We start from the raw sequence: 116148 nt of genomic DNA, 5'->3' as shown, positions 1-116148 counted from the left end.
CCCTAACACTCCTCAGTCCTCCAACAGGTGAAGGATTGAGGAGGGTTAGGGTTAAACCTTGGCAAGTCTAGTTTAACATTTTAAATATGCTGCGGCTCGCTAATTTCAAGAATGAGAAGTCTGTTCAAGATAACATCTATTTGCATGATGGTCTTAACAGTTAACAGGACAGAAAATGTGCATTGTTCTTTGGCAATTGTATCTGTTCAACACCTTCCTGCTATATTAAGCACTGATGACGATTGTAAATGTGTGAAATACAGCATGCCTTCAATACAACAAAAACTTTATTTCTTTTTCTCTTTTGTCATGTTGGTGTCTTTGTAATAAAAAGTGGATAACCATACAACGAAACACTTATGGGAATGTTTTCCACAACACTAGCTTCCTTGGGATAAAAAGCAGCTTTGTAAACTTTGACCTCTAACTTCAAGAACCAATTATGTCTTAGAAAGAAAGGTGAATGTGATAAAATGGCTTGCTCAAGAGCACAAGCACCAAGATCCCACCCAACCATTGTTGAAAACTCCCTATTCCCTAAGCTGCAGAAATTAATATCCAAATTAGCAACATCAAGATTTAAACCAAACGCACTGTCATAGCATACAAACCCATATGCTATTCACTGGCATTTCATATCTTGATTAACTGGATACAGCTTGTTAAAGACCAGTATGTGACTGAAAAGCTAATAGACCTGATACCAGCAAAATAAACACGTACATGTACATGTATTTCACTGTAGTTTTGACTGTCTACAACAGGGGCTACATTTTAATTAAGTAAGACCATGTCACTAGACTATACATTCCCATTACTTCTTTTTGATTTAATCCAAAATAAAGCATTGCAACTTATGTACCCTGTAGGTTTTTTAAAAGAAAAGAACATTATTTAGGTATTAAGAAGAGCACAAGTATGATGACCTGGAGTGCCATAAAATTCCAAATTCTAGCAAATCCAAGTAATTATATGCATTATGATTATGCTTTGGTTGTATGAAACCTTTAGAGTTCACAGTATAACAAAAATCTAATTATTAAATATCTCTTGCATCAAGCAATAAGTGGAATGAATATTGATTACTACATGAGATAAATTAAACAAATACAGTTGGATAAGTCACATGCTTATTAAATAATTTAATTATTGCTTTCACGTAACTTTTAAGCCATTACATTCAATTCTATCAATGACATTGCATTTGTAAACCTACCAACATTATGTCCACGTCCAGTTTTCCAATCTTTCATAATTTTTACAATTGTTACACGCTGGAAGACAAGATTTATGGTGGATTTCCGGCAAAGTGTTCTCCCGGGTGTTTTGTTCCACACATAATAATGCACAAAGTGCAGGTTTCTGGTAACAATTTCTGAAATATCAAATACATCATCCTGTGCTTGAATGACGGCAAAGATGTAAAAGAGAACACAAACTGACTGGAGTTGGATATGAACCCACACCATCTGGCACTGTGAGTTACAGGTTCAAGTACTAGCGCATTGAAACAGCGATCAAAATGAAGCTGACCAATCTAGCACAATCAAGTTCTGAAGATTCAAATTTAGTCACTGACTGATCTTGCTCAGTTGCAATGGAATTCACTGAAACAGAATCAAGTATACAAGCATTTCCATGTACATGTACGCGCAACTTCAGTATGATTATTTTGTCCCCATTTTCAAGGGTTGGTGCAAAAACATGGGTAGACCCATTTAAACCAGTCCGTTGGCAGCAGGTCAATGTATCAATAATTAAATGTGACTCTTTCACTGAAAGGCACTTAGCTAGATTTATTTTTCGCCACCAATAACGCACGCAAAGCACTCAGTGTGATTTCAAATCACCATGGCAATGGATTCTATGGCAACCACATGAGAGTTAAGTGACTTTTCAATGACCATGCCAGCAAAGAATTGTTTCCAATATCTCTGATCTGTGACTAAAGTAACATGTCCCAAAGTGTTCAGCGTTTTTATGTTGTGTACGTAAGCCTTCATGGTTAGCTCAGATACTGTGCCAGAGAGACAACTGCTCAATGGATTAATGAGCTAAGCAAAAAGTCCAGGGTCAATCTGAATCCAGATACCAAGTAAACGAGTATGCTAAGCAAAGGGAGTATCTCCTATGCACGAGTAGTTTTCCAGGCAATGTGACGCATTGGACACATACTGCTCATCACTGGTTCCCTGCTCATTTTTGGTTTTCACCAAAAAAAAAAATGCTGAGCAGTAGTTCCATGGAACTAAAGCAACGGGAGAACTAATCATGTGCCAAACGTTTTCAATGCATCAAATTTGTCATTTTATCAGTGTTATAAAAACCTCACTCCTGTTCCTAAACCAAATATTGATTTTTGGCAACTCCAGCAGAAAACATTATCCTAACTCCCTAGATAATTTTTTCCAATGAAGCTGTCTACCTCATTTCTCATCTTCCATGATTTACCTGTGAGCGCTGTAAGAAAATATACAATAAATGCTGGAAAGTTATTTCTAAATTCACATATTTAAATTGCCAACCTGTAAATAATGTCAAGGTGGCGAAGACTGATTGATGTATTTCAGTGTTAAACCTGAACCTTCCTGATCTTTGAGCCTACATGTACATGTAGTGGGAAACCTGTCTGCTTTAGTGGATCTATGGATTTGTGGAAGATAGAGCTCAGAATAAAGAATCAAGTACTAGGACTGTTTTATCGGTTTCTTCCACAGTGAAGGATTTAGTAGGGATTGAGGAAGTTTCCTCTCATGAATTTCAAGGGAGTTCTAGTTAAGGCACCTTCAAGTATCCTAACTCTGTTGACTAACAAACTCCACGACCAGCAATTTGTCAGTCCTGCTGAGCCTAATGAAATCCAACATGAAGAGTCAGTTAATGATAATACTTGATACAACCACCCAAATCAAACTAAGTACATCTGAGGATTTATCTAGGCATATCCAGCTAGCTAAGGATTAATAAAGCACCTGTTATTATATCTTAAACCTGCAACAATGTTATTGCCAGGACAAGAAACATAATTTTGATATTTATGAGGCACACAATGAAATAATCGGGGTAGGCCAAAGAGACAAGTTTGTTTGGTTTTAGGAAGAGACAATATAAAAACAGCCACTGGAAAGGTATTTTGAATCTATATACAAAGTTCTCATTTTTTACAATGCCATGAATAGAGATTATTCTCCTCCCAATATTTCAGAGTTTACAATGAAGGTTGATACTGTCTCAAACCTACATTTTGAGAGAGACCTACCGGTATGCAAAGCATGTACAAATACTGGATGATATTTCTGTTGAGGTGGATATGTACAATATCATTCTATCTTAATATGCAGCTATTGATGGTTCCAGCACCATTAACATAATGTAACGTATCACTAAATTACAACATGCAAAGACCTTTGAATAGTTGAACTCATATAATACTAGTTAATCTTTCTGTCGCAGCAGAGCTTATCTTCTTTTTTAAATAATGATGATTTCCCTACAAGTCAAGATTACATCTTTATTAGTATTCGTATACAGAGGGCCTACATGTTAAAAGATCACGTAAAACAAAACTGGACATGCTTATTTGTGTTACGGTATCAAAGACACTACAAAAATAAAAGTATGCCTTACCTCACTTAAAACGTAAAATGACCTTAAGACAGATAAAATGATGGCCATTGAATGCACAGAACTTAACTGACACTTCAGACAAAGGGATAACGGGAGAACAAACACACTGCACAGCTTTTTTTTTTCACTCTGATTTTTCCCCCACTAAATTTATGAAATGTTTTCTGACACAACACTACTTTTAGAGGCAAAATGTCAGTCACCAGTCTGATAAAAGATTCACAATACAGTTTTCCAATACAGTGGAACGCCACTATACCGAACATTTGGCTGTACCGAACATCGTCCTTGGCTCCCAATAATTTGTGCACATAACCTTCCAAACACTATTCAGTTGTCGTTTGTAATTCCCGAACATCAACATGATAAAACAGTCAGTGTTTCTTTATGTTGGAAAGTGGCAAGTGGCCATTATTTCCCCATGGATTAGAAGGGAAAGCCACTAGTTGTCAATGGTATTGAATAGATGCTGGTTTTGCGACTGCACATGATCGGGTGCGGAAGAAAAACGCAGGTACGCGCATGGTGGCATTGCACTAACAATAGTCAAAAGAGAGCGCCGCTGATACAAAAATTAACCTAGATTCGCCACAGCATGCATCTGAGATCGATCCTGAGTGGTAGTTTTACGACTTTTAGGATAAACTTGATATCAATTTTTTGACTCAAGTTTAAATAAAAAACAAAAATAATTAACAGATATGTCATACCCCCCCAAATTTGCCATGTTTTGTTTTTTTGCTAATTTGTGAATGACTAGTGTAAGTCTATTTTTGTAGGGGAGGTCAGTCTGTCTCCTCAAATTTCCTAAGACATCCATCTTGGTGTTGCCTTGTGTCAGGCATGGTCCTGTGTGTTATCTAAAACAATGTGGGGGGCAACAGCCTGGCCAGGAGTGATATGGGTTGGTCAAGTGCAAGAACGGCATTCCACTCCTTGCCTGGGGTAGAGCACACCGCTCTCCGTTGTTGGATTGGAATCGTCGCTGTCGAATTTGCATTATTTTGCTGTACCCATCATTTCTCTGGCACAGGTCCCCCTGCCGATTGCCAAGGTGAGACCTGGCGACCCCTTTTGGAGCTGTTGCATTGTGTTGATCACTGCTCTGATCCCCCGTTGCAGTGATTTCACCCTCTTCCCGACGGTTGCTGTTTTCCCTGAAGTTTCCCTTTGCCGCCTACTGGTACGTTCCTTGGACGTCCCCGGGATCCTCATTCGCTTCGATACATTCAAGAACTTTGAACTTTTCGTCTGTTGTGGACTTTCTGATCACGTGTTGCGGACGTAACTGAGCGCGGTCATAGTCCAAGCGGAAGCAAGACCCAGACGAGACCGTAGGAGACGCAGCCGCTATCATCTTATCCTTTTTTTATATTTTTTTTATATAAATCATTGTAAATTCTGTGTATTTTCATTTATGTGTTTTGTCATTGATTGCATTTCTGATTCATATTTCTCCACTTCAATTTCCAGTTGAAGATCGTGCGAGTGACCAGAATTAAAGTTCCCGTTTAATTCGAACTGTACATTAACCTAAATCTTGAATGACTATTGTTTTTTTTATTTTGTTGAGTTGATCGAACCGGTAGAGAATTACATCATCAGGGTTTCCCTAATCTGGGATAGACCCCGCGACAGATATATGTCTAGAAACCTTAAACTTGAATGCAATGGCAAAACATCATGAAAACAGCAAACCAAGGTATCACAAGAGGGTGCACTTCGGTTAGACAAGAGAGGGCACTATTTAACATGGAAACGAAACGTTCGGCAGTTAAATTCGCTATACCGAACGACCGCTGTACCAAACATTTAGCGTGGACCCCATCTTGTTCGTTATAACGGCGTTCCACTGTAAATACTACAATCTTTAGCAGAAAGCAATATAATTGGAAGGAAAGAATAATATCCCTTGATAGTGCATTAGTAACCTATCACATAAAGGGATTCTGGGTACAATGTCATGGGCTTGAATCCTGGTAATAATTTGCTAAATGTGACAACTTAAAGTACTGTACATGCACACCATATTAGCTTCCAGAACTGCAACATAAAATGACATCAAGTGTTTACAATCTTGGCGTTTAGAATGTTTAAAAACATAAACATGACAAAATCCACTTACTGGCACTGGCTGCATCATTTACATGATGTCAGAGTTCAAGGGTTAAATGTCATGGACGTTTGGCAAGCTGGGAAAGGTCATCGATGCCGGAGTTGGTCGTGGCAAGTTGTTTGCAGGCGTGGCCTGAGGCATCTTGGGTGTGGCCAAGGGCGTGTCTGGGGGGGCGGCTGGCGATGAACGCCTTGAGGTTTTGCTGGGTGGAGTGGATGAACCATCGAGTGGGGTCATGCATGACTTGCGCAGGTCACGAACTTTCGACTCAACGTCCCTGTGAAGACAGTGACATTGGCAATAAAACAAATGCACTGCACACAGCAAAATATGAAAACATACTCTTACCCCTGACCAGCGTGAAACTGGTTACCTTAAAAAAATTGTCTAAGGGGAATGGATAATTCACAGCAGCAATCTCAACAAACTGACTGATTGGAATTGTCGGTTGTACAGATGGACAGTTCAAAGAACAAAAAAGCTGTTTTCAGTAAATTATCCAAGGTATGGTGCCCAGACAAACAGTCCCCAGAATGCATACCAATTTATTAACAGATCGATAAGACAGCATTATTTTCTTTAAACTTCATTAGGATTAAAGACTTTATTTCATTTGAAAATCATTAGGAAAGACTTCATTTCATTCCAACAGCCTGAATCATCCATCAGTAGTATTCCAATTACCAATGCGTACGTTATCAATTTGATGATTTGCCTCTTGGGAAACTGTGCACTGTGAACATTTCAAATCACTGAGGGTACCAATGAAATTAAAGATGAGGTACTCAATGTCCAAAACTTTTGAGAATACCAGTTTGCAATATGTTTTTATGTACCATCTTACATGTGAACTACACCTCAATCTTTAATATTTTTGACTGGGTGAACAAATTTAATAGCAGATGAGATGAAAGGATTTCAGACTGAGATAGCAAACTGGCTCACACAAAATAAAGCAACAGGCTTATGGATTGGTGAGCTTACTTCCATGCTTTGGAGGAGGAGTTGACAGCCGAGGTGTGCTTATCCATCTGTTGCTGTAGTCCTCCCATCTGATCCTTGACTGATTGCAAACAGCCTCGTAGTGCTGCCAGGGGTCTGCAGGTAGATATACAAGGGAACAGATGGAGCAATCATCCCCCAGAAAAATGTAAGTCTGCCCATTATGTATGGTGTTTTCTACATTATCTCATAGCAAGCTTCAGAGTTCTAGAGATCAAAGAAACAGGATGCAGGCAAACACACAGATCCCACGTGTGGTGACAGCCTGCATCCGAAATACAGTCTGAGAATAGTCAGTACATGGTTGTCCTGATGACCTCTGGCATGAGGTCATCTCATCAAATATGTAAATGTGCACCAAGTGGCAAAGCCATCCATATATGTGTACATGATCGTTCACCAATCAGCATGCACAGAAGGTACGACTGGTGCCAAGCAAAACAACATCCAGTCCAATTCTTACTTGCTACTGGCTGCGGTTATTCCATCCTTGTCATCACTACTCAGCAACGCCTCCACGTCCACGCTGATTTCAGGCACTATGATGTCATCGGGTACCATGGTAACGTCGCTGCTAGCAACCGGTCCAGCGGCCATCTTGGGGCTAGCTGCAGTATTTCTGTCCTTCTGTCGTGATCTCAACTTGGCCTTCAGAAGCTGGAGGTCAGAAAACAGACATTACGACTTTCCTATTACAACTATTCCTGTGCGATGTCAACAGAACTGATGTGGCACACAACTGTCATCATTTGACACAAACTAGTGAGCTTCCAGGACAACACCCACCTTGTTTTGTTGCAGCGTGGCCTTCAGCGCTGACTTGAACTGACTCAGTTTTCCTTGATAAGCAAACTTCTCCTTGCGTGTAGCAGCCAACTCTGCCTTCAGTGCCTCCAGCTCTTTTCTTCCCATCTGAAACATAATAACAGGCCAGATCTTTATACTGAAATTCAAAAAGGCCACTGAAAAAGACTGAAAAAATAAAGTGCAAACCACAAGTTATTTACAACATAGAGTTCAACATTTTATACTTACATATATTTATTAGAGAGTAGGAATTTAATGCTACAATAGCCAAGTTTCTTCCAACTTTTTCAAACTAGAGGTGGGAGGGATTCCATCTTCCTATAAAAGGAACCCTGAAGGTCCAATGATCATGAAACTTAGCATGCATGAAAAGCCATCCATTGTACAATGTACATCCAAAAAGTTTCAATTAAATTGAACATAAGGTTTTATTTTTATAATCATTTCAATTCATACTCTAACACCTATAGGCCAGTATGCATGATGTACGTCAGTAGGAAGATTTGCCATATTTGACCAACCTGCATTGGATAAATGAGTACTTTGCATGACCTGTATGTCCAATTTTCATTAAATTGGAGTCAAAATGACAGCAACACATCAGTCGAAAACTCTCAAATGCTCATCAGCAAGACAATTTAAAAAACAGCAAAGCAACCATATTAAAGAAACTGTACTAGGGGACGGATTCTACCACCCCCAGCTCTTTTAGCATGAAAAACTACTGTCAACAAATTTTAACATTAACTAGGCTTCTGGCTAAGAGTTCGAGCATTGGTGGGTATGGCTGCCTCCTGCTTCAAATACCTTGGTACTTGAAGTTTGATGTGAGGTCTGACATAAAAACACTGTTTACTTTCAGGTCCTTGTGTGTGCTTTAAAGCATGTGTGCCAACCAGTCCCAACAAGGGAGTTCTTGTATGATTGGTTCAACAGCGCCATCTAGCATCTTGCAAAGGGTACACTAAAACATTCCATTACAACATTAGCTATGCCCATTCAGGGCATACTGAGAATATGTTAACAATGCTGAACATTCCCCACACTGATCATTACAAATGATATGCAAATATTCCAAGTTTTTCAAGACTGTAACAAAACTGCACAGAGACCTGTGCAGTCTAAAGTCTTCCCTACAACAGCGTTGTACCTGTATGGTGGCCTGGGCATTGTCCATCTCTATCTTCTGTCTGTGCTCAGCTAGCTCCAGTTGCTCTTTCACGGCTTGGGCTTCACGCCCTCTCTGCTCACTCTCCCATTCCAGGGCCTGCCAAGAATGATACCCTCAACATCAATGACCGATCCCTTACTTTGGCTGAGTAAACATCACTCATCATACCTACAGGGGATCTCTGTAACTGTGAATCCTTTGCTTTCATGTTGAGAGGCAGTGTGACTGTTACGGGTTAGAGGTCATGCAATGTAATCTTTTACCAGAATCCTCAAAGTACACCTTTTGTGTTCCACTGACCTTATGTTACAATCTTTTCTTTCAGTTTTAAGGCGAAATGGTTTGTACAAGTGGAACTATCCACCTAGACTGAGTTTGATAGCTGCTTGAGCAGAAGAAACTGCTAAGAATTTTGGAAGTTTTTGCTACAGTTAGTTCTCAGATGTTTGTGTTTGTCGATCTAGCTCAAAACAGTCAGGCAGCATACGAACTTCATATAAAATCTGACAACAGGCTACACTGCTTGTAGAGAATAGCTCTACACGGTTACAGTGAGCGCTCATTGTTAAATCACATCAATACCACACTAGGCATCAACAAGTGCCACAGACAATGTCAACAGAGAGGGAAATTAAACTAATTGAGGACTGTCAAGAATTCATATTTCTCATCAGTACTTGCCTTGATTTGTTCAGCTACGACAGGATCTCTGGAGTGCTTCTCCAGAAGTTGCCTCTTCAATTGTCCAAGTTGACCTTTGGCCTCTTCAAGCTGACCTCTGACCTCCTCAGTCTTAGCTTTCTGTTCTTCCTCATGCTATTGATAGCAATATTTCTTTCATTTCACAAAATGTCATTTCATACATTACAGGCATGAAAATGTACATATTCTGTCTTGACTTATTCTTGAGAATTGAAATTGCAAAGCCTTTTTCCAGGTTGTGTGGTTGATCTACAAACAAAACTCAACAAAAGAACAGAAAAAGTAATGCTAAATTCTTTTTGAGATATGGAACTATTTCATTTGTGATTGAAAAACTTACATTGAAGTGAATAAACCTAACTACAGCTGAGTTCCACAGTAACTTTAGCAAACTTGCACCTGACAACTTCCAGCTGGTTCCTACTGCATATATCTCACCTGAATACTCACATGGAATTCCTACTGCAGTGACTATATCTCACCTGTATACTCATACTGAGTTCCTACTGTGGTGACTATATCTCACCCGTATACTCACATTGAGTGCCTACTGTGGACACTATATCTCACCTGTATACTCACACTGAGTTCCTACTGTGGTCACTATATCTCACCTGTATACTCATATTGAGTTCCTACTGTGGTCACTATATCTCACCTGTATACTCACACCAAGTTCCTACCATAGTGACTATATCTCACCTGTATACTCTTATTGAGTTCCTACTGTGGTCAATATATCTCACCTGTATACTCATATTGAGTTCCTACTGTGGTCACTCTATCTCACCTGTATACTCATACCGAGTTCCTACCATAGTGACTATATTTCACCTGTATACTCTTATTGAGTTCCTACTGTAGTCACTATATCTCACCTGTATACTCACACCGAGTTCCTACCATAGTGACTATATTACACCTGTATACTCTTATTGAGTTCCTACTGTAGTCACTATATCTCACCTGTATACTCACACCGAGTTCCTACCATAGTGACTATATTTCACCTGTATACTCTTATTGAGTTCCTACTGTAGTCACTATATCTCACCTGTATACTCACACCGAGTTCCTACCATAGTGACTATATTTCACCTGTATACTCTTATTGAGTTCCTACTGTAGTCACTATATCTCACCTGTATACTCACACCGAGTTCCTACCATAGTGACTATATTTCACCTGTATACTCTTATTGAGTTCTTCCCGCAGTGTCTGCAGCTTGTCAGCCTGTTTGTCTTGTAACATCCTTGTTTCTTCCAACACTGTTCCCTGATCCTGGATGTCACATTGTAGTCTACCAATCTCAGCTTTCCCATGAGCAACCTGCAACATCAAATCAAGTAAGTCATGAAAAATTCCTTACTCATAAGAATTCATCCAAAACATCCAGGTGGATAGTGAAGGAAACAGAGAGTTAGGATTAAGGTAGCTCATCAACAGCTTAACAATGCAAGGAAAAAATGCCACAAAACAGCCTTCCTGCTAATCTGAATGCCATCTGTTGTTCAACAGAACCTGTGACTCCAAAACAACATTCGATATACATGAGCATGCAAATTGTATGTGACTCCACATTCTAACTAGTAAGAGTGGATTGTAGAAATTGTAACATTTTGAGGGAAAAGCTGCTTAAGGCAGTTGATAGTTTGACGATTATACTACGTCAGCTGACCATATCAGCTGATCAAGTTTAGATGACCTCCATGGAATTTGCAGAAAGTGTGTCTGTGAGTGATTCAGACCTAGCAAATATGCTTTTCTTTTAGATCTGGAGGCCTTGGATCAATGAATGTACGGCAAGCACACACAATTATGATGAACCAACTCAGGTCTACAGGCCTAACAAATCCAAACACTATGCGGGGGATGGCATGCAAACATGTTGAAAGTGCATCACTTTTTCCTTAACGTTATTGAGTTTACCACTGAAGGCCTGTATAATACATGACTGCCAGTTGGTTAAAATTCAGTCCAAAGGAGGTTCTCTTGCCTAATCAATCAAATGTGCACAGACATCACAGCCACTCATCTCCAAGTGAGCATCTACAGACTGCCTACCTGCTTCTGAAGCCCTTTGTTGGCTTCTTTCTCTTTCCTCAGAGCCTGGGTTTCATCCCGAAGCTTGGCTCGGAGACGGTCCAGCTCAGCCGCACAGTCTTGGCTGTTGGTGGTCATCTGGGCAGCCATTTCGGCCAACGTGGTCTCCCGCCGGCCCAGGGCTGCCTCCAAGAGGTTGGCATGCTGCTTCAAGGCGGAGTGACTCTGTTGAACACCTGCATGTCAACAACCAAAGATTGATGCAAGCTTCTCTTTTTAAGTATTACAACAAAATGGGCTACATTGCAATGGATTCACCACAAGTCAATCCCAATTGGAGTCTCAACTGTCAAGGTATTCAAGTGAATTCCATTCCATTCTTCATCATGTTGCCATTTGAAAAGTGACTGACTCGTTTGCTTGATTACAAATCTGCCAAAAGGCTTCAGAAATAACGATGTACTCAAAACATTACTTACAAAAGGCATGAGTTACAGCTCCAATTTCAAAAACATACATGTAGAATGTTTCCACTGACCTGCCAGTCGGCCTCTTTCTCTTTCTAGATCCAGGGCCATCCTACGATTGGCCTCTTCGTTTCGTTGTTGTTGCTCACATAACTCCTTCAGGGCCTGCAATGAAAAGAATGAAATGACATCAGGCATGGTTGATAACACGCATTTGTCATGTTTTGTTTGACAGTTTGCAACAGAACTATCACAGAGAATTTAATCATAAAAGTGCGGCCTTTGCAGAAACGTAGCAAGGACTGTCTAGGTTTACTCTCTTGAGCAATCAATTACCAAACTTTAATTGTATACCCATAGAAACAAGGTTCGTGCATACCTTCAATGATTTTCTTTATAATGAGTACATACTACACATCACATCTTCTTAAAGTTCTACATGGTAAAATTAAAGCTTGCCACCAAATTGTTGTAACAGTGATCACTGTACCTGCAGTTGGTTTTCCAGGTCTGCCATTTTCTCCTTGTAAGCTGTTGTTTCCTCTTCCATTTGCTGTTTGAGCTCTTCCAGCTGCCTCATCAGGTCATCCCTCTCTTGTTGGGCATCTGAGAGATCTTTCCTGGTGGTTTCCAGCTGAGCAGTCAGGCGATTCTGTATTTCTATGTTGCTGGCCACTTCGTCCCGCCGCAGGGCTTCGATGTCAGCTTCAGCGGCTTGCTTTGCGTCCATGGCCTCCTTCAGCTTCTTGGTCAACGTGCTTGCTGCCGACTCGTACACGCGCTGCTTCTCCTTCAGCTCCTTTTGGGTGGCTGCTAGGTCTGACCCCAGGCGCAGAGCCTTGGCCCGCTCATCAGCCAGCTCTCGGTGGGTGGTGCTCTGTGTCTCAGCCAGCTTCTGCTTCAGCCTGGCATTCTCGTCCAGGAGGTTGGAGAAGCGCTGCTGCTCGTCGGCCATCATTTCCAGCTGGCCCTCAAGGTGGGCATTCTCTGTCATCGCCGACTCCAACTGGGCCTCCAGGTCCTTCAGCTCGCCTCGGCTGTGGGCAAGTTCATCCTGGAGGCCCGCGCTGACGGCCTGGGACTCCTGGTTGGACTTCTTGGATGCCTCAAGAAGCTGCCTGAGCAGAGCCACCTCGTCTTCCATGGCATCCTTGACTCTGTTCAGTTCGTTGAGGAGGTCTTCCTTGCTGCTCATGTCCTCCTGGAAGGTGCTCATGCTCCGCTGATGATGCTGCAGCTGCTCTTCCGCATCTCTCAGCTGCATCTGGAGATCCTCCTTGTCCCGCAGCAAGGACTCCATCTGGGTATCCTTCTTGCCTAAGTCCTGCTTCATCTGATGGAAGCCCTGCTCAACCTTCCCCATGTCTTGCCTTAGGTTTTGGAGAGCCTCGTCAAAGGCCCTCTTTTCCTGGTTAGCTGTGGCCAGGGCGGCTTCCAAGGCTGCCTTCTCAGCCCGGTAGCTCTGCAGGGACCCTTCTTGCTCCAGAGCACTGTTTTGGAGCTCTTTAACCTTTAACTCAGCATCAATACACTTTTCTTGTAATGCCTCTAACTCCTTGTCTCGAGCAAGCAGAGACTCCTATGAGAAGCAAACAGTAAAGCATTGAACTCCTGAAAGTTTCATACTACAGTACATAAAAGAAACTGGTTTATCTGCTTTTATACACGTTGGCTGGCATTAAAACTGAACACGCTGACTTTGGGGTAAAGAGTTTTTATTGTCAGTTTTGCCATTAGAAAGCTAAAATTGTTTTGTACAATGCTATGACTTGCACATTACTCCAAGCTTTAACCACGTGCTGCCGGGGTTTCTGGTACTGGACACATATTCTTTATATGCATGGTCGGGGTCTCCAAAATCGGACTAAGGGAACTGGGCCTTGTAACAAAAGACCGTACTCGTAACAAAAGACTAGGCTGCTGGGCATTACCAAGATTTGTTACTCTCAATAGTGGAGATAATCCAGCCTTGTTTTGAAACAGTATACCACTGTTTGGAGGCGTTTAGCGCGAGCAGATTACCACCGGGGACAAAAGCGCTCCACCAATGCAATGATGAGCCACACTGTACTGCTGCACGCTAATCTGGCCCTATTGAAAAGAGGTCAGCAGCACACTGCGCCAGGTTCGTGAACAAAAGAAAATTATGTAACACCACACAATCTGGGCTCTTTTTACAAGGCAGCAGGCCTGGCTCAAATACTCCAGCGTCAACAGATGTTGTCTGTCAGATTAGAGTGGAAACCAGACTGGTCCTTCATGTGCGTGTAAGTGTCCAGTAAATGAAGATATGAGTTTTTACAGAATTTTGAAAACAGAAAATAATGAAAATTATCCCATCCCAGCATCGCCAACATTCATAAATGCCCCGGCGCGAAGTGGTTAAAATGCAATACTCATTGCTAGATATGACTTAGATAGGTTGAACCAGCCTGTCATAAAGCTGGTTAGAACTTCTTGATGCAAGTTTTATATTTGATATTCTTTGTGTCGTTCATTTAAAATTCAACACAGTGGAAACATGTACTGATATGTCAGGGGTGAGACCGGACAATGAACAATCCACAAACTCTGGTTGATATTATTGTACATATACATGTACGTACAAGTACATATATATATATATAGTATATATGTACATACATACGTAAACATGGTAAATGGCATGTACATGTACATGTACATTTTGCTGTATTAATTTAATATTAACTTATGGTTTAACAGCACAAATATGCAATATATTTCCGGTCTCACCCCTGACATAACGGGACGAGCACTGAGTATACAGCGTTTATTAATTAATATATATGTTGGCAAAACCTGTTATATAAATTAACATCTCTCCAACGCAAAAATACATTTTGAAAATAGTTCGTGGTACCCGCTGCTTCATCTGACTCGGACCAGCCAGCTGACGTCTGCACTAGTAAGCAGGAGGTCGTGGGTTCGAGTCCCACCCGAGTAAGCCTGTGACTTTTTTCGCAAGCTCTCGGACAAGCACTGAGCATACAGTGTTTATTGATATATATGTATACGTTGGGAAAGGCCAAAACCCGTTATATAAACAAATATGCAAGAATGCCCAGGGTCACATTTTTGCATGTGTTTTCTATATGGAACTCAAACATGCACAGATTCAGTGTGTACACAGTAGATTGCCAGCACAAAATGACCCAGGGTCTTTTGTGCAGTCCTCTTCACTGCATTTGGTTTACTGCACATTTATGCACATGAAACAGTAAAGCACAGTTGTTGGGCAGCACAAAAGTGCAATCTGATATTCCTGTGAAGGACAGTTGGTGCAGTGCATGACACGACACAGCTGTGCATCTTTGTGTGGCTTACTCAAAGAGTGACTTCAGCAAAGGAGGGTTAACACATGCATGTATGCATATTATATATGTGCATAATGTACATTTTCATTTATCTTACTTTATGCATGATAATGAACATATACGTCATGCACAAGTAAGGAGGTCCATGTTTTATGCCTTTGAGAAAGATTCTGCTCGGACCGAAATGTTAGGCCCTCCATATTTTGTGATTTGTATTTTAGCTCACTGTAGTCACGTCAGCAAGCAGTTTGCAGCAGTTTTGTATCATAAATTCAAAGTATTACAGGTTGTTAATGAACACTTACAATGTACTACGTCCTTTAAGTCTCCAACATCATACTTCAGCAACTTATCACACTACAAGCATCTGCAGTGTCCAAACTTATTAATCTTTATGAGGAAATCTTGGCAATACATCATGTACCCTATCCGCTTTCATTATTTCACCATGTTCACAATCCATCTCTGTCTCCCATCATGAAAACCTCCACAGATTGTTGGTGCCTTTATCAACAGACAGCTCCCTATCTAAGTCAATTGTTTGATGTGCCATTATGCCAAATTATCGAGAGTCACTTCCTTTGCACCATCCCAAAAATCAACCGGTAGAAAGCCACATGGAATCCACCACATGTACGTATGCAATTCGAAATGGCATCTATGAATTGCTGCAATAACACGTGCAAAACACATGGCATGTGTTGCTGGTTTGCTTCATACTTATGTTCTGGACCCGCTGCACACATTCCCGTATATGCGTGGGAATACACAATATACCTCATTCTGCCACTTCTTTCACTACCACTTCCCCCAAGTACCCATTGTGCATACCACAATATTTCAGAGGGAGTAACATCAGTTAGTGTACTTTGTGATTGCCTGTACTACACTTTACCAAGTTGCACATGAATATTATTTCCCAGATAATTCCACCTAACTTATTACACCAAAAAAATCTGTAAACCAACACCAGATTTTTGAAAAATCCCAAATAATATTTGCCAAAAGCAAAACGAAGCATGCAAAAATCCAACTATGTACATGTACATGGGAGGTAAAACAAAGGATATCCTCTGCCATAAGAGATATCAATACAATGCCTGGTCAAACAGGACTTTACACTCACCTGAACCAGGGCAAGTTTCTTCACCATTTCTTTCTTTTCAGCTTCAAGGTTACTAACATCAGCTTGTTTATCTGCCAGTTCCTTCTGAGTCCTGTCCAGCTGTCTCTCCAGCTCCACGCAGCTGGCTATCAAGTTGGAAAGTTTCAATCTCTCTTCATTCATCTGGTCCATCTTGGATGCGACAGCTTCTTGGACAGCTACTTTCTCCTTCTGGAGGTCTTGGAAGGCAGCCTCCCGGGCCAGGAAGTCTGCCTCGATGGTCTCCAGGTGCTGGGCGATCAGCTCCTTCTCCTTGAGCGCCTGCTGCCGGGTCTCGGACAGCTGGTGCATCAGCTGTGCTTTCTCGGCCTTCAGGGTCTCCACAGCTGCCCCGTGCTTCTTGGCCTCATTCTGCGTCTCGGTGAGATCTTTCTGGAGCTTGCCGCGCATTTCCTGGGCTGTCTGCAGCTGTTCCTGAAACCATTCCTTGGCACTGGTCAAAGATTCCACATCTCCCTGTAGTGTCTTGAGTTCGGCCAAATGCTGCGTCCGTTCTTGATGGGCCTTTTCAGCCTCGTTTTGTACAGCAGCAATCTTGTCTTTCAGTGTAACAATTGTTGCTTCTTTGGTGTCCATGGCCTCTCTGAACTCTTCCATCCTGGCATTCAGCCTCTGACTTGTCACCTCTGAGGCTTGCAGTTCCCTCTGCAGAGCCTCCAAATCTTCCTCTTTGCTATCTAAGCTGGTCTGTAGCGCTGACAGGGCTTGCTCCAGCTGTGCCTGGTTTTGCATGGCAGCGGCCATATCACTGTCCATGGCCGAGAGCTGCTGTTGTGCTGTGTCGGCAGCAGAGGCATTTGCCTTGAGCTGAGCCTGGAGCGAAGCAACCTGGGTCTGCATCTCCGCTCGCTGCTGCAGGGCTGACTCTGTCTCTGCTGCCAATGTCTCCAACCTTCCCTCAAGGTTGGCCTTCTCACGTAACACACTCTGTAAGTCGGCGTGGTCGATCGGTGTTGCACCATACTGAGGACTGGAAGTCTTCAGTGACCCGTAGACTGACATCAGTGATGTCGTTGGCATTTTGTGCAAGTCTCTCCTACGCACACTGGCTCCAGGTGTGCTGTTTCCCACATGGTTGGATCGGGCCACCAGAGGCTTACTGGGTTGCTGGGGACTATCCTTTGTGACCAGAGGTTGATGCTGAATGGGTGGCTCTCTTACTGGTCTGAGACGTGATGCCTGAATCCTAGAGTCAGTTTCCTCATCAGAGTCTACCTCATTGGACTGCGGTGCCTGATTAGCGACATCAGGTGATGCCACCTCTTTCCTTGCGACAGGGCCATTACTTCCAAGTCTGTGCTTGACAGGTGTGGAAGAATGGACTGGCTCAAACTCGGCATGAAACACCTCTCCCACACTGCTTGGCACTGGCACTAGGTCTATCCCAGAGTCCTGGCTTTCTGCGGCTGCCTGCTGTCCTAGACCAGCACAGGGGGACTTTGTGTTGATGCTATGATCCGTGGCATTGCTTGCTGCTACAGCTGCTGGTGGTGGAGAGCTGGGTTGTGAGACACCTGGGAGACTAGGGCTATGTTGAGGTTGGGGTTCAGGGTCCTGCTTCTTACCCCACTGGAAGAAAGATCCCAAAAAAGACTGTTTGGGTTGATCCTCCTTGGTCATTTGATCTGACCTAGCTTCAGGATACTGCTGGGTGATTTCTGGTTGCAAATGTGATGCTGCGGTTTGAAGATCCTCACCACTAAGGTGTCTCTTTCCGACACTCTGAAGGTCACGGGTTACAATGACCTCGGAGTTGGGCTCTATGCCTATCTCCTGAACTTCAAATCGATCCTCTGCTGCCATCACGGCCACAAAACTCTGAGTGGGTTTGCCTGGCTTGGTTTCTGCCGGTGGGTCACTGCTCTTGGAAGCAATGGATGCCTTCATCTCAGCTGGCGAGGCATAGACTTGGTTATCGACCTTCTTGGAGGTATTTCTTGATGTCTTGCCGTCCCCTTTCTGGTGACTGGGTTTGTGAACAGACACTGTTCTACCACCTCGTGTTGTTGTGATGGCTTGTACAGGACTGCGAAACAGAATACGCTCTTTGTTAGTTGTCTCAATAGGAGAGGGGCTATGGTCCATACTTGAGGGCGGGATTCCAAATTTGGTCCCCACTGCGCTGCTGACAGCAAGTCCTGTATTCTGTCCAATGAGGGAGCCAGGACGCACCCTGGTGGTAGTGGGTACCGGTTTGGTTTTTGCCAAGGCTTCTGAAGTGGTGTTGGTGGGTCCAGTGCTGGAGTCTGTATGGTTCAGGTTGTCCTCGGTGTCCGAGGCCTGCTTTGGTGGGGTCGCTGGAAGGCGGGTTGGCATCTCATCCAAGTTTTCCTGCAAGATTTGATCAGTTGATTTAATTATTTCAAGGTTATTGTAAACTTGAGTTTCAAGCATTCCAGTATTTAAATGTGGAAACTCATTTTGATGAAAAAGCAAGAACAAGTGTAATACATATCATTAAAATACTGAAACCCCTGATTACAATGCTGCAACTCCCATAGGTTTTTTTTTGCAACAAAATACTCCATAATTCGTCAACATCAATCATTGTGCAGAAAATCAATGGCAGATTCTTCATACTCGTACATTTACTTGGCATTAAGCCCCATGAAGAGCCATACTAATAGGGCCCTGCCTGGCCTCAATCCTACAGAGTTTGAAGGAACTGAGGTGGTTAGCTGGCATCCGGTAACACCACAATATGGCGTCTTCCAGGACTGGCCTTATGTGTTGGTCAGAGGATTGGTAAAGGGGAAATGTGGTTACATGTACACGTGTACAACCCCTATGAACAGCCGAGTTCTGGTTTTCTTGCACATTAATCTAACTCAGACACAGCCAGACACAGCAATGGTAGAAAACAGAAACGGCTATTTGCTATTTACATTGAGTGGTTGACAGCAACAGAATAAACTGCAAATATTCAGATGATGAGAAATAATCTCACTCCATGTTTCCTGTTTGATTATATAATAGCTGGCAAAGACAATGAGTCAGTTTTACTGGACAGCTGACCAGCTAGTTTTGTTACACTGTGCAGGTTTCTTAAACATACACAACTGTTTTTTCTAGCCTGCACATCCCAAAGGGTTAGCATCAATGCTTTCAGGAGTGCACCGTGCAAAATGATCAGGGAAAAGGGAGTTCCTTTGGTTGTTCCTACCCTGTTGAAGGCTGGACTGCCATTGTGCAGTTGTTCAGGACTCTGGTTAGGAGGTGCTGAGTGCTGTTGCTGTTTGTAGTGTTGTAGTCTCTGTCGGTACTGTTTCTCTGCTGCTGCAATCGCCGCGGCTATTTCTTCCATTGATGCTGGTTTGGTTGGGCTTTTACCTGAATATGTAAGAGTTTTGTACAGTGAAATGTGAAACACATGCATCACATGAAGTCGTCATTGTTAACAAACTCATAGTGTATCTGTTTTATTTAACAGGCCTCTGCACTGATGATGTCATACTTTGTTTATACCTGTACACGTGTGCTTTCTATACAACCAAGGGGGGCTACAGTTCACGAGCACATACATGAACGAAGTGTAACATTATCAGTGCAGAGACCTCTGCTTTTCAAAGCCAATAAACGTACAAGCGACTTTTACCTAGTTGATATACACATACGCTGTAATAATTTAATTCCAAAGGCTTTTTAACACGTCACAAATACTCATCACACTAACTTGGGGCCCACTGACACAGTGTAAATGGTTTCCACAAACATACAGAGAAATACTACTTCAATGAATGCCACTGTACCGAACATTCTGGTGCAAAAAACATTCTCTTTGGTTCCAAACTTTCTGTACAATTTTAGCATATATTGAAATTTGAAAATTGAAGTTGAGGTTGATAATAATGACTTGAAAGCTACAAAAACTAAATCTCACGCCGGGAGGAACAACAGTTGCACGACATTTCTTTTCCTGCCAAGTTCATCCACTAAAGTTCCATTTTAGTCATGGGAACCACAGAACCTGCATGCTATTGGGTGCATTAAGCCATTTTTTTGGCAAATGCCTCCATGAAAACTTGATTTCACTTCCGGTGAAAACAAACAAAAGGTGAAAACATCTAAGGAAAAGAGTATTCATTCAAAAACAAGCAAAGGATGTTGGTGTTACATATTTCCATCTGTTTTTCGTCCATAAAGTTGGCCAGTTTTTTAAGAGTAAGTGTTTGCCACACATCCTCATACAGACATACTCACTTGGTAGGCTGCCACACGTTTGAACAAGGCTGGGTGCATCAGTGACCCAAATCACTATTAACCAAATGACAGCCACAGTATCCGCTCTGAGCAGAACAAAAGAGGGCGTGTTTTTTTGGTACTCACCGCATAGGTGCGCATTTATAATGGAGATCAACGGCGTGTTTAACACAGAGCACGCTGAGTGCACGTAATGAAATTATTCCTTAATGTATAGTCTTTGTGTACAAGCAGAACATGTGCAAGAACCCGCTTGGAAAATTTACTACCATCTGTCTTTCTTTTGCCATTGGGGGTGCACTTCAACTCAGGGCAGATACAAAAAGCGGGAAAAATCCTGATGACCTGAAAGACTTTTTAGAAAACAAGTTTTGATATAAAAAAACCTGTTTCTGTCTGATGTCACATGCGTAACTAACATTTATTTGATCTCTGACCCAAAGCGGCAAAGCTAAAAAAAAAAATAAAACTAAAAATTTTCAACTGGGGTGAGTAGGTTCATATTAATGGCATGATGGAAGTATACATGGGCCATTTTCAGAGGCCAAGCAAGGATGTCAATCATAGGATTTCCCTACTTGTTTGTCACATACATTACTGAGAATGGCCCATTATAGCAGCATTAGTGCATGAAGTTTGGCCCCAAAATGTGGTCAAACAAAGCATACTAGCAGGATCAATGTCATTCTGCCATTACCAACTTTAGACAGAACACGGTCAGGTGAGAAAATAGTTTTCATAGCTTGAATGTCATACAAACAAAAGCAAGTGCAAAAACACCATGGAGATTTTGCCTATGGGCCTTTTACCTTTGCACTCCCTGCGGATATTTTGTCACGTCACCTCTCCTTTTAGTTGGACAAATATCAAAAGGGGTTAGAAAATGGCAGATGTCGGACAGTAACTTCACACTCTGCAGCATTACACTGCGCTTGTGCTTAATGGAATAAGCCACTCACCGATGACAGAGCGTTGTAGGGCTAATGCATCAGCGGTAGACGACAGATTAGACAGGTCACCTAGTGAGACTCCACTGGGTTGCTGAGGCTGGCCCCCTGAGAGAAATGGCTGGCTTCCTGTAAATGTAGGGGAAAAAAATTGATTTTGAAATAAAGGTTATGGTGGCATCGCCTTCAAATCAGCCAACACCTTCTTGAGCTGTGTTTTACATAGAAAAGACATGTAAATTCAAATGAACTACATGTACAGATTGCATGGGTTTACTGGGAAGGACACAATTTTGGAGGGTTCATGAAGATTCAAAGCCACAGATGCCTCAGGCATTAGGGTTAGAATAACCACAAATACAACAAAAACTTCAACTGAAAAAGTCTGAATTTAAAGTACTACAATCATTGTTTCAATACTTACTCCCTGTATTATCCCCCATCTCCCCATGAGAAATATCTGGTAGTGTTCCAGAGCTCATGGCACCTGATGATAGCACATCATCTTGGTAGTCAACAAGGGTAGCATGACTGTCATCCATGGTGTGTGACTGCTTATCTACGAGGGCAGCAATAGAAACAAAGTTTATTCATTATGCAGGAGGAGAAACCCACTGATAGGGAAAACTATTGCAAACCATGTGCTCCAGCTTTGTAAGTTTGGACGCTACATGTACATGTATTTCCAGGTGCAATTTTATATGGTAACCAAGCACAGAAATTTGCCAAGCACAGGAAACATTTGATCAGCAAAATCAAGGTGCACATACAGACATACATGTACCTGCAAAATTGTTATACCTATGTCTCGAATACTGTACATTCATTGACTGAATCTCAGTCCATAGTCCAACCCATAATGCAGGGACTGCTAACCAGACTATTCATTGCTACCTCTATTTTCACCAATAGCAGACACATTCTTGACACAGTTGTCCTATCAGTCAAAATCAATCAAATTCCATATATGTGTCTGTGTACTAGGAGAAATCAAGTGGAAGGAATTTTTGACTGGTTTTAACGGTTACAGCAAAAGGAGGGATAATAACTAAAACAGTAATGAACTGGCAACACAAACCAATTGCTGTTGGAGGCTGCAGATTGGTGACAACAGTTGAGTATTGCTTTTTCAAATAAGTTCTTTAATGTAATTCTCCTTTTAAAATGGTTTTTAAGACATATTATAATACTTTTGAGCAAACATCTTATAGCATCACGTACTGAAGCAAGATGGGGAATTCTGCCAAAAAGGTGTATTCGCTGTGGGTGTGATTCGAGCAAGCGATATGCCTGCGCGCAGTGGACCTTAATGCACAGGGGGCGAGTGCGCACAAACGTACTGGATGTGAGTGCCTGGCACTGCGCCTGCGCGTTAACGTGCACTGCACAGGTGAATTGCTTGCTCAAATGGCACCCAGGCGATTACAACATTTTACGCGCATTCATGGTGAAGTTTTCTATCTTGCACCGCTACGCGACAATATACAATCTTTGCTTTTGAGTATAATACGGTCTGTGCAATCAAAACAATCAAACTTCAACGTTTTCTTTTGAGATACACTTACATGTATATATTGAAATGTTCTTGTCTTAACTTTTACAGAAGGTGTAGTTTACCTTTGCTTACAGTACTTGCTGAAAGATGGCCAAGTGACAGTCCAGCAATAGGAACAAACTCTGTTGCCTTTTCAGAATATATCTGCACCACTAATCTTTTGAGTTCCTGCTCAAGGCCACTTTCCGAAAATTGTGATTTCTCGGATGTTTTGCCCTGACTTGGGAGTTTTTGCTGACGGCTTTGCTGTCTGGAAGGTAGCTTGCTTGAGCCGCTGGTCAGGCTTGGCTGTGGCTCACTGATGCTGTCGTCCAGAGAGAGGAAGGTCTCTCCGTCCGATTCTAAGCTGTTGAGGGCCAGGCGCAGTTGGCTGAAGTGGGCGGGGGAATCACTGGGACTCTCCAGGAGGAGGTTCTCTGCAGTGCTGGGCAGGCTGTCAAAAAGCTCTGTCTCGCTGAAGTTGTGGGATGTGTTCCTGCTGTAGCTTGGCTGGGTGTGGTGGAAATCTGGGGAAAAGAGTGGCTGAGAGCTGGTATCCTGTTGTGGCACGAGAATGCGAAGATACCGGGCCGAGTTTCTGTCCCCTTGGACGAGGGGCTCAGACGAGTTGAGGTGTTGTGGTGCGTTGGGCCTGACTGAGGAAGTCAGCCTGTCAGGTGATGGTGGTAAAGAGGTCGAAGAAAATAAATCAAACTGATGCTGGGTTTCAAGAGGAACTTGTACCCTGCTCAGAGGATGATTTTCCCGAATGCCAATATCACTGTCTACATCTCTAACGGGTACTTCGCGGATGTGGCTCACTTCTCTGCCCTGAACAAGCGACACTTCCTGGTAGTCTTGCCTTGCAGTATTGGCTGACGAGGGGCTGATCTGGGACAGTCCGGCAAGCTCTCGCAGTGTCTCCTCGCTCCTGTTGGACTGGTCAGTCACTGACTCTGGTACATATATGTCAGAGTCGTACGCTACCAGAACATCAAAGGATCCCCCTGGATTGCCCCTCGGTCTTACCCTCCGCTGGTTAGCTGCACTCAGGGCATATGCATCCGACTCATCCATTGAAATGAAACATTATTGTCTGTAATCCAGTAAGCCAGCCCGCTATGGTTGGCATAAGCTGTTAAATGTGAAACAAGAACAGAACACACGTTACAGGCACAACTATAGATTAGAACCAGGTACTGGTATGTACTGTGCATGTAGTCTGTAGTCTGAAAAAAAGCTGGTGTCACCCTGCTATGCTCTTTCTGTTCTTTGAGACTAAAACCTGCAGTGGGATAACTTCAGATACAGTGATTTCTTTGCCAATCACTTCAAATGGCACTTGCAAACCCAGCCCACTTTTGTGGGTCACTTTGTACATCTGAGCAGTTACGGTTGCAGGTATGAATACATGTAGGCCCAAACTTGCCTGAACAGACCAAATAAATTTGCATGCTGTCAAATTCTCTGCTATGAACTACATGTACCTGGGATGATGGAAAGAAGGATGGAAACAATCCGGAATGCCAGCTTGTACTTCTAAAAATACTGGGCAAAACGGGGCATTCCCTATTGCTTTTGCAACAAAGTGTATACATGTACATGTATGTGGGCATCAATTTCCAAAGTGGTGTTTGGCTTCGAGACTCTTTTTGGGGGGGATGATCTTCTCCGGAGAGAAGTATTTTCAAAAGTCATTGATTAAGCCACTAAAAATTGAAAGGAAAACAAGGAAAAACAAAGATGAAGAAATGAGCTTTAATTAGGTGTACATGTACGTCTTACACACCAGGGAAACTGTAGTTTTCCTGATTTTTTGAAGTGGGGGGTATTTGTCAATGTTGTCTATGGCAGCTTATTAGTAATATTGGTCGGCAACCTTAGAGTGCCTTTAATGCCCAACCTCCGCCAGTTGCCTCAACGATGTCCACGAAACAATCATGATAATTGGGACATGCCAAACCATGCCAACCTTAAAGCTTGGCATGCCCAACTTTGGTCATCCAACAGAACTGAATATCAAAAGAGTACAGGTGAATAAAATTGGAACAACTGGGCTGTTACCAGTTTTGAAGAGTTTTTACATGATTGGGGTAACTAAATTCACATGTACTGTATAACTGACTGATTTTACCCTACATGTACAGTCTATTACATGCAGCCATTTGAAAGCAATTATATGACCTAAAAAGTCAAATCTAGCAGGGAAAATACGAGGGGATTCACATAGAAAACACTTCGAGAATTTTTAGACCAGTCTCATAGGGTTTGTGCACAGTGTCAAGTGGTGTCCGTAAACAGGTACACGTACATGGAAGTCTTTCCCATCATTTTTGTTCACTTTTGGTGTTTTCTTTTCTCTTATTTTAAATCTCAAATACAGTTTCATGATACATGTGATACTTGTTGGTTACCCTATCTGGAAAGAGTTCCATACCTGGACACCAGTAATTATTCTCTAAAGTGACCTACATGTATTATTCCATCAAAAAGCAAAAACATGTCCACAAAAGTTCAATTTAGGTGGGAAATATCAAAGTCATTTAATTAGAAAACACAATTTTTCAGACCAGTCTCATACATGTCATAGGGTTTGTGCAAAGGGTGTCAAGGAAACAGGTCAACTCGTACGCATGCCAACTAGTACAGCGACCAACTCGTACAGTGTATGCAGATCGGTCGACTCGTATGCCGACCAACTGTACACAAGCCAACTTGTACGCAAGCCAACTCATGCACTGACCAACTCGTACATCGACCAACTTGTACACCATCAACTCATCACAAATTGCATTTTAGCTAGGAAATTTTAAAAAAAATGATAGTTGAAATAATAACACTCAAAAAGCTAAAGAAAAATTAAACAAAAAATTCAAAATCTCAGTTATGTTTTATTGGGAGGTCCAGGTTGCTCGGGAAGAAAACCTACATTTTTCTCTGAAATTCTCCTTCATATATCTTGTGCATCAAAAAAGCTTTTAGTCTCAATTTTTTTTACATTCGCAGAATGCCAAACTATTTTTAAGCACAAGATCATGCTTGTATGAACTAAACTTTGCAGGCAACTACACACCGTATGAGTTGGTTGGCGTACGAGTTGGTCAGAGTATGAATTGGTGCATAAGGTTGGCATGCATACGACTCCCCCGAGTTGACCGGCATTCTGTGGTGTCCGTATATAGAACTCTTTCCCCTCATCCTTTATTCATCTGACAAAGTGCTGGCTATAACTAAGCTACATGTACCTGCATGGTCATGATGGTCACACTGTCAATAATGGGCGTACCCCTGACTGTTAGACATGCTACTGCTGTAGTGTTAGAGGCTTCAGCATGTTGGTACAATCAGGCATGTTATCATTATTTTCATTCACTTTTAAATTGTTAAAATTAAGTCTAAGTCATCTTTGTTTTGTCAGATCAAATGATATAACTGTGCATATAAACTTACAAAAACATACCTTGATATTTATACACATTACCACGGTCAACAATTACTGTAAATCTGTAATTGATCGATGTGTGAAAACGAAAGTCGCTCACATCCCGGTACGGTCAGTGTACAGACACGACAGAGATACAGTTGCCTAAAATCACGGGACTTAAGCAAAGTTCCACGCATTCAATTAACCTCGTTGCAGGTCACACATCGCAAAATGAAGAAGAGTACCACTTCTGTCCTGAGAACGATGCCAGTTTTTAGTTGAAGTCTCGTACGTACGCGTGAGTTGAGAATTCAAGATGGCAGCGGCCTTGTGAGTGACTGAATTCGAGACGGCACTTTGCAGTTTCTTTTATTTAACACACCTTTGTGTTATTAAAAAAATCATGTAATACCTCTCAAAACTATTGTTAATATTCAAAATAAATAACTGCATTTCAATTTTTCTCTGAAACTCACAAAATGAAAAAGTTATCTGGTAAATAGGCCTAGATAGGCCTTGGTCCAGTTTACGGACAACGATGTAAGTAGTTAGGATCGGGAGTGAGAGTCCGTGCCACACACTAGTGGGGCTACCCCATCCCCACTTCGTCCCATTTTCACTTTGCCCCATTGATGTTTCAAGATTTCTTCACCTTAATTCTTAGTATTTTGTCTAGGTGTATTTTCTGTGTTCATTAGTTTAATTTTAGGTTGTTATGCTCACACTTGAAGTGAGCATGTATCCACAAAATTTCCTACGCACCGAGAAAACGAGGGGAACCCTTGCCCTGTGTTCGTAGTGGATAACCCTCATGCATGCCAAACAATGGCTACAAACAAGGCTACATGCAATGTTTGACATGCACAAGGGTTTATCCTTTATGAACAAAGGGCGAGGGTCCCCCTCATTTTTTCTGTTTTCTCGGAATGATGCAATCTACATTTAGCATGTTCAAAATTCGCATCTTGACATGAACGGAAAAAAAACATTTTTAGCTCGTTATAGTTGAGCTCCGAAGACAAATGACACCGCGTTCGATTTGAATGCTTTCATATTTATTTGAACAGATAAAATCAGAGAAAACATGTTTTCCTTTGAGTTGCCCTTTCATATTACTGTATCTTTCTACAGATAAGGAACAGATTTAAAGCAGGATGGCTGTCAATGCGAGCCTCTGGCTCAAGTTTGATCCATTCCACATCGGTGCACTCCAAGTCTCACCACATCCAAAACTCTCCCTCCATGTAAGTTAACTGATTCAAAAGGGAAAACCTTTAAGGAACATGTCCCATTTTGTGAATTTTTTTAACATTTTGGGTGGGTGTTGACTGTGTTCACGGGAAAAGCTGATATTTAAATAGGGAAATGTTCTAGGAAAGAAAAAATAAATAGGAATGTGTCATAACCGAAAAGCCAAAAGTATGGGGATACCTTCAGCCGCTACCTCAGTAGCAGTGCCAAAGCCTTGAGTCCAATCCAGCAAGAGTGATTTCATATTACAGAACCCAGGTGCAATCAGGCCCAGTCTGCTTGTTTCTCAAAGTGAAATCTTTGAGTGCCAGCTCAATCTGGGAGCAGATCCTCACTGACCTTGTATTAGAGCCAATTGTTGATCACCTTTTGGCTCTCCTTGCTGAGATTCAGAAAGAATGCAGTGTTAAAACATGGTCCCCAGGTAAATTTACTGATTTCCATATATTCTTTATTATGAATGTACAGTGTAGTTTGAATTTCAACTACCAATCCCTTGGCTCACAAAATTTAGTGCCCGATGGCAGAATACAAGACCGGTGCAGTACTTCCCATATAAGCACCAGCTTTGCAGTTGTCAGCCTCTTTTCCATTATATTGGATGAATTTATAAATGATATCTGTTTGAACAGGCTGTCACACAAGATGACCGATAACATCAACACTGGATATTCATGGTTGCTGCTAAAGTAGCTTATTTTGAGCTATTAACTTGTTGGGGGTTTACACATAAAATACTTGACTACTAGATTTAAACTGTATGGTCTTAGGCTGCACAAGCAGGCATCTAAGCATTTTAAACCTTCTTTATGCAATAACAAGTTGAAAGAACACTGTGTGTGACTTTCTGGCTTCTTGCCTGAGTCTTGGTTTATTTAGCTTCTTCATTGCTTCCCTTTACAACTTAATCTTCAACATTTTCTGTTGAACTGTCAATTTGCATGAGTATTCATTAAATACCTCAGATAGTTTTCCCACTGTCAAGAGCCCGTCACTTTGATGTGCAGTGTGTACATGTACTTTGCATTCTCAGTATCCATGGACGTAAGAAGATCTTAGTGCAGTGTGCTGGAGGCATGTACCAAAATTATGACAAGAGGGGTGTTTTACAAAACTGTTGGTAGAAATGATGAACAAGGGGAAATAATTATCAATGGAAATACAAGTGTAGTTGAGCAGTTTTCAACAAGTGCATATACGTTTAAAAGCAGCTTGGGGCCAGCTGCCAGTATGGGCATCGACACGGTCTATCATGACTCCAGGCCACTATTCAATGTTCAGCATCTAACCACTCTGTTACTGCTTAATTCGCTCAGCACACTTGATCACTTGAGGCATCCTTGATCATAATTTTTCAGAACAGATGATTATTGTTTTTATTGCTTTAATGTTGAAGTTGGAAACCTCTATCCTCTTTCTAGTACTTGCGAAAGATAGCAGTGTATGCAAAGACTAAAGGCAAGGCAGGATTTCCTCAGCTGAGCTACCCAGTATGGAGACACATTGCAGTGAACAAACTCAACATATCTGATGACCTTGCATGGATGTAAGTGCTCAAATGGGTGGTTTGTGTAAGTGTTCGTACCTGATGTCAGTTTAGCATTAGATTTGTTTCTTGCAGTGATTGGAGTAATAACAAATCAGTCGGTTCTTTTCATTCAACAACTGACTTCCTATCAACTGCCAGAGGTGAAGATGAGGGGTCTAATCATCAGTGAGGGTGATAACCACTTTTGTGTTGAAGAACATGTAAACACAATAAGGCCATATGTATACCTAGGCACAGCAGATATGTTCGGCCACCACCCGTGCCCTGTGTTAATCTTCCATTGGGTTTGTACCCACATGCATAAAGTCTGAAAAATCTATGGAGGCGGAGCTTACATTGAACTTGAATGTGGCTGCTGCGCACGGCCTGTTACAACTAAATGGTGCTCCATGAGTTAGTTGAAGTATTGAAAAGATGAGGTTACTGTAAGAAATATGGCACAAAATGTGTGATCCTAAACATGCAACTGGATTGTCTCGAGTTGTCTGTAAATTGTAAGCTTGTGATTTCTAGCAGTCATTTATTCCTAACACCAAATAAGCAAAAGAGTTTGTCTTAACGTTGTTCATTTTTTCTCACATGCAAGGTTCTTTGAGGGTTATGACCTCCTGTGCGAGTGTCCTGCAGAGACAAGACTGAAACTGGCTGAGAAGCTTCAAGGTTGCAAAACACCACAAGAAAAAGGTAACCATCTTAACAGCAATAGACGTTGAATCAAGTCAAGCTGAATCATGCTTGGTAGACATATATTTGCACAGCTTTGTGGCCCAGTGGTCACTGTATCCAAACAAATTCAGCTGAACATCAAACTTTTCAGACTTTCAGATGATAAAATATTTCAATATTTGAGCCTTGTCATCCTTGAGCTGTACATTCCCTACCCCCCCTCCCCCGAACTAATCGCCAGCAACATTTGCCTCAAACTTTTATCTGGTAAGCTTGAAAACGTCAAGGAATGCCAAGCAAGGAGACTCTGTGTGAAATTTGGTTGGCTTTTGTTGCCCTTTACAGTTGGTTTCCATGCCAAGTGAGGACATCTACTGAGTCTGAACATTCAGTTTGGTCCATTAAGGTCTGGTCAGGATGTAGTGAATTAACAGTTTCTCTTCCAATCCTGATGCCGATAAATGCAAATGCAGGTTTTTGAAAGGGATTTTGATTGGTGGCCTCCTGAAAAAATACATCCTTAAATTTTTTCTGACAATGTCTTTCTTTTACTGCAGACATGCAAAGGATTAGAAAGAAAAACCAGTGGCGGACAGTTTGGGAGTGGGGGGGGTGGTACAGTTGGACCCTCCCAACCCATGGGAAGACATTTTATATCTTTCTTGTATGTCAGTAAGCCCAGTATATTAGTTGAATTTTAATCCTGTTTTAACACTGTTGCGGTTTTCCTATCTCTTCTCTTTTGTTTTTGTAGAGTTTATCAAGAACCAGGCATCAGTGGATACCTTGGAGTTCCTGATTTATTTGTTCCTTCAGCAGGTCCACAAGATATCGCTGCGTTCTTCCCTGGTGTCCGGGGAAGAGTATCCTTCAATATGACATAGAAAGTGACCTTGGCCTGGTCAAAACTTGCTGGATGACACACCTGAGGGATTCTTGCCAATCTTTGAAGAAGTATTTGTGTTCTTATGATTGGTGTTATCATTATCAGGCTTCGTATGTCTTTTTCAGAATCACTTAATGACACTGGTGGAAACCAATGGGTGCCGCTTCGGCACACTGTGTCTTTACATGGAGGGGCCTTTTTTAGGCAAATTACATTATTTCTACTGCAGTTTGCAACTAGCTGTGTCCAGATTGTGATTGACCATTTACAAGTGAATCTGAAGAGAACCTCATCAACTGTTTGTTTCTGTGTATCTGTAAACAGACCATGGAGGGCAGTAGGTTGAAATGGTTGACCCTCTTTCAGCTGATAGAATCTACATGTACTAAAGTGAACGGTAGTAAATATGCCACACGCACTGTTATCTGTATAAAAGGCATTAGCGTGGGAACCAGCGAGTGAACCAACACACGAATGTATAATCCATTCATTTACACACTGCCTGATTCAAATGATGCCATGCTTCAGTAGTCTATATCCCTCTTAAACAGAAGCACCCCTCGTTGGTCAAAAAAGAGTCATGTATGGGGAGTGTTCAGTGAAGTGTAGTGGTTCGGTCCCTGGCCAATTGCTTGGGAGGTGGCCAGGCAAAACAGAAAGATCAGCAGACAAAAGAGTTGGGTGCTTAAAAATGGGCTGGATTCCTTTTATTTCGCCGTCACTAAATAATGAAAACTGCTTGGACAATATGTGTAAGATGCTACAATCTATGTGATTCCTAGGGGAGCCATCACCATGTCTATCCACCCAGTTGTCTAACACAGCACTCTTGAAAATACCTCGGAAGCCTGCCAAACTTCTTCTGTCCCGCCAAAAAGTATAATATTGTAGGCCACTTCCGGCCGACAGGTGTGAAATCTAGAAAATAAATGTACATTCTAAATGTGCAGGAGGGCCCAATCACACCTTGAAGATGTGCTCAAGGTTCAAAGGTCACATAAATCGCTAATTTAATTAGGGAATTCCCTGATCCCTACATAAGCACCATCTTGTTCAAAGCGACACATGTCCGTGAATTGGCTAATGTAGTTACCACCAAAGGAACCACCGTTGCTTGGAAACTTGCACCCTCTCTCTGTCCCACTCCGGGCAGACATGATATGCAACATGATGGACCTTACATTAGACTTACAGATGGCCCATGCGTCCACGCTCCCCAGATGTAGACAGCAGAGGTGGAACCATTAATTCCAAGGTAGTTGAGTTCGCTTATACTCATCGGGAACAGTGCATTGTAGTTAATCGACCTACATATATACATATACAATATATTTTTGAACCATATACTCTAGTATTGTCCACTTCACATCAGCAACTTACCCACCTTAACTGTCACCACATCCAAAATTTTGCCTAAAGTTGGCCTAAGGTGTTTTATCAGGTGAGGGTTAAAAAAAAGCCCATCACAGTTGATAAATAGAAGGTACTTCTGTGATTTTTTTTCTCTGCAGAGTTTGGACGAAAACACCCACATGACCTTTCTACAGACTCACCTCAGTGACATGCTGTCACTCTTAGTAGAAGCTGGTAAGGGGGCGTACATTCGGGATTGTTTCCACTCCTTATGTTTATAACATAGCCTGCGAAATCCAATTAAATTTCACAAAACTTACAAGGTTACGGACTGAAAAAAGAATAAACTTCATTTGAAATGGTTTGAATCCTTAAATCTGATCTCCGTCTCAGTAGCCCTTTGTGCGGAGAATTCTCGTAAATGTGCACAAATTCAGCTCTTGATGGTTACCAAGGGCACGATCTGTAGACAATTGACCCTTTTGTCCTGTGTAATATAATGGCAGTTGGGCCCCACAGTGTAGTCTAGTACAGGTCAAAGGAGGAGTACATGTAATGCTCTGCTGAAGGGTGCTAACTATCAACCTGATTGCTGACACAGATCCCTATGCTGGTTCAGCCACCGATGTCCTTATGTCTCTGCAGTCAGTACAAGCCATGAGCTTCATATTGGAAGGATCTGCAGATGGCAACAGGTTTGTGTCAGTTACAGTCCTTGTAATATGAAATACATTCATTCTAAAATAATGAATAATTGAACAATTGGAAAAAATGGAGGTGTTTACATCTGCATCTTTCTGCTTTAAGAGCATTGTGCACTTACCCAAAGTACCATTTCGCCTTACAACATCTACCGAAAAATTTGGCCTAACTCACCACAGTTTGCTTGGAAAAACCTAACTTAAAACTTCATTAAAGGGGTAGGTGTTGTACATCGTTGAATTTTGTCCGTGTCTTTATTTGTGTTTTATTCGTTCCTAGGACAGTCAAACCTATTCATGAGTTAGCCAAGACACAGGGCATTCAACTTAAAAGTGGCTATTCAAAGGTATGTCAAAGCCATGGTCTTACTGTTTGGTAAAAGTTATTGTCCTGAAAGCAATCACAAGATTAGTTTATGGGAAAAATTGAATCCATGGAAACATTCCCATTGATGGAAAAATTTATGTTTAAAATCAGTTGTACTTGTATGTCCGATATAATTACACAACAGAAAAAAATCTCTTCAGAATGGAAGTCTCTGTCAGCTTCGAGGTTGGCTGGAAGTAGAGGCTGGGTTACACAATTGTTTATCGATATATGATATGATGAGAGAGTTGCCAGAACAGTATGATTGAATAAACTTACAAGCTCTAAAAGACCAAATTTATGGACAACACATCTTGCCGTTGCAAACAGATATTAGAAATTGAAATATAAATCTTTACATTTAAAAGTTGAAAACGAAAAAATAGTTTTTTTAAGTAGCAATTTTGTGGAGTTGGAAAGCTCAGAAAGTTCAAAGCTAGTGCGCATGCACAACACAAAGAGGTACATGTCAAACAGGTGCTTTAACTGCTGCAATGTAAGTCTGACGTGATACATATTGTGGTGCATGTTGCATTGTGATCCCAACATGTGATTTGCATCATTACAGGAAGTATTAGTGTAGTCCACCACCCCTCGGTCAGTACCTACTGTTGTTGATTTGTTGTGGATGTGTACTGCATATTGGTTGGGTAATTTTGCATAGGTAACCGTTTGTCAACGTGTTCAATTTGATTTGCTGTGGCATCTCTAGATCACACTGGCCTTTACCTGTCGCACGTTTGAGTCTTGGATCCGAACTAGTCTGGTGGCCAATCCATATGGTGTAGCTGCATGTATCTCGGCTGGGCACAGACTCTCCTGGCCTACTGCAGGTGAGATAATGTGCAGATGTCTTTTCTTTTGGAATGCACTGTCAGAGTAAATGTATCATGAAGTTTGCATGTACACTTACGTTCTTAATAGATGAAATCAAACTGTGCTAGACCAATTTTGCGTTCTTAACAGAGACATCCAACCATGCACTTATCTTTGAAGCAGTCCTCTGGCACATTTAGTTGAGAACATTTGTCAATTCCTGTTGGCTAATTTTAATCAGACATTTACTAGACAGTGGCCCTTGACCTAGTTTACTTGACTGTTTGTGTTAGCCTGGTTATTAATAGTGGCAATATTGCAGTGTGAAGTAAGGAACTCGGAGTGAGAGGTTTCTGGTCATGACTGACTTCAGATTGGTGTGGGATCGTACAGACTATTATGTGTGATTAAGTTGATGGTACACACTGAATCAACTACTGATCAGCCATTGGTGGGTTTATCCATCAGTGTCACTTGTTTTGACCGATCATTTTCTTTGTATTGATATCAGGCGGTGATGGAGATGCAGTGAAGAGAGGCCGCATGGCTACCAATGCTCAGAAAGCGCCATCAAAGTAAGAAACAATGGTGCAGATTTAGGGAATAACAACTTGTATATGCTGACCAACACTTCACAACTGTACTTACTGTTGCAAAGAATCAGATGGTTTATAAATTGAATTGAATCCCTGTGTATCAATTTTATGTTCAGTCATGACAATATTGTTCTTTCAGAAACAAATTGGTGATATTATCACAGATCTGCAAACAGACCCTAGCAAAGGTTAGTTTTGATAGAAATATCTAATTTGAAATCAAATAGTCTCTACGCAGAGAAAGAGTCCAAAGATATTAAATTGGAAATATTTCCATTCAAATGTTTTCATCTTGAGTGTGGGATCTCCCAGAGATATAGATTTTATTTTGCAGGTTACTTTGAATGTGTAAATGGTCACTCCATATTTAGTGGGACAAAACTTGTGACAAGAATCCCTGTGAAGGGAATACATGTATTGTAATCATGAATCCAGTCCCTGAAGTATCAATACTACAGACCTGCCCATGGAATATTAAAACAATGGTCCCAGCCCATGAAATATTAAAACTATGGTCCCAGTCCATGGAATATTAAAACTATGGTCCCAGCCCATGAAATATTAAAACTATGGACCTAGCCCATGAAATATTAAAACTATGGACCCAGCCCATGGAATGGGGATTGACAAGGGAATCAGGCTCATGTGTGACTCAGGTAAGTTGACTTGAGTAAATAAATAGGAATACCAGTTGGTTGGCCTTGAACTCAGTGTCAATGGAAAAATGCATGCTGTAGTCAGGACTTGGTCACGTGTGTGTCGGTTTCTAACACTGCATTTGAGCTATGGCTTTATTGAGTTGGGACTGTTTGCTGATCTGGTTTGTTTTGGTACTGTTAATCTAGGAAGACAATTTCACATCGCAGATTCATGTCTTTAAATTTGTCCCTCTTCGTTTTACAGAGCTCCTCTACTCTTGTCAATGCTCGGGTCAAAGTTCACAGATGTCACCATTCCTTTATCTACCTATTGTCACCCCTCAAGTAAGTACAAAGGGACGCAATGCAAATAATGAATGTTTATTGTTGTTGTGGTAAGAATATTTCATGAGATGGATGGAATGTTCCATTCCATAGGGAAAAGTAAAGTAGGCAGAACGTTCCTCTTTCACTGAATTAAACCGTTCATTCCAATCCTTGAATGTGATATATTCATTACTCTTTTTGCATTCCCTAAATAGATAATTGCATTACCTGAATGAATCCCTGTCTTAATAAATCCTTGTACCACCTATGAATTTTAATATGTCTTGTGACCAAGCAATGGAACTTCCATTTACTGTTAGAATGGACCAAGCAGTGCATTGGATGATTAATTCAGTGACATATCAACAATCCATCAATTGAATTGAATTTGTTCAGGTATTGTGTTATCCCATATTTTCCACCGAGGATTACTGTGATGTAACGGTATTTTCATCATTTCAGCTGTTAGATTGACATTGAGGAATTGTGTTCACATGCAATCTGACTACATGTCTGCAAAGTTATTACCCAGACTTGAAAGAGGAAGGGGCATGATGCGTTCCTTTTAATAACTTGACTAATGAGTTCATGGATATTGAAATCAATTTCTGTACATCCTGCTAGGTTTGTGAGCATAGAAAAATGCCGCCACTCCACCATTGTGCTTGGTGCCGTGGATACCACAGTACATCTGAGTGGATGTGAGGATACCAAAGTCATCACAGCTTGCCGAAGGTGTAGCGTAAGGTGAGTTCAATTGTAATCTGACTGTTGAACAGGGATGAGGGTTGGGTTTAAAGATGGGAATTCTGAATGTGGATTGCATCATTCTAAGAAAACAGAGAAAATGAGGGGAACCCTCGCCCAGTGTTGGTGGTGGATAAACCCTTGTGCATGCCAAACATTGTTACAGTTGATCTCAGAAGACCAATGAAATTGCATTCAATTTGGATGCTTCCATATTTATTTGAACAGATAAAATCAGAGAAAATGTGTTTTCCTTAGAGATGCTCTTAAATTTTTCTCTCAGGTAGGTGAATTAGCATTATTCAGGCAGAATGACCAACCACAACAAATTTCATTTGATAAAATGTCATGCCAGGAAAAACTGCCATAGGTCACAGCGGTTTTTGTAGAGTTTTATAGAATTGACAGTACTGACTAGAAATCTTACAGAAAGTTGGATTTCATTAAAAATAAGTTGGATATAAAACTGAATATTTATCAGCTGTGATTGGAACATCAGATGGCATGGTTTCATAAATCAGCAACGATCCATTGGTGGAACTCACTGCCTGTGCTTGATGACTTAAACGCAACTCTTTTTATTATTTTGTATTTTAATAGTTTCATGAGATTTTAAAAAATATGTTATGCGTTAGTTTTTATATATTTTTGCCCGCCACCGGCAGCAAACACTGCTACTGCAAATGGGTCTACAGCATCACATGTAAAATTACAGTGCAAACAACCTGTCTCTGATTTCCATCTCCAGTGGTTCGACTCTCTGCACCCTTCATCTACTGACACCCACGAGGCCACTCCTACTGGGTGGGAATGACTCTATTACCCTTGCTCCATACCACACCCACTATCCCATGCTGCAGCAGCATATGGCCCAGGTGGGGCTTAGTGAGCACCCCAATGATTGGGATCAACCCCTTTGCATTGGTGAGTGAAACATCACTTTTGGGCTTGGGTGGTGTACATGACACAGATGCATAACCTATTCTGTGTTCCGCTCAGGCTGCTGAGATGCTAAATTTACCTTCATGCAAACTTGATGTACAGTAAAGATGGAGCATGCACACTGTGCGTGAAACCAGACATTTTGACCCTTTTTGCACCATGGTGTAAACATGACCTGGCTGTCTGTAGTACAGGCATGGCTGATGGCTTAAAGTGTCAAGCTTGCCTCAACACACCCCAGGGTGATGTCTAAAGATGCTAATCCCCCTTTGTTTTGTACACACACATACAGTCCAAGAAGTCTGTGAAAGTAGACCCTGTGTTGAACTTGGCTGCTGTACACTTCCTGTTGTGGTAGTAAATATTGTTATGAGGCGCGCCCCAGGGAGTTTTGAAAAATGACTCTTGCATATAAGTATTTGTGGCGTTTGGCTGGCTATCACAAGTTGACTACCATATCTTGCCTTTTTTGAACTGAAATTTTCTGCCCAAAATAATACTAATAAAAATAATAAAAATAGTACTCTTCGCAAGTGGTTAAGAAGACAGTTAACAAGTACTGGAATTTTCCACATTTTTAAATCAAGTATTTCTGCAGCAGAGTGGTTTGCAATCATTTTTTGATGAACCTCTTTACGTACTCCATCTTGAAATTAAGGAGAGATTTAATTGGCCGGGAGAACTGTACTGGATGGGTGCCTAAACACACAGTGACCAACACTGGACGCAGATATGCCACTTCTAATTTACAACGTTGCACTTGCTGTGCATTGATGTATTTCACATGAGTTTAGGGTAGCCCATGGCTCAGAATTTAGTGCGGTACTTGGAATACCGTGGACCTTGCAGTATGGTATAGCACAACTCTGTTGTTGCCATGGATTGACCAATCAGGACCTACAATACACATTTTCTTGAAGATAATAATTTTTAAATTCACGATAGCTTTTACTGTTTTTAAACTGTTTTCCTCAATCTTAGCTTAAGCCTATGAGTTACCTTTTGTGCCAAGTATGAACTGGCCTAAACTGGTGCGGATAACTGTATACATCATCATTGAAAATGTTTAAATGTCACTGAAAGTCTCTCAATATATTTCATGAATAACCAAAAGTCAATCGAAAAAGTGAAAAAGGTTACATTATTGTGGTATATCATTCCAGTATTATAAGTCTTATTCCACAGTTGGAACACTTGAGCAATCATGAATCAAGATAAAGCAACCAGAAAGTAGCTCAGTGAGAAACTTCAGAGAGATCTATGCATAATTCTAGTTACAAGTACAAATTTTGTGGAACCTGGTTGCTTAGAGAACAGTTGTATGTTTTGAAAATCTCATGATACTTAGGACCTGACCATCAAGAAGACAGCCCAGTGTATGAGTTGATGAAACCCAAAGACTTCTTCACTTTTGTGGTTCCCTTTGAGATGCAAGGAGAGACAACAGTAAGTTTTTGAATTGGAATATTAACCATAACTTCCTTACTTGGGTTAGAAGACTTTGGTTAATTAGCCACTTGCTGCTGGGTGGAATTTGAAGTTGCATGACGTAAAACTGGGAGATTTTCAATACTTTCCGTTTTTAAAATTCTTCAAAAAATCATAGCTTCATTTTCTGTATGTTTATACCCACACTGATAACTGTTTGGTGACTACTCTAATCTGACTGACAACATCTATTGATGCCCGAGTGATTCAGCCAGGCCTGCCGCTTTGTAAAAAGGGGCCCAGATTGTGCAGTGTTATGTAACTTTCCTTTGGCACAATGCACTACAGGCGTCTTTTCAATAGGGGCCAGATTACCGTGCAGCGGTATTATATCCCTCATCACTGGAGCGCTTTTGTCCCTGGTGGTAATCCGCTTGTGCTGAATGCCACAAACTGGTATAATCTCTCAAAATTTCGATGGATTTCCTCCGCTACTGACAATTGAAAAAATGTTGGCAATTCCCAGCAGCTCGGTCTTTTGTTCCAAGTACTGTCTTTTGTTACAAGGCCCAGCTCTTTTGTCCAGTTTCGGGCTTCCCGGTTTCATGTATTAAGCCTATGTGCCTGAAACCGGGCTCCCCGGCATCAAGTGGTTAAGATTAAAGTTTTCACAAGCCCATATATATATGTGTCCACAAAATTTCTTACCAATTAATCCGTCATTTTAGAGTTCTTGAATTTAACCAGTTTCCTAGACATTACATGTTTGAATTTAAACTTGATCTGTGTGTCACGCATAAGTGCAAGAAAAGAAACACAGTGGACTCTAGTTATGAAGAGTACTCTTATCACAAAGTCCTGTTATGAGGAGCAAATTCTGAAGTCCCAAGGCTCCTGAATTCTTTCGGTTTGCTTCTGGTTATAACAAGGTAACTTTGGTAGTCCCAGCAACCTTGTTATAACAAACATTGACTGAAAGATTAAACAGTGCTTCAAAAGACAAGTTGTGGTCATTGGAAAAAGATAAAGACAAGACTATAGAATGAACGTGAATCATGCCATGTGTCCGTTGTCAATGTTTCTGGTACAGGAGATACCAGGAGGGTTGCCAGCAAGATTTGAGAGGACTTTGACTGAAAGGAACCGACAGATCCAGGGTTGGCTGCAGATGGTAAAGGAGGCGGGCTTGCCCACGGCCAAACGCAAACAGTTTCAGACCTTGGTAGAGAGCAGATTTCAGGTGACAAAGGAGATTAGTTTGTTCCCAGAATGCCTCGACATTCATTCAACAAGGCTTGCTCTCAAAATTAAATCTTAAGCCGTGCTTACGTTGGATTTAAGTGGTGTTTGCCTTGGACTTTTTTGGTAAAACTTACAGAGACTGTTTTGCAGATAGACAAAAATTTAATTCAATGTGGAAAGGTGGTAAACTGTCATAATTGTCTAAGTATCAGATGTCAGTTGCTAGTTTTATCTTCGGCAGCAGAAGTTTTATAGGGCCATTAGGGTCAGGGAAGAATTACACTGTCAGATTTACATAACGGGAAAAGTCCCTTGTGGATGGCCATTGTAATGTAAAACTAACATTTTGATTTTGATTATGAGAATGGATCAGGGCATACCTGTATGACCTCTGTTGTTTCCCATGCATGTGCCCAGACGGTACTGAACCTACATGTAGGTACATTGGAGATCCAAAAAATAAAGAAAATTTGCAAAAATTTGTGCTTTCCCTGAAGCTACATCCAGTGTCAGATAATAAGGTCAATCGGAGAGCATCCTTGTAAGATTCTGAGAAGATGTGCCACTGCAGGTTTTAAGTGACCAATGGCTTTTCCAAAGATTGTGTGTAATCCACGTGCAGACACCCAGAATAATAACTGTGATGGAATGTTGACAAGCACTCGTGGTAACCTTTTACAATTTTCAGTCCAAGGGGAAATGCATTTTTTGACTGAAAAACTGCAATTCCTTTTTGTCTGGTGGGTGCCTGGCAGAGAGAAGTAATTAAACCGTCTGTTGTATTAACAGCTGTGTAAAAAATGATCACATGCCCTTCTGCACTCAACAAATGTATACATATATACTAAACCTTGTGGTTATCAAAATAAAGTATTAGTTGTCATGGTTACTGTGGACATTTCATGACATCGTTTCATTGTAAACCACAAGTGTGGAACACCTATCTTTTATTTCATATCTTTATATTTTTCAGGGTTAAATGCTTGTTTACTTGTAGGGGAAAGGATTATGAAGCATTTAGCCCCCCAAAAAAGAAGCATTTAGCAAAAAAAAAGTAAATAAAATAGGGAAAAACTTAGTCTCATGCTCAGTCATCATGTTTTGTCTTCTTAATTTGTTCTTGTTTTTGTTAGGTTTGGTTGGAAGAAAGTGGACACAAGAGGGAGCTAGACAGCCTCGTACCAGCACATGCGTCACTTGCCAAGTGAATCTGTCACCTGTGGAATGTCATCTTTGTCAAACAGCTAATGTCGACCGCTGAAGTCAGTCAACTCCAAACTAAGTAGCTTGGGATACAGTCTTGGGGAATGAGGTGAAAATCTTAGTGCTGTGACTGTGTGTTACTTTCAGTAAACAAATCATGGCAAGAGAGAACTGTTTGAGTTGTCTGTAAACCAGAATTTGGGTGAAATACAAAGCACTTGGATGAGCATCACACAAGCTCTGGGGATGCCATCAATCATGGTATTTAGTTGTAGTTACTTTCAATACAGTAACATGGTAATTGAAACTACTCAGCTGATAAACTTAATACGCAAGTTTGGTTCGGTGCACATTGGGAAATGAGTGTTGATTTGCTGTTACTGTACACTTTGTTTTAGTTGGCTCTTTCTTCCATTTGTAAGCCATCATTTGCTAAAAGCTAAAGGATGCAGATGTGCACATTGTTGTAGTAATGTAACGTACGTCAAAATGCCAGTTTTGTTTATGGAACTCAATACGGACGTTTCACAAAAGTGCGCCTTCAAGAGTTTGCAATGCATTGACCAATCACAGTGCGCGAAATCTGTCGACCCAATGTGCGTTTGGAAAGGGTCGACAGATTTCATGCACTGTGATGGGTCAACGCGGTGCAAACTCAGGGAGGTGCACTACATGTATTGTGAATCACCCATATTATCAAATGTAGATACTTTTCGGATTCTTTGTATGTTTATGTAGTGTTTTTGCTATTTATTGTTATCTTATTATGGAAGCAAAATTTGCCAAAAGCAGTTTTGATAATGCATCCCCCAAGTATGGAAGGACCTATTACTGATGTTTAATACAGAAAAAATTTAAATGTGTAGAAACTCCCCTTGAACGAAGCTCTATTTCATTGAGCCATTCAGCAGACAAATGCAGATTACCAGCCAAAATGCATCTTTTCTTTTTAGTGTACAACTGGTTCCCGGCTGGTGTTGTTCATATTGCCCAGCAATATTTTGCGGTTCTATCTTCACCTTTCACCTCTGTGGCCCAGGGTTCAAATCCCACCCAGGCCAACATAGGGATTCGCTTTTCAGTCCCTGCTTGGGTTTTCTCTCTCTGGTGTTCAGTGTTTTCCTCCCACCTCTAAAACTGATCATTTCTTCATGTCTTCACCCCCATTGCTCCAAAGAGAAGGTTAAAAACTGATAGGACCCTATTCTGCTTGAATACAGATATAAATGTATGAAATCAAGTAAGTATTCACAAGAATCGCCAAAATACATAAATACGTATTCATTTAAAGGAGGAAAATTGCATCTAAAATGGATTCTTTATGCTTGAAATTTGATTTCAAAAGTATTTATTTTATTTATAAACTCCCCCTAACGATATTTATAACTCAACATATCATAGTGTTGTGGAAGTTTTTCACACCTGAACTCTGTCATGTTAAATTTTTCAGCATGTAGCTGTTTGGAATATTTCACAGATTTGTTTGTAATAAATATGGAATGTGCCATGTAAAGCTTTCAATTGCTAATTGTTTTTATTTGTATTGTTTTCCAGTAAAAAGCAAATTTTCAGAGATCTAGGGTGTTTTCTTTGCCACATATTTTCAGTTCAGATTCTATACTTTATGATGATATCGATTGTGAGGAATTAAAATTAAAACAAAAATGTTAAAAAGAAGTTGATTAGTTATAATGCGTAGGATAGGCCTGTGCAATTGAAAACAAAAAGATGAAAAAGAGGATGGGACCAGCATATCTGTCTACAAATGCGTAGACGTGCTGGAGTTTCCAACTAAAGTTAACCTTGCTGTTCATTTTGTTTTGCAAGAATGCAAAAATGAATATATTTGAATGATGATTGAGCTTTAGTTGGTTTGGTTTTCTTTGGTCAACATTGATTGACATGTTTCCCTGCCTTTTGAAGTTTTGACCCTTTTCGATTTTGAATTGTCGTCACACTGAACAGATAAAAATTAGGTAATGAATACCTTCCATCCGCTGGTTGATCCAGGGGACCAACAAGGGCCTCCTTCCCTCCCCATCAATTTTTTGGTTGTTGAAAAAAATGAGAGAATTTCACACCCTCCTATAAAACATTTGCTCTGTATCCACACTTGCTTCACTTAGTCTTGGCCACTGGCCGCACTCTACAGATAAGAGCCAGGAAATGTAGCGAAAGGGACAGCTCCCCTCCCTATAGCCACCAAAATATCTAGCGACGCCTGGAGGGTGTTGCAAAACCCTCTTTGAAATCCCCGTCAATGCTTGCTCACACACCAAGGGTTTGGATTCAGTGACAATTCTGCAGCTTTTGTTTTAGTGTTAATTTATTCACATGAATTGGTGCAGATGGTTGTGCAGATTGGAAAATTACAATGAAGTCAATTCAAAGCCAACTTAATGAGCCCTAAAAGAAGTGGTGCCACCTGCAGTGATGCAGTGGGATATAGGGGGGACAAGTTTTTTCTAAGTTAAAGTATTGGAAGTTGTGACACTTAAATGCAACTGCCATGGATTGAGAATTTTGATGAAAGAAGTTGGTGTCTTTTTGTTTATTTTTTTCAATCCAAGTTCTTCCCCTTGACCCAAAATGTACGCCATTCACTTGGTTGGAGTTTGTTCCATTGATTACACTCACTGTCTGGGTATGGGGGCAACCCGGCCTCCATTTACTTTGTACAGAAATTTGCATGTTTTCCTCATTGTTTGCTACAACATAGAAATGAAATTCGGGGATAGTGAGGGAGATACGTTCAAAGCGCGTCCACAGTGAAATTTCAGGCATATTTGATGCAAAGGTTAAGAGTTAAGTCAGTTTCCCCATCAGTGACTTTTTGCCCTTTTGCATCCCAAGAGTGAAATATGGAACAGTCACCAATTGACCAATCAGAGAAAAGTACCAAGACTCGGTGAGAATTGTATGATGCCATAATTTTAGGAAGAACTTGAACTGAGTAATCAGCAGCAACAAGGACACAGCTTTATACAGTTTGTTGATTCACCTTTATTTTTTAAGAGCTATGGCTTTGAGTGACATTCTTGAAGAATGACTCACTCTAATGAAATTACCAAAATACTGGTCCCAAATGCATTCATTATCTCATGCATGAGTGCCCATCACGCACACGTCATACTGCTCAGGCTGGTTGAAAGCAGCAATGCCTACTACCATGACTACCAGGCAAGGGTAATCTATCGCTAAGACATGATATCGCCATATTCATATCCTCTTTGCTTGTTAACTCTCCCTAAACAATTTTGATCATCAATCTCCATTTTTTTATTCTGGTCTATGATAAAAATAGAAACTGTTTCTTAAATCATGGAAGTTATTTCAAGAAAAGAAAGCACCATGAACTGAAGATTTTCTAGAAATTAATGTTAATCTTGCAAAATTTTCCATTGTCTCCAGCTTTGTAAACCATCTCGATAGTTTTGCAGTCTTAAAAAATGAAATCTAACGAAATTTTCCGTGTGTTTGTTTAAAACCCTGATGAAGACATGGTGTGTGATCGTGTTCTGAGACAGTGTTCTTGGGTCACGTTCCCGTTCGAGCGGGAGAACACGAAACCCGCGTCTAGAACAGGCCGCCCAAACTCGACCTATATGTACATACACCGTACATGCACCCAGTAGGCGCTCAGGCGCTATCACCTCACGAATCGCTATCACGGGGCCGGGAACTATTCGTGTGGTGATAGCGCCCTCTAACAGTGTACAGTACGTGCGTTGTTCGAGCGCGAGTCGCGGAATAACTACTGGAAGGTCTTGGAACCAAGACTATCTATTTCAATACGCAAAAACACAGTGGAGACCATTTAAAAAGTTTTTTAAATTTTGGATTTGTTTCAACGTGTCGCCCTTAATAGTGAAACTACTCGCAGCCTAATGTATTAAATCATTATAGAAATATATCCAAATCCGTATCATTTGCACACAGTTTTAAGCTTCAGCAGCAAGACGGGAATTTATTTTGCTAAAACATCTGAAGTTAAAAATTAGGAGGAGGCGAGATGATTACAAAACCACGGTTTAGAAAAACCCACTCTTATTGGCGGAAACGCAGTCGTATTTCCCTGTCTCCCAAGGCTGTGTGGCAAGGTAAATGGTCATGGCAACCTGACGGTTATGTTTCGGCCGTACAATGACGTCATACCCGGTACATCCCGATAGCCTTACTCCCCGTTTGTGAGACTCGCTAAAAATTTAGGTACACGTTTGTTTCCCAGTCACCCCAAACATGGTTTTAAGGAGAGAGTAGTAAGTATTAAGATCACGTTTTTACATTTTATTCTTAGTATTCATCGATCCTGGGATTATTGTGTGGCAAATTTAGAGAAGTGTTGTTTCGAGTTAGGAATGCACGTGACGTAGTAGCCCAGGTGAATCGTGGACTCCCCTCATCAGACCATAGACTATGCATAGATCTGGAGGAGAAAAAACTCCTCTAAGTCTAGTAGGGTCATACTCCGGAGGTAGTCCAGGAAATGAAGGGTCTTAAAAGGGCGACATATCTTATAACTAATATTTTCATCATATCTACTTGTAAAAGAAGCCAATTTTTCATGCCTGCCATACTGCAAATCCTTAATTTTGGGGTTGAAAAATTCCGCATACTACCACAGAGGAAAAAAAAGGTTGGAAGTAATGTTCTGGCCTTAATTAAATAAGCCTTTTTTCATGTTTCATTTGCGCATGCTCAGAAGATTTAACAGAGGAGAACAAATTCATGACAACAATGTTGTGCACAATTTTGACGAATGGCTGCTCCCGACATTGTTGTAGATAATTTGTTCCCCTCAAGCTTTGTTCTCTTACTCGCATGGCCCCCATAGGGGTGCTTAAATTAACATAGCAACGGAACGAGAAATTGTTCTCAAGTTCATACAAGTGTGGATGCGCAACTCTTCATCGTACGAAAATCCGAGCTACGTACTGTACAGGCAAAAAGCATGTGCAATGTGATTCTCAATCCCGAGTATACGCAACATCATGGGTGAGGCTGTGTCAACTCGCCCCCTGACCGACTTGCCCCTTACCGACTCGCCCCTTTCCAACTCGCCCCCTCGTAAACTCGCCCCCTGACCGACTCGCCTCTTACCAACTCGCCTCCTGACCGACTCGCCCCCTGGCCGACTCGCCCCCTTGGAATGTCAAGCAAATATGGCCGGCCCAATTTATTAAAAAAAAAAAAAAAAAACAATGGTTCTAACCAACGACGCAACACGAACGACTCACGGACAGTGATGGATATTTGGACATCACCACTAATCACTTATTTATTCAAACACTTCCTACGTCATGACTGTTTTTCCCTGACGTCATGACACTGACAGTGTATGCTGGGATATAATTCAATATGGCCGATCAACAATGTGATCCTTGATGACTGTACTCACCGAATAAATCAGTATTTAGTGTTAATTGTGAACTAATAAATGCATCCTTTGAAGTTATCGGAACCTGAAAGTGTGTAGCGACCGTTACACCCTTTGTCATAAATCATGTCTCCTTAACACTTCCGTAGGTTTGCGTCGCCGGGCATTATGCCCAATATGTACCATTTTTTTATCTGAAATAGTTTGCAAAGTTAATTAATATTGTAGGGTGTTGGTGTTGTGGCGCAAGAAATCCCATAGACAATACACAGGAAACGCTGCGCCATGGCCAATACACACGATAATACTGAATTAGTTTTACCAATATAAAAAAAAATTGTTACCCCCAATTTCACACAAAGGGAATATCCACCAAGCTTTAAACAAGCTCAACTTTGAGTGCCAGCTGCAAACCTAGAACCTATTTTTAAGGGTGGCAAACACCGATTCCATCTCGGACTGATTGTAAGATTGTAATTTTTTTTAAAATGGTGAATGGGCCGGCCATACATGCTTGGCAAACTTAGGGGGCGAGTCGGTCAGGAGGCGAGTCGGTCAGGGGGCGAGTCGGTAAAGGGGCGAGTTGGCTAGGGGGCAAGTTGGTAAGGGGCGAGTCGGCTAGGGGACAAGTCGGTCAGGGGGCGAGTTGGTAAGGGGCGAGCTGGTAAGGGGCGAGTCGGCCAGGGGGGAGTTGACCTACAATCGGCTGTGGCATGTGTTAGTGACATTTTCCCGCTGCGGGAAGCTGAATTTATATAAGTCTCCGTGATATTTGCTGCAATAAGCCTTTTGCGAGTTGACTTTGACCCAAATCTGGTAAACTGAGTTCTTTAAATTCACGTGAACAAAACAACTTTAATTCTTATTACCGAAAATGGGTCACTTGGGAGACATTCCCTTAGGAACGTGTACAAAATTTTTTCAAACTTTACCGTCCCATAATTCAATATTCCCTAATCCGATCTTAACTAAACTTTGCATGTTTTCCTTTCAGACCCTAATCTATCATCTCTCAAAATTTTGACGGTAAAAATTTTCCTCCTTTTGGTAGTTGGAGTAATAGGGAGACATTGAAATGTCTCCCTAATGACTGATGTCTCCTAATGTTGAAAAATTTACCACAAAATGTCTCCCAAGTGACCTATTTGGAAATATTCTCCTTACTAAAACCACTGTTGCTTGCATGTATGTCATGATTCAGGGCAAGTTTTTGCTTAGTTACATAAGAGACGCCTTGCAACAATACACTGTTCTCAATGGAAAAGAAGGGCACAAAGGAACCAGCCCATTCCAGAAATAGTGGTCGCTATTCGAAAGCTTGCCCCGAATCACGAGGTATAGCAACAGTGTCTTTAAGTCTGGGGAATTCAATTGTTATGTTTATGTGCAGTCAGATAACTCAGTGCACAAGATTTTATTCAAATTTAATTCGAAAATGGCTTATTACATGTACATTGCAAGCCTTGGTGTAATGTGTCCATTGGTTGACTTAAAAAAGACCATCAAAAGTTGTGCACAATATGCGATAAAAGTTTTGGTGACTCCTGGCATGATCTAACAAGGCGTTGGCAAATTCTATCGTGAGCGATTTTAGGACTTATTTTTGTATTTTTAATGAACTAGACTGTTGGGTTATGATTGTCAATTATGACGATTAACCATGATCCCTTGAGCCTTAAATAATGCCGTTCACATTTGTAGACTTTTTGAAAGGGTACATCATTAGCTTAAGGGATCCACTGCCCAATTTCTTATTTATTTATTTATTTATTTATTTAGGGTGAGCCAAATCAGTAAACATATTGGTTTCCATTCGGGCCCTGTGTGTTTCAGTTAAAAACATTAAAAGTATTAAAACTAAATTACAACATAAAATCACAATAACAAAACTAATATAAAATATACGTAAATTAGAAATGACAATGTACATGCCATGCATATTTGATACGTAATACACATGTTCCTATAATTGTGCCTTACTCTCTATTTTTATTTTTATTTTATCTATTACTCGATGTTTTGCTCTTTTGTACAAGTAATACAAAGAGTAAAACATCGAGTAATATATTAATGAAAATAAAATTAGAGAGTAAGGCACAAATATAGGAACATGTGTATTATGTAAACAATAGTTGAAAAAGCTCAGTTTTAAAAACTGGAAGAGACTCAATTTGTCTGAGAGTATTGGGTAGATCGTTCCACATTTTAGCCCCAGAAACAGCAAAGCTCGAGCGCAGGCTTTCCGTCTTGGCAAAGGGAACCTTCAGAGCAAGGTTATTATTTTGCCTTGTGCAGCTGTTAGTACATTTGGAGAATAGCTCTGCCATATACTCTAGACACAAATGGTACATGCACTTATACACTAGAATTTTTTTTTTTAAACAAATCCTATCGGCAAAACTTGACCATTTCAGTTCATTAAACATATCAGTAGAAGCAGTTTGGTATGGACAACCAAGAATTAATCTGGCAGCTCTTTTCAACATTCTGTTCAACTCACAGTGTGCATGGTAACGGTCTCCCCAAACAGTACTGCAATAATCCAAAGTCAGTAATGCATAAGTTTGAACTAAAGTATGTACCGGTAGACTGCTTTTAGGGATGTTGTGGCAAATTCTACTTAACATGGCTAGTTTGGAGGAAATTTCTTTTTAATATAATCAACATGGGGAGACCATGTGAGTGTTTCGTCGATTATAACACCTACATGTAAACAAGTTATAGGAGGTGACTTGTTCAACTATATCGCTATTTATAACAATGTTAAGGTCAGTAGAGGTGATCGTTTGTTTTGAGCAGATAATCATAGACTTGGTTGTGGCAGCATTAATTATCAACTTATTTTGGACGGCCCAATCATAGATATTAGCCATGGCTGTGTTGAGGCTATGCTCAATTTCGTCTCGGGTGGAGGAGCTACATGTTATTGTTGAGTCGTCCGCGTACATGTACAGCCGGCAGTTTTTAGGGAAGCATGGAGATATATCACTGGTATAGATTATAAATAACAGGGGTCCCAAAATGTGGAAGGCCAGTTCTGAGAGGGAGAGCCTCTGAGCAACAATTCCTTATGCAGACAGATTGTTTGCGGTTGGCAAGATAGGACCTAAACCAAGTGATAGCCGAAGCTGACAAAGACATCGAATGTAGCTTCTCCACTAAAATACTGTGATCTGCTGTATCAAAGGCCTTACTCAAATCAATGAATACAGTACCAGTAATTTTGGTGAGCTCTATGGCGTGAAGACAATTATTCATCAGTCCATGCAGAGTGGTCTCTGGTGAATGCAAGGGTCTGAAGCCTGATTGACAAGGGGGAATCATACTGTTTTCATCAAGATATGAATACAAATCATCGTGAACTGCTCTCTCCAGAATTTTGGAGACAATCAGAAGAATGGAAATCGGCCGATAGTTATTAATACAACATTTATCTCCATCTCCACCTCTTGACATAGCTCAAACAAGAACATGAACTTCAACCTACAAAACAAGCCAATGAATTTGAAGCCCATTGACAAAGATGTTTAGGGACATTGACAAATTGAAACATTGACTAAAAAATAAGAAAGCACTCAGGATTGTGGGGGACTCCAAAAATATTTTGTGAAAGGTATTAGCTGTTTCTTGTGAGGCAAATAAAAGTAGGCTGACTCCTATACTTGCACTTTACAGCTAAAGAACAGATGCATTTACGTCTACAAGTATGAAAAACTGCAACATTGTCTGTTAGTGTATTTTTCTCGATTTTACAGTCTGTGGTTCTTTCTGCAGTTCCTTTACCCTTCCCCCGCAGCCGGAAAGATACATGTACAAACATAAAGAACATATAAACATGATATTGGTTTCTTTGACAAGGTAAACCAAGAACAAATTAGTGTAAACTTTGGTCATTTTATACAGAAGTCCCAGAACTTGAACATCAGTCGTAATGTAATGAAGACTGGTGTCCAACCTGGGCTAAGGCTAGGCAATGTTGGACACATTGCATTTTATCCCCATGCATATGGGATTGCACTTTCAAGGAAGGAAGGCTTGCCATCATGGCCATACGAGTACATCATAGACCTGTGTACATGAGATTGTTGAGACCAGAGATCCCGTGTGTGCGTGGAAAATAAATGGTGGAATTTTTAAGACAAGGTAGTCCAAGTAACTTAGATTCTACAAATTTTTTAAAACAAAAAGGCCTTTTAAACATTTGGCGTTAGAGTCCAAGTACCATTCATAGGCTTTCCCTTCCGTGAATTCATTTCACTCAAAATAGTTCAAGCTTTGTCGTACCCAGAATCAAAATTCTATGACTTTAATCCCCCCCGGCCCGTAGTCCTGAAACTGTCTAGTGCACCCAATTTAGGATTTGACGCAAATTATTTAGTTGTGGTAAGGTTTAGTGTCATTTTGACCTAATTGCTTATGATTTTATTGCTTAATTTCTTGCAGAGACCATTTCACACGTACCACCATTGTGAATTGAATGTGATCCCTGTACCCTCCCCCAGTCCATTTCAATATGTCAGAACCAGAAATGAGGGCGCCAGTACTTGCAGCTTTGTGAGATGCATGAATTGTTGCGTTGGTGAAAACGTTGTCACTTGGAAAACAAAGGCCCTTCTCCCAAATGAACAAAATCAGTTTGTAAGGTGTTCTGTAATGGATTTCCTGTTGTTCCCATTTTCCTGTCTCCCTCGAAGTATGCATGGACTGAGACTTGCAGATCTAATGGTACGTTTTCCAGCCATACATTTGGTGACAGTTTACTTGTTCATATTCTTTAATTTCTCATAATGTTTGTTTCTTTTCATCCAGTCGGATTGTTCTACCATTGACCGTGGAAGAGGTAAGCAGTGCACATATATGCATCTACTTCTATTTATCTCACTCAATTTTATTAAAATTCACCATTTTTACATGTGTGTGACACTTACATGGAGTCACCGTCAAAAAAATGAAGTTTTCAGATTATAGTATTCCAATTGTAGCTTCAGTGCATCTTTTTAAATGCACATCTGATTGGAGACTTTGGGCCTGTTTGTTTCACACTGCTCTGGATCTTAATCATTGATTCCATGCTAGTTTGCTCCATGCTTTAGCCCTAACCCCCTAGGCCTTTTTTGCTAGGGACCCACCCCAATCCTCCAAAATCCAATTTTGGGGTTGAAACAATTGGATTCTCTCTCAATCCTCCGAAATCCACCAAACTTTGTTGAAAATGTTACTTGGAGATGTGCCTACTGCCTCAGTCCTTCAAAATCCTCTGGCAATTCCTGTCATTATGTTGAGGCAGTGCAAATGGCATTCTTGAGCAGTGCGGTTGATTCAAAAGAAATATCAGGCTGATTTTATGCATGACTAAGCAAAACTTAAACAAGGTCTAGCCCACGACCTTCATGCATGTCATCCTTTGCAATCAACCATGCACTTTTGCCATTCACCCTCAATCTTCCAAAACTGCCTGAAGGATTTTGGGGGATTGAGGAGGGTTAGCATCAGGTGGGTTCTGGTGTCTGTGAACCAATGACGGATCACTTATCATGATCCGGTGAAACAAACAGGCCCTTTGAGACACTTGGTGGCGGCGAACGTAACGGTCCTTTTCCACAGTTGTGTGCATGCTCAGAACTAGCAGCACATGCCCACAAATTGCGCATGCACAAATTGTGCTACGAAACTGTTTCATGTGGATCCGACGTGGATTCTCTGTCACCAATACCTGCCTAATGGTAAGCACAAGCCAGCTTTGAGATCACTGATCGAGATCCATGTGAAACAAACATGCCCCGTGTCTTCCATTGGATATATACATTATGAATGTGTGTCTAGTCGCCAACAATTGAAGGCAAATCTGGCTCATTTATTGATGGAATTACTTAAGGTTTGAAAGTTTCTTCAAATATTGAAGTTTATAACCCTTTGCATACTTCAGTCTCAAGTAAGTACATGTACAACCTTCTGTTGACCTTTAACCACTTGTCGATTGATGATGTGTAAACATGTACATGTACCATCTTCCTTATTTGTTCCACGGAGGATATGTGCACTCATTTAAGAATTCCTTTTTCTTTCATTTCTGTGGTTGATGTATTGAGGCATCGTGCTTGGTTTGGTCAAAACAAGGAAGATGATCCTACATGTGGACGCTCCTTTTAAGTGGAAATGCCTTTCTTGAGTAATTAGAATTGAATTGGGGAGCCCACACCTTACACAAAACAACTACCATAAGGGAATTAAAGCTCTCTTTTGTTGGGTAAACCGATTTGCTAGAGAGCAAAATGATACAAAGGAGATAAGGTTACAAAATTCCAAGTAGCAACTCCTTCATATCAAAACAATTAGCAAAAAATACACATAGCCACAGGTAACACGTACTGTACATGTATACATGTACATGTATGCTACAGACCTTTTGTATGTGAACCATTTGATGTATGGACACCCGTCACAATTTTTACCGGGGCAGTTGAAAAACGACTGAATAGAAGAATTTGGGGAAAAGAATGAAACTACTGATGCCCTAATTCATGAGTTGTGTCTCCATTCATACATGTATTTTAGGGGCACCAGAAATAATTTGCAACAAACACTCAGGTCCCCAGCAGCTTTTTCGGGGAAAAAACCCAACATTAAATGGCATTCATACCTCATTACACTGTACTTGGTACATGTGCATGTATGGGAATACCACATGTACATGGCCACCAATCCATTCACTCTTCTTCTGTCTAATAATGATTTCAGCAATTTTCTTTAAATGGTAAAGAAGCAGTATGAATGGTGCGATCATGGTCTATTACTTCCTTGAATGAGTCCAACCTAGGGGCGGATCCAGGATTTTCCGAAAGGGGGGGCATGATCCCAGATTTTCCCAAAGAAGGAATGTGAACTGAAGCAGTAATGGTGAAATGCCCATGCGTCGTGGGGTCTGGAGCTAATTTGGATACTAGGCACTCCCCGGTGCAATTTCAGATAGTATGACACCTCTATATGCATTTGGGCAAATCAAGGTCAAAGGTCATGTATTGCATAATTTTTCGGTGGTACATAATTTTGTTAACCTGTATCTCAAAAACTAGCCGACCGAATAATGTAAAATTTCAGGTCTGGGAGTTTTTCAAGGAATCCAATCAGCACACTGAATTTCATTTCAATCTGCGACAGTTAGGTCCAAAAGCATGTTGAATTGACATGGAATGACCCCCCCCCGTAACCATGGCGATACCTGTTGCTAGTGGTACTGGATACCCAAAGGGGCGTCATGGGCACTTTGGTAACTATGAAACCAAAAGTCCATCAAGATGCCTCATACATGTACATGTAAATATACACATGTACATGTAGTTTCAAAAATGAAGGTGCATTCCAAGAACCCTTTAAAGCGAACATGTACAAACTTAAGTACCGGTATGTATGTTCTTGTATTTACATGTACGGGGTACATTTGAGCAATGCTTTCAATTTATCACAGTATTTATAAGCCTATCACACATCCATCACAGGAAGGGCTGAAAGGGTTCTTGCATTACACTAGTCAGTTTATCGCAGCATGCACACACAAGCCTATCGCAAATCCATCACACAGACTGTTGAAAAATCCATTCCTTCTTTACTGTACGTTCTTCATTGTTCATTTCTTATTACTGATGCTAGACTTAAGGGCCTACATGTACTTGTGATGGATTTGTAATGCACTCGACGACACATGTACAATTTTAATACACAGTCAAGTCAACAGGCTGCTGTTATGCATGCATGTACATGTACATGTGTACATGTACATACATGTACGGCACATATTTGTGATAAAATGCTTCATGAAATAATAACCCAAGTTAGGTTTGGTTCTTCGTTTCAATTCAGTCATTTGGGAAGGACCAAAATCTCAAACAAATCGAATGAAATGGAAGGAAAATGTGCCTGTGGTACAAATTATGTCGTTTAATACCAGATGTACATGTATAGAAGTCCATCATGCTTTGTAATCGTAATTAAATGCTGTGCAGTTTAGATTAGATGAATAAATTTGTTACAAATTCATGGATCTTGACCAGCTTGTCAACATACGTACATACATGTACATGTACATACATATTTGCACCTGTAGTGTGTGTTTGCAAAGTGTTCGTGTATGCATGCACGTGTACATGTGCTCTTTTCCAATACATGTACCTGTAGTAGTCGGACTTTGGTCAGCCCTTCCCGACTCCCCCCCCCCTTGGCCTGTCTTGCTGCCAGTTACATGTACATATAACCTGTGTAATTATCAGTCAATGTTATCTCCTTGCTCCTACTGGAAGGGGTAACTGTCATGGTCTTGAGGATAGGGATGGAGTGTTTAATCAAGGATTATGACCAAGCTGATTAATTGAGCATGCTGTGTGATATACATGTACATGTATGCAGCTGCCACCTGTACTGTCAGATCCAGCTATGGTATTCCTCCTGTGACAGGCTTTTAATTTTTTTTACATATTTCTCAGAAGCCATTTATTATTTTGTATTAGCTGATGTACAGCTCTACTTTCACACATTCATTGTTGTTCAAATAAATTCTATTCAGACGATGACAAAGACCTTACCTGTACATGTATGTCAAATATATGTAGGCAATCAGTCCATCCCAGACTCCTGTAATTCTATCCCAGCACATTTTCACCAACAAGAGCTGGGGGGGGGGAGGTGGAATATACCACCTGATGTCCCTGTCATTTTCTCAAACTGATATTTCGTCCCAGTAGTTTCCTGTGTCCTTGCAAAACACCAACTTTTCCGAGAACGGTCTGCCAAAAATGTCATTTTTCCCATTAACACTCTCAATGCAAGAAAGTCTATACATGTGTGAGTTCTGAACTTCAAATGGCCGTAGGCTTCACAGAGTACTCATGAGTATGTTTAATGTACATTCAAGTTTGAAAAAGATTGGGATAGCCAAATCTACCCCTCCCTCCTCTGAAAAGCCCAGCTCCTTCAGGGTTAAGGGCCATAGGAATGAGGAAATTGTGCACCCGAGTTTGTCTGAACGACACTGATACATGTAAATGTCAGCAGTCTAATCCCTTAATAATAGAAAGATTCCCTTGTGTACATATGTAGAATGCTGGAAAGGGAAGGTTTAATGGTGAATGTGCCATTGGCAGAATGCTGTACTCATATATATTGCATATGTTCTTGTATGATATTAGGTGCCTATTAATGTTGCAAATAATGCCTTGTACTGTGTAGAGTTGATTTGTCATTCCAGAGATTGTTACATTAGCCAGTCCTCCTGTCACCACCTGTGTCTTTACATATATTATGCATTTATGCACCTTACTGATTCACCTCATGCCATGCATTTCCTCTTGCGCATACATGTACATGTACATGCACACGTGTACATTGTACCGGTACATGTGTACATACATGTATGCACTGGACCTTTCTCTGTGTTACTTGTACATCGCACGCACACATGTACATTTTTTTGTACTACCGGTAGCTGCTTTCAAATGCATGATCCAAAATAAATGTAATCTATTGACATATGAAGCTTTTGTGAAGTGAATGGAATGATTGTGTGTTTGTTTTTTTATTTTCATTGCGTGATGGCTCTGTTTGCTGAAATGAACCAATTGCATACATGTACCAGTACACTGTACACACATAAATTTATTTCATATCGGTAGCCAATGCTTTAAATAGCGCCTTAATCAGTCAAAAATATGACCAAAGTTTTGCTAATGCGATCACATTTTCACCGTACAGTCGCCATTTGCGACTGGCGTGTAAGACATGTAAGATAGCTAGAAAACTGCATGTCCTTGAGTTGGGTTAGGCCCTATGCTTAAAAATAAAAAAAAAACCGATTTGTACTCAAAATTCGTTCCAGAAAAGTAGAAATTGCAGCGCAAGTCACATCATGAATTTGAAGCTAACTGTGTGCGCTGTACATGTACGTATACGATACTGAACATGTATCGTGATTACACGTACGTGTTGGTTCCCAACTAAACCTACATTGTTGATGCACTGTATACGGACACCAGGACCATGTTACAAACCACGGCATGGACTCCATTTTTTGCTGCTTTTTTGGCCTGAAACAGCCCATGCTGGAATTAAAGGGTGTCGCTGTGATTTAGAGTCTTGGAAATAGCGTGATTCATGCTGCAGGGTGTCTCACGACATGCTGAAACTATGGACATCATAACGTCCGTGGCTGAAGCCCTTGGCAAGAACCCTGATTTCATGGATTGACCTCATTGGCACTCGTGTATTACATGTACATGCAAGTTGTGTGGTGTACATGTACGTGTGCCTTGCCACGCTGGACGGGTCATGATTCTATGGCATGGATGGACGATGTATTCACAGGGTATTTATACTACATGTGTTTACGTACAGTGTACGTTCATGAATATTCAGCACACGTGATAACTAAACTTCATAAAAGTGCTGGCGCCGAGATTTTTCCCCATTAGGAGCCAATGGCTACCAAACTATTTTTTTCTGTTTGAAGGGTTGTTTCATAGCCCACTTCTGCTTTTAATCTCTGAACCTTTGCATTTGTGTAATTCTGCAAAAAGTGAACAAATTTTCATCTGAGTTTAAGTTTACATACGCATATGCATACATATACGTGGAAACTTTACATGTGAGGAGTATGTGAATTTTGCCGTGCAATTTGGGGAAAATGAGTCCAGTCTGCTACATACATCATACACATGTAGAGCTGGGTTTGTACAAGTAGCCCTAGGCTTACATGTACATGTAGGGGTTGCTTGTACAGTACTAGCGTGCTTTTTTCATTCTAACCATACCAGAGTTTTCTTTGGTTCTTCATTACCTGTATGAAGTGCATTCAGTTTTTGTCAGCAGTGTACAATTTGTTTTATGTAGACATGGAAGAGTGTGTGATTGAAACTGTACACAGGGTATAAGGAGGGGAAATGGTACTCCTTGCTTACATGTACAGGTACGTTAAAACAACTAACACAATTCAAACTGATCATTTTGTAATAGAAATCATATGCTACATGTACACATGTACATGTACTCTACCTGTACTTTTGTTAAATACGTGTATGTGTACACCAGTGTGCTGAAGTACATGTATGGTGCCTTGTGGAGACCCAGAAGAATGGGTTGAATATGTACATTTGTAGGTCTGCACAAGGAATTTCTTAAGGTGAATAGGTCTCCATGAGGATTTCACAAAACTGATATTTGGAAATTGTTCAAAAAGGAGAAATGTTTAATATGTAAGAATCTGTCCCAAATTAAAGTGTTTAGTATAACTGGCATTCAGTCCAGGAGAGTGATTCATGTTGAAATGGGAAAACATCATTTCACACGTGACCGAATTAGTACTGGAGAACAAAGCCATGTCTCCACAAGTATACAAATTTCGGAATATGTGTGTGTACATGAAGCGTGTACATCTACAGTGTACATGTATGTAAACCTTTTTTTGTGGATATTTCCGAATGTAAACAAAAGGTAACGTTTGTTACCACATGTTTTGCACTCTTGGGCTCTTGCGAGACTATTGAATACATGTTATGTACATCGTAGGTACAGCTTGAAAAGAGCTCCAAGCTGGACCAAGAGAAGGCGTAAGTTCCCTAGCAACGGAGGTTCCTTTGATGGGAACTGCACTTCGCACTATTACTGCGGCATCACTACCAGCAAAATGAATACTCCCCACCAATATGGCCCTTTTAAATCGATCCCTCAGTGGGTGGCTTCTGCTAAAGGCAGATAGCCTGATGTAAAAACATTTGCAGAGCTTTTGGCGGTTTACCCTTTCAAACATGTTTCTGCACTGTGGTTGTGGATATGAGTGGGGAGAAAGACTGCAGTCCGAAACCACTTTTTGGATTTATAGCATTTTTTGCCTTGGGGTCAGGGTAGATGCACAAAACACTGGAGGCCCCAAGACATTCTGACACATGTGCACACTTGTATATTTTTACACGGTGACCTTTTTAAACTTTGCATGCACCTAGTACCTGCGCAGGTACATGTACTGTACATGTACAGTGTAAGAACACATGCATACAGGTGCAGTACAGTCACATACTCGGATATACAGGTATTTTTAAATTATGCCTTTTTGAAAATGTTGGAATTTTCTTAAACTCATAACAGGAGAATCTGGAATGGTTTAGCTGATAGTGTAAGATTTTTTTCACACATTGTCTATGACGGTCTTTCTACTAAGACAATACAAACATGTACATGTACATGTATTAAATCTAACTGCCTAGGCCCACTTGGCTAGGATACACCCTCAATCCTTCAAAATCCTCCCACTGCCCCCCTGAAAAAATTGGATACAGCCTCAGTCTTCCAAAATCCTCAATATTTCTTGAATATGTGCTGTGGAGGGGTGCCCACAGCCTCAATCCTTCAGAATCCTCCGGCAATTCCCCTTATTATGTTGAGGCAGTGCGAATGGTGTCCTGGAGCAGTATGGAGTAATTCACATAGGAGGGCATGAATTTGTGCATGGATGAACAGAAACAACCTACAGTGAAGGTCTAACCCACAACCTTGAGACAATGAATCCTTTGCAATCAGCAATGCCATTTTGCCATGCAGCCTCAATCCTCCACAATCCTCCAAAACCACTCGGAAGATTTTGAAGGATTGAGGATGGTTAGGGTTAAATTAATACATGTATATACATGTACATTGTACATGTACAGTAGTACAGTACCTGTATGTACCAATATACATGTACCAGACAAACATTTACATGTACCTGTACTGTCATGATTGAATTGACCTGTCCATGAAATGCCAGATATGCACTCAACAATCCACTTTGGGAGGGACCAGTGCAATTGAAGAGTGCATGGGCAGACGGTACATCGTATTTGCACACATTACATGTATGAGCATTAGATTCTGCAGGCTGGTTTTATTGATTGTTATAGCTCCATGATTGATTATGAAGTGATCTTGTCGTCATAGTGACACTTTTCATTAAGACGTTCGATGTTAATCATTATTACATAATTAGAAAATATAGTACATGTACCGGTAGCCACTTAGAATAACACATACCGGGGTACCAGTAGATTGTACTGTACATGTACATGTTAGTGGCATTCTGTGTGTATAGTGCACTTGTAGTAACATCTGCACGCTGTGCAATCAAAGGGTGTTCTGTATTTCTAATGCAAAAGAGCTTTTTCGAATCACCTTGTCCATGTAATTATTGCTGGGAAAGCATTTCTCACCAAATTTAATACAGCGTGAAAAGGAAAGTTCAAGTATAATGTGAAATGGTGTTAATCTTAAGCTGACTAGATCTTCAGAATAAAGTCATAAAAGTCTGTGTTACTGTTCATAGAAATGAGCTATTGTTACACATGTACTGTACCTTATACATGTACATTATACATGGGACTTGAAACCCCTAGGGGAACAAGTCAAGTAAGATTCAAAAGGTTTAGACAGCTGCTTGCCCTCTGACCAAGTGTTTTTGAGACTGTGATTGTACTAAGTCACAGAGTGTTTTTAATGTAAGCTGTATAAATATTGTAAACACGATCTTGGCTGGACGGTGATGGATGAACATTCCACACATGTACTGTGTACAACTGTGATTTGTCCTGAGTTACTGTGAGCTACGGTAGCTGCGACTGTGTGAATTTCACTGAGAAAGTCACTGGAGTACTGGTCCAGTGGCTCATAATACTGGGGTATTTTAATGGACAGTAGCCAGACCACTGGACTTGTATGGTCATGGGTTCTGCAGGGCTGATGTCGAATTCAGCGGATACGAGTACCATCCCATTGTCCATCACAAACTTCAAACCCTACAGCATCTCTGTGTGAGATAAACAACCCCAGCAAGTGCCTACATGTACATGTACATTACCTGTTGCTAGTCACAGTGAAAAATTTTCATCTCAAAACTGTCAGTAAATTTGTCTTGTTTTACAATTGGTCCTTTGCAGTACCAGGTCGCTCAGTTGTGGGCTGTGGCGGAGGCCAGCAAGAATGAAACTGGTGGCGGAGAGGGCATTGAAGTTGTGGAGAATAGACCCTACACAAAAGATACGGAGAGTGGTCAATACACATATAAAATCTACCATCTCAAATAGTGAGTACTGATCAACTGGTTGGAGAACCTGCACTGGAGCACATGCATGTGCAGATTCCGTCCAAGTAACATGAGCTCTGTATTACTAATGTACATGTACAGTGTAATTTCTTGTGCCTGAAGTTGCATGCCTATACACTACCACCCTGTCTTCATTTTACTTTTCATACATTATACATGTATAGTATATCACATGAAGGCACATACATGTACCTCTTGGACATGATCAGACATACAGTATATATATACATACATGTATATATAGGAGGCACGTGGCGTAGTGGTTAGGTTTTGTAGCTTCTGATCATAGGGTTAGGGGTTCGAATCCAGCTGGTGGCAGCTTGTTGTGATTCGCTTTACCCCCATGTGCCTCTCTCCACCCAGGAGTAAATGGGTACCTGTGAGGGCAGATATTGTTATGTTTAACCATTTGCCCTGGAACAGCAGCACCAGGCTGGCTAGTATACTCCCCAGGGAGCTGAGATGGTTTCGGGAATGTTCCAATGATGTGTGAGCCCAATGCAAGGGATAATGATAATACAGCGCCTCGGAATAGTTTGCTAGATAGATGGCGCTTTACAAGTGCTTGTTAGTATTATTATTACATTTACAACAGTGTTCTCTAATGACAGTGACAAATAACAGAACACCACTTCTGCTCTTTTTTTCCAGTATTTTTAATATAAGCTGTAACTTTATTTTTGCATATTAGTGTATATGTATGATAATACTCATCATGGCTTATACATGTAGGAGTACAGGCAGGTCGTGATTTGATTTACTTACATTTACTCTAATATTATATCATTACAGCAAAGTTCCAGGTTACATCAGGGCACTGGCACCCAAAGGTGCTCTGGAGATGGTTGAAGAGGCCTGGAATGCGTATCCCTACTGCAAGACAGTAATCACTGTGAGTAGTTCCTTGTCACATGACTGTGCTACAGATCACTCCAGGATTATTTCACAACGAACCAGCCTGAGCCTGGGGATTCTTTGGGCCAAAAATGTAGTTTGGGAGGAAAAGAGCAAGTTATTTGAGGAAGATTTTAAAAGAAAGTAAAGTACATTAAATACATGTACATGTACTGGCCTTGGAGAATCATCTGACAATCTTTTTCAAATGGCCCGATTGTGTTGGCAAGCCCTTTGTGAAACTGTAATACTTGTCCTCTACAGTAAGCTGGTTAACCAGTAAAGACAACACGACAGTCTGCATTCATTCACGTGTCATTCTTCAATGCCCTAGTCTGTTGAGGGAGATGGCATGTTGAACTTCAGCTTGGCCACTGTACATAAAATAATGTCAGCGATGTAGCCAGGGTTTTCATTTAAGGGGCAGGAGTGAGAGCATGTGATGTTACCTTGGCAGGACAGTGGTACAAGTCCCACAGCATCTTAATACTACTCTTACTTTCTTTATGTTCCAAATTGCCATTGGGGATGGGGGTGATGGGGGATGTCTCCGAGCAACCTTTGGCTACACCACAGGTTGTTGTTGTAAACAATGTCCATGGTTCGGTGCTAGTGGTGTGGAAAAATATGAGGTGTAAGAAATATTTGACAACTGCAATGTTGTGCAACTAATTGTAACTGTGGCACTAGCTATATACTGTGAGTCCATGTCCATCTAGGTCGTTACTTTTTTTACCCTTTTTCCAGCTTGCAGTCTGATTTCTTCCTCATGTGTAACTTCTACAGGTGTAATCTGTTCCTTTTGTTTTCACAGAATCCTGCATACATGGGAAAGGAAAAAATGTCTCTGACTATTGAAACCTGGCATAAAGCCGATAGAGGAGAATTACACAATGTAAGTGTGCACAATGTGCTTCTGCCATTTATTTTTCGGGGGGAGGATGGATAACTTTTTCCACTCACTTCACTGCTGACCTGCGTTGTTATACATAAAATTTAAAAAAAGAAAAAAGAAAAGAGTCATTGGAGGCATTCCTTGGACACAAAACTATTTTTTTTAAAGAAATTGTGTCCTTTTGTCAGTAAGCTTGTTTTGAAAGTGTTCTTTGTTTTCAGAGAGCATGTTTCATTAATAAAGCTGAAAATGTTGAACCAGAATGAAAGAAATATTCATGGTGTTCTGTTTGATCTTGTGGCTGGTCTTGGGTCTGTCCTTGTGGCTGGTCTTGGGTCTGTCCTTGTGGCTGGTCTGGGGTCTGTTCTTGTGGCTGGTCTTGTGGCTGGTCTTGGGTCTGAAAGTTGGAATGGAAACTGCCCTACATGGTAATCCTACTTGAAGCTTGGATTCATATTTTGCTTGCACTTTGGGTGATACTGTATATTACCTATCTGATAATGGCAACAGAAATCCATTTGAACCACACAGTTACCCAGTATATGAAATTATTTGGGCACTAACTTATCACAGCAAAACCTGCTCATTGTATCCATGCTTGCACACAAACCTAAGGAAAACTTGAAATTTTGCATGGATATTAACATGTCTGCATCTGTCACCTTAGAACAATGAATCATTAAAGTTCATCCTCTAAAAATAAAAATATGTTATCCGTGAGTGAACATTTTCTTTTATGTAATGTAAGTAACACATGCACAAGGAGGTAAATTATGCAGAGGATTTTCAATGCATCATACATGTACATGTACTACTGATAGAAAACTCTGCCATGTGTTACTTATATGTGTTATACATGTACTCGCATGTTTGCAATGTGAGGACATCATTTGGAAGTGGTTCCGTCTTACATGATTACCGGTATGTTCTGCAAATATGCAATGTGAGGACATCATTTGGAAGTGCTTCCGTCTTACATGATTACCGGTATGTTCTGCAAATATACAATGTGAGGACATCGTTTGGAAGTGCTTCCGTCTTACATGATTACCGGTATGTTCTGCAAATATGCAGTGTGAGGACATCATTTGGAATTGGTTCCGTCTTACATGATTACCGGCATGTTCTGCAAATAAGCACATGAATTCATCATACTTGTATCTGCAAAGTCTCTCCGCACAGGGATTGAGGAGTTATCGCTCTAGCAATGTTAATACAGTTCTGTGATTTGAACCCAGATACAAACTTTGTGGCCAGAACTTTGTCAACAAGTCATTACAAATTTCAGGATACTGTAGGCCGAAAAGAAGCCATGAATGCCTCAATATTTGTCAGCAAAGTTTTTCTTACAGCTTTATAACAGAATGTCTGTTTTGTTTTCCAGGTTCATGATTTGCCCCCTGAAAAGTTAGCAAAACGAGATGTAGTACATATTGATATAGCACACGACAAAATCAAAGACAGCGTAAGTAATTTCCTCCCATGTGACTTAATGAAAATAATTGACATGACAATGGATATAATAAAAAGAAGAAGTTTTTTCTGTCACAGCACTTTGAAGGTTTGATGCGAGGTTTATGTATAACGTCATTAACTTTTGATTCCTCCAAGAGCGCTGTATCTGGAATATACTTTTGTTGCATCATAAGTGCAGTTCAGGGGTACCATTTATACCTCATCTGCCACTTATTCAGGGATTTCATTTACCTCAGTAATTCATTTAAAACATTTTATTAAACTTGATTAGTGGGGCATTAACCCTCTTCCACTCCTAACAGTCGCAGAAAGTCAAGACTTCCATTCACTATCCCCTGGTATACTTTATACTCCGGCTTGTCACCAACAGAGAGATATTGATTCTGACTTGTACTGTGATCAGTCAGATTGCATCTACAGACAAAATCAGGGGATTAGTGGAAATGCTGGCTCACCAGTCCGTGACAGTCAAAGTACAGTTATATCAAGGTGAAGGAACATTCATAGCCAGTCAGTTCTCCTTTGTGTAGGCAGGGGGGTTCTGTTAAACTGTTAAAAACAGTCACTTGACTGATTTTGAGTGAGAGGACGACCGTGTCCCCAAATAGATGTTTGCCCAGGACGGTTATGACCAATTAGATACATTCAAAATCATCACAGATACATGCAAAAGACCAGAGACTTTTAGAGTCCATCACTGGAGTTGCACAGCACTGCATGCCGTAGTTGAAGAGGAAGTACATGTATGTTCTTTGTGACTGTTCACATGTAATACATTATGTATTGCCTATGCACAGGACTACAAGGCAGACCAAGATCCAAAACTAGTGGTTTCTCGGAAGCTCCAGCGAGGCCCGCTCAAAGACCCCAACTGGAAAGTGAGTACCCTTCAGTACTTTATCTAGCCACCCATCCACCTTGTTCCCAGGACTGGCAGAACCACTTTTGGACAGCCAGATTTTGCTTGTTCAAAATGTACAACCCCCCTTTTCTTACATAAATCTTTAACACTGGCAAACAAATCTTCTCATTTCCTTCACTAAAATTAGGTACCCTAGAAATGTGGCCTAAAAAAGCACCCACCATAGGGGTTAGTTTGATAAAGCAGCTGTTGACCCTGGCTGGGGAAGTACTCCCTTCCCTTCTTTCCAAAAGTGTGAAAGAAGCTCCAACCTTAGCCTCACTCTTTAGCCTCAGACAGGCCGTGAAAGGTTACATAAAGAAATTTCCTCAGTTTCTGGACCTCAAAAACCAATTTGATCTTCTTCCCCAAAAAAGAAAATAAGTTTTTCCTCCACTCTTCCCCAGGGCAACATCTGTAGAACAAGAGTGTAAGAAAACAAATCATTAGATTGGAAGACATTTTCCTGTAATATTTGAGAGTTTTCTTTCTCTTCAGTTTAATAATTTCCTATCATTTCCTTTATTGTCAACATTCTGGACTTTAGTCATTGTACTTGGTGGATCCTTTGAACATTTCCCTATTTATCCTTCAGGGTCATAGGGGCACTGCTAGAGTTGAGCTGGAAAACATGGTGGAATGTATGCATTTCTGTAAATTTAATAAAATCCCCCCTGCCTAAATAAACCAAGTGTCACACTTCCATGCCTGTTTTTAATGGTGTAACAAATATGCTTGTTTCTGCAGAAAACCTGTGAACCTCACATGTGTGCGTACAAGCTTGTGACCATAGAGTTCATATGGTGGGGTCTACAGGGCATGGTGGAAAGCTGGGTTCTGAATGTAAGAAATGAAATACAGTATGATACGGTACTTGGTAAAGAGGGCAGTTTATTACTGTAAACAGAGCTTTCTTGGTAACTTTACAACGTTCTGCTTGTGCATACATAGAGCCAACGATTTTCCACAATCACAGAAAATAGACAGAATATGCAGAATTAACTCTTTGAAACAGAAATCACTGCTTGAAATGGAACTTGCAAAATTTCCCACTAAGAATGGTTTCAAAAGTAAAGAAAACTTTCCGCAAAGAACCATAAATAAATGCCTACCAAACCCTTTTAAAAGTTTGCTTTTAATTAACAAATTAAGCTGGAAACATGTCAAATTGCACCACTCCATCACATGATTGGGTCGTCCCTGCCGGTATCGATACTTGCAAGCGCTATGGCATCCGTGAGCCTGAACGTGCAGTGGCAGCCGGCACAGCGCAGCGGTGCAGTACGGTACGCACAGTAGCCATTCACACATGCACTGTACTAGCATTGAAATCAAAGCACAAGTTCATACTCACATATACCGTACCCCTATTGCATAGTTGGGGAATTCAGTCTGTGAATCTGCATGGAAACCTTGAGACAAGGCTAATACCACATTGTGAAATGTTGAAACCACGGCAACAAAGCGGAAGACTAGTTACATTTTTCTTGAATTAAACGAAACCTAGTACGCTTGGTGTACCTTAGCTGAATGGGCCCTCAGAAGTATTCCATGAAGAGCAAGGCTTTCAGTCACAAACATGCATTTTAAGACTCAGATTCAATGTTGACTTTCTGAATTTTGTCAGACCACTGCCAAATAGAGTGGCGGGTCAATTTATTCAAATGTAATTTGATTTTATAAATGTGGAGTGACACATGAATTGTCCGTTGATTAATCGTACAAGTTTTTGACGATCGCCCCTGTGAGAAATCAAGGGGTGGGGGATGCCGTAGGTATTGTGTAGATTTTTTTAAAAATTATCACTACAGAAAATGAAAAAAATGTGAACATTGCAGAGTACTTCCAAACAATATTTGTTTCTTTTCTGGTTTTTTGGGGGGGAGTATGTTTGGGCAAATGGTTCCATGCATAGTTTAAACCTTGCTCTCCTTTTTCATGCTCACTTAGATATGAAACGGAATTTGAATTTCAGAAGTGGGATTTGGCAAAACGGAAAATACTCAGTTTTGAAATGGAAAATCATTGGCTCTACATTCACATACATTGTATTTTTGCTGTTTCATGGGCACCTAATATACACACAGACTGGCTATGAGGTCACTAGTGCATGTCTATATCACCAAGGGGCTGTGATTGACCAGAAGAGGGTCGAATTTCCCAAGGCTTTCGGCCTTATAACACACCTCAAACTAGAAAATATTCTTTCAGGGTTTTAACTGTTTCAATGCAACTTTAGATAGCACTTCAAAAATTGCCAAAAAATTGAAGGTTCATTGTAGTGTTCCTTGATGCAGTCTAATTTTGAGTTGCTATACGCAACTAGGAAAAGAATGGATCTTTCCTGTGAAATAAGCAAATTAGACAGGCGCATGTGGGCTAACCACCTCAGGTTGGCAAGCGCGGCTGTCAATACTGTTGTCAGTGTAGGAGATCTACTGTAACCTGGGGCATTGAAAGTCAATCAAAACCATATTACAGCCTTTGTCTGATACTTCAGTGGGCTTTCTCAAAACTAAGTGACGTTTTCAGTGTCCTGAGGTTGGAAAGTAACAATTCCTCGTCTTTAAGTTTGGCACTCAGGTCAAAGTATACTAGCACGGAAACGGCGTATTGTGCTCATAGTAGGGCGCGCATGGAGATTTGTATTTTTCCTCATAGATTTAAGCAACTTCGCCAACTAGTGGTATCAATGCTCATGCACCTGCCTTATTTGCATATTTCATGGGAGAGGTCCATTCGTCCAGGACTTTCGATGTTAAAATTCAACTTTTCGCTCAATGCTACGTCAAAAATTACAAAAACTGAAGGTTCAGTTCAGTTTTCATTGACGCAGTTTAATTTTGAGTCGCTGTATACAACTAGAAAAAGAAATCTTAAGGTTTTAACTGTTTCAATTTAACAACATTTTGAAATGAACCATAGCATTATGAACCATAATCCATCCAAGTTGTCAAGACTAGTGCTTGACCAGGCACTAGTCTTTGGAATTGATGCACTCGCAATGTTTAGGCATGTGTTGAATCACGCTGACACCAGATTCACGTAGTAGCCCATATTAATGAACTATACATGTATGTGAATGTATTTCCGCCATCCAGGATAACGAATCAGGAAGAGGTGTGTTATAAAACCTGTTATGCACCTAGGACTAGCAGTTAAGCCATTATTGCATGTATGTGTGCCCCAAGGGAAAGCAAGTGACCGGAAGAGGGTCCTGTTTCCTGAAGCTGAAGGCCAGGGGAAAGTGGACCCTTTTCTGGTCATTCACAGACCGAGGATGCATGGCTGTATGCTAGTGGCGGAACTATGCCAGTTCACATGTGTTTAATAATTCACCTCTGTTCAAAATGCAGCATAAGAACAGAAATTTTTCGGGGCTTTATAACTGAACTGTTTAGAACATTAACTCATAAATTATAAGGAACACTTCTTTAGTTTCCCTAGATTCATTTTCTGGTTTGCTGGTCGCTGTTGTTGTCATGTGAGGGCGCTGTAACCAGTCAAAATTTTTTGTCTTGGGCACCACACTCGTGATATCTTGGTGCAAATCCAAGTGGTACTGACGCAAAGTTCAATTACTAGCACATGTTAGTGAAACTCACATGACTGCATTTCAGCCAACCAGGATAAAGAATCAGCAAGAGGTGTGTTATAATGTTTAGGAGGAGTTATATATACGGATGCCAGCAATTCTTCCCTACATTGATGTAATAGCCATCAGAAAGCAAAATCGTGTCCAGAAAAGTTCAATTTAGGAGGAAGAACACTAAGTCGTTTACTAAGAAAACGCACATTTCAGACCAGTCTCATAGGGTTTGTGCACACGGTGTCAAGTGGCGTCCGTATATGGAACTCTTTCCTTATGCTTTGTAGGGGAGAATCAAATAAGACAGGGTCTCAGATCAAGGATCAGGAGAAGAATGGGAAACTTTGAGATGCTTTTTGATGAGCATACCATTCCCCCAGTGATGGCTGACTGTCTGCATCACATTTCATAGGATATGTACATACTCAAAATGATGCAAGCCACAGTGGACACGTCACTCAGGACCAGTGTGTATGCTGCTACCATGTTCCTCAACAGTCTCCCACAACACTCCTTTTTGGACCTGCTATAGCCAGCATAACCTATGCTGTTACCTTTACAATGTACATGTAGCATACTTGGCTGTTTGAAGTGAAGCGGTTCTCCAAGATTGACACATTTCAGTCCTTTTTACGCCAGGCTGCAGGTGAACTACCCTTGCCTGAAGATGTGAAGTATGGCGCATTTCATTCATTTGCTTTTTTGCTTGTTTTGGTACAACTCTACGCATGTAGGCCGAGAGAAGGGTCTTCACAAACTTCCACCGTCAGGTCTACTGCTGGATGGATAAATGGGCCGGTCTAACTATGGAAGATATCCGTGCCATAGAGGACAAAACAAAAAAGGAGCTGGAAGACGTAAGACTCGCCCCCTCCTTCCTTCATGCAGTGTTGTAGTCGAGACCACTTTAAGACCATCAAAGACCAAAACAAGACCTCTAGTCTGACTTCAAGTCACAAGCTACTCATATGAACTGCGACAAGCACTCCGTTGTCATTATTCAGTTGTTACTTGTGGCGAGTCGTGTGACTGGTCAAGCGTCTGGTCTTTTGATGGTCTTGACTACAATATTGCCCTCATGCAGTCCACTGGCTGGATTGTTTCAAATTGTATACATGTGTTGTACGTGACTCATCCTATATCTAAGATTGTGTTCCTATTGAAGTGGTGTGCATTTATAGGTAGTCCAGGTACCCTATTGAAGTAAAACATGGCGCCATAGGGTACCATGAGAAAAAAAACACCCCCCCCAAAAAAAATCAGAGAATTTGTGAAAAATACATTCAAATTATCATTTGTGTCTAACCCAAATGCTCCATAACAGTCTTTGCACATAAACTTTGAGTATTTATGTTTTCAGTGTAGCCTGCTTTTTATTGTACAATTTCAAAAGTTCCAAGTAATCTGTTAAGTTGGTTATAAGTACGCAGTCATAATTCTGAATCAGTTCTGATAAGAACAATCGAGGAACATCAATTGAGGAAGATCGATGTCGTTCCCAGGGAGTCGAGCAATACCATCCCACCGCTATCTGTTCCTTCCCCCGGTTTTAGATCATTTGCATAAAATGTGGATATGTATGTTAATGAGGAATAGTCTGGTGCCGGACCTTGCTTTTTCAGTCAGTATTTAATTTATTGTGCGGTGTCTGGTATTAAAGATAGAGTTCATATTTGTAGCATGTTGTATTGGAGAACTTGTTTTCCATAGATACACAGTCAAAATCTTACCCAACCAATATGCATTACTGTGGAACGTCGCTATACCGAACACGACTATACCGAACATTCGGCTGTACCAAACATTGTCTTTCTCTCCCAATATTGTGTGCACAAAACTTACCGAACATTATGCAGTTGCAAATCAACCAAGATATGCCACAGCATGCATCAGAGATCAATCCGGAGCAGTAGCTTCACGGCTTTTAGGATAAACTAAATATCAATTTTGTAACTCAGATTTAATAAAAACAAAAATAATTAACAGACACATTTCTAGAAAGCTCAAGCGTGAATGCAACGGCAAAACGTCACAAAAACAGCGAATCATAGTATCACAAGAGGGTGCACTTTTGGCTTGTGACTTGATCATGATGGAGCAAGTCTCTCTGCTTGCCATGGGCCTGTTTGTTTCACACTGATCTGAATTTGAATTATTGATCACTAGATCGGGATCTGTGTGAATCCAACAGGTCTGATACTGTGAGAAGCTGCACAAATCCAGCCATAGATTATTTCCTTTTTTTACTGGTAAAGATTTTTCTGTTCACTCTCCACATGCAATCAAGTCTTGGTGTAATGTTTGAATGGTGTGCAAATGTTTGTGTGCGCCATAGCCATTACGTCCTTTTGTTTTGTCTCATTTTACTTTGCCTTCCATCTTGAATGTAGAAAATGTCTTCCTCATTACAGTTGTGAATAATTGTAACTCAGCCTTCTTGTAACCTCCATCATCATTTCACATTCTGTGGAATCTCACAAATTTCTCTCTGAATTTCATCCGTAGTTGCGACTCAAAGGAGAGTTGAAGGGAACCGTAGAAAAGTGATTACCAGCTGCCTGCGGATGACTCCTCATTCCGAGTCAAAAGTGGATGTGAGTGTGGATTGGTAACCTGAGAACCTCCGCATTTCACAATAATTAACCATGTTTTTAGTGATTGAAATAGCCTCTTTTCAAGTCTCCCTTTTTGCTGTATGACTGTTGATCATAGTAAAATGTCAAATCTGTACAAATGCCAGCCAATAACTTCTCTGTGTAAATTTTTTCCATTTTGGAAGCTTTGGAGTAATACAATTTTATTGAGTTGTTTTGTGTTGGTTTATAATTCCAGTGCTGTTATTAATTTTTGCCGAGTACAAATTGCAGTTTTGAAAAAAAATTCTTGAATATGGGTTCAATGACCTTCAAGCGGTTACAATCAGTGTATTTTGATGAGAACACTTGAAGGAAAAAGTACTCCCGTAAAGTGTCAGAGGACTGTAGGTTTCCTCATGCTATTGTGTACTTTTTCCTGTCACACTTCTCGCTTGTACGCAACTCCAGTCCACGGTAGGTTGTAAAGTTAGTTTTCATCATAACATGGTTGCTTGGACTGGCTAAGTAACCTTGTTGTAACCGGAACTTGCGAATGAAACGTTAAAAATAAGACAAACAGAGATACAAGTATTGGGAGCATCAGAAGTTACTCTTTTAATATTGCACTTTATGTAAGAGTTGACCATGTTCATTTATCAGGCTCATATGTGTTTTTTAACTGTCCCTGAAGTTTGTGACTCCAGTTGAGTAATTTCAAAGAAGTTACTCAAGCCGAATCAAGTCACTTATAAGTAAGTGGCTTCAACTGAGTCATTACGTCACTGTGAACAAGTCAAGCCAGATTTATGTCTAAGTCTGTTCCATTCACTGATGTTTCAATACCATCTGATAAAGTAACCTGAGAGAGGGTGGCTGATATGAGAATAGGCTGCTATATTTGTTGGTGGAGTAGAAGGAACCAATGCAAACAGGGCACCAGTGTTCATGACAATACCAAGAATTGAATATGCTCCATCTTACCCTATGGATGATCTCGGCTGGATATTTCTACCAGAATTCTACGTCACAAGTCGCAGAAAGTGAACCTTCTGTGGATCGACTTCAGGTTTAGGGTCCTTTTTACTCCGACACTAAAAAAACAAGTTATCACCTTTAAAAAATTATTTTTGACTATACAGAAGTGTATTTAAATTTTCTAGAGTAGGACATAAATTCATTCAGAATTCCATCAAGGGCATCAGAAATCGCTCAAATGCAGCACACAAAACAAATGGGGCACTGTCTTAAAAGTTTAGTTCTTTGATATTGGTATTGGACTTCATTACAATGCCACAAGATTGGAATACATTGATGTTTGTGACTCCCACTTGATGATAACATGAAGTGTGCGTACTCAGGCATTACAATAACTTTACCACAGTCACATTTGTGCACAGTCTTGATTGGAGACTGGAGCAAGTTCTGAACCTTTCACTCGAACCTTTCGGTGAGGAACTTGAGTCGAGCGATTGGCTTCCACTGACTCAGGCAAAGTCAGTTACCCCAAGCTGAATTTGCTTTGTGAAGTTGAGTGGCTAAATATTGAGTCCAGTTGACTTACTCTTGAGTCATTGTGTCTTTACAATTCTGCTCATACTTGACTGTACGTTTGTTGACCTCAAGAAGTACAAATGAACTGTGTGCTGCATGAGTATTTGTAGGAATAACTGTTGGAGCTCTGTTGTGATCCAACAGAGAATGGTATTTATGATAGTAGGTAAAGTCACTGAGTTTAAGTCATTTTATCATCCAATTTAGAAAAAAAGCAATGGTGTCTGGTCAGCATTCCATTTTGGTCTTTTTTTTACACTTCTAAATTTTCAAGTTTTTAACAGCATGCCTGAAATGTTTCCTACTCAGAGTGCTTCATACATGTAGTGTGCAACTTGCTCAGTGTGTGGGGGAGGTTTTGTTCCATTGAAGAATCTATGCATTTTTGTCCTTTCACACATGCATACCTGCTTTATTCAAATTTACTTTTAACGGTGTTGACTGGTATACTGCATAGACATAGACCTGTCATACATGGAGGATTTTGGACACAACTGAACCACATTCTTCGTTCCCCAGGAAAAGTAATTCATCCACAGAATTGGGGTTGAGATGAGAATAACTCACAGGGACTGATGAAACTCAAGTTTTTGCTCATTACTTTTTTTAATGTTTGCAAGTTTATGACAGGACTCCAACAGCAACTGAATATCACCCCCCCCCCGTGTGCCTATAGGTGTACATGTAGTTGTAAATTTAGAATGTGTCTGTTGTTAATGTTCCTCAGGAATAGCACAAAGACTGCAGATGGATAATATTCAAAGTTTTGACAAGTAACAACATGGTGCACGGTTTTAATAATGATTACTTATGGCTCAGGCTACAGCAACCTTGGTCTAGTTCCTGTGTAACAATAACAAGTTGCTGCACGTTTTTGAAAGTGATGTGAACTAGACTATTCATTGTGTTGAAACTAAAGTAGAGCAAAATGATATGGCAATCTCCTGAACGTCCAAGTTAACCATTGAGAAATCGTGCAGTGGGAGAATCTGTTGGAACTGTCAGTGTTATCTCCTTTCATTATGTGTGTATTTAACAATCTGTCCAAGTGAGAGATATATGGAAAAAGTGCAAAGCTTGGTTTGCCGCTTTTATTAATGCACATGCCAGGTGGTTACAATATGAGTAAAAAAAATTCTTGAGATTTGTTTCATTTTCCAGTTTATTTTTACCCCACCCCCCCCGGAGACGGCCACATTTTGATCTTTCATGGTTGTAAACACAAGCCACAGTATGCGGAAGTAGTGATGTGCAGTCAAGATGTCTGTCTTCTGTAAATGATACATATAGAATGGGGATAGAAGGTGAGCTTGAACATGCGCATCCGGTTTAAATATCACGAGCTGTAATGTGTAACTAGCCCCCAGCCATTCATGTTATCGCTGGAATTGACTAAAATTGGAGAACATTTCCAGTTGATTCCCGTGCACTTGGCAGTTTAACCACTGAATTTATTATCTTGAATTTTTAATGAAGTGATGATAAGTTGACGTATAAACGTGGACAGCAACTTGTCTTGAGTACTGCACATTCACCAGAGCCCGCTCAGAACAAAGGAAGATTCGGATTGCTTGCAAGTTGGATACAACTCCACTGCCGGCCAATCAGAGCAGTGGTGAGGAAAGAGGCCAAGGTTGATTGGTCAGTAGCTGTCAGATGACTTCGTCACTCTGAGATAGACATCTGCTGATTGGTCGTCATTTGGAGGTCTTGCGTATCCATTCCAATACACTGTGAATTATTTACCTGAAGATAGCATGTAGTTTGAACAATTTAGCTCTCACTGTGGGGTCTTTATCAACATAGTCCTTGTTAAATTTACCAAAATTGTGTCTGAACTGCACAATTGTACCAAAAGTAAGAAATGAAAATAATTGTATTTAGATTTCAGGACCTAATCTTTAATCATCAACCTTTTTAATTTAAAGCAAGGAGAAGTGTCTTGGTGAAATGGCAGATTAACGGCAGAGTCTAGCGGAAAATTTGTTTAATTGAATTTCTTGTATATAAAGTCCACGTCTTAAGGGTGTAATACCAAACATTGGTGTGGTTGTGTGATATGTGTGGGACGTGAAAGAGTTTTTCATATCGAGAGTGTAAACTTTAAAATCCGTATGCATAAAATGTAATGTTACATCTAATCATGAAAGGCCTGTATGCAAGATTGTCCGTTAGAATATTGAACGTGATAATATCTGTCTCGTCAGTGAGCACAGATGTGCTAGGAGTAGTACTAGTGCGGAATTTAGTTTCAATGAAACCGTAGAACCATGTGAAACATCTGGATACATATTTACACTGATACGTGACCGACAAAGATGCCTCAGGTTTTATCTTTGTTTGCTTACTGTGTGCATTTCATATGCACGCACCCGTGCATGTAGCGAGAAAGTGTTAAGTTCAGACACCGTTGTGTCAGGAAGGTTCAAGCAATATTGAAGTATACGTGTGTATTTAGCTCCAGACGTTTCATGACGTCGTCCGTGCGTGTGCGCAGTTCAAGCTTGGTAGTGAGGGATGGGGGGCGCTTATCATGTTCCCTGCCATTCTTGGCAGCAAGAGATGTAGACCGCTTATTCTGCTTTGAAAGTTGCCCTGCCATGGAGGGACCGGGCGTTAGGGAGGAATATGTAAACAGTTAAAGTTCACTTACCCCTAATTTAGGTTCCACACAGCACCATGCAAGTGATGTATTTTATTTACACGGCTTGTTATTGGGTCAGTTCTTTGGCGAAGGTACGACCTTAGGCCGCAAGTACAAAAGCAAAGGAATTATATACGTTAAATCTCAAGCAACTGTCTGAACACCAAATAATAAACACTGCTAAATAGAGTGAAAAGACATCCCTCGTTATAAGTAATGAACGAATGTACAGTATAAAATATGTTTCACCAACCTAGGAAGATATTTTTTTTCCTTGAACAAGACAAGCTTCATAACCAAAGTTGGAACCGAGTTAGGCCGGATATGCTAGGGTGGAAATTCTGGTGTGGCATTGTGCCCGAAACAAAAATATCTCATTCAGCTTCAGTGGAATTAACATAATTTTAATTATCGTTACATTTATTGAATATAAAAATGTTTAGACGAGTGCAAACACCCTTTCTAGATGGTCTTTAAAATGCAGAATCCTGTTCCGGGCTATTTAAAAACATTTTAGGGGCAGCCTTAAATGTAGCCAGTAGACAAGTTCATGTATTAAGAATAAAAAATATTTTTAGATTATTTTTTGTTCGTGTATTATTGTCGTACGAACACTACTTAGTTTTTTTTTCTGTCGTTGGAAGTTACCTCTTACGTCGTAATCCCCGACTTCTCAAGTGTCTTGACTGTAAACGTGTCCAGAGCTGGAATGGAAAAGTGGTGTTACCATGTCAGCAAGAATTGCTTGTACGCATGGCATCAGCAACTTTGTAGTCGCATCCTGGCATCAATGTATTTTAACACTAGGTCTTATCATTTGGCGTAAATAGTCTTAAGAATTTTGTTATAATTGAAGAATGAATACTGTGATCCAATATCTCAAATAAAAGTGGAATATTTAAAGTGAAAGTCTATCGAGTCTGTGGTTGACACTGTCTTGTTAAGTTCATTCTGTTTTGCAGTATCGCTTGGTAGTTTGTTCGTTTGTTTTGGTTTAATACGCTCTTTAACATGATGTCGTGCATATGACAATCGTCAAAGGATTCGATGTCTGCATTGTGGGCATGTAGACAGGCGGATCTGGATGGGGGCAGCGTTTGTCTTTGATAAATGATTTGAAAATGCAATGTGTTGGACTGTTTTACGTTCCTTTCGCCCAAAAGCGTGTCAAAAACCGACAATGTAACTTTACCCCGCAGTAAGGTAATAATAGGATAATAGATATACATGTATATATTAGATATATATGATAGATACATGTACTTCCAATTTTTCAACCGTTTCCCCTCCAAAATCAATCCCTCTCCCCAAACATTCTGGATCCGCCCATACCTGTAGAACATGGCATAATTGTGGTACCGCACAGTATGCAATGGAATATTCAACCACTTCGCTGCCGAAAATTTACAAAATTGAAATCAAACAAAACCACTCTTTAAAATGACGGCCAGTGATGAAGAGAGAACGACTACTGCATGTAAAGCAATAAAGGATAATAATAAATGTAGAGGTTTTCACGGCCGATTTGGAATTTTATTTCCCATTGCTTTCCACTCATTCCATTTTCACTGTTAAGTGGTTTTAAAGCATAAAAGATTCGAGATTTGAGAAGAAAAACAGAACAAATATAATGATATAATTATAAAATATAATAATTTTCTTTTAGTCGAAATTACTTGGAGTGAAAGTCTATGAAGATGGATTTGGGAAGAAAACTGAAACAAACGCAAGTTGGAGTTTTAAAGGAGAAATTACATAAGGAAAGGATCAATTCTACAACGCACATAAGTCTATTCAAGTTTTGCTTCCTTTTTTTTCAAATTCCGACATGATCTGAAGACTTCAAGGATTAATTGAAAATGTATAAAGCAGTATGTGATGATCTTTAAGACCAACAACAGCCCAACAAAACTCATACACACTGTCCTTGATCTAATCAGCCAAGGGCTCAGATACTTTGCTAAAGAAAGGGGCACCAAGTCTTTGTTCTATTAGGAAAAATGACCACATGCATGGCGCAAATCTCCTGTGTGGGAGAACCATTTAAAAAGTGACTTTGATGCGCGACGCTCTTGAATCGTATCTGGGCTTACATGTAGGTACTTCAGTCTGTCAGTTTACATTAGCGAATCATTGTACACTAGAATTGTTCTCCCGAAAACGATTTCCATATCTACCTAATAACCATGGAACCGTGAACCACCCAGATATACGTTAAACTGTGTAGCAGCATGAATAGCAAACATTTTTGCACTATACATAGACCTGTGAATGCGTTTCTTGCATAATTACAAAGTGGATCATTTCGTTATAGGATAGCTTTTTTGGTATACCCAAGAATACATAAAAATGGCGAATATCTCTTTTGTCTTGCCCTTGCAGGATTACATATAGTATTACAATTTACATTCGAGTGGCATATTACAGTGGCAGCTAGACTGTAAACCCTTATCTAATTCACATTATTTCAGGATAAAAATAATATTGGACTGCATAATGTAAAGACCAATACAAGTATATGCATATGTGCATACGTAATTTTACCATATACATGTCATTTTATATATACAACACCTTATAGAAATCTTGGCGTTTGAATGTGAAACGTGTAATGCCAGGTAAGAAGATCAATCAGCTTGAACCGACAAATTCCACTGAATTCATGACAGGAGATTTATATTTAGGCCTAGGGCATTGCTATATGCCTCTTAGGCACACTGGCAGAATAGGTTAATCCTCATTTAATAGCTATCCCTGAAGACCAGAGAGAGTGCAAAATCACAGTTTCCCTGACTTACACATGTTGTACATTTTCCTCGATTTGGTTTGATTCTTTTACTTTGATGTAAGGTCGTGCCAGAAACGAGCATTGTTGTCCACGGCTTGGAACGACGCGTCGTGTGTGTACGTGTACGAAATTCATGGTAAGAAGGCGACGGTGCGACGCAACGATGGGACGCGACGGCTCGACGCAAGAGAGCTGTCGTGCCGTCGCGTCGTGAAGTTACGTCGTCTTAGGAATTGAGGCAGAAATGTGTGTTGTAAATAGTACACCATAAAGCCTCACTTTGGCAACAGATCTTCAGAAGACAGTAAAATACATTCTCTCCCAGTAAAATCAAATGTCTGTCAGACAGCAAATCAACACTTTCCCAGCCCCTACACGCAGAAAGTCATCCGAAGGAGGTCCACACAAAAAAGAAAGCGGCAGCGCGCACCTAGGCGAAGGAGCTAGGTGCAGGCGAAGGACTCCGGGAGGAACGCCGCATTCGATCTGCTCTCTCCGACCTAAATGACCTCCGCGGAGCATGAGGGGAAGGGGGACGCAGTGATGTGGCTGTGGCGGCCTTCTCGATGACCAAGTCTTCGTCGCTCCCATGGTGTACGGCAATGTCAGGTGGAGGTGATACCACACCAGCTTGTCCAAAAGCCAGTTGTTTGGGCGTCCTGCGCAAAAGGAACAGACAAATTCTTTGCTTTCAAATTGAAGCCACAAGGGTTGGTTAAAAATTTGCTCAACGTTGGTCAAATATCAACTGCTAACACTTTCTGGTAACTTCATTCCCAAACTTTGGTATGATGTATGACAAAATTGAGGTGATTTCATATCACATATCGGGCATCCATATTTCATTTCATTCGGAAATTTGGTTGGACTTTGTGAAAAGAACAATTTGTTGGTTACATTTTAAATGACGACTGCAGCACTCTAATTTGTTAAACTTTTCGGCAATAGAAGTACTTTTCCACAGCATACGAACAGTGTGAAAATATTATCAACCGGAAAATTTGAAGTTATATTCTCATTGTTATTTGGGTTTCAAAATCAAGTTTCACTTCCTGCAAGCTAGATTTGAAAATCCGACGAAAAAAAAGGAAAGGAAATTGGGATTTGTGACCATTTCCAGACCTCCAGTGTGGGATACAGTGTGGTGCACATTGATTTGACTGGCGTCGGTTCGGCGTGAAATACGCAGTACCAATTTCCATCTCAATGCGCTCGAATGCCGAGAGAGAGAGGCGAAATTGTAGAAATAGGAATTGTGTTAATTTATTCCATCTTGGTGCATCTGGTCTGGATTTTTAGACAGAGGAGGATAGCGCCAAACGACACCGTTTGGGAACACACTGGGTGTGTTATCCGCATACTCATTTGTACAGTACTTAAGTTTCGAACTGTTCTTACTTTGTTCTTTGGATGACACAAACGCTGAAGAGTTTCGACAGGATGATGGCGCCGACGGCCACTCCAGCCGAGATGTAGATGACGTATTCTGTGGAAAGTAAATATACACATGCAATACCGAGCAAAATATGGTAGGCACTGTGGAAGATTACACACGCTAATATACGGCAAAAGTTGACTGCTTTCCTAATTCGGTATATGAAAGTGGAGAGTGGTCATCAAAAGGCTTACCGTTTGGTACGCAGTCCACATTAACACATTCATCGACATCGACAGTCTCTGATGCATTGCAGGGAATGTGCTGAATGACGAGCGCTTTGCTGCAGTCGTGTTCCAATTGAACGCCGTCCTGTCCCCGGTACAGACAGGTGATGGCCCGTGTGCCCAGCCCCACTGGCCAGGCGAAAGCGTTCCGCTCAGCAAAACCGTAGGCAATGGCGACGAAGCTTTCCCTGCCCTGCGCTGCTGGGCCAATGTCGTGCACCCCGTGGGTGAGATACAAACCCACGCCGCAGTAGGCAGAGCTGTCTATCCGTACGATCCGATCTGCCGGTACGATGTCACGAAGGACCATGCCATCCATCGTTAAATTCCCATAGTACATTTCGGTACACGGGGCATAGATATTGACGTAGTTTTGCACCGTCTGGAGGACTTTGGTCGTGTTATAGGTTGGCAACCAAGCCGTTTGGATGCTCTGCTCCATAGGTGGAACGATGGTCATAGCAGGATCTCCAATGACATTGTCAGCATGAAGTCCTTTAGCGTACTGTACAACCTGAACGGGGTTGTTTGACTCAACGAAGTCACTCTGGCCGACACCAACTTCGAACTCCAGGTACTGTTCCTTCTGCAGTCGCATCATCTTTGAATTCACAGTGATCTCCGTATTGTCACGGCCGCTGATGACTCGGTAGATTACACCCGTGGACCGACCAAGAAATGGCATGACGACAAACTGCCGTCCCCATTGGCTGAACGGAGGCAGCATCTCCATGAGGTGGTCAAAGGAGTCGACATCAACAGGGACACGTGTGCAGCGATTACCCGATAACACGGCAATAGGATGATTGGACCGGACCCTTGTTCCCGTCAAATCCGTTCCGCCTCTCAGTAGCGTAGCATCGTAGCCCTTGGCGTCGATCAAGATGATGTTGCCTCCCTCCACCTCACGATTCTTGTATGTGACGGTATTCGACAGTTCAACCTCCACTTCGGTATTGTCCTTAGTGGCCACGATAACGATCTGTGACTGAAAGAGTGGAGTATAGGAAGCCACAAAGTACTCGGTGCCTAACGAACTGACTGGCAAGACTGTGAAACCATCCATGGAATATTCGTGAGCATCGTTGATAGCGTAGACAGTCACAGAATCGTTGGCCTGGACTATGATTGCGACCATGTCAAAATCAGGGCTGACTGGGACGAGTTCCCTAGGTAAGGTGACTTGCTCTGAGTTGCCCCAACCCTGCAGTGTAACGGTCTTGATAAGACCGTGCACAGGCGTTGTGATGGTGATAGCGACGACAGCATGGTCCAGGGGAGACATGTTGGTAACAATAACCGAAGGGTCAGCATTGGGCCGGTAGTTCTCAGCATAGGCGAAGATGAACTTCTGGCCGACATTATTTTGCACTGGAAATTTAAATCAACACAAACGTAATTAGGACATGCGGAAGATTTGTTGAAGCATTTGACAATGGCATAGGGACGGTATAGGGGTTCTGGTTTGGGACTTTAAATGACAATGACAAAAATTCAAACAAGGGCCAATCGGTTCAAAATTGCCTATAGACTTTAACCCTGGTAATCTATCATGAGCTCTCCATGAGGGCTTAGGGAGGGGTATAGATGTCACAACCTGAATGTGCACACCCCCTCCCTTCTAAAGTGTTCTAAAGCGACACCCGTACTGGGGTCAGTCAATTTTCTCTTGAACAACTTACCAGGAACTTTCGACAAGCTCAAATGGACCATGAGATGCCAACATGAAAGGCTTAGTTGATCTTTAACATTGTAACATACCTCTTTACATCAGATTTGAAAAAAAAACACGCACAAAAAAAACTTGGTCTGGTGGACATCAAGTATGGTATTTCCAAGTTCAAATCCACAAGCACTTTTGACATTTATCTGAAGTAGTGTCACTTATAGTGACACATTATCCGTGAATGAGCGGGAGATGACCAGACGTCACACCTGTATGTGTGTGTATAGGCGCAGTGTGTAAACACAAACACCTGTCTCTCACTTGACCTCGTTCGAAGCAGAGTACCGGTACCGTCACTCACCATAGTTTGTGTGCTTCTGCACCAGTGATTTCCGTCAAATTGAAGATCAATGTGGTACGATTTCTGGTATATGTAATCTGGTATGTTTCTGGCTTCTTCCCTTCTGAAGACGACCAGATATAATGGTCGCAACGCCAATATCCAACCTCTTGACTGTAGCAGGGGCACTGTAGTCTTCTTTAACGATTGAACACACTCGTTTTACTTTGAAGACAAGTTTAGAAACTATACATTACGTTTTCAGTACTCAAACTCCAGTCAAAACTCTGATGGTCAGTATTTGAGTGACTAGACCCAATTTAGACAGCAAGAAAGTGGTGCAAATAAGTGTTTCATTGCCTTAAAAATTATTTTGCAGATTTTAACGAAGTCAACGAATTTGCGTCTGTATTAAAAGGCACAGTCCCGTGGGACTGTGGTAGCTCTCTCTCTCTCTTTTCTGAATGACATGTCTGCGTTTACGTATACAATTTGATGATAAATGTATGTCATTACTGTGAGCACTCTTACCTTCAGCCATGCAATCACCAATGGAGTTTCCCCTCACCAGGAACAGCAGCGTTAAGATTAACAGTACCATCGTTCCTTGTGTCTCACTGATCAATCTTGCATTCTAAACATGGGTGAAGTTGGAATTAGGATGGATACAGAATTGACGATTCTCTCTCTTCCAGTTGCGTGCAGACGTATGTTAGACTCGCCTGGCCTCGGATTTCACAGCAAAAGAGTTCAATTGGGCTGTCTTACAGTTTGCCTAATGATGCGTTCTCGCTTGTATTGTGAATTTTGGTTTTCACCGTGCTCCTGTGCCGAGGACGGCAGACGAGGTCACCCTTTTTTATTTCCTTGCCTTGAATATGCCAGTGAATGGTAGAGTAAAGGCTAAATGCAAACTAGAGGCTCTTATTTCTGCGTTCAGTGAATTAACACCGTGACGGTTTATAATTGCATGTCCGTCACAGTGATAGTCCATGCCATCTGCTCGTTGAATAACATACCGAAACTCCGCCCTGACTCCCAATCGTGACCGTCAAGTTTTTATTGCGAAATTCCATAAGCACGCAACGCAGTGCAGGGACGGATTGTCCAACAAGCGCAGTTGGCACTCTGCTTTGGGCCTGCGGAAGCTTTGGGAACCTACGAAAAATGAGAGTCTGTGCGAGAAAGAATGTGTACTTTGACAAAGCTATGGACAAAGTGTATGCTTATTAGATCAGTGCAATGCGTCTTTCTTAGAATCACTTTTTGTGCATGTTCAAACGCTTTTCCGATGTATGAAAACGGTCTGAAATCTTTTTAGGGTTAAGTGAACTGTAAAGTGCAATTTTTAAACTTTCAAAATTGAACAAGGTTTTCCAGACAAGCGAGGGCGTTAGGGCGTTCAGTTTGCATGTTTTCATGTTCAAATTCTAAACCTGAGTTTGCTCTTTAAAAACATTTCTGCAAAACGATTTCTCGCTGGCTAATTGCCATACATTACACATTAAAATAACAATAAATTGCCAAAGGAAATGGAAATCTTCGATAGCGAAATGTAAAAATCTAGACATTTTTTGTGCACAAATCAATAAATATTTAGTGCCTCGGATTACGTCACAGTTTGTTCATGAATACTACAATTCATATTAGCACAAAACAAAGAGGCCCAAAATACAGACTGAAAAAGTTTACAATGCTTTTGCCGATCACAATGCGTACGGTGATTGGATTGCTGGCCTTCAAGTTACCGGAGGTTGTTCAGCGGCCATTTTAATTTGGGATATTCAAAATATTTGGCGTGTGTGATCGTGACACGTATGTTTCCTTCCCCAGCTTAGTTTTGCTTATTGTTCAGGATCATGCACTGGAATGCCAGTGAGCTTTTGTGATAGAAACGAGACGTTTGATGGATTATTTTGTGAGTCAATGATCTTATGTAATTAAAATTACAGTGGAAGCAGTGGAAATTCATTTCCTCTCTTCGTGCAAACCAAATCAAGATACTCTTGCAATCGGGGTTTCACAAGAATGAGAAACAGATAAATATGAAGCCAGCATTGAACTTAAGGCCATCCTGATATGGTCATTACCTTGCAAACATTTTTAAGCCAGATTCACGAACTTGATAGTAAGGTTCATTGCAATACATTGCTTAACCGAAAGTCCAGTTGATATTCGAATAGTGTAGAATTTAGTAGGGTTTAATGGTGTCGATAAAAACCAGTTTATGATATGTCAAGGAACGATACTCACTTCTAATGACGCTGTTGCATGAAATGGCTCAACGTCTTTGCACTTTGGCATATATCATGTGTATTACAACTTGAACGTCCATTGCAAATATGTATGTAGGGTTTATCTTCAGGATATCCCCACAACAAGAAATATTTTTAACAGTTTCTGTTGTACTCTTTGTTGCACAAGTATAGAATACTGGTTATCCGCCCTTCCCTCTTTTAATAAAAATTAATAAAAATTCGAAGCCGTGTCGCAGGATACAGGACCGGATTATGGCTACGCCTTTCATGCGCATACCAAAGATAGCACCGCGATTCACCGGCAGTCTACATGTAGTACGACGCTGGATGACGACCGACGCTGGGTACGTGGTGAGCAGCCCACATTGCCCATTTCCATTTCCACATCGCCCCATCTCCACTTCGCCCCATCCCACATTGCCCAGTCCCTGCTTGAGTATGCTGCAAGCCTCTTAACCTCTCCCTGCCGGGGACTCCGAAATTGGAGCCGTATGGTTTATATGCGTGGCTGGGGTCTCCGAACTCGGACAAAGGAAACAGGGACCTGTAACAAAAGACCGTACTCCGAACAAAAGACCAGGCTGCTGGGCATTACCGGCATTTTTCACTCTCAAAAGTGGTGATAATCCAGCGTTGCCTTTTGAAACCGTATACCAGGGTTTGGGGTATTGAGAGCAAACGGATTACCACCGAGGACAAAAGCGCTCCACCACCGCAGCGATGAGCCACGCAGTACCGCTGCACGCTAATCTGGCCCCTATTGAAAAGAGGTCAGCAGTGCGCTGAGCCAGGTTCGTGAACAAGATAGTTGCATAACACCGCACAATCTGGGCTCGGTTTACTAGGCTGCAGGCCTGGCCGAAATACTCGGGCGTCAATGAAGGTCACCTGTCAACTTAGAGCCTAAAGATTACTTCATATGCAGCAAGGTATGAGACGGAGAGAAGTCAGAGAACCCCCCTGCTTTGTGTTGGTCATTGTCTTGCAGGAATCTGGGGAATTCCTTTCAGACATCTTGGGGGGGATGTTTTAAGTAACAATAGTCTGGAATGTGTATAGGGATTGGACATGTTGGGGGTACCCCTAGCTCGGTCTCATTTCTTTCTGGGTATAGATTACTTCGTGCGGCTATAAACGACTGTTAAATGGAATGATGAATTTTTGAAGCATTTTGAAAACGGAAAAAATGATAGTCATGCCGGCCCAGCATCATCAACGTTGAAAAGTGCCCCGGCACGAAGTGGCTCTTAACATGGTCGAGAGAGGGAGTTCCACAAGCGACATCGAGTTACACATGTACATGTATAATTATAGAAAACTTTACTGCATTCACTAAATTAATGTCGACTGCGTTGTCTGTGGTGAAATAATACATATGGTTGAACTAGTATAGGGTTTATTCTCATCCTTCTCAAGTTTATTTCAAAGCAAAACACAATTCTGTACACATAGTTCTGGTAATTGTCAACGTATCCAGTCACGTACATATTACATACATGTACGGTCGCCGCGGAATAAATAAACTGGTTGCCACACTCCATCACGCATTCACTTACATGGGTGCGGCGCGGCAGGAACCAGCGCTTTGCGCACGCGTTTTTACCACCGCGACAGCGAAAAAGGAAGAGATCTCGTGAAATTAACAGAAGTTGCTTTTCAAATGTTGCAAATGTAACTGGGAAAACATGTAAACACAAGAGTTAAAATGAGAAAAATATCGTTCTGAGGTGTTTGTGAAGACAGTTAAGATTACATGGTTTATTCATTTGTCTTTCTTATATTCATTAAATTTGTTTTTTTAACTTGCCAATTATAATATTATTGTCTCGCCGAAAGCTTTGGGTCGGTCAGGAAATAAGCATTGTTTTGGCCTTTGCAGATTCTCTGACCGTTATTTGGGTACTCAAACGTCGATGTTTTTATTTGTTGTATTTAGGCCTATGCCTCTGTTACTAAAGAACAGAATGAATGATAGTCGGTGGGGTAAAGTGGGAATGGGGGGGGAGGGAGTGGAGATGAGGCGAAGTGACCGACACCCGTCGTAGGCTGAGGCGACGGAAAAACTAGCCTTTGATCAAGGTGCCCGTGGCGAAATAGATAGTCGTTCAAGAGCAAGGCAAGGATCCGGAGGAGACTAGTTTAAGTACGAAACCAACGCACGGAAAAAGACTACACGACGAACCGCACGTACGCACGGCCCGCACGCTTATGGGCCTTTTTCCAATACTCGACTTGGACTCCGCCGCAGGCTTCGTTCCCAAAACCAATCCCCGATTGTGGGCCTGAAGCGTTTAAATTAAATCGTATTACTGTAATTTCTGGCTCTCTTGCATCTTATTTGATGTTTTGTGGCAATATTAACTGGTTTGAAAGGTTTGTATAAATTCAAAGATGCTGTCAAAGGTAGAGCGTTGCATCCTGTCCTCACTTTTTTCTTCTTATAAATAACAGATCAATAAAGGTCAGTCAGTGCTGAAATGCTAGGACATGTATCTTTGATTGGGGAGTTTAGGGTTTTTTTCTTAGTATAAATTTAATGATACATGTACATGTTGCTCTGTGGCATTTTTTAAAACAAACTCAGAATGTACATGTACATGTAATGCATAACGCTTGCTGGCTTAGTATACAGATTTTTTTCCATGTCCAGATTTTTAAATTTTTGCTATGCACAATGAGTTTATCCGATAATTCTGATGAAATTCGAAAATATGGATAATTGCATGTTTTCGAGAGAGTAAACTACGAGTGGCAATTCATATGTGCATGTTAACTTGCCATGGTGTAGATGTCTGCATTAAGTTGATGGTACAGCGTGCACTTTTGCTGTGTATGCTAGTACATGTAAAAAGTCTTGAAATGTTAGTATTTGTAATGGAGACAGAATGATAATCAGAGATAAGCCAATGTGTACAGTATTCAGTGCTGTAAATAAGCAGAAGTGTATTTGCCAAACACTTTTGCTAATTCAAGCATGTTTGTCAATTGTATGCATTTATATCTTTCATGTATTCTACTTTGTATACACGGGGTTCTATTTTATGCCAACTTATTGCCATAAAACTTACAGTCTACCAAAGTTATTAAACACTTCACGCATTTCATTTTTTTCATGTTCTCTAATTTATTTTTATGTGTTAACTTTACGTGCAAATTAACTACACTGGCATTATTTACAAATGTATAATTGATGGAAATGTGTGGCATGTACACATACATTTGATTTTTTACAACTATCGACTGAACTCATTCCTGTGGTAACTGTGGATTATTAAGGCAGAGTTCACCTCCAGAACAGTGCATGCATGTGCAATGGTACATGTATTTTATTTAAGTGCCGCATTTGTATCTTGGGTAAACAAATGAGATTTTAATGGTAACCTTTCGTATCAACTCGTTCCTGTGGTAAATGTGTACTACTAAGGCAGTGTTCACCTCCAGAATGGTGCATGCAATTTTTTTTATGTCACTGCATTTGTGCAGGGCTTTTTGTATTTGAAAGAAATGTAACTTGGGTAATCAATGGGTAATCAAATGAGATGTTGATTTTAATTTTAAGTTTTTGTAAACCATTTGTGTGTGCCTTCTTTTGTTCATAACTTGAGTGTAACTTTGGCATGGTGGCATGTGTGTTTTTAATGTGGTGCCAGTATTACTGATGTGGTATTTTTTAACTTTATTTTAAAAAAGTTTACATGACTTAATAAAAAAAATCCTGAAAATGTTGCCTTGTATAATTTGCAGTTTTATGTTGAACTCATAATGAATCACAGAACTCCCTTTCCCCCATCTACTCGCTTAAAACTCATTCATTTTTGTTTAGTGTTGTCACCAAACTTGTGTAGAATGAAGAGAAAGATTTAACTTGAAATTACCAAAAAATAGTGCAAAGCAATACAAACAATATTCAATTCCAAAATGGAAACAATGATCGATAAAGCATTTATTGATTTAGTTAGTTTGGAAAATTAAGCGAAAAAGAATAAAATAATAGCAAAAGAGGAACAGAAACCTTGTTAGAAACATTAATCTATACCACATGCATTTAATTGTGAACAAGAAGAAACAACGTACATGTACATGTACTTTGATTGCTGCTTCGTTTGTTTACAAGTACATCCGGGTTCTGTGACTAACGCTTTCAACCAATCAGCAGCCCAGAATTCCATGACATACATGGCGGCGGCATGAATGCGATTTTACGTGGACCCGTTGCAGAGCCTTGCGTAGAAAAAGTGTGCCCTGACCCAGCCAGAGAAATCTGAGGGTAAATAGGTTAATTTTGGTGTAGTTCAAGACCTAATCTCTTGATAAAGTGTAAAGGCCAGTTGTGGTCACACTGAAAAAAGTGGAGTTTTGCCGTGTTTTCTGGCACGAATTTGTCGATTTTTTAAACCCCAAAACATCGTGCCGTTTTAACCTTATTTGAACTATAAATGCATTTAAAACTCACATTATATGACAGATATAGTCTTCAGCTAGGACAAGAAAAAGTATTTTTTAAAAGCACCATGAGTAAAAGATGAGAAATCCATCGAATTCCTTACGCTCTTCGTGCTCATTAAATATACAAAGGAGGTACGCACTGAAAACCATGCATACGTTGCAAACAAACGGCACGGCTTTTATATAGTGTGTACCAGCGTTGTGACTGGTTCTTGCCATTTACTACGCCATGCATCTTTGTTGCTAGCTAAATACTTTTCAACGTGTAGTTCAGACAAATAGGTTGGTCGAACTCACGCTTTTCCACGCGCAAGTCTCGCGGCTCAAACCATCCACAGCGCGCGTCGTGCAAAGAAATTGCAGGACTCGGCCTCATTAACGAGGGCGCTGCGGACTGACTGTAGCCCAGACATATCATGCTCGGACAACTTAGCCCCCAAAACACGGCTGGTTCAGAAAAATATGAATAATTCATGTATGAGCATATTGAATAATTCAGAAACCACTGGAAACACAGCTCCAAAGGCGCTTGCAAATTGCGGCGGCGCCCGGAGTTCCACTGACGACACACACACCTTGGCTACTGCATGCGTATGCATGCATTTCGGGCTTGCATGAAAAGAGTTCGTCCTCATCCATCGGGATCATGCAATTCGGGTACATATTATTCTTGATGCATACCATATATTGAAGTTGCTTCGCAATTCATTTGCAGACATTGGAGTTTTCAAAATCTCAAATGGTCAGACCATCAGTTGGCAATATATAGAGGAGTTGAATAAACTTGAAGAACAAGAGGGACTTCGATTAGGTAATAAACTAAAAAGTGCACCTATTGATAGGCGAAAACAAAAAATGAAGGCCAATTTGGCAGCGCAGGTATTTAGCACAAGTGTAGCAGATGCCCTACAATACTGCAACGAGGGGTTAAAGCTCCCTTAGTTTAGAGGTTGTGAGGCCACAGTGTGCTTTTAAGGCATGTTGATGCTGCATTTGATATCTTTAACAACAGGAAACCTCTGGGCAAAGGTACAAAGCTCTGATGAGAAAGGGAACTGCAGATAGCTTGCTGGTTATCTTAAGAGATACTGAACACTTCATTCTAGGTCTTACTGACACAGCAGGTACAGCAATGCATCTCACTCCAAGGAAGACAGGCTTTATAGGCTTTGTCGCCAGCATCAAAAGTACATGTATCCCAAACCTCTTTGCACAGCCAGTCCTGATGCTCCGATGAAATACCTTTTAACATATAAACTTAGTCAAGATCACATAGGGACAACGTCAACAACGGCACAGGAAACTGTACACATGTACTAAGGGATAGTACATGTACTACTATTCCCCATGTAATGCCGCCATCAGCAGTAGGCATAGCATGCAAATATGATCTTATGCTTAGAACCCCGCCAATGCAGGAAGATCATGATTATGCAGATGTACCAAATTTCCAAACTGTACAAAGAAGCTGCAGTCTGTTACATAGCTGGATTTGTTGTGAAAATGATGAAGTGTCGATTGACCTGCTGGTCATGGACAGAGGCACTGACTGACCAAAGTGGCAAGATTCATACTCTTTTGGCTCTTAAAGACCCTGGGGGTCTACAAAAAGCATCAGACAGTGTTGTATTTGTGCTTGGAAAAAGAAAGTGTTTCCAAAGACTTTTAAAAACTTCAGATGGAAAACTTCCACAAGGTCTTGGCATCTCAGCAGCAATAGCATCATCTGTTCTCAATAACTGTGCTCGTCATAATCTCTTTCCTGAGCTACACGATCACCAATTCCACACAATTGTAGATAATAATCATGTACATTCCATCATAAAGCTTGTATCTTCATGCTACTCTAAAAATCAAGCTATTCCATACATGTGAAAACAGATGAAAACCTCTGTTACAGGACTTAAACTGCGGAAGCAAAAGTCTAAACTTATTTTGTTTAACCACCAGTAAGCCACAGAAGCTTAACTGACCGGACACCCTTTTGAGATAATTAATATTGATTTCTCATCAAAATGCCTTGTAACAATTAATATTCTGCATCCTATTACATTTCTTGTTTCCACAATATGGTACGATGTCAACTAAAAATAAATGTTTTGGTAATAGTCAAAACTTTGGTTATATGGTAACTGATTCTTTTCAGCTTCCTTGAGTTTCCACATAAACTATTGTTCCATGAGACAAACTGTCGAGGTCGCATGCTAGCTGTTTAAAATTGTTTTTGGTGTTTGGAGCAGATCAGTGCTTCTGCAAATCACAGGTGTCTATCCGCTCCGAGCACGAAAACGAGCGGGTGTGTTTTTATGTGGGAACGACGATGGGAACGCAAAGCATGAGCGTGCGCGTTTAGTTAGAGGCGCGTCACGTTCACGTAACCTATCCGGCCCGTAAGTGTGACGTCACCCCAGGATAAACCACGCCCACTGCATACGTACACTGCGCATAGGGTTACATGAAGGATCGCCATTTATGTGGAACCATGGAACTGGAAGTTAAAGCGCAACTTCTGCGATCGCTCAATGGGAGCCTACAAATCGTGGCGCGTCCGCCTTTGTGACGAATAAAGCCAGAGTGCACAGGCATTTGATGGTTAATGTGCAAAGGTAAGATTACAAAATAAATGTAAGACTTCAGACACTCCCAGTTGTGTGAAATTTAAGTTTTAAGGAGAAAAGTACCCGGAAAGTACTCGGCCGAGTACTCTCCGAGTACTTTTCTCCTAAAATTTTTTTTTAATTTTTTATCAAGCAGTGATGGTCTGAAGTCATTATGTTGCTTTGTAATCTTACCTTTATGCATGTACCGTCAAATGCCAATGTACTTTAGCTTTGTTTCCTCCTAATTAGTTAAATATTTGGTAGAGAACTTGGTTCTCAAAAAGTACTCGACTACATCACTGGCTACAAGTCTTACTATAGCTTACATGCGCAGTTGCAGCAATAATCTTGAGGCTTAGAACAAACGTTGAGACGTATGCAGGCTGAATTCACCTCAACTGACAAAGAAGAATCACTTGAATTTGAGTAATGATTTGGAATGTAAATAAATCAGAAGCATAATTAAGAAGTCTAGAAATATTTTTCCACTGCCTTAAAATTTGAATTGTCTGTCTTTGTCTGTCTTAGGGAATTCCGCCTCAGAGTGAAGGTTTAGGGTCAGACAGACTCAGATTATTCCAACTGGCCAATTCCAACTTTTCCCCTTGTGTTGTGCGCCAAGAGTCCTACCCCTCCCTTTCCCAGTTTCCTCATCCATGAAGTCTATACCGGGCTTTGACGTGAAAGCCTGTCGTCAAGTGTGTGGCAACATCATCACTGCTGTGGGTGAACAGGTAGCTCAGTAAGCGCCACCGATTCCCTAGGGTAGTCCAAGCGGGTTGTTTAGGGATTTGTTAGGCCCAGTGCAGGTCAAGTTCGGTATACCCGTTGCAATATGTATCATCCGCAGGTGGGCTTGAGGCAACCAACGCCCCTGCGCAAAGGTACAAGTACGTGTATACCGTGTAGATAGCAGCGATTTTGCGTGTGGAGAACAAATCCAAGCCATTTCCTGCCGAAGTAACGTTATGCGGTTACACATGTTAACACGATCAGGATTACACCCGGGTGCAGAAGTATACTCCCCGTTGGCGAGAATATACTCTCGCTGACCCTCGGGTCGTATTTCAGCCGTTTGAGCACTCAGGAGTATACATGTACGTGTGTTAACATGAGGTGGCTCGCTCGAACGCATCCATAAAAAATATCATAAAACTAGAGTATGACGTAATGCTTAGTTTGCCCCCACCGTACCACCATAGGTGTAGCGTACATCCGCAGTCAAAATTGTGCAAAAGTGGAGATCAATGCGCAAACTAAAACAAAGAAAACTTCAGAAATATTTTTTAACTGTGAATTTGCAAAGAAAAGCATTTTTCTGATAATATTGATTGCACTGAATACCATTTCATTTTGGACAACTAACAAGTTTGGCATAACGTTGTAGTCGTTTTAAGGCCAAGGAATCACTAACGGAAAGTCATTATCTTGATAATATTTGAGCTAAATTAGCTTCAACTCATTAATCAGTCTTCCAAGTATCTCACCTTTGCTGTCTTGGTGTCTCTACAGCAAGCGAAATTGGTACGCATGTTTGGGTTGCATAGCCTTGCTAGAGCTATATTCGCCCATTCACAATGTGTGAGCGCATGCTGCCATAAACATAGCCTTAGCTCGATGGATGCCCGTTTCGGACACGACCTGACGGAGTACAGGGGCCCCATGTCGACAAAGAGGGCGCTTCTTTGTATACCTTTCCAAGCATTTACATGCACAAGTGGGTCAGGAAATACAGCACAAGGCTTGATCTCACGTTCACAAAATTTGTATTTTAATGTCACTCATTAAAATGTCAATTATACAGTTTGCTTACCTTTGAACATGCATTCCGATTGCAGTATTGCGTGCACCCGGAAATGTCGATCACTAATTCCAGGTTATTAACACCAACCTCAGTCTTTCGCAGTTTCGACAACAATTGAAGACATTTTATAAGCAAACAACCCAACAAACAAACAAACAAACATGTATATATCCATACTTCTAATTAGTGTATTAGATGCAAAAATATACTTTGATAGTGCTTTGCGTTTACAAACAGCAATTATAGCCTATTTTTGTTAAAACTACATGTTACGATAAATGTTAAAACGCTGTAAATTGACACCTACGTACTGATTATGTGCTCAGTCCATTCTATTTGAGTTAGCTGAAATTAACTGAAACAATATGCACAGACCATTATCTATTAATTTCAGATAGGCCTATGCTTGAAACGAAAATTGGAATCTAAATGCAGAAAGATCGTAATACCATATATAGCTTTGGGTGTTTCCCAGACTGTTGTCAAAAGGTTGTATTGTTCCGCTGTCGAGCAGTGAAACTGTTTAACAGCTCCTCACAACCATACGGTGCCTCCGCAGAGCTGCAATGTTTGTTGTTCACTCTCGAACCACAGACACATCACAATCAACAATGTTTAATCAAAACAGATCGAGTTATAGCAATGGTGGCCGCTATGTGGCCGCTATACCAGCAAATTGTATAATTTCTTGCGAAATCTGCATTGACCTGCAGGGTCTTTCCATAATCATGGCTCAGTATTTGTTCAAAGAAAATTAGTACCAGTATATATCATTTCTTACACTTAGACTGTAAACCAGATGACGTGTCCCACGTGGATCAACACCCATTGGATAGTGAAACAGATAACGTATCTGTAGTTTTCATAATGCCTTGTGCATTACATGTATGTAATTTTTTTTTCGCCCCACACTAAAGCTGTCCGGTTTCTTTGCCGTGCGGTAGTGGGCGGCCTGGCCGAATGACGCGTTTGCTGAATGAGCTAATTCAAATTTTACTCGCGTTAGAATGATATCACTGTCGAAACAAAAAAAAAACGGATTAACAATGCACCTTTAAAATGCGGAGATGGAACAACTTTTCGGACATTGATCATTATCAACGGTTTGCAGCACTCTTGCAACGAGAGTTTCAAATTAGCTTCAAGATGATGAAAATTATTCTCTGTTTCTGTGCTGTTGTTTCATGCTGCGTAGCAGTCCGATACGATGGGTATGTGTATATCATACAGTTACTTTCACATTTTGAAGGCCAAAACTGACACTTGTATGTATTCCATAATTATTTTTGGCATATTCTAACAACATCAGTTTTCGATGACTGAACAGTTGAAAGATGCATTCACGGTACTTTTTGCTTTGTTCCGAAGGTATCAGACTTGGCGTGTACAACCACGCGACTCCAATGAAATTGAATGGCTCAATTCCTTGAAAGAAAGACTGGTCGACAAGGTAATTCTGTTAACTTTGTGGCTCATCATGAACAGAGACGGCAAAAAGTGTCAAACATTGTAGATGGCTAAATATGATGCTGTCGGGGTTAGTTTAGTTTATTGTAGTGACTTTATTCATAGTTTATATAACTGCGACAAAAATACTAATCAAGCCTTTGGCAATTATCTGCAGTTGATTTCATCATAATCTGCACCATGCAGCTATAATCAACGTTTTGGCAATGGTAGCATTATAGTAACGAATGACAACGCTCTCGCAAAATCTGTTTAGGAATGACGTTTTGGTTGTTCTACGTTATTCTTGCCTCGCTTCAAATAGGATGCTGCTTTTGACGCCCATCCGGTATTGCATATCAACTGGCTTCCCTGAGTTCGTAGTTCCATTTTCACCATTTTCTCCGAAGTTTCAGTGGTTATTAAACAGTTTTGTCTTGGATCGGGGGGTCAAAATGGAGTTATTTCATACTCCATCATCGTTTCATGATTACTGACGATGCATATTTCCAGCACGAAAATACGAAATTCTTTTGAGCAGTCTCTCCAATTAAACTCGGGAAAGTGACGATTGTTTTTTACCTTATTCACGAGAAAGCCATTTTCAAACTTGTTCCTTGAATATATTTTGTAAATTGAAACTGTTGAATGAGAGCATAATAGATTAGCCTATGTTATGATTGTCATGCTTTCCGAGCCACCTTTAAAATTTTTAAAAATCAATTTGAAATTGATCATTCCATTACTAATTCGACATAAAATTTCATTTCATTTTATTTTTCAATTTCCTAAAATGAAATGTAAGGTTCTAAAGCTTCGTTTTTAATTAGTGGCCAACTCCTGCATAAATTACATTTTTACGACGTCTTCCCAGTAGTTTGAATACATTAATGATTTGTTTTCAATAGTTTGCATATACATTTACATGCATCTTTGTAACTGCTAAATACGTGGGATTAGAAAAAGACACAGACGAGCGAGAAACAAGACCAAAGACTGTAGGCCTATGATTTGTTAATCGTTCAACTGTAGATCTTACAGACGTATTTAATTTGAATTCTGTAAATAGTCTCACTTGATTCATTTAGCTTCGCAGCTGTATCTTGTTTTCCTACAAAATGTGTGCACCCCTTGGCACCCCTGGACATTAACATTTCAGTTACGCTACTGAAATTATTAATTATTAGCTTGAAATTATTAATGCACAAGCCTTCATGTGCACATGTTTGTTCCGTTCGGCAGCTTATGTCAAGTATCAATCCACTCGTGAAATAATCAACTATGGACGTTGAAAGTGTGCAGAGAGTTCTCAGATACATGCGTTGGTATTTTTTCCTGACTCTTTTGTAGTATCAACTACCAAACTTGAATGAAGTCTCTGCCGTTTTTAAAATCTTACTACAAAGTTACTCGTTTTAATGAAACCATTTTTAAATTCTCCATTGGCTGAACGCTCATTAAACGCAACGGGTTCTTTAAGCTCAGCGCCTACGGTCTTCTCTTTGGCGTCAGAGTGGTATTTTTCCTCTACAAGTGGCTACTAAAGCTATGGTTGGCCGCCGGTACAAAAGTTAAAGAGTTGTTCACAAAGTTTAAAAATTTCACACAGCGATCAAAAGACCAGATAACAACACACGTTCTACTGAATACTAAATGAAAATACAACCCTATTCAAAATCAAAGAGACAAATGTCTATTTTAAAGGAATTGGAGGTAAAATTGTAAAGCAGCCAAAAAGTGATTTTCTGCAAACTTTGGCCGCCCATACGAGTTGCAGGCAAAAGGAGAGTGGCCAGTAGATTATCATTATCAGGCTTAAACATGACGGCTTATTTATCCTTGGCGTTTCACTTTTCACATTTGAACCGTGTCGCCACAGCTTGACTTCTGGCAGAACTCTGGCCGTCTGGATCGCCCCGTGGATGTGATGGTACCACCCACTGCCCTTTCCTACATGAAGGAAGCCCTGATGAGGCGTGGCCTTTCCTACGACGTCATGATTGCTGACGTCCAAGCTCTTTCTGATTCGCAGATAAAGCATGACGTCACCACCAGCGCCATGTCGTTCAACTATAATGTCTATCACACGTACGACGAGGTGATTGACGATGCTCATGCCTAGGCTGTGTTATTGTTTTGCGTTTAGTGTCCGAAAATAATCTTACGGTCATGATATAAACAGACCATTTACCTGACATAAAAAACTTGTATGTGAGGAGACTCTGTGCGGTGCATATTTTATTTGAAAAAAATTGAATTAATTGATCTTCAAATTATACCAATTAAGCGAAAGTGTGTAAATCCCCATATCTCTTTTAAAAGTTGAGACAAGTTAATAGATTCACATCTCGATTTTTGTACCTTGGATCCCAGGAGACTTTCGTTTAATTTGGACAGTGTATCTCAGTCACTTTTGTACATGAATTACCAGATTTGATTGTATCAGAATAGAATGTTTCAGAACAGGGGTTAATTTTACTTCCGTAACTAATTTTTGTCCTTCAACATGCAGATCCAACAATGGGTTTTTGACTTCACGACTGAGCACAACAGCATTGTGGAACAATTTCAGATTGCAACTTCATTTGAAGGTCGCGCCATCAATGCTATCAAGGTATACTGGGGCGCGTTTTGGCGACCCGAACCATGAACTCGTTTCAGCTTAAACGTTTTTGCGACTTCGGTTATGCCCCTCTGACGTCATTGTTCCGACCAACCGAGAACCGAAGGTTAGAGTTGGTTCGGCGCCGGGTTCAAAGTGGCGGAAAATAAAGAGACAATTATTTTTGGTGCCCGTCACCTGAGTGAATTATATATTTCAAAATTTGTTGCTATATGCAGCAAATCAAAGCGATACTTTCTTCTTGAATGTACTTGAAAAGAGAGAGCAGAACTGGTGAGAAGCATGCCGAATATTGAGTGAGGATGATGTTAATCAACAGTGTTGTCGGCTTCCTTGGAATTCTGTCAGATGACATAACCGTTTTAGGTTCTTCGTTTTGTGGACCGCTCTTAACATATTCCTGATTAATGCATTGACGTCACAAACATGTTTCCAGTTAAGGGTCGCCCAAACACGCCCCTAATTGTGGTTTATAACATGATGACATGACTCATATAAAATCTTGTAAGACGTGTAAATACTTAAAATGGGTTACAGTATATATACGCTTGCCAATATAAAAAGCTTATGTTTGAAAAGTTATCCACATTGTGGACTCTTTTTAAGTTTTATGGTAGTCTGTGTACTGAATTATTTACTAACTGGAACTACTTTCAAGTGCCGTTTTCATTTACTCGCCATTTTGGTACGTTTTCTAGGTAGAGAGAGTCATACATACAACTTAACTCCAACATAAATAATGGAGTTTGAAAAGGAGGGTTGAAATGCGAAAAAGAAAAGCTCACGCTTTACCCGGATTCTAAACCCGTTAGAGTACAATGTCAGTGTTACACTGCAGTTTGAAACTACTAGAACGCACCGTGGCTGCTGGACTTAATTTGATCGTATGATCTCATCTATTACATTTACTATTGCACTTGTATCTCAAAGATGGGTTCTACTGGACTGAACAAGCCCGCCATCTACTGGCAAGGAGGCATTCATGCACGGGAATGGATCTCACCAGCAACGGTCATGTACATCGCTAAGATGGTGGGTTGGTCTTTTCTAATGTCACACTATACGAAAGCATTGTTCATAGTTGAATATGCATGACAGCACTTCAAGCGTCAAAACTAGGAAGGAACGGATTAAAAAAATTCGGCGAAGACTGAGCGAAAGGATTAACTAGCTAGCCAGGCTTCTCCAAAGTAATGTTCACTCTGGCTAGGCAAGTATCGTCAAGTACCAAGCATGAAAAAATTGTATGCTAACTTTGCTTGATGGACTTACAATGCAGTTTTGTTATACAAATGCATTAAACATATGACGTACTTTCCCGAGTAATTTGGCAATTTTCATCAGAGTGTTTGGGGAAAACACTGATATTAATTGCCTAAAGCAAGCATCTTTTAAGCACACTCTACGTTGAAAATGGCCTGTAACCAGGGATAAAAGAGCTTTGAATTTTTCGGACGCGATGATACTTCTTACCGCGATTAATATACATAACCCTAAACACTGTGGCACTAATTTCTTCTTGTAGCTTGCGGAAGGATATGGGTCAGACAGCACCGTGACGAGGATGTTGGACACTTTCGATATCTATATCGTTCCCCTGTTGAATGCTGATGGCTACGTATACACATGGACAAACGTATGTCTTTACCACACAGTGACATATTTGGCTTTGAAAGTGATTGTTCCTGGATTTATAGTAGACTTTTACAGTTTCTGACTCAGGTAGTCAGAGTTTCATTGGTTATAAAATAACAGGGAAACTTTTTTTTCAGATTTACATTTTTGCCGTCATGTTAGGACTTTTGATAGCCACTTAGAACCATTCCCATTGAAACAAATTCAACAAGATTCTTTGTTGACGAAATAAGCAGGAACCATTAATATAGCGTTTAGCGTTCGGCGTCTCTGGAACCTTGATACAAATTAAGCAAATGCAACATGTTAACGTATCATAGCTTATGTCGATAGTCACAATATTATTTCTCCTTTAATACATAGCTTATAAGCAGCTTCTCATACAAACCATAGCTTTCAAAAGTAGGCAACGTGCCAATGCATATTAAGTTGAATGTTATAAACGGCCTGGTTGATGCACATCTCACCAAGCAGCATGACGAGAAATCACCCAAGGGTCGAGTAAGTGGTGTGAATGTCAATAGAAATGCACAACAGTTCTATTGACGGGAGACGGAGGGGCAATAATGTATACCCCGAGAAACAACCGAGTTCCCCCGTCAGTGTTTCTCCTTGGCTCGGGCCTCCCACGTTCAACGCAACTGCCTTTCTAAAATTAAGAAGAACTTTCGTGGCGATTGATTTGACAGTTTGTCAACACCTTAATTTTTCTCGGTACATTTTTATACAACTTTCCAAATGTTTTCTTATAGGATCGTTTGTGGCGTAAGACTCGCTCCAAGTTTGGTGTACAAGTGTGTGTCGGCACAGATCCCAACAGAAATTACGACTACCAGTGGGCAGGTAAGATGGACGGTAGTTGGTGAGGGTATACATGTATGGCCGTGATGGTCGGTAGTAGGTGAGGGTGTACATGTATGGCTGTGATGAGTACGCAGATAGCCTAGTTCCATTCTCGTGTTTTTCTAACCTCCTTTGGAAACATTTTTTATGAAGACAAACCATTTCCTAAATGAATTTAGCCCGTAACATTAAGTGAATGAGAGAGAGAACCGAAAGTTAAAGACTTTTTTGTGCCCACAAGAGTTGCCTCAAAAACAACTTATTTTGTTCCCTAAAGCGAAGGCATGCAGTAGTATTGCAAGGGACTGCCCAGAAATCGTCTGGCGTTTAACGATCCTCAATTGCGTAATTTCAGGAACTTATTGGGTACTTTGTACATGCTGTTCTTATTAAGCTGCACATGGAAACAGACTCCTATTTAGTTGTTCAGTAGTGATCAGAAGGGTTTTTTAGACTTGAAACATGCAGTAACGTTTCATGTCGCACGTTCATCCCGATGAGAGCTTAAGACTTTAGTTAAATACCGTAGTATTATCACAATCAAATTAACAGATGCCATCTGCATATAATATCATACAATTTTAAGTTTTCCCAAATCCACCGGTCGAAGCTGGTAATCTATCTGATACCGACAATTATACGATTAATTTCATGAGAGTTTTGAAGCAAACGATTAAGTCAAAGGCGATTATATAAATTTTTAAGATATTCAACAGTGTTAAGTTAAGCCTTATAATGCAATAAGTAAAGAGAGAGACCACCAATTTCGACAAGAGGCTTATTTCAGAAGTAACATCGATTAATTATATGTAAAGGTTGATAATGCATCCTCGTAACATAATATTCTTTTTGTTGGTTTTGTCTAAATGCGATTCATTCCCATCGTCAAAAAAGGCACAAAATACACCGGTTACTACGTTTTCAATCTGGAAACCACTGAAATTTCAGTCCAACAGAGGGGAGAATCCCCATTTGAGGCATTACATGTTGCCTTTTAAAGGAATTGAAAATAGTAGAAGCAATATGTGATACCATCTTTCATTCTTTTACTGATCGTTGAAAAAATGGACAAATCATTTTCAGAAAAAAATCTCCATTTAGCTCTGGAAGCCATCTTCGACGAGAGTGTGGAGTAATACCTCATTTTATCTTTTGATAAAGTGCTCACACGTCCATTATAGTCTTCAAACAGTCGGCAGTCTACCCTTATACAAGAACAAGGTGGTTATAATATCCAAGAGAAATATTATGCTTTCTCTAAACAATTCTCTCCTGCACAGGTCAGGGGGCAAGCTCTGGTAAGTGTCAGGACACCTATCATGGACCGTTCGCTCATTCAGAGCCTGAAATAGCCAGCACCACGTCTTACCTGCTTGAACGTGCCCAAAGGCAGAAGTTCGTCAGTTTCATCGATTTCCACGCCTACTCACAGCTCTTCCTTTCCCCCTGGTCATACTCTCAGTTTGCAGCCTTGCCAGTGGAGAGCGCAGACCATGTAAGCCAATGTTTTCATTAGTGTACCCGCTTGCCATCATTCATCATAACTAAGCTACGAAATCGATGTAACTGGGTATCAATACCCTTTTTTCAAACTCACTGTTGAAATGTGCTTTGAAGATATTATTCAGTGTAGAAACATTGTGAAAAATTCTTGTTAAACAGTTTTCAAAATGGAACTTAAATAGACTACTCTATCTAGGAATGTCTATATTTTAATAACTTTTTTCTTTTCAATGACCTGGACTGATATCATTTTGCTTTAAGCTGTACCAGCTGCCTTGACACAAAATAACGCATCCGTCTCAAAAACCATGCATTTACCTACTGTTTGTTGCAGAACACAGCTTCAGTCAAAACTGTAAACGCCCTGAAGTCTTTGTACGGTACAGAATACACGTATGGACCCTCTGCACGCACACTATGTGAGTATACGGCATTGACGTAAATGGGGGGGGGGGGGGTATACCCCCCACTTTTATGGGGATGAGCTATTGAAACATCCCCCTTACACTTCTTTTGTGGTGAGCAAAAAAAATTAAAGCGAATTGTGAAGTATTTTTCTAGACTCCCAACGTTTAAAATGCATTCAATGTCACTTTAAAAAGGAAAAATATTTTTTAAAAGAAATAAATATGAACATTGAATACATGTTACAGATGTTCTTCAATATCATGAACATTGACCTCTATATATAGGGTCATATAGTGTCATCCCCCCACCCCCGCTTTTCAAATTTTCATGGTCGGGCAAGTAATCCCCCCACCTTTCCCCATCCCCTCCCCCAATTTCCGGCACAAATTTACCCCACTTTTATACGGTATTTACATTGCATCAAGCTCGTTGGGTCGAGTGGTTAAGACATCTGCAATAGTAAGCAGGAATGCGTGGGGTTCGAATCCCACCAGAGCAAGGTTGGGTTTATTTTTATTCTTCCCGGACAACACTGAAAATACACTTTGCGTCCACTCGTTGGTGAAGGGTATAGCTTGGTATAAAATTAACATCCCTGAGGGAAAGCTAAATTAATTTCTGCAAAATGTGCCCTCATCAAGAGTCTGCAGGTTCAACAATGCGCAGCCATAGTATCCAAAAGTTCTACCCAATGCCACTGCAATGAGCACCGAGCTGGACCAGTTCCTACGGCGGCTCCTTTGGTCAGAACTGCACTTCGCTAATTCCTGAACGATAATAAAATCCACACGTTACGGTCGCGTCGCTACTAGAAAAATGAAAACTGCCTAGCAACCTGGCTCTGTTTAACTCCGATGAGGGGAGTGCTTCTGCTCAAGGCAGCACCACGGGCGTATACAATAGAAGTCCGTGGATAACGTTCACATCTATGCTCGAGTTCGGGGAGTTCTTGACAACGGGCTCTCGTTCCCGCTCACTAACGGCGGGAACACGACTCAAGAATTAACACTGTTTTCGGAACCAGATCACACACCACCTCTTCGTCGGGGTTTTACAGGAACGCACGGAAAAACTCGTGAGATTTAAATTTTTAACAGCCACAAAAAATAGCGAGATGGCTTTATGCATGTACAAAGCCAGAGACAATGGGAAAATGTTCAAAATCAGCATTAATTGTGTTCTATAACACAGAAATGAATGTTCCTTTTCAGATAGAAAAGAATTCAGCCCAGTTATCCAACTATTGACTCTTGAAGAACGTACATGGATACCGCCATGATGTTCCCGGCGTTCGAAAGGCCGACCCACGAACAACTCGAGCTGTTCGTGAACATACTAGAATAAGTCGCCTGAACTTAGCCCAAAGGTCGCTAATAGCTGTATACCATAGTTACTTAGTTTCACAAAGTTGCCAAATATGTGCGTTTCAGTGCAGGAGATAGCCAGCTCATTCTTGGAGATATATACCTTTAGGCCTCAGCGAAGCCAGTTTTGAAAATGATATAGGCAGGTTTCAGTCATAATATAATTTTTTGTCAATGGCTACTGTCAAGAGATTGTGTTTGTTACAGATGCCGCGTCGGGGTGTAGTGTGGACTGGGGCTTTGGCGTGTTAGGTGCTAAGTACTCCTACGTGATAGAGCTGCGAGACACCGGGAGATATGGCTTCTTGCTCCCAGCTTCACAGATCGAGGAGTCTGGTCTGGAGACCTTCGAGGCCATGAAAGCCTTTGGAGAACACCTGCTGAGCGAGTTCGCTTAGGTCCTCATTAAATCACAGGCCAAGTTCCAATGATAAATAAAATTGCCATTGATCTCTCCGGAAATCTTTTTCGTGCTATCAATGAATTATGCATGCCTGACATGCCCTGGAACTGTCTACAGGACGAGCTGATGAAAACGTTAATCAAAGACGTTAAATAAATGCGTACATTTGGAAAATTTGAGAACATACGTAGTAGGACCATAAGCCTCGGTCATCATGACTAAATAGTATGTCTTGGTTATAAAACCAACAAGGCCCTGGTAAAAGATTTTTTTGTTTTAGTTTACGCCACTTTTACCAAAACTGGTTTGAAGTCCAACTTGGGCCTCACGTTAAATCAGTTGTAAACGTTATACCTCGGTAGGCACTAGCTCGGGCTTTACAGGCTATGGCGTATAACCAGGGTTATTTTGTCCGGGGGGCACCCTGGGGTGCACACGTTTCCTTCAAGGGGGCACCAAAAGACAATGAGCTGCAGCAGAGGTTGTGTATGGATTTCAAATGGGGGGGGGGCACCCGGGGGCCACGAGCATTCGGCCCCCTCCCTGTAGTTACGCCACCGTTTAAGTGGAAGTCTTTACCAAGCACTTCATACAATCAATCGTATTGTTTTGCATAGAAGTTGTATAAGTTGTAGGAATACGTATAACTTTTTAATAAAAATTGGAAACATTGTTAGCCTGACCGATACCCTCCTTATGGATTTCTGCTTTTGTGTAATGCTGTCACCATGACAACAGATGATTCTATTTGTCCCAAATATTCCTCAACACGTTTGACAACACAAAATTGTCTCTGTATTGGCAGTGTCATATTAATAAACGACTAAGAGATGGAGCAGCCTGAGTCATCGTCAGTTTAAAAAAAAGTGTGTTTATACTGAGATCAACATATGAATTTTTCTTAATGTACTTGTATTCTGGTGCGAGAAGTTTCAAGCTTTAGTGAAAGATGGTCACAACGTCACGGTGGCATGGTGAGGGTAATTACCAATTTGTTTAATGGCTGCAACGCTTCTGAAAGAGTGAATCTGTAAAAGCTCTAAATGCATGAATATCTGTGTGAGACTCTACGCTTTTATGAAACAGTGCAGCATTTCCTCACATACTGTATCTGCCGTACAGAGTCAGACCTCTGGCGGTTTCCAAACTATTTGGCTGCGGCCTGAAATAAATAGTTGTAATAAAGGCCGCAGCCAGTTCCAAAAGAGTCTTGATACGATAGCCTTAAACAGAACATTCCTAGGAAAATGTCCTACCGTTCACGCCTTAGACCAGCATTGTTCGCCCCGGGATAGGCTATTACATAGGTGGCCTAAGTGAACAGAGGAATATGACCGTAATAATTTTCCAGGAAACTTAAATCATTAATGAGGTGAAATCATAATACAAGGCACAAATGGTTTGAATGCGTATAACCAAATTCAACATAACTCTCAATCTCAAGGTAAGGTACAGATCCGAAAGTGATCGGACGATGCAAATTATCTTTTACACACAAACGCTAATAATTGGCTATTCTTACCCTTTTGCTGGCCCTAAAGAGCCTGAAAGTTGACACCTGATGGCGTGCTTCCGGAACCCTTGGATAGGAAAAATAACGTGCAAAGATTTTTCAGTCACTCCTAAAAAATCCAACTCGGTAAAGGGGCTTTGGAAAATATTTTCTAGCACACGAATTTATAGAAACTGAAAAATTACCTGACCTAAAAGAGAAATTTCCTGCCAAAAATTGACCCATCACTTCCGAACATCTAGAATACTTGAAGAATAGTGCAATGCGGCAGTCTCGTACACAGATGAATATTTTACGGTTTGAAATTCTATGGTAGTCTGTTTGTAAAAGTTGAAGTGAAAACACATCAAAATATTTTACACACCTTTATAATTTATAAGGTAATAAACTTAAAGCAATATTCCATTTTTACGAAAGATTCTAATATTTTATCTAACCTTTGCTGACAACAACTGCGTGATGTCAACTCAAAGGAATCTGGAACCCATCGACTGCAGGTAGGTAAATCTTTGCAACGTTGTACACTGTCGTTTCAAGAAAAGCACGGCCGATGAAAACAAGCAAGGAGACCTAGGTACGATATCGCTGGACAAGAAAGGTCGTTGATAAAATTCTATCTATTCCCAGGTGACTTTTCTTAAATATTACTTGGGAAAGGCGAAGGTAAAATTCCAACACGAGTGTTTCATGGGGTGGTTTAAATTAGGAATTATTCTTCCAAAAATTATCGAACGTGCTATACGACAGCCCATTGTAAAATGCTCATAGGCAGACCGCGCAAGGGTTCCGGAAGCTCGCTGCGCGACCTTTTACTTCCAGGCTCTATTATTGCGACTTCATACCTTTGAGGTCGAGCTCAAAGTGAGTTCAAATGTGTTATTAAAGGACAGGACGTGCACAGACGCGCAATGCGTCTCAGGAAGCGCAGCCTAGACAACTTGCTCATGAAAATTTATCCCACCGCGCCATGCGCGCCAGACCGACACTTACATAAGTAAAGTAAACTTGAAAGCTGGCAGTCAAAATAAGGGCCACATCGATAATACTTGTATTATGAATAAATTTTTTGTTAAATATACAAGAACTCAGGCAAGCAATAATAAGGCTGTAAGCATATGTAGCATGGAGAAAAGGAGAAAAAAGGGGGGGCTGGACATTACATTATGTAAGTATCTCCAAGCTGACTCGGCCCACTAGCTGGTTACAGTCAATCAATTTTTATATGTTAAACAGAATTTCAATCAAAATTGTGTCATAAAATTATCTGTATCACTATGTTAATTCATCTATGCTTGCCACGACATCCACATCAGCAAGGGAGCCGATGGACTGTAGGATTCCGAAGGTCAGTTTTTTTGTAATTGTCAAACATATGCGCTTTTTGAAACCAAACGATGCGTTTAAATTTTTGCACAATTCGGTGATTCTTTTTCAATGTTGCCTAGCACCTTTTGGCTAGAGAAAAGTTCAAAAATAACCTCACAGTCAGCGCTTTTTGTTTTTCACCGCCACAAAAAAGTGCGTCAGGGGACCAAACTAATGGCCAATCCTCCAAAAGAAATGATTTCTTTTTTTGCACAAACATATCTTGTCCGCAAGAAGTCTCATGAGACGTTAGATAGATCAGTAAACCGCGCATCTCTGTAAACTAAGCGTCTGGGGCCAATTTCATGGAGCTGATTAAGTACAAAATTTGCTTAAGCGCAAGAAGGCCTTGCTTAGTCAATCAGGTAACCAGCCGAAACTCCATGTGATGTATATTGTTTTGGGATTGTATTTAGCTGTCTTTTGGTTAGCATGACAATCAGATAGAGTTTGAGCTGGAATCCTTTGGTTTTTGAAGCAAGGTTTTTTCATGCTTAAGCAGATTTTGTGCAACAGCAGCTCTATGAAATAAGCCCCAGATCGACGCGATGGAGGACGCGTGACGCACGACGAAAGGACACTGAAAACTGAAGGGGAACCGTCGTGCCCTAAAGTGGCTCGCAATGAGCCGATCCCACACACTCATTATACTTTAATGTAAAAAAGATTGCAGCCAGACTACTTACTTTTGCAGCTTTACTAGTTCCTATGAATATAAATAGGCCTAAGTATGAAGTTAAAAAACAGGGACAAAAGAAAACAGAGAAAAAGAACGGACGAAGATGGAAAGGTTGAAAATCCTAAATTTCATTTATAGCTGCCCTGATTATGATGGCCATTAATATTTTAGAGCGCCCTCTTTTGGTCTATTCTATATCTGGCACCTCTCTCGTGAAAATCCGCAACGGGCGAGAATTTTTGAGATTCTAGGTTCATTTCCGAAAATGGAGTAGGGCTTGGGTACTACGTGTGTTTTTATCGCCCATAAGGTTGTAGTTTTCCGCAACTGAATCAGCTTATTCCCGTCAAAATGATGACATATCTGGAAATAAATTGCACTTAATCAGGTAATCCAATATTTGTTCATTTCTTAAGGGCATTTTTCATGTGTTCAATGTGTTATTTTCTTCTTGTCAAGTGGTGAAAGATGAGTTTAGGAGAGGGTAGTTGAGTTGGCGTTTTGCATTCTATGAGGCGGCGCAGACATCCGGGACTCCCGCAAAATGGCGGGTAGTAACCGACGCAACTATGGCGACGTACGCGTGCACCGGCCAGTCAAAAGATTGGATTGCACAATAATTTCTTTTATCAGTATGTGTGCGTGCATTTGTTGCATTTATTCTCATTGGTTGCTACACTACCCTTAGCTCGGGTGGACTCCCTGACCGTACTACGTTATGGACATGACGGAGAAAGTCCAGCCTCCGGCTCCATCCAGGGTATAAAGGGTGCGAAAATGGGGGGAAACAAAAAATTCTGTAACTAAAATTTGCAACATTTCTACCTTTTCCAAGGAGCCAATTTTATGTCTATAACTCCTATGCGTCCTTATCTCCACGTGTGGTGGGTTAAGAAATTCGACACATCACCACTTAAGACGAAAACGGGAAAATAAAGTCAGACGTAATGTTAATTCTTGTCATTGTTTCGGACCGTTTTCAGCCATTCTCCAGTCAGCTATACAGCCAGTGCAATTTGTACAGTGTGCGCGCGCAACTATTCAGCATACAAGATTCCGAGCCGCTTCCATCACATCGAAACTAGGCCTACATGTTCTGACTGGAACCAGTGAAACTGAAGTCTGAACGAATCCACTGGTTTCAAAAACGTTCACTGCACAACGGCACAGTGGTTCTCAACCACGAGTACCATTGATCTCCATGCCAAGTACACACAACATCAGGCTGGGGGCGAGGCTGTGGCCTGCGTTGGTTACAGTTGGCCTAGTTACCTGCATGCAAGCCGAGTCTACTGCGGCCAGTACGGGAAAATTTAAATTCACGATTTGTGTAAATCGTTGCTATTTTTGAGCATGTCTTATGTGTTAACAGGTGGACTTAAAATAGACAAAAGGTGTCCACAAAATTCAATAGAAGTTAATTCTAAATAGAAGTCCATTGCTCTAAAATCCAACTCGTTACTGCCAATTACCAATTCAGTCTGCTTATTGTATGTTTAGTTTACAAATAAAAAAAGGAAAGGCTGATCAACAACACAATTTGTTCGTGATCTCTACTTACCGCACGTGTGCGCGCTCGTGCCAGTACTGCCTCTGCTACTGTGTTCCTCATCAGTATAGCATCGCTCTCGCCAGTTCGTCACGATCATCATGCCCGCAATGTAATCGTCTTTTTATGCCTCAATTATCAAGATAAGTTACTGTTTCATTTTGATAAAAATTGGATATCTACAATATTGTGTATTTATACATCTTTAACCAATACAACTCTACGAACAACTTAAACATGTTAAACACACGCAGCTCGGATTCCCATACTGTACGTATGTGCACTTTACAACTGCACTCGAGAACGGATGAATTAGGTCTACAAATGTAACTTTGTCTTTCACTTATTTTCCTCGATTTTGCAGTCCATGGTTCGTTTTGAAATTCCTAAACCCCCTAGACGGATAGATAAGGCCTTGAAGAACTTGTAAACGTGAAAAATTAGTTTCTTCAACAAGGTAAACCAAGAACAAATTAGAACCAAATTTGTGGTCGTTTTGTACAGAACTTTTATACCCTGGACGTCAGTTGCAATGAAATGAGGACAACGTCCAACCTGGGCTACACTACCTCCAGAATTGTGGGGTCTGACCCCACAGAAAATGAGCCTTTTTCGCCATAGTCTCTGCATGACATTTAACAGGGCATGAACAGGGATTTTATTCTAGTTGTGTACCCAAAGAAATGCTGCTCTATTTCCCCCCAGAGCTCTATGTAAGATAGCATACATACATTTGTAATGAGTTCCAAGAAAAAGACGAGCCAAAACCATGCCGTTTTCCAAAAAAAGGTGCAAATATTTCCGATGTGTACTTCCGAAGACGAGCTGTGACCAGATGGTTGATAACGGCTGCGATCGATACATACATGTACATGTAAGACATGGAAATTGGCTGTAGCCGCTTTCCGTAGGTGTGTGTTATTCTTAACTGCACTGGTTGAAATGGCAGTTGGCTGCGGCACGCTGGGGGGGTCACACTGATCAATCACAGGGCTTCTCATTACTTATGCCCGAATTAAAGGAATGACAGAAAAATGCTGTTTGGTGGCAGCGTACGTGAGCGTGCTGTTGCACCATGAACACTTTCTGTTAAGGCGGTACATGGATGCGGACAAAGATCAATGCCTGTTGCGAGGATCAGCTACGTGATACTTCTTATGAATGAACTTTTGTGAAAGCAACTGCCCAAATGTGAACATTCATGAAAAGATCCCAGATTTTTAGGCTCTTCTTCGCCGGGTCACTACTCATGAATTATGTATTTTGTTTGACCTGGCTGTAAAAGTGGGACATGCGCACAACCATATTTCGCATTTTACAATGGTCAAAACAGCAGTTCTCGGTTGTTGAAACTACACAGACCATTCTTCGGGGCCATACACTCGTACAATAAGCCACAACTGAGTTGACTTGGCTGCGGCTGACTCTTGATGTCACCTACTGGGGAAACCATATCCAGTGCTGGTGAATTTCTTTTCCATGTGCATTAGTGCTGGTTGTCATTTGATAACGCAGGCATGGCTTACGGTGTGACCTGGCAGGAAATGGAGAAGAAAGAGAGGAAGGGGGAGGAGAGAGAGAAGGCTGAAGAGGGGAGAGAAAAAGTGCAGAAGAAAACCTTTTTGGGCCTTAAACCCTTTAAACAAAGCTTTATGTTACATACGTAGTACACATGTAGTCTTAGGGGGTTGAGCATGTGTGTGCTCTCAAGTGTCTGTGTACATGTACCAAGGCTGGGCACTGTAGCAAATACCACTCTGCGACTTTGTCTCAGAGTGTAAAAACAACAGCATTCAGTTGTAAATGTCACATAAATCTGGAACGAGTAATTTGCCACTTCTCATTTACAAAGTCCAACTTAATATTAGTAATGAATTGTGTCTTTGATAATGAAGTCAGACGTTCAGCATTTTTCTGATTATAATGTCATGCCTGAAAGATAAAACCAGCGTCAACTGGTAAGGAGTATGAAAAATTCAACATTACAATGTAGTTGATTCTAATACTCATGTACAGTATATTTTTCTTACATTCTGCAGCAGGATTGTTTAAAAGTTGTTTCATTTTCAGTTGCCATTCATGGCATTCCACACAGGGTAGAGCAGGAAGTTGCTTTTGTTGACTTTACATGTACATGTAGTCCTAGATTGTGACGGAATTCAGAATTTCCTGGTGTAGCTCTAGGTTTCGGTGGAATGAATTTAATCGACTTGCTCGAAATTTTTGAACTGAACAAAAAATGTTCAGATTTAGCCCTCCATCCCCAGAGAAGTCACAGAAATCACCCAGTGTTTTACAAAATAACTCAGCTGTATCCATGTTACCACAGCATCGTGACTTGCCCATGCCACCGTGAAACTGCTCTTGTTGGCAACTTGAAATTTGAAGTGGTTTCTGCTCAAAGTGTACGCGAGCCTTTGGATGTAGAAAGTCTTGTGGATTCTGGAATGGATTTAATGTACATGTGTATACATAATGAATGGAGTGTTACATTTGATATGGGACTGACATTGAATTAGGTTTTGCAATTTAAAGATGTACATGTGCTGTGGGTTGTGACAATCTCTCAGCCATAAGTCATGCCTGTGTGACAGATCTTCCCCACAAGACCCTATGTTTCATCCTCCTAGGTAAAGTTTGTTTCAGGATTTCAACAAGTTGTTGTTCTAACCCATGGAGAAAGATCTTTTCCTTCCTCCATGTTCCAACATGTATAGTACTCCAGTGTTTTAGGGTGGACTTTTCAGTGATTAATGACAAGGAATTTACCTGTATTGTAAACTAGCAATGTCATGAGTGTTGTTTTACAAGTACATGTACAGTTCTTCACTGATTACATGTACCTGTCCCACAAGTGTGCACAAAATTTGTGTGGTGATGCTTGACACTCTGTAAACATGGTTCAAGTTTTACATGTACAATCAATTTTGGAGTGATTGCATGTCACAAACACCACATATCTGTCACGCACTCTTCATAAGTGATACATGGACCTAACGCCTACTTCAGAGGGCAGTGTTCATTTGTGATGTAATTTTGTAAGGTAAATTACATACGTACACATGTGCATTAGTGTACTTTACATATACATGTACATGTATACATGTACTTAACTTGGTGTACCAAAAGTCTGTATCCACAAAGTTTGTTTGCTTTATACATAAATAGTAGATGCATGCATTCCTCGGACAATAGTCAAATCACTGAGAAATCAGTCGATTGTGAGTGAACTGAAAATGATCCATTAAAAGGAAGGAAATGTCACCAGAAAGTTTGTACATGTTTCTGTAAATACTGAAAACATTTGAGGTGCATTCCTTTTGTGGTCTGGTTAGGATTTGTGTATTGGTAAGCATAATGAAATATGTCTATAAACATAGTTGGTTACAATGTCATGTCAGACCAGTAAGACTGAACTACAATCCTTGACAAATTTGTTGGGACACTTGGCAATAGCCGTATGCTCTCCAGCCCCCCCATCCCCGGTCGGTGTTGTCATGTCCAGCCGAAGCACAGACTGCGCACATAGACCCAACATTGAAAGGGGGTCCTTGGGTTGGAGGCCCAATGAAATTTGTCCAGGATTGTTTGAATTTGTTCACAGTTGTGTATGTGTATACCATGCCGTTCACAAGGCATGTTGTGTAGCGTCATTTATAGAAAACACAGGTTGAAAATACAAAGATATATTATGGCTGCATGGTACAATTAAAAGACGGGAACATCAGTATCAATTTTTGTATTGTGCAACCACAGCAAAGTGTGATATTGGGTAGCTAAATCCTACGAGGAAAAGAATCTCAAGGCACGATGTCTGCATTGCATAGTATTATGTTTGTGGGCGTGCATTGCAGGATCTCTTTTTAAACATGAAGTGTCCATTTGGGTCTGGACACACCATAAACTCGTATGGTATTCCTGTTTTTTAGTTATTCCGTCAATTTGTCGAGAAATGCAAAAAAAGGAAGGGGAGAGACTTAAGTTCTTGAATGGTATGTTGTGGCTCAGAGTTGGCAGTGTGCCTTGTATGTACATGTATAGGACGTGCCCTATTGTAGCACATCCTACGTGCTCTGTTGGGTGAGGGTGTACAAAATACAATCATGACAATGCTTGTGATGTTTTGAGGATGAATTCAGCTCATTTGATGCTCATTTCAAGTTAGTGTTAGTTCAAATCAGCCAATGCCAGAAATGATTGGCACTCGAAGTGACCAGACCCTCCCCACACACACGCAAACAGGCATGGGTAAACTCAGACAATCCTGGACAAATTTGTAGGGACCCTTGGCAATAGCCACACACTCTCCAGCCCCCTCCCTCACCCCCCGGTCAATGTTGTCATGTCCAGCTGGAGCGCAGACTGTGCACATAGACCCAGCATTGAAAGGGGGTCCAGGGGTTGGAGGCCCAACGAAATGTGTCCAGGATTGTGGGATAGAAAGACGGAATTTAAACTACTGTTACGAATCGGAATTCTTGGATATGCAAATCCTGCGTAATGGATGCTTGAGGCACATTCGTGGAAAAAAAATTACCCCGAGTTCCCTGAAATCTTTCCAGGATGTGATTAAAAAAAAATTTTTTTTGGTATATATATTGTACCATATGCACCTCAACACAATTGCGTATGCCCTCTTTGCCGTCAATAGGAATATGATCCCCCACCCACACACACCTTGCTGAATTCCACGAAACAGACAGTGAACTGGAAAGCAAATACAGTAATATGGGAAGAGAATACATGTATAAGATCAGCTACATGTCTTTCAGTTAGTTTAGGTTTTTCAAATACTTTGATATGGTCTGGTCCCCCCCGTTTGTACTGAAGGGAATACATGGTGTCAGATTTGTATTTATTATCTTTTTTAGGGGACACTCAGTATTTTATTAGTGTGAGGAGAACGTAAATTGATTCCCCATAGTTTACAGCAGCAAAATAACTTGGACTTGCCCTAAAATGGAGTTATTTTGAGTTGACATCCACAACATTATGTGCACAGGATTATATGCTGAGCATCTGTGGCCAATTTCTGTCTTAATCTGAATGTATGGTCTCTGCGTGTATGCCCAACACCCAGATGAAACCTTTCCTACCAACGTGTCTCCTCTTTGCCAGTGAGGGAGTGCTTCAAATCTGGCCGGATTGTAAGACCAACTTTTGCACAGCCTGTTAAGCAGCACTGTGAAAAGGGACTCAGGCCTTTAAGACCCAGTTGTACATTACCAGGATACTTAAAATGTTTTTTGTTTTGTTTGTGTTTGCAGTAAGCTGTAAAGATGGCATACAAGCCTATAGAAAATCTGAAAGGTCATGTGAGAAGCAGGCCCCCTGTTGTCATCTTCATTGCTTGTATGTTCTTGTTGGCTCTGTCGCTCATCATACTGGGTTACTATTTCCAGCATGATGTACCAAACTATGATATATCAGAGGTAGGTATGAATTAAATTCTTCTTGGAATGGGGGAAATTTTCTCCTGTGAATGCGACATTTCCAGTTTGTGACAGTGACTCTCAAACCATATGTACATGTATGCCATAAGCCCCAAACCACAGTATACATGTACATGAAGGGATGTGTACCTTTTTTGTATATTTTATTCCACCAGTGTCGTAGTTGAGATTATTGTAAGACCAGTAACAAGATCAGTCTCAAGTAAAACAAGATGCACAGTGACTAAGGAATGCTTTTGTCCCATTTAATTTTGAGAGTTTGTGACCTGAATTCAGAGTGGAGGTCTTGTGTTGGTCTTACTTTGGATTGCTGATGTTGTGGAGGCTTGTGATGGTCTTCAGAGGTCTCAACAACACTGCAACCTATAACTTTGAGGTATCTTAAGGTCCTAATTTCTAGGTGCTTGTTTCATAAAATAATCCTGGTTGTGGTTGTCACAAATCACTGAAATAAAACATTCATTTATTTGCAGGACTGGAATTCCTTCCTTGAAGAGTTATCGTCGGTGGACTTCTGCCTTGCTCTGAACACATCGACCGTTACCTCAGCCGTTTCTACAGTGAAGACAAACACTTTGGACAACACGTCAATTTCTTTGACAACAGACCCCTTCCCAGTGGGTGACTATGAAGAAGACTGGGCAATGAAGAGAAATGTGTCTGTGTCTGTGATGCTGATGATCGACCCATCTGTCCACATGGCCAAAACAGTCGCAAATATCACCATGATGTCAAGTTTAGTTCCTGCCTCTATGCTAGGCGTAAAAGGTATTGTAAATACGTTTAGAGTAAGAATGATGCTACACGCTGTCAAAAGTATCTGGCTTGTTAATATTGGTGATTTGAATATGCTGATATGAATGCTAGGTTGTCTTTGACCTGTATACCTTCCTTGTGTTTTTGACTCAATATCCATCATGCTGGCTATGAAGAGCTGTGACCAGTGCACAGCAGAGTAGTAGTAAACTGTTGTGAAAGGATTGCATTACTTTTTGATTTTATCGGGAGATAAAATCCAACAGAACCCTCCTCGTGAATATTAACATTAAAGGAAGCCATTGATATAAAAAGCAGTGATTCTTGGAAGACGCATCAGTGTGCAAGTTAAGCACAGTTTTGTCCATTGTGTTTTTACATTAACTTTGCTGTAGGTTCAGAGGAGATGATCAGTGTACAGTTTGAATTACCCCAGCCCCTGAAGCCAGAACAGTGTAAAGACCCTGCGACATGTCAGATTGCAGTGCAGACATGCCTTGTGCTGATTGGCTCACCTTCAGTTTTCCCCTCCACCAAGTATGTAAAACCCCAACTGGCATTACATTGTATTTGTTAATACTATGGCATGTGATTTTAATAGCTGTGCTCCCAATACATTTCGTTCTTAGAGTAATTTGATTTATTTCAAGGCCTACCGTGTAGGCTACGTTAAAGCCTCGAGGTATCAACACACAACAGTGAACTTCAAAAGAAACACCAGTATTCAAGGAAGACAACGATTGTGGCATGGTAGTGTAGTTTCAAACTGCATTTATTCTACACTTCCTTTACCGGTGATGACTTTCTTCTTCAGCAGTCTGAGACAGATCATGAATACGGGCGATTCATAGTAGTGTGCCTCCAAGAGTTTACAACGCTTTCAGCCAACCACAACGTGTGAGATCTGTCGACCCTTTCTAAACGCGCATTGGGTCGACAGATTTAGCGCACTGATTGGCCAACGCGTTGCAAACTCTTTTGAGGTGCACCATTGTGAAATGCCTGTATTGATCACAAGATCCATCCCCATTTGCAGTAAAATCCCCCGTATACATGTAGCCATGCACAACATTTTCTTGTGATTGTACAATAGCCATTACATCTCAATCGTACAATAACCTTCCCAGAAGGTAATCTAAACTTCTGTACATATAGCTGACAGCAGAACCCACAGGTTTGGTCATCTCATAAATGCAGTAAATAAAACTGAAATTACTTATGACAAACAGTACATGCCAGAGTGTCATTTGTGCAGATTATTTTATTGTACTGTTTACTAAAAAGACTGTCATTATGAAGGTTCTCAATCTGGAAACTTCAGGACATTTTGTAGTTTGTTGTTTTATAATTAGCTCCAGTACTTTCCTGCTGCAGAGGGACTGTTGCTGAAAGGAAGCCCTGAAAAATTATTCCTAAATGGAAAAAACCCGATTTAATATCTCGTTTGGGCCAGATGGGTCATTTGTAGGTGTAGGTGCTGTCCTCTGAATCTCACTTGTACCTTTTACATAATTCTAAATATAGACAACCAGTATCGTGTAATACCACCGACTCACACCACGAGAACAGCACAGCCTGGATGAATGTTCGACCAACAGGTCGCGCTCCCAAAAAGCTGGTGTAAACATGGAGCAGTGGCTCATGCAAAACATAAGTTTGATCCACGCCTTACTGTCATGCTGAGCTCGGTAAGTGACTTTTAAGTTTCAGCTACATTTTTTTTTCACATTGATGGTTTTGCTGTTTGAATAGTTAATGCAGGTCTTCGCTAACAA

General features: G+C 40.8%; 6 protein-coding genes across 9 annotated transcripts; 4 read left to right on the top strand and 2 right to left on the bottom strand.

Moving 5' to 3' along the window:
* Positions 1-269: 269 nt before the first annotated feature.
* golga3 (golgin A3) lies at positions 270-26727 on the bottom strand. Of its 2 annotated transcripts, none has more exons than XM_022240619.2 (16): positions 26578-26727; positions 23201-24252; positions 22008-22142; positions 21596-21712; positions 19600-19766; positions 16398-18767; positions 12427-13515; positions 12008-12101; positions 11491-11705; positions 10612-10755; positions 9405-9539; positions 8703-8819; positions 7532-7657; positions 7209-7402; positions 6728-6841; positions 270-6020 (listed from the first exon to the last, which is right to left on the bottom strand). In XM_022240619.2, the coding sequence occupies exons 2-16, from the start codon at positions 24192-24194 to the stop codon at positions 5795-5797; spliced, it is 6237 nt and encodes a 2078-aa protein (XP_022096311.2). In that variant the 5' UTR covers positions 24195-24252; positions 26578-26727; the 3' UTR covers positions 270-5794. The 2 variants fall into 2 exon arrangements, with proteins under 2 accessions (XP_022096311.2, XP_022096312.2); XM_022240620.2 differs by lacking the exon at positions 26578-26727 and adding an exon at positions 26363-26561.
* Positions 26728-26757: 30 nt separating this feature from the next.
* tbccd1 (TBCC domain containing 1) lies at positions 26758-42767 on the top strand. Of its 3 annotated transcripts, none has more exons than XM_022240623.2 (18): positions 26758-26871; positions 27673-27785; positions 29214-29338; positions 29928-30025; positions 30762-30870; positions 32088-32148; positions 32405-32480; positions 32848-32941; positions 33228-33294; positions 34027-34147; positions 34642-34705; positions 34866-34914; positions 35630-35709; positions 36316-36438; positions 37187-37362; positions 38729-38826; positions 39899-40048; positions 41184-42767. In XM_022240623.2, exons 2-18 carry the CDS (start codon positions 27696-27698, stop codon positions 41256-41258), a joined length of 1656 nt encoding a protein of 551 aa, XP_022096315.2. In that variant the 5' UTR covers positions 26758-26871; positions 27673-27695; the 3' UTR covers positions 41259-42767. The 3 variants fall into 3 exon arrangements, with proteins under 3 accessions (XP_022096315.2, XP_022096314.2, XP_022096313.2); XM_022240622.2 differs by having other exon boundaries at positions 26838-26946; XM_022240621.2 differs by having other exon boundaries at positions 26865-27081.
* A 2595-nt stretch (positions 42768-45362) lies between these two features.
* LOC110982291 (phosphatidylinositol transfer protein beta isoform-like) lies at positions 45363-76178 on the top strand. The gene is made up of 10 exons (XM_087140995.1): positions 45363-45512; positions 51440-51470; positions 60577-60722; positions 61536-61635; positions 62452-62532; positions 63917-63997; positions 64806-64886; positions 65657-65752; positions 69233-69355; positions 71004-76178. The coding sequence occupies exons 1-10, from the start codon at positions 45493-45495 to the stop codon at positions 71043-71045; spliced, it is 801 nt and encodes a 266-aa protein (XP_086997121.1). The 5' UTR covers positions 45363-45492; the 3' UTR covers positions 71046-76178.
* A 596-nt stretch (positions 76179-76774) lies between these two features.
* On the bottom strand, positions 76775-82835 carry LOC110982322 (IgGFc-binding protein-like). Its single transcript, XM_022240657.2, has 4 exons — positions 82257-82835; positions 79687-81090; positions 79456-79543; positions 76775-78716 (listed from the first exon to the last, which is right to left on the bottom strand). Exons 1-4 carry the CDS (start codon positions 82324-82326, stop codon positions 78488-78490), a joined length of 1791 nt encoding a protein of 596 aa, XP_022096349.1. The 5' UTR covers positions 82327-82835; the 3' UTR covers positions 76775-78487.
* A 10900-nt stretch (positions 82836-93735) lies between these two features.
* LOC110982324 (carboxypeptidase B-like) lies at positions 93736-103893 on the top strand. Its single transcript, XM_022240661.2, has 10 exons — positions 93736-94044; positions 94202-94283; positions 96159-96377; positions 96792-96893; positions 97833-97934; positions 98428-98538; positions 99290-99380; positions 100661-100875; positions 101218-101302; positions 102863-103893. The coding sequence occupies exons 1-10, from the start codon at positions 93893-93895 to the stop codon at positions 103051-103053; spliced, it is 1350 nt and encodes a 449-aa protein (XP_022096353.2). The 5' UTR covers positions 93736-93892; the 3' UTR covers positions 103054-103893.
* Positions 103894-106847: 2954 nt separating this feature from the next.
* tmem248 (transmembrane protein 248) lies at positions 106848-116077 on the top strand. Its single transcript, XM_087141546.1, has 5 exons — positions 106848-107003; positions 113432-113596; positions 114091-114385; positions 114769-114910; positions 115898-116077. Exons 2-5 carry the CDS (start codon positions 113444-113446, stop codon positions 115995-115997), a joined length of 690 nt encoding a protein of 229 aa, XP_086997672.1. The 5' UTR covers positions 106848-107003; positions 113432-113443; the 3' UTR covers positions 115998-116077.
* The last annotated feature ends 71 nt before the right edge of the window (positions 116078-116148 follow it).

This window comes from Acanthaster planci, linkage group LG09 (assembly GCF_054643075.1).
Source record: "Acanthaster planci isolate LZ-2023a linkage group LG09, COTS_SCS, whole genome shotgun sequence".
Lineage (NCBI taxonomy): Eukaryota > Metazoa > Echinodermata > Asteroidea > Valvatida > Acanthasteridae > Acanthaster > Acanthaster planci.
Note: the sequence above shows the minus strand (reverse complement) of the source record. Positions and strands in the feature narration are given on the sequence as shown.

Excerpts from the sequence above, each read along its gene's own strand:
- golga3 (XM_022240619.2), bottom strand. The coding sequence starts at position 24,194 with ATGGATGAGTCGGATGCATATGCCCTGAGTGCAGCTAACCAGCGGAGG. Across the intron at positions 11,706-12,007 it reads AGAAAGAGGCCGACTGGCAG|GTGTTCAACAGAGTCACTCC; the intron begins GTCAGTGGAAAC and ends GTTGACATGCAG. Across the intron at positions 6,021-6,727 it reads TCCTCCTCCAAAGCATGGAA|GGACGTTGAGTCGAAAGTTC; the intron begins GTAAGCTCACCA and ends CTGTCTTCACAG.
- tmem248 (XM_087141546.1), top strand. The coding sequence starts at position 113,444 with ATGGCATACAAGCCTATAGAAAATCTGAAAGGTCATGTGAGAAGCAGG. Across the intron at positions 113,597-114,090 it reads CAAACTATGATATATCAGAG|GACTGGAATTCCTTCCTTGA; the intron begins GTAGGTATGAAT and ends ATTTATTTGCAG. Across the intron at positions 114,386-114,768 it reads CTCTATGCTAGGCGTAAAAG|GTTCAGAGGAGATGATCAGT; the intron begins GTATTGTAAATA and ends ACTTTGCTGTAG.
- tbccd1 (XM_022240623.2), top strand. The coding sequence starts at position 27,696 with ATGGCTGTCAATGCGAGCCTCTGGCTCAAGTTTGATCCATTCCACATC. Across the intron at positions 29,339-29,927 it reads TCTGATGACCTTGCATGGAT|GTTCTTTGAGGGTTATGACC; the intron begins GTAAGTGCTCAA and ends CTCACATGCAAG. Across the intron at positions 32,481-32,847 it reads GTCACTCTTAGTAGAAGCTG|ATCCCTATGCTGGTTCAGCC; the intron begins GTAAGGGGGCGT and ends TTGCTGACACAG.
- LOC110982322 (XM_022240657.2), bottom strand. The coding sequence starts at position 82,326 with ATGGTACTGTTAATCTTAACGCTGCTGTTCCTGGTGAGGGGAAACTCC. Across the intron at positions 79,544-79,686 it reads TGTGGACTGCGTACCAAACG|AATACGTCATCTACATCTCG; the intron begins GTAAGCCTTTTG and ends TACTTTCCACAG. Across the intron at positions 78,717-79,455 it reads TGTGTCATCCAAAGAACAAA|GACGCCCAAACAACTGGCTT; the intron begins GTAAGAACAGTT and ends CCTTTTGCGCAG.
- LOC110982291 (XM_087140995.1), top strand. The coding sequence starts at position 45,493 with ATGGTTTTAAGGAGAGAGTA. Across the intron at positions 61,636-62,451 it reads ACTGCAAGACAGTAATCACT|AATCCTGCATACATGGGAAA; the intron begins GTGAGTAGTTCC and ends TTGTTTTCACAG. Across the intron at positions 64,887-65,656 it reads TCAAAGACCCCAACTGGAAA|AAAACCTGTGAACCTCACAT; the intron begins GTGAGTACCCTT and ends TTGTTTCTGCAG.
- LOC110982324 (XM_022240661.2), top strand. The coding sequence starts at position 93,893 with ATGCGGAGATGGAACAACTTTTCGGACATTGATCATTATCAACGGTTT. Across the intron at positions 94,045-94,201 it reads GTAGCAGTCCGATACGATGG|GTATCAGACTTGGCGTGTAC; the intron begins GTATGTGTATAT and ends TTTGTTCCGAAG. Across the intron at positions 96,894-97,832 it reads GCGCCATCAATGCTATCAAG|ATGGGTTCTACTGGACTGAA; the intron begins GTATACTGGGGC and ends TGTATCTCAAAG.